Source organism: Xenopus tropicalis, chromosome 3, assembly GCF_000004195.4.
Source record: "Xenopus tropicalis strain Nigerian chromosome 3, UCB_Xtro_10.0, whole genome shotgun sequence".
NCBI lineage: Eukaryota > Metazoa > Chordata > Amphibia > Anura > Pipidae > Xenopus > Xenopus tropicalis.
Window position 1 is genome coordinate 121821134 of NC_030679.2, and position 144179 is coordinate 121965312.

Consider the following 144179-nt stretch of genomic DNA (forward strand, 5'->3'; position numbering starts at 1 on the left):
AAATCTACTGAGCTGTTGTTTATATTTTTCCAGTGAGAGTGCATTCAGAGTGGTATAACTACAAGTTATCAGGCCCCACAGCAAAATCTATTCAAGTCCCTCAATGATCTGTTTTTCAAACATTGTATTCAATTTGTTTGGGGAATACCAGTAAACATGCAGTTTAAACCAGGTACATAAAACATGATTGTTCTATGCAGTTTTTGCTCAGTGATTTGGAAAGCTACAAGGAACACAGTTTCCCATCACTGAAGTGCAAGGCATTTGTGACAAGTTTTGTCACAAAACAAAATGTTCAAAATGTGCATGCAAATCTATATAATTGCATTGGTTGTTCCAGTAATACTAATAATGAGTAATTTACTATAAGAAAAAGGGCACTTCCATGTTTATATATTAGGCCGCAACTCCAGCACACACACACAATAACTAGACAAAGGTTCTCCCCTTAATTGTGACGTATCAGGAATATGGTGCATGATCTACTTTGAGACATTAGACATTAAGACATTAGAGGAATATGGAGGAACAATAACTTTACACTTTTAGTAGATCTTAAGGCACTACCAAGATAAAGATGCTACAGTCAGTATTAAGCATCTCAGTCCATTAGAGACTTTATAAAATGGGCAATGTGTTTTACCACCTGACCCTACCTAACCAGGCCCAATACAAGTTATGTTTGCCGTGTAAAAGTTTTGAGCTATAGGACACATTGTTTTTTGTTTTTTTATCTCCCTGTTTCAAAAAGATTCTTCTTGGAGGTACTAAAGGAGAATTGTACTCGGGGCTCACTTCCAAAAAAAGGGGGCACAAAATAATGCTGCCTTTCCAGTTTATGTTCTTATGGGGTTATGTAATAAAAGATTTAACATTTGCTACTGGTCTCATAACCCACAGCAACCAATTAGCAGGAAGCACTTGCTATTGACAACTAAGCCTGAGCAAACTTGGGCATTTTATCACATTCCCTTGCTAGAATGGAGCACAACGACTTGCAGCACTTCCAACAGATGGTAAATACAGAGCTCCCTTGATCCTGTATCCCTAATACATGTGCTATTTCCCTGTGTATAGGCCCTTAGGGGCACAATTTTGCACCTGTTTGTGCTCCAGCACCTGCCCCAGTCATATTTTTTCCCTAGATACCTTAGCATTGTGCCATGTTGATGGAACTGTCCTTATCATTTGATGGATTGCTGAATAACCATAGCCCTAAGATGAACTAGCTGTGAACTATGTACAAAGACTTCAGTACATCTCACGGGGGAAATAAGAAAATGTGTTGTGCAGCAAAATCCCTCAAGGGATCCCTTTTTCCTAGTGTGTCTCAGAATTAAAATGATTATTATTGGTTTATTTATAGAGCACGGCTTCCCAAAGCACTGCACAAGGCTGGACAGTAGTTATATTCCTTTATCTACAAAGCAACAATGTGCAAGGTTGTACATGCAAACAATATATAATTCACACTAGACAAAAAAATGAATAAACCAATTTAAAAAATGCAAATGAGAGACTTGCTTCCAGCTCTGACTGTTGTATCACAATAATAATGGTATAGTTACATTCCCAATATAAAATGTGCTTTCCGGAGCCATTTTTTTCCAGGACAGGCAGCAGCAGATGTTTATTCTACCTACTGCGCAAATTGGGCGGTCACTTGAACTCAATCAAGGTTATGTAAAAAAAAGGGCACTTAGTTTGCCCAGGAGCAGTAACCCATAGCTACCTGGTCACCTGATATAAAGCAAATAGCTTATTGGTTACAGGTTACTGCTACTGGGCAAACTTAGTGCTTTCTATTTATGGGGGAATGACTGCTAAACAGGTAAGAGGATTATAGATCCACGACAGTGTGCCACAGATACCCATGAAAGAAATTGAAATTCTCATTATTATTTTTATTTGAAGTTCTTATTTTTATCAGGCTTGTTACAAGCTGCTGGCAGAATGAGAGACCGGCTCGTAGGAATCTTTACCTTACACATAGAAAGCAATTCTCAGATGGCCCATTGCAATGACTTTAGGCACCTGTCCTTTCTTTGCTTAACCTGAAGCTCTTCCATTCCCCCTCTGGGTACCATGTGGCAGTGACTACAGACACACTATGACAACTACAACGTGCAAAAAGTCAACCATGGCAAAACACGATTAGACAGAAAAATGTGCTGACCAGAACGATGCGTAACCTCTGACCTCTCGGCTTTCTGGAAAATGACAGTTTTTTTTTATCTTCCCATCAGCAGTGTTAGAAAAAGCCATACGGTGCCAAGGGTTCTAGTCACTGCAATGTGTGATTCCTGTATAAACTGTGAATGGAAATGTACTGTACATGTTACAGTTAGAATTCCACACATTATTATCCATGTTGGGTCATGCAGGATCTGATATAAGATACATATTGTATTTATTATAACACTTGTCCTCCCTGTGTGTAATTTTGTATTTTGTAAGCTTGTACTGCGCTGCGTACCCTTGTGGCGCGTTATAAATAAAGTTATACATACATACATATATACATACTGCAGCTAATTAACAAGGGTTTTTTTCAGGAAACCCATCTGAAAAAAACACAGCAACAGTAGCCATCCTCCAAATAAATCGGCCACTTCTGGGCCTTCACATTTTCATTGCTACGCTGAGCATACTACAGGGAGAATGTGTAACTAGAAGTTACTGGGCCCCACAGCAGATATCATTTAAAGGAAATCTATACTTAATAATTAATCAACACATAGTTACATAGTTAGATAGTGTCATATTAAGTGACCTATTAAAGAATCTTTCCAAACTGAAATATATACAGCACATCACTAAATTTTTCCCTTTTTGAGCCACCATTTTCCCTCAGAGATCACCTGACAGGAAATAATGCAGTACAGGAAGTAGTGTGGGGAGTAAAAGACAGAATTGCCTGATGGGATCTACCATGCATGTGTTCCCTTGCTTTGTTTTTGTGCGCTGGGAATCATATGATCCCAAGGGGCAGCCATTGGTACTTGGATCACCTTATGGCACAAAAAAATTATATTTGTATGATAATGGTTTATTTAGATGAAACAGGGCTTTACATATAAGCTGTTTTACACTATACATTTTTATAGAGACCTATATTGTTTGAGGGTATAGTTGTCTGTGCCCCATTGAGCCCCCCCTAGCATTAGCAGGTCTTCCTCTATGGTTATACAGGTATGGGATCCCTTATCCGGAAACCCATTATCCAGAAAGCTCCGAATTACGGAAAGCCTGTCTCCCATAGCCTCCATTTTAATCAAATAATTCAGAATTTTAAAACTGATTTCCTTTTTCTCTGTAATAATAAAACAGTACCTTGTAATTGATCCCAACTAAGATATAAATAATCATTATTGAATGCAAAACAATCCTATTGGGTTTTATTAATTTTTTATTGATTTTTTAGTAGACTTAAGATATGGAGATCCAAATTACAGAAAGACCCCTTATCCGGAATACCCTTGGTCCCGAGCATTCTGGATAATGGGTCCTATACCTGTATATGCTAGAAAGAACATTCTTAGCAGAAAACACATTGTGATATTGATAATAACTGTCTCACCATGGAAATCAGAGTTTTATTTGTCTTTCTGGTTTCAAAGCAGTAAAGGCCAGAAAAGAAAAAAGGGGAACATAGGTATTGGAATAACCAGGTTCGGAGTGGCAATATGTGGATTCTGGCAAATGCCAGAGGGGCTGCTGTAAGAGGCCATAGACAGTCACTATTTATTGGGCCGATGGGCGGCTGTTTGGGCCCCTGTATACTGGAAAAGCCAGGCCCTAATCTGAATCCCAGTCCAGGCCTGTGTATAACACATTGCTCCCAAGGGATATGTAGGACGCAAAGCACTTAATGTGGTTTTAAGGAAATTAAGGCAGCCATCAGAGGCATATTAAGTATTCTGTGACAGAAAGAGATTAATTAGAGTCAAAAGGAGTTTTCACAGAATGGTGTCTCACTCTGAGTGGTAAAAAGGATGCATATTGGTTTATGTGGGGGCCCAACATCCTCTGCTGAAGTATAATCAGTTTTCCATCTCTCTGTGTACTTACCCTCTTAAGTTTGATGCCAAGATTCTTAAAACTTCTATAAAGCATTCAGTTTTGTAGCCTCTTAGCATTGCTGAATAAAATGCAATCTTATAAATTATGTCCATTTGAATAACATAACATTTAAATAAAAAATATAAAGTCTACAACAAGTATAAACATACAACAAAGTAAATGGCAAGTAGAATATTTACTTTCGCTGTGCCAACATCGTTCTATTAGCTCACTCATCTCGTATCTGCCAAGAGCTTGATAAAGTAGTCACCTGAGTTTGCTATGTCAACAGAGCCAGTACTTTTCTATGGCAATTCTAATTCACTTTGTGCAGGCTGCTTAATGAAAGGAGGAAATGGCAGTGACTCAGAACTGGGTGTATAGAAGCAAACAAATCACTAAAAGAATGAGTATGAACGTGTATATAAGTATAGTTACCTTGCTGTGTTTTATATTCTATATATGTATATGAGTGGCATTAGAGGTAGGAAAAGGAATAGGACCCAATATCATGTCATGTCCATGTCCCTCCTGATTTTCTTTGTTCTCTTCATTAAAGTGGAAAGTGTAAAAAAAAAACATACTTTGGCACATTGTGGGTGATAATAGAAGTAGTACAGGTATGGGACCTGTTATCCAGAATGCTTGGGACCTGGGGTTTTCCGAATAAGGGATAAAGTTCTGCCCCCAATAAGGATTAATTATATCTTAGTTAGGATCAAGTACAAGATTCTGTTTTATTATTACAGAAAAAAAGAAAATCATTTTTAAAAATTAAAATTATTTGCTTATAATGGAGTCTATGGGAGATGGCCTTTCCGTAATTTGGAACATTCTGGATAACGGGTTTCCGGATAAGGGATCCCATACCTGTAGTTTTAACCCTTGTACTCTTAAACTAGTGTTAGCAGAAAGGACCATTTCTACTGTGCCATTTCTTCTTCAAGAAGAGAAACCAATCCTTCCAGTATAGCCCAGGAATGCAGAGGAAAACATTTATTGAAACAAAATAACAAACCTTGAAGGAATTATGATAACCCTAGTGAATGGTATGGACCTTGGGTTGCAGGCCCCACTGGCACAAGAACTCATATGAATAAACTACATATTAGGGCTACAATAATGAAGGATAAGAATACATTCTGCTTATCCACAAACTTATCTTAGATTTTTAATTAAGCATCATGAGAATTTGCAATAACATTCTCAGATGGCAGAGATTCCACTGCTGTTATAGTGAAGGTCCTCTTGTGACGTCGAAGGTGAAGAAGGTCTATCCTCTAACCCAGTGCTGTCCAACTGGCGACCCCCCTCTATGTGGCCCCCCACCTGTCTGGCTGCTTTGATAGTTTACTCTTGTGTAAGCTTTAAATGGTATCAGTACTGTGATTAACTGCCCCCCCTGCATGGTTCTCACCTCAGATTCAGGCTGTAATCAGGCTGTATTGTTTAAATATGTAATCCCCTGTGTTGTTCACACCTTTTAATCTCTGCATTGTTCACCCCCTGCAGTGTTCACACCTCAGGCTCAGGCTGTAATCACCCACATTGTTCCCCTGTTCACACCTCAGGAGCAGTAGAAATCCACAACTAATCCCTGCACACTACAAAAAGAACATATACTGACATAGACATACTGAGGTGGTACTTCAATTAAAAAGTTTTTTAATATATAGTTATTGTGCAGACTGTAGGAGCAGTGCCAGCATTGTGTCTCTGTAGGCTGCCTGTGTGCTATACACACAGGCATCATAGGGCAAGCAGAGTATGGCACACACAGGCAGAGTAGGGAAGGCAGAGTATGGCACACACAGGCAGAGTATGGCACACACAGGCAGAGTATGGCACACACAGGCAGAGTATGGCACACACCAGCCAAGAATGGCAAACACAGTGAAAGTATGGCACACGCAGGCAGGGTAGGGAAGGCAGAGTATGGCACACACAGGCCAAGTATGGCACAAACCAGCCAAGAATGGCAAACACAGGGAAAGTATGGCACACAGGCAGGGTAGGGAAGGCAGAGTATGGCACACACAGGCAGGGCAGGGAAGGCAGAGTATGGCACACACAGGCAGGGTAGGGAAGGCAGAGTATGGCACACACAGGCAGGGCAGGGAAGGCAGAGTATGGCACACAGGCAGGGTAGGGCAGGCAGAGTATGGCAGGTTTTTGCTGTACTACAACCATTAATATGGGTATGGTCATGTGATAACATGGGTGTGGGTTCAAGTGGGTGTGGTTTCAAAAATGGGAGTGGTCAAAACTGGCTTCCATTATCGGCCCTCCACCACGTAGGTCGGAAAAATTGCGGCCCTCGGTACAACAGAAGTTGGACAGCACTGTTCTAACCCAAGAGGTGGGTGCTAGCTCTTTTCTTGGACATTCCTGTGAGTAAAGAGATCTGTGTTGACCTCTAATGCATTTGTAACATGGCAAATGTCTTTTCTCTAAAGGAGAACAAACTCCAATGACAGTATTGCTTCATAACTACACAGTGCCATATTTCTGCCCCTTCCCGAGTCTATGCTTCTTTTTATTTTTTTAGGGTAAAAAAAAGAAAGCATTGTTAGCTGTTGCAGTTGCTGACTGACACCACATACTACTGAGGAATGTTACTAACAATAAACCATAAAAGCTTCTCCCAGGGCAGGAACTAGGGTTTGGCAGAAGAGGCAATTGCCTAGGGCACAATAGTGTGTGGGGGCAGACATGTCTTCTGTTCTTCTTCTGTCTACCTACCTCTTGGTCTTTTAGGGCCCTTCTATAACTCAGCAGCGGCTGAAGTAGTGGCAGAGTGCCGGACAAGATGCGTGAGCATATGGGGGAGGTAACAGGCAGGGGGGGCTAAAAGAAGCACTTTACTTAATGCCATAGGAAGGTTGGCAGTAAGTAAGGGTTGCCCTTCACCTTATGCCCCCTGGCAATCCCCAGTCTATGCATATCTGACTGATATGAAAGAAAGAGTGTGTGCCAGGGGATACCAATGTGCCCACCACTGGGCCCACCCCTCTGGATGCAGCACTGCTAAACACTGGCAGCTCTGCATTAAGGGGTGCATCTATTTCTGTTGCATTTTAGAAGTGCAAAGAGCTGCACCTCAAAACCAACTGGGCAACTTGCAAAGTGCAAAAAAAGAAAGTGCTTTGCCCCATGTTACACAAATAATGTGACCTATGGTGGCAACACTGTGCATGGAAGTTATTCATTTTGCTATTTATTTTTTTAGCAACTGATAAAGAAAGCCACCTAAAGAAATCCTTTGATAAACCTACCCCTTAAATGATGCATATGCCCATGGAATCCGGCAAGTGCCCATGGAATTCCTTTTAGGCACACTTGTACAGGGGAATCCCCATGCTGGCATACATTGTATCTCTGTACAGGTTATGTAAAAACCTAGGGCGTTATCCCTACCATGGAGAGTGCAATCTTTGGCCCCACTGGCTGTCCATTCCCCCAGGGATGTCACACCATGTCCATGAATTGCAGGGTCAAATTTGGCTCTGGTTTCTTGATATGAGATAATAACACATATGAGGGATGTAGGTAGTTATAAGAAAATGAGTGACCAGCCTGTCAAAGAGTCAACGGTACCAGGGCCATTTAAAACTGCCAGTGGGCCCACGGCTCATTGATTTGCCCTTTCTTTGGCACCCCCCAAAAATTTGTGACAGTAATATATTCAAGCAGCCCCCTGTCCTGGTAGCCCTGGGCAAATGCCCCTTTTGCCCATTTATTAAAATGCTCCCGAATGGGGCTTAGACCAATTGACACTACTGTAGTGACCCATAGCAACCACCTGGCATTAGAATTAATCTGCTTCCTTCAGGTTGAATAATGAAAGCAAATATCTTCTTTCATTATTCTAACATTCTTCTCATCCTTCTGTATCCCACTATATCTGGCCTTTGATCATAAATATGTGTGCAGTGGACAGAACCCAAAGACTGTGAAAGTAGATTTCATGACATTTATGATCAAAGGCCAGGTATATATACTGGGCAGGCTTCAAGGGCAGTGAAAGTAAGACTGATGACGGTGGAAAAAAGATAAAAATGTAACCTCGTTTCTGAACCCTTTCTGGATATTGGCCATACCTTCCCATAGTTCCAGTGAGTGAAAGTCAAGCAGAGGGCAGATAAAACGTGCCAATGAAGCAGAAATGACTAAAACCAAAGGCAAGAATTATGAATATCACCTTTCTTTTAAACATGATTAAATCTTACTTCTGTGTGCTTCAGCAGGTCACTGGCACTCTGCACTTGTATGCTTAACAAGAGCATTTCATTTCACAAGCTTAAAGGGGAACTAAGGAACTCCAGTATCAGTGATGGACGATCTGGGTGGTCGCTTAAAGCCCATGGTTTCCAGGGAGTCTAGCAGAGTGGAGAGTGGGCTGGGTTGGGGCAGAGCCAGGATTGGTCAGGAATGGAGCTGGGGAGGAAAAAGGGAAGAGGCAGGGCACTACCTAAAGACTTAAATAAGTAAAGCCCCCATGCAGTTTCCAGTATAAATATAGATTCAATAAGTTGGACATGTATAGGGACATTGGGACCGATTCACTAAAGTGCGAAATTAGTCCCGATTCATCAAAGTCATTTCGCATGCGTTAAAACGCATATCGCATGCACAAAAAAACACATGCAAATCGTTATTTACCTCGCATTGCGTTAATTCTCGCATAGATATAATACTAACGCATGATTCACAAACACATATGAAGCGTTAACCGCGCTAAATATCTCATTAGTCTGTGCGAAAATTAACACCTACTTGGGGCAGGCGGTACTTAAAGAAAATTGCGGTTCGTGAGCTTTTGGCAACACAACATGGAGTTTGCAGTGGGATTTTTTCAAGTATGTGTTGGCCCTAGAGTGATGCAGCCGCCAGTTTGCAGGGAAATGGTAATTTGCAGAAAAGTAGTTTTCCAAAAGTAATGGTTACGTGCGTAAAATCGTGCGCTAATATAGCAAGCAGCGAAATATATCGCACGCAGTGGGAAATAACACACGCAGCGGAAAATAACGCAAGAAAAACGCTCATCGCGAGTTAAATAACACAAAGAACATCGCTTTTAAATTTTGCCACCTGTCCTTTTAGCGAATCGTGCGTTAAGTCGCAAAAAATAAGAAGCGATAAAATTTTTAACGCATGCTATAAATAGCGCTCGTTTTAACGCACTTTAGTGAATCGGCCCCATTGTGTTTCCCCAGATACATGTATCAGTAGTTAAATGTTGCTTTTCACTCTCATTAGTACGGAAGCAGAGTAGTCTTTCATGCCCCCAAAACAGGAACTAATCAATATGACTTTGTAGGTCACTGGTGAATACCAACTGCAGGTCAAAGCAGGTCCTATTGATGCCAATGGTAAGCAATTGATTTGACACCAGGGCCGGAACTAGGGGTAGGCAGAAGAGGCAGCTGCCTAGGGCGCAACGATTCAGAGGCGCCAGGCAGGAGCCTCTCCTGCCTACCTCTCCTCTCCTGCCTACCCCTAGGGCAATGACAGATCTAATCGCTCCGCCCCCCCTGCGCCTTCTCCTGTGCTTTGGCGCGCATGCGCCGTTCGGGGGGGCGGGGAGGTGGGCGGAGTTGGCCGACTGGGTTGCCTAGGGCACCCGGTCGGCTTGGCCCGCCCCTGTTTGCAACTGCCCTAATCGATGACAAGTTGGCCAGAAACACAGTAATAGTCACTGTGTTGTACCTTAAAGGGGACCTGTCACCCTAAAAAATAATTACAAATTGTTTTCTATTGTGTTTGTCAAGCAAAATAAACTTTAATTACACTATATTAATTATTTTAACTTATTTCCTTCAGCTCTGGAATTCATAATTGCAGAAAACAGGCAGGCTCCATTTTGTGGACACTGTTATTAAGGCAAGCTGTGCACCCTGCTAAAATCTTGTTTTTGTGCCAGTATGGGGGGCCTAATACCCATATCCATGCACTGGTTACACAAGTAGATGGTGAGGAGGGAGGGGGAATGTGAGCAGTGCAGTGACATCTAAGAAGTTCTGCATTGAAAGTGAAAGTAACTGTCTGCCCCACCCCTATGCCTAAGGCATAGAGGTGGGTCAGGCAATATATGACTGACAGCTGGGACTTTTAAATGCTTTTATAATGGGTATAGATGTGTTAATAAAAAAATGACTTTGGGTTACATGTTTAATTTGAAAAGGGCTTTTATTATACTGCTTTTTATGTCTGTGTGACAGGTCCATTTTAAGAGGTAGGCAACAAAGCAAATAAGCTTTACCCCACAATGTTACCCTGTTATGTACAGCTTAGTGACCCTCAGATTGCAAAACAGTTCTCTAAGTATTTTCTTTTGTTTCTAATAAATCTAATTTCTAGAGGTTACTTTGTTTATTTAGGTAAGAAAAATATATACTGGGGTGATCATTGCCGTTTGTAGACATATGTTCCATATGTTCCTTCTTTAAATAAGAATACTTAGCATGTAATGATTATATGAGAAACGTAGCCTATTAATAAGTAGGTCAGCAGTGATATGTGATATAGCTCCTTGCATTCCCAGGACACTCCTTAGGCACCTACCTGCATTTATACACACGACTATAATATAATGCTCTATAAATAATGCTCCACTTGTGCTTAATGTAAGAAAAATTACCTATTGCTCTTTTGAAACTAATTTTTGAATTCTAAATTATTTATTTTGTGCTCAAGTGTTAATTCCAGTACCAATGTGGTTCCCAAGGGAACACTACTCAAGGAAAGTGAATGGAGCACAGGTTAATGGGAAACATTGTGTAAAAAAACAAAAATGGCCAAATGAATTATACTACTAAATATAGAAGTAAGTTACTTAGAAAAAAGCAGTGTTTTGGGCTGATTTATTGAAAATTCTTCAAAAACCCCACTGGTCCGGCCCATCTGTTCCACTTCCTGCTGCCTCCTTTCCAGGCTGTGCAGGGGGGCCAGCAGCACTCAGCACACTGCACTGTAGGATAGGAAACGATCGGCAGCTAGGCTGACCTGATTGGGAACTGAAGCTTGTCTTGGTGTGTGTGACTGCAGGGCTGTGATTGGCTATCCTCTTTTCTACCTTTAGGACACACCCACCCCTCATTTGAAACACAGACAGGGACCATAGTGGATCAATGGGGAGCTCCAATTAAAGGGGCCAATTTTAAAGCCCTGAGTACAAGCTGTTACATATTTAACATTGCCTACAAGATTAGGGAGACTTTTGCTTATACTATATGTCTTCTTTACAGGGGCACTGCTGCCATGAGGTGCGTTAAGAAACTTACCCCAGGTGGCAGCACCCCAAAATTAACAGTGGTGGCAAAAAGTCACTCCTGGTAAATTAAAGTTCAGATTTTTAAATCAGAATTTCAGTGCTATTGCATTCTCTGTACTAGCAATGTGCCCCTCACCGACCTGCTCCAAAACAAAACAAAAAAGGGGCATATATATAGTATTATAATGTGTAAGCCAACATCACTGGTGATGTTTCCCATCAATCAGCAGTTGGATCTGAATGGTCACCTAAAAGTTAGAAAACAAAAGCAAAGATCTAATTGGTTGCTATGGACAACATCACTAGTGATGATGGCTTACACACTATAATAAATATGCCCCTAAGCACTGACCACTGAAACACCCCTGATCCTACATCGTTACATAGTAACCTAGGAACATACATAGTAACATAGGAGCTATGTTACTGTTGTATTCTGGATAACAGATGCCATACTAGTTTTCTGCACAATTCTTTTGCCACTCGAATAAGGCGCTCAAGGAGCGAAACTAAATCTGATTTCTCAATATGGAGAAGAAGAGTGAGTAAATAAATGAATATCTAAATGAGTGGACAAACAATCAATTCGGCGTCTATGCAATTTATAATTTTATTAAAAATATGTGAATAGACTATATACCAAATGATTAGTTAAGACTCGGGTGTCCAAACCCCGAGTCTGTCACTTCAGATCCAAGGACCAATCTCATATACGGCTTTCAATTCAGAGAAATCAATATGCTCACCAAAATCCAATGGTGGTCCGGGTGCTCAAGGCCTCGAACCCGCAGCTGAAGGGAGAAATCACCAATATCAAAAATGGAACATCAAGCACTCCGGACTAAGAGAATCTGCTAAAAACTCGGTCTTTATTTCTTCATTTTAAAAACAAAAATGCCTGACGCGTTTCGTGCGTTCACGCACTTAATCATAGGCAAAAAATTGCGTGAACGCACGAAACGCGTCAGGCATTTTTGTTTATAAAATGAAGAAATAAAGACCGAGTTTTTAGCAGATTCTCTTAGTCCAGAGTGCTTGATGTTCCATTTTTGATATTGGTCTTTTGCCACTCACTACTTTTTAAGGTATAGATTTATATATTTGTAAAAGAAATATTTGTCACTTCTCATGCATTCTTTCCCTATTATGCAACCAAAACTGCCAAACTTCTGTCATTCTGACATGAGCGTTTTAGGACAATTAAGCTTAACTAAGCAGGCAATATTATAAATCACTGTCCCTTGATACAGAAGCCACAGCAGGTCACCTCACCCTGACCCGACAGGTTTCCCATGCCTGGCAGTAAAACAATAGCAGCCTACTGTATTATTATTGGCAATTTTAGTTAAATTGATATGCGATCAATGTTTTTAAAGGATTGCCTGGGACTACATCTCATGTGTCTCTCAATTATACAAATTCCCACAGAGATAGCTATAGAGACAGATTAATAGATGATGATAGATAGATAGATAGATAGATAGATAGATAGATAGATAGATGACAGATAGATAGATAGATAGATGACAGATAGATAGATAGATAGATAGATAGATGATAGATAGATAGATAGATTGATAGATAGATAGATAGATAGATAGATAGATAGATGAATAAGTTGCAAGATATTTGCTAATAAACAGTGCATAATGACATCAGTTTTAATTAATGTTCCTTGGTGTCACATGACTGAAATGTGTGTATTACAAAAAAAATAATACTGTATATATATATATATATATATTGTCTGTTGTAAAAAAGGACAAGAATAGCAGTCACCTTGAAGTCCCATGACCTATTTGAAAGCACTCAGTCTGCAACCTCAGTGGTCATGGAACTCCTCAGTGACCTCTAGGCCTGGCCTGAGATTTAAAATAGGCCCTGGCATTTCCGGTACACTGGGGCCCAAACAGCCCCCCACCAGCCCAATAAATAGTCACTGTCTATGACATATGTCAAACACAAGGCCCGGGGCCAAATCCGGCCCACCTGGCTGTTTTATTGTGGCCCTTGGTGAGTGTGTCTGACCAACCAGCGTCATCAGTTTCCATTTTCCTCACAAAGTAACTAAGACTTAGGGGCCGATTCACTAAAGTTCGATAAAACTAGTGATATTTATACCATATTTATTGCATATTTATATGTGTTAAAAATATTACCACTTCTTAAAACAATCGATTCACTAAAAGGACATTTGTCATAATTAATAAGCGATGGTCTTGGTGTTATCTGGCGATGATCGATTGCAAGCGTTATTTTCCGCCGCGTGCAATATATTTTGCCGCATGCGATATTAGCGCACGATATTACGCATGTAACCATCACTTTCTGAAAACTACTGTTCTGAAAATGACCATTTCCCTGAAACCTGGAGGCTGCATCATTCTAGGGCCAACACATACTTGAAAAAATCCCACTGCAAACTCCATGTTGGTGTTAATATTCGCACAGATAAAAGCGATATTTTGCGCGTTTAACGCTTCATATGTGTTTGTGAATCATGCGTTAGTATTATTTCTATTCGCTAATTACCACAATGCGTTGGAAATAACGCTTTGTGATAATACGCTTTTTAACGCATGCAATATGAGTGATAACGCATGCAAAATGACATTGATGAATCGGTACTTATTTATCGCATGCTTTTTAACGCAAAAAAGCATGCGATAAGCATTTTATCGACCTTTAGTGAATCGGCCCCTTAGTAACTTACTAAGTATATTAATAAAAAATTTGCCCTACGACTTACCTGTGTTTTAGATTTCGGCCCCCTTATGTGATTGAGTTTGACACCCCTGGTCTATGGCATCTTACTGAAGCCCCTCTTGCATTTGCCTGAATCATACAGATTACCAGTCTGGGCCTGGTGTTCTCTAACATCATTCTATTTTACAACATTTTACCAACTATGAAAAAAGTATTTATGTCCGCAATACAGAGAACTGCTTCATATATATTTTAATTGCAGCCATATAAAAAATAATATATTAAAGTTCAATAGTAACTGCTTCGGAGACATGTATGTTAATAGCTAATCATGACTGCACATTCTCCAGAGAGTGAATGAACTATGGAAACCCCTTATATTGATCAGCTGTTTAAACATAAATAACATGGGCCTTGTGCCCAGCGGAACTGTCCATTCGGTGGTGGGAAGAAAGGCAGCTATTCTGACCCCTACCTGTCCTTGCATTGACTCACTATATTGATTGGTAGGCACAGCTGTGGACTCCTTTGCCTTTAGCACAGTAATACCTATCTAAGTGACAAAGTCATAAATAAAGATGGGATCCCAGGGAGATGTGGGCTCCCTAAAATAGAATAGGAAGTACATGTGCCGGGAAGTACAGGAGAAGAAACCCATGACACCGCATGTGCCGTCATGAGGGCAATGACTGTAGGTTAGTAAAGGCACGAAGGTGTGACAGCACCACGAGTATATAAATATACATCCCTTACCACCCAAATAGTGTCAGCATTTGCATTGCATGATGTCAGCGTAAATAGTAACTGCATGTGGTCTGACGTAAAACATCATCGACATGCTATTCAGCAGAAACAGGTGCCGACGTGTTTTTCCATAATATGTTAGGGAACATCTCCCCCTTTACTTTCTAGCTAAATCCCAACACACTGATCAATGGTAATGTTGCACTGAAACAGGTCAAGATCACACGCTTCCAAACAATCTATAATTATGGGGCCAATGTATCAACCCAATTATAATTTGCATGAATGTAGGGGATTGAAATGTTAATGGTATTTATAATAGACACTGGTCCAGGCAAGAAAATTAGGAGATTTGTCCAACACATTGAAACCCCTGCTGGTGTTTATTAATTTCCTATTCCTTTAACAATTTATTTTCCACATTGTAAAGCTTTGTTCCGAATTTGCCCCCCTTAGTGCTCATTTTACCAGAACTCTGGGTGATCGCTGCACGCTGAGCAGGTGTCCTGGCAGAGGTGGGGTTCCTTTGCTCCATGATGCTGCCAGAGCTCCTTAACTTGTGTTGCAGAATGCAGATAAAAAGGCCCAGACTGGCAATCTGTGGGTTCTGGCAAATGCCAGACTGTTGCTGTAAGATGCCATTGACAGTCACTATTTATTGGGCTGGTAGTGGCCAGTTTTGGCTCCTGTGTACTTGAAATGCCAGGGTCTATTTTGAATCCCATTCTAGACCCATTAGGCAGCACTGTATTCATCTTCAAAGCGCAGGTCTTTGTGCAAATATCTGCACACAAAGGCTTATTGCAGGGCTGAGTACAAAGTGTAAAAAACATGGCAGCTTGGGCACTTTACACTTCTGTTGTTGAAGAACAAAAAGTACAATAAATCACTGGGGGCTGCCATTTTGTTCCTGTTCCAGGTATCCCCTGCACCTATTGAAGCTAGATGCAAGTGAAGGTATCCCTTGGCAAGCCCTAGCTCATACCTCCCAGTGCTTTTGTTTTGCACAGGACAGTCCCAAAACATGGACCCCAAAAGGGAGCAGGCTTACTGAAAAATGGATGGGGATTTGGACAGATCACTGGCTAGGGGTGTGTGTCAAAAATGTTTACTTTTTGGAGGACTCAAGTGTTAGTATGTAGGTAAGTATTCCCTAGTTTTCACATCATTTAGAACAAGCAAGTCAGGAGCACGAGTGTGATGCACAAGAAGATGGGGAATTGCGGCACGTGTTAAGTATCGGGCTCTGTTGCATGTCAGCACTGCACTTTTTTTAAAACTGGTGCAAGGTTATGTTTTATTTACTTTTTATTACTTATATTTCTATTTAGGCCCTCCTCTATTGATATTCCTGTCTCTCTTTTAAACCACTGCCAGGTTGGAGTAAATAAGACCCTAGCAACCAGATAGTCGCTGAAATACCAAACTGGAGGCAACTGTCCATCAAGTTCAATGCTCCAGTGTATCCCCAGCAACATTGAGAAAAACAAACTGTGCATCTCTCTCAGTAAATTATAGGAGTGAGGGTGGCTACACTTCCCAAAACAAGGCTTTCTTCCTTTATTTACGGTCATTAAATTTTACAACACACAAAGACTTCAGCAGAAATGAGGAAATGGCAACAGATGAACTTCTCTAGGCAAATAGAGTGGAAACTAAAGTATAAATAGTAAGTAAAGGAAACTAGTAACATGAAGGGACAATAAACTCTTTGCATTTCCTCTCTGCCAGGGAAGGAGACCCGGCAAATACCAGGGGGCCCTAAATCCCTATTTGTTTAATTTGCTTTTTTCACCTGTTAGTTCATAGGCTTCCAACTGTGGAACTAGCCCCACAAGTAGGGAACTAGGCAAAGGTACCATATCAGACAAATGTTTATTTGCTGTCCTAGATATTGTGGGAAAGATAGCAGGATGGCTGATACAACACTTTCTTTAAATTTATTTTTATGTTATGAGGTTTGTTGACCAAATTGGATTTACGGAATGCAAAAAGTCTGAAAATCAGTAAGTATAAAGATGGCCATACACCTTTATACATAGGGCACATTCAAAGTACGAATTCAAATCCCGAAATGGGTAAAATTCGGATTAGATGCGATAATTTCTGATGATCGCAAATATCACGAAAATGCTTACAAAAAATTCGTATTAGTCAAGATAATATTGTATTGGCGATCCCAAAGTCACTAAATTTTCGTATCCGAACGATTGTAAACGGCAGGAAAACCTTTCTGACTTTGATCCTTCTGTGCATGTTTTTGGAAGCCTCACATAGGACTCAATGGCACTCTGCAGCTCCAACCCGGCCCAAGGAAAGTCTCCCATAGGGCTCAATGGCACTCTGCAGCTCCAACCTGGCCCAAGGAAAGTCTCCCATAGGACTCAATGGCACTCTGCAGCTCCAACCTGGCCCAAGGAAAGTCTCCCATAGGGCTCAATGGCACTCTGCAGCTCCAACCCGGCCCAAGGAAAGTCTCCCATAGGGCTCAATAGCACTCTGCAGCTCCAACCTGGCCCAAGGAAAGTCTCCCATAGGGCTCAATGGCACTCTGCAGCTCCAACCTGGCCCAAGGAAAGTCTCCCATAGGGCTCAATGGCACTCTGCAGCTCCAACCTGGCCCAAGGAAAGTCTCCCATAGGGCTCAATGGCACTCTGCAGCTCCAACCTGGCCCAAGGAAAGTCTCCCATAGGGCTCAATGGCACTCTGCAGCTCCAACCTGGCCCAAGGAAAGTCTCCCATAGGGCTCAATAGCACTCTGCAGCTCCAACCTGGCCCAAGGAAAGTCTCCCATAGGGCTCAATGGCACTCTGCAGCTCCAACCTGGCCCAAGGAAAGTCTCCCATAGGGCTCAATGGCACTCTGCAGCTCCAACCCGGCCCAAGGAAAGTCTCCCATAGGGCTCAATGGCACTCTGCAGCTCCAACCCGGCCCAAGGAAAGTCTCCCATAGGGCTCAATGGCACTCTGCAGCTCCAACCTGGCCCAAGGAAAGTCTCCCATAGGGCTCAATGGCACTCTGCAGCTCCAACCTGGCCCAAGGAAAGTCTCCCATAGGACTCAATGGTACTCTGCAGCTCCAACCTGGCCCAGGAAAAGTCACAATACCGAAGCTTGAATTACATAGTTACATAGTTACATAGGGTTGAAAAAAGACCATTGTCCATCAAGTTCAACCCATCCGAGTAAACCCAGCACACAACCTATACTAACCAATCTATACACTCACATACATAAACTATATATATACAACCAGTAATACTAACTGTAGATATTAGTATCACAATAGCCTTGGATATTCTGCTTGTTCAAAAACTCATCCAGGCCCCTCTTAAAGGCATTAACAGAGTCTGCCATTACCACATCACTAGGAAGGGCATTCCACAGCCTCACTGCCCTTACCGTGAAAAACCACCTACGCTGCTTCAAATGGAAGCTCCTTTCCTCTAATCTAAAGGGGTGACCTCTGGTGCGCTGATTGTTTTTATGGGAAAAAAGAACATCCCCCAACTGCCTATAATCCCCCCTAATGTACTTGTACAGAGTAATCATGTCCCCTCGCAAGCGCCTCTTTTCCAGAGAAAACAACCCCAACCTCGACAGTCTCACCTCATAGCTTAAATCTTCCATCCCCTTTACCAGTTTAGTTGCAGTCCCTGCACTCTCTCCAGCTCATTAATATCCTTCTTAAGGACTGGAGCCCAAAACTGCACTGCATACTCAAGGTGAGGCCTTACCAGGGACCTATAAAGAGGCAAAAATATGTTCTCATCCCTTGAGTCAATGCCCTTTTTTATACAAGACAGCACTTTATTTGCTTTAGTAGCCACAGAATGACACTGCCTGGAATTGGACAACTTGTGATCTACAAAAACCCCTCGATCCTTCTCCATTAAGGATGCCCCCAACACACTACCATTCAGTAGATAGTTTGCGTTTATATTATTTCTACCAAAGTGCATAACTTTGCACTTGTCAACATTGAACCTCATTTTCCAGTTTGCTGCCCAGTTTTCCAATTTTGTCAAATCGCTCTGCAAAGCGGCAACATCCTGCATGGAACTTATAGTTTTGCACAATTTAGTGTCATCAGCAAAAATAGACACAGTACTCTCTATGCCCCCCTCCAGGTCATTAATAAACAAGTTAAAAAGCAAAGGACTAAGGACTGACCCCTGTGGTACTCCACTAACCACACTGGCCCAATTAGAAAATGTTCCATTTACCACCACTCTTTGTACTCTATCCTTCAGCCAGTTCTCTATCCAATTACAAATATTATGTTCTAGGCCAATATTCCTCAATTTGATCATTAACCTTCTGTGAGGTACTGTATCAAACGCTTTAGCAAAATCTAAGTAGATGACATCAACTGCCATTCCAGCATCAAGGTTCCTGCTCACCTCCTCATAAAAGGCAACTAAATTAGTCTGGCAAGATCTGTTACGCATAAAACCATGCTGGCACAAACTAATAGTATTGTGAACTGCAATGTATTCAACTATCCTATCCCTTATTACCCCTTCCAGAAGCTTTCCTACTACTGATGTCAGACTAACAGGCCTATAGTTTTCAGGCTGAGAACGAGATCCCTTTTTAAATAATGGCACCACATTAGCAATCCGCCAGTCTCTCGGCACCATGCCAAACCTCAACGAATCCTGAAAAATTATGTGAAGAGGCTTGGCAATCACAGCGCTCAGCTCATTTAATACCCTGGGATGAATCCCATCCGGCCCTGGACCTTTGTTTACCTTTACATGTTCAAGTCTCTTTTGAATTTCCTCCTGAGTGACCCATGCGTCAGTAGCTAAATGACTAGCACTGGGTATATTAAAAGGGAAGCCTTCATTATCTGGCTCCTCAGATGTATAGACAGATGAAAAATAAGAGTTAAAAATTTCTGCTTTTTCCCCGTTCTCATCAACCAACTTACCCCCCCGTGATAATAAAGTTCCCACCCCTTCTTGCTTCATTTTTTTACTATTCACATAATTAAAAAATAATTTTGGATTCTTTTTACTCCTAGCTGCAATATCCCTTTCCATCTCTATTTTAGCTTGCCTGATAGCTTTTTTGCTGCTTTATTTGCTTCCTTGTACCTGATGAAAGTTTCCGCTGTCCCAGCTAACTTGAATGCTTTAAAAGCACGTTTTTTATTACCAACCTCGACCCTAACTCTTTTATTCAGCCATAAAGGTTTTGCTTTGCGATGCCTCTCCTTGCTTACAAGGGGGATATACTGTTGTGTATACCTGCAAAGCAATGTTTTAAAGATGTTCCATTTTCCTTCTGTGTCTAACCCCATGAAAAGCCTTTCCCAGTTGACACATTGCAGAGATGCCCTTATACTGGCAAAGTCTGCACGTCTAAAATTGAGCGTTTTAGTTACTCCCTTATAGAGCTGTCTCTGTAGCATTATATCAAAGGAGACCATGTTGTGATCACTGTTCCCCAAATGCTCACCCACACAAATGTTAGAGATAAGTTCAGTATTATTAGATATTACCAGGTCCAAAATAGAATCATTCCTAGTAGGTTCTTGAACCACCTGAAATAAAAAGTTGTCATTTAGCATATTTACAAACCTACTAGCTTTTTCTGACTTAGCCACCCCATTACTCCAGTCAATGTCCGGATAATTAAAGTCCCCCATAATAACAACTTGACCCAATTTTGAAGCCTCCTCCATTTGCAAAAGTAGCTGGGACTCATCCCCCTCATCTATACGGGGTGGTTTATAGCATACACCAATGATCATTTTCTTTGTGACCTTCAGCCCTACTGAAATTTCTACCCAAAGAGATTCAACGTTTTCATTGGTAATGTCTTTATTACATGGCTTTAAATCTGACTTTACATAAAGACAAACCCCTCCACCCTTTTTAATCTCTCTGTCCCTCCTAAAAAGCGTATAACCATTTAAATTCACAGCCCAGTCGCATTTTTCATCCCACCAGGTCTCAGTGATACCAATTAAATCATAATTTTCAATACATGAATGAATCCGAAACTTTTGTACTTGTCGTGACAATACGATTTTGTCGCACAAATTTTGTTGCTAAGAACGAAAAAGTCTCGCAAAGTACGGAAAAAGTCACAGAAAATATGCACAGTACGAATGAACAAATACAAATTTTTTGTATTTCAGACCTGTGATTTTCAGACTTTTTGCATTCCGTAGATCCAATTTGGTCAACAAACCTCATAACATAAAAACAAATTTAAAATAAAATTTGACGGTTCAGCCCTAAAAATCAATGGAGGGTGGGAACGATCTTTCCTGTTACCATGGTCGCAGGAAAGATCGTTCCCACCCTCCATTGATGTTCAGGGCTGAATCGCTAGATATGGAGGTAGAAACAATCATAATAATCACTATACCTAGGATTTTTTGCTTCCAATAAGGATTCATTATATCTCAGTTGGGATCAAGTACAAGGTACTGTTTTATTATTACAGAGAAAAAGGGAATCATTTAACCATTAAATAAACCCAATAGGGCTGTTCTGCCCCCAATAAGGGGTAATTATATCTCAGTTGGGATCAAGTACAAGGTACTGTTTTATTATTACAGACAAAAAGGAAAACATTTTTTCAAAACTATATTACTTGATTAAAATGGAGTCTATGGGAGGTGACCTTCTTGTAATTCAGAGCTTTCTGGATAGTGGGTTTCCAGATAATGGATCCCATACCTGTATTTGTATTGCCACTTGCTTGAACCACTGATAGTAGGAGGTAGATTATATTGTCCAAAAAAATTGCCTTCATAGTTTCATCCCAACCCTCCTTATACACACGTGCAATACAGCTCTGCATTACCAAGCATCCTAATTACATTGCAGGTCCTAATTAAATGACTCCTGAAATCCCTGTACGGTTATAATTTATTTAAACCATCTGGTTCAATAACTGTGTCACACTCTTAGAGAGGCACTGGAAAATGTAGTGAACAATATGTTTCCCATCATGAAAACACTACAAAAGAGAGCCATAATAACGCACAAACTGTGCAAAACTCCTGGGATGTTTGATTTCATCAAAGGACTGAGCTTGGCAAGGCTCCTATCATCACTATACACTATGCACATATATAGATACAGGGCAACAGCTTTTTCCAATGATAAAACTGCCTTATGGAAAATGATAAGGAAATGGTTATGTTTGATAAATTAAATGCCATGCTTTGCAAATGGAAAAACTGAGGGTTGAGTGGAAAATACTGGGTGTTATCAATTTGTTAGGCATCCCCCTACCTTTTATTCCAGGCCAGTGTCCTAAATAATAAATATCCCCAGGGTACTTTTTTGGGGAGCCAAGCAGAGACATTTTCCTCACATGTAGCCCAAAGGGGACACCTGGAAGCAGAGGAAAAAATGGCAGAAAGCTGCCATGATAATCCCTTAGACTGTGTTCATTCATCCATTAGATCTTTCAGTGTTTGTCCATCTTAACTGCAGGCCAGTTTTGGCACATTTGGGTTAATTCAACTATGAATAAAAACATGTTGCCAAAAAATGTGTAATTTCCAAGGAAAGGCTTTTTACATGTTTTCACTTTCTCCAGTTTCAATCAAGTCTTTGTTGATCATTTTATTTCTCCACTGATGAGTTGTACTTGACACAGACAGGAACAGCTCCTGGGGTGGGGGGGACAGGTGCATAGAGGACAAAAACATGGTGCCATGATAATCCCTTAGACTGTGCTCATTCATCCATTGGATCTTTCAGTGTTTGTCCATCTTAACTGTTAATCCAACTATGAATAAAAATATGTTGCCAAAAATGTGTAATTTCCAAGGAAAGGCTTATTACATTTTCCACTTTTTCCAGTTTCAATCAAGTCTTTGTTTATCATTTTATTTCTCCACTCCAGACCTATGAAGTTTGTGGCAAAAGCCATTGCAGTTACAGAAACTACTAAAATGGCAGGGCAAGTAGCGGGATTTAGTAAGCATAAACCTACTTTACTATTCCTGTTATAGTCAAAAGTAAAACCTTCCCTGAAGCTGCTGCTGCTGCACTTCTGTGCCGGAAATTCAGGGTTACATTTACCACCCAAAGTGCCCAAGTGGCTACTAATTTACCCACCTGCCTACTCTTTGTCCAATATTCTAAGTGGAGTTTCTGCAGGGCAAATTTGTGAACTGAAATATAAGAAACCCCTTGATATATATCAATAGACTCTGGTCAGTTCTATTTTTAAGACACACACACAATAAAATCCTTTGGTCCCATTTAAACCTACCACAGAATTGATTTAGAGACAGTACAACTTATTGGATTTGACAATCCAAAATCATTCAATTACATTTTAGCCTTGAGGCAGTTGGAATGAGAAACCAGCCGGATGTAAAGAGCGCTGAGCAAATAAATGCTACTACATTCAGGATGTATGGTGGAAAATTACAGCGTATGCAAACACACAGAATATCAGGGTCCAAAGCCACTTTCTAGCTTCTGTACCTTCTACCTCTACAAAATCATGTATAGGAAGAATATGAACCAAATGGCATCTATAGAAAACATATGAGCCTTGCCTTTACCATATTATAATGATGCACAACAACAAACGTACTGGTATAGGATCCCTTATCTGAAAACACTTTATACAGAAAAATCTGAACTACAGAAAGTCTATCTTTCATATTCATCAAATAATTCTAATATCTAAAAATAATTTCCTTTTTCTTTGTAATAATAAAACAGTAGCTTGTACTTCGTAACTAAGCTGCATGAATTCATATTGGTGGCAAAGCAGTCTTATTGGGTTGATTCCATGTTTAGCAGACTTAAAGACTGCTGATCCATATTACAGAAAGACCCCTTTTCCGGAAAACCCCAGGTCCCAAGTGTTCGGGAAAATAGATCCTATACCTGTACAACGATATTAAACAGAGGTGACGAGGGAGCTGATTATAGGTTAACAGGAGGAAGAAATGGTAGGGTAAGCTTCTCTGGACTACTTGTTTAAAGGGTTGTTCACCTTTCACTTAACTATTAGTATGATATAAAGACTAATAATTTTAATATTTGTGTGTTTTTTAATTACACTTTTCGTTCAACAACTCTCCAGTTTGGAATTTCAGCAGATATCTGGTTGCTAGGGTTGCTAGGGTTCAAATTACCTTTAGTAACCAGGGAGTGGTTTGAATAAAGACTAGTATATAAATAGAAGAGGACCTGAATAGAAAAATAAGTAACAAAAAGTAACAATAATGGCTAAATTGTAGCTTCACAGTGTAATAGATTTTTGGCTGCTGGGGTCAGTAGTCCCATTTGAAAAGTTGGAAAGAATCAGAAGAAGGCAAATAATAAAAAAACTATAAAAAAAAATACGTAATGAAGACCAATTGAAAAGTTGCTTACTTACTTATAACTACTAAACATTAAAGGAACAGTAACACCAAAAAATGAAAGTGTTTTAAAGTAATTAGAATATAATTTACTGTTGCCTTGCACTGGAAAAATGAGTGTTGGCTACTTAAACTCTACTATAGTTTATATAAATACCCTGCTGTGTAGCCACGGGGGCAGCCATTCAAGATGGAAAAGAGGAGAAAAGGCACAGGTTACATAGCAGATAACAGATAAGCTCTGTAGAATATAATGGGGCTTTATCTGTTATCTGCTATGTGCCTGTGCCTTTTCCCATTTGAATGGCTGCCCCCATGGCTACATAGCAGCTTATTTATATAAACTATAGTAGTCCTTCTAAGGCAAACACACCTGTTGTACCAGTGCAGGGCAACTGTATATTATATTGTAATTACTTTTATACACTTTCATATTTTGGTGTTATTGTTCCTTTAACTTAAAGGTGAACCATCCCTTTAAGGATTCTGGCGTAACTGCAAGCCTTCATAATATCAACCTCCAAGAGGAACATTAGGAAAGGTCAGACTTGGGAGCCAAAGGGCTGCCCATAAACAATAGAGGTTAAGCTAGTGATGCTAGACTGAGACAATGGCAGTTTAGACAAGACTAAAACTGCAAGCTAAGCCAGAAAGCCCTGCATAGAAGCTATGGGAAAAAGCAAAAGAACACACATGCACATTCATGTAGGTAGGGGCTGTGAGTATTGAAACTGACTGTTCAGAGTGTGCAAGGTCCATTATAAAGTGGGCTATGGGCTATGGTATTATAACCCCCTAATTAAAGCTAGAAAGTACTTTTCATAAAATGCACAGTGACCCCTAGAAATAGAGACAGTGATTCCAAGCATTAGACTGTGACTTCCATCATACGCCACCATCTCAGCAACCCCTGGCACGGCACAGTGCTGCTAATACCAGCCTACTCTAGGGTGGCACCAAGTCAGAACAGAAAGTTTGATTTTGATTGGATGCTTTGCTTTGTCCAATTACAAGGCCGCAAGTTTAGGCTTGGGCTGGCAATTAGCTGTAAGATGCCATAGACAGTCACTATTTATTGGGGCCCTACTTTTGCTTTTCTATTTTATCATGTACATGTGTAATACAATAAAAACATGTAAAAAAAAGGACCAGTATGACAGAGTGCAATCTGCCTAGCAGGATGGTATCCTGTTAAAAAAATGCCAGTGTGGGAAAACACTAGGGAGTCTATTAATTAAACATTTAACGTTACCTTTCGAGAAAATCTATTTAAAAAAACAAGATCTCAATTGTTTTCAAATTCAAGTTTTCCACACTCGAATTTTTAAGACTTATGAGTCAAATTTGTAAAACCGAATTGAACAATGTGATTTTCATAAATAGAAAATAAAATGGCAATTGTGAGAAAACATCCAACTGAATTTGCAATTAAATTCTGAAAATATTTTAAAGGTGTAGTTAACATATAAAATAACTTTAGTATAAACAAGTCATATTTATTCATATTCATTTTTACATTTGTATGATGTTTCAGTTATTTAACTTTTGTTTAGCATCTTTCTATGCTGGTATTTCAGCAGCTTTGTGGTTGCTAAGGTCTCGTTTTCCCTACTAACCAGGCATTGACTTGAATGAGAGTTTGGAATATTAATAGGAGAGGCCTGAATAGGTAGATAAATATGAAAAGGTAACAATGGCAGTAAAATTGCAGCATCACTGAGCAAGTTTTTTCGCTGCCAGGGTCAGGGACCCCCATTTGAAATATAAAAGAGGCAGAAGAGAAAAGCAAATAATTCAAACACTATAAAAAATAATGAACAATTCCAATGCCAATTCTCAGCAGCTTTTCAGTTGGTCTTCATATTTGGTTCTCTATAGTTTTTGAATTATTTGCCTTCTTCTTTCCACTTTTCAAATGGGGGTCACTGACCCCAGCGGTCAAAAAACTATTGTTACTTTTTATTACTTATCTTTCTATTCATAATTCTGCCCATAATTCCAAACAGTAATAATGATTACTGCTCAGTGAAAAATATCAATGGCTTATTATCTTCGTGTTTCTTTTTCAGCGCTACTTTGTAGAAAAATAGAACAAAAAAGTATACAGGTATGGGATGCCTTATCCGGAAACCTGTTATCCAGAAAGCTCCAAATTACGGAAAGCCTGTCTCCCATAGACTCCATTTTAATCAAATAATTCAGAATTTTAAAACTGATTTCCTTTTTTTCTGTAGTAAAAAAACAGTACCTGTAATTGATCCCAACTAAGATATAAATAATCTTTATTGAATGCAAAACAATCCTATTGTGTTTAATTAATGTTTTATTGATTTTTTAGTAGACTTAAGGTATGGAGATCCAAATTATGGAAAGACCTCTTATCCGGAATACCCTTGGTCCCAAGCATTCTGGATAAGGGGTCCTATACCTGTACTAAATCAAAAGCTCACCCCTAGACTTGCGTCACATCCTGTATATCTATAGTAACTTACGTAACTTACGTTAGCACATAAATTATCTTTACTGTTTTTATTAACTATTACTGACTAGTTGTTTGACCCCACAGCAAGATCATTGGGCCCCTAAACGCAGTTTATGTAACTTATGCAAAAATGTACGCAAACATACCAACCAATGCCAGCACAGAGTAGGGGCAGGTAGGTGGGAAGGGGTTAAACTTAGGGCAAACCCCACTGACCCCCAGTAAACTGACTGAATTATTAGCACATTAATCAGTGGAACCCTTTATATGAAGTTCTTATTAAAGAGTAAGATCAGCTGTTTATATTTCACACACAAAGGGTATGGCCAATATTTTGATACTGTGCACTTGTGTTCATATAAATAATTGTGTGGGGTCCCACAGTTTCTGATGGTGGCCCTGTCTATAGTAATAAGTCAAATCAGCTGGACTTGCTGTATTTTTTTTTACTTAAAGAAGGAAAGGTAAAAACTTAGTAAGCTTTATCAGAAAGGTCTATGTAAATACAGCCATATGTCCTCTATCAAATTCTTTTTTCACAGGATTTCTTGTCTCTCTTTGTTTTCCTGTGCCAGAGTCTGCACAGTTCTCTCCTCTCTCCCTTCTCCTGCTCCCCCCTCCCTCAAGAATGCTAAGAACTCCCTCCCCCCCTTAGGAATGTGGTTCTGAGCCAATCAGCAGAAAGCTTCCTCATAGTCTTACAAACTGTGCATGTACAGGGGTCTTGTTTTTGGTGCAGGAGCGTGGCATTATGGGAATTTTGTTTACAGAACTCAGTGGGTTTTTTTTCTATGAGGCTTCTGATCATCTGAACGGGAGAAATATGGGGAGACTTAAGGGCACTATTGAGAGAACTGAAGAGATTAACTCTTTATTAGCCTTTCCTTCTCCTTTAAAAATATACCATGATCTGGATTAATAAGAACCTTCACAAACATCTTGCATCCCATACTTTCAGTATCTGAGCTTGTTCCTGTAAATGGGAGAACAGATCATTTTCTACTAAAATATTCACAACCTCTTTACTTTTTTTCAAGGCAATTTAGCCTCAATAGAGCCCAACATTCAGTTTGATGCTCCTCTATTGCTTTCTTGTTTTAATATTAGGTTCACACACTTCTTCATGTCTGCCAGAATCATGGAGCTTCAAAGCGTCAGCAAAGAACACAGAGGGCGCCCGTCTCCCAAACACATGCCCATGGACCCTGGACGTGACTGCTTGCACACACACACACATATGCGAGAGCTGGAAAAGAGTTGATGTGGAAGATTAACTCATGGTCTGGTGCCCGGTGCAGAACTGGATTGTGCTGTCGATATGAGGAAGCATCCTATCCATAAACTGCACTACAATCATGAGATCCAGAATGACACTCTATTTTAGGGACACTAACTATGAAACTAGTAGCGCCTCCCCATTATGACTGCCTAATCCCAGGCTTTTATATCAGAATATCTTTCTATCAGACAGCCTTCGTGTCATTGTGAAATACAATAGGGAACAATGTACACAAGAGACTTGCTGATGAGGATAAAATTTACACATGCACGGGGATTATAAAAGCCTGCTCACTAGAGAGCGGTCATTGCTTCACAGGGTGAGTCAGTTCGTTCCTCAATGGAAAACCAACAATGTTTCCTTTAATCGTTAATATTATGCAACTATATATATAGTATCTCTAACTCACCCCAGGAAGAAATCAACTCAAGGCTTGGGGGAGCCTTGTTTAGATACATATCTACAGATCAGAACAACACTGTCAGAGTGCATTTTAGGACATCCTCCATCATCTTTGTTATCCGCTTCCTGCCTTCCCCAATCCGCAAACCTCATTCGGCCTCTCAGTTGTCCCTTTCATACTTAGCCAGTCCTACCTCATGGCCTTTTGTATTGGCTGAAGCCTAGAAGACACATGGAAGCTCTGTTATTTCATGAATACTTATAGACTCTGATGATGTAGGAAAAGTATGATGAGAATAATGCCCTGGCCTGGAAAATGCCAGAGGGGCTGCTGTAAGATGCCATAGACAGTAACTATTTATTGGGCTGGGGGGGGCTGCTTGGATAACTTTGTACTTGCAATGCCAGGGCATATTTTAAATCTAGTCCTAGCACGTATGCTATAGAGCAGGGATCCCCAACCTTTTATACCTGTGAGCCACATTCAAATAGAAAAAGTTTTGGAGAGCAACACAAGCATGAAAAAACTTCCTGGAGGTGCCACTGAGAGCTATAATTGGCTATTTGGTAGCCCCCATGTGGACTGGCAGCCTACAGAAGGCTCTGTTTGGCAATTACACTGAGTTTTTATGCAATCAAAACTTGCCTCCTAACCAGGAATTCAAAAATAAGCACCTGCTTTGAGGCCACTGGGAGCAACATCCAAAGGGTTGGGGAGCGGCATGTTGCTCATGAGCCATTGGTTGGGGATCACTGCTGTAGAAGCTGAAGAATCCGCTAACTGTAGCTATTCTTTAAAGGGGAACTCTGGTTTCTAAACCAAAATTTGTTAAAGAGCCCTATACAACACAGAAACCCATAATTTACCTATATCAGTTCATTCAAAATGTATGAATAAATACAATTTTTATAGGATATAATCCAGCTGCAAAACAGTTCTTATCTTTCTGCATAATTTGAAATCCTGGCAGGGGAGGAGGGTATAAAACAGTGATGTTGCAACTTCTCTACAGCTTACAGACAGCATGCAGGAACTACATAACCCACAATATTTTACACTGTAATATTTGTTTCCTCATTGACATCACGTGTGCAGGGAATTGTGGGATTGGGAGGATGCAGGCTGATGACAGTCGACTACTATTACAGTTTTTGAGTGTCAAAGTAATCAGCCAGATCAGCAGGAGAACAGGGGGCGGGGCTTAGGTAACGGTTCCAAACCATATTACATTACAAATCATAAAAAGATATGCATATTTTTTAATTTTAATTGATGTAAATTGCAAAGTTGCTTGAAATGATGTTACTATTCAAAAAGCTTAAATTGTGTTTAGGTTGGGTGGGGAGTTTCCTTTTAAAATAATGCCTTCTTTGTTGTCTGTCCCTTTATAGCACATGGAGGCAAATATATTAGATGGGTATTGAGCAGGCATACAATTGCAATAAACATAGTTTCAAACACAATATAAATGTATTTTATATTCTACAAAACCCTAGCAAAAGTTAAAAGGTGGTCAAAAAAAGAGCTGTAATGTTTCCAAGAAAAAAGAGGACCAAAACTTTCATTACAGTTACAAGTTATAGTGGATATTATAAGTCTACACACCCCTGGTAAAATGTCAGGTTCCTGTGCTGTACAAAAACGAGACAAAGATAAATCATTTCAGAACTTTTTCCACCTTTATAGGAACAGTATCGCCAAAAAATGAAAGTGTAAAAAAGTAACTAAAATATAATGTGCTGCTTCCCTGCACTGGTAAAAGTTGTGTGTTTACTTCAGAAAGTCTACTATAATTTATATAAATAAGCTGCTATGTAGCCATGGAGGCAGACATTCAAAGGAGAAAAGGCACAGGCATATAGCAGATAACAGATAAAACACTATTGTATTCTACAGAGCATATCTGTTATCTGCTATGTAACCTGTGCCTTTTCTCCTTTTTTCCAGCTTGAATGGCTGCCCCCGTGGTTACACAGCAGCTTATTATATAAATTATAGTAGTGTTACTGTAGCAAACACACCAGTTTTACCAGTGCAGGGCCACAGTGCATTGATTAACCCCAAATAAAGTTCCGCTGCTCTAGTTGGTCTTTCCTGACATTTTTTTAGTTGCATCCCACAGCAAAAGCCATGGTCCCCAGAGAGCTTCCAAAGCATCAGAGGAATCTCATTGTTAAAAGATATCAGTCAGGAGAAGGGTACAAAAGAATTTCCAAGGCATTAGATATACCATGGAACACAGTGAAGACAGTCATCATCAAGTGGAGAAAATATGGCACAACAGTGACATTACCAAGAACTGGACGTCCCTCCAAAATTGATGAAAAGACGAGAAGAAAACTGGTCAGGGAAGCTACCAAGAGGCCTACAGCAACATTAAAGGAGCTGCAGGAATATCTGGCAAGTACTGGCTGTGTGGTACACGTGACAACAATCTCCCATATTCTTCATATGTCTGGGCTATGGGGTAAAATGGCAAGACGAAAGCCTTTTCTTACAACATCCAAGCCAGGCTACATTTTGCAAAAACACATCTGAAGTCTCCCAAAAGCATGTGGGAAAAAGTGTTATGGTCTGATGAAACCAAGGTTGAACTTTTTGGCCATAATTTCAAAAAATATGTTTGGCGCAAAAACAATACTGCACATCACCAAAAGAACACCATAGCCACAGTGAAGCATGGTGGTGGCAGCATCAGGCTTTGGGGCTGTTTTTCTTCAGCTGGAACTGGGGCCTTAGTTAAGATAGTGGAATTATGAACAGTAGTTCCAAATACCAGTCAATATTGGCACAAAACCTTCATGCTTCTGCTAGAAAGCTGAACATGAGGAGGAACTTCATCTTTCAGCATGACAACGACCCAAAGCATACATCCAAATCAACAAAGGAATGGCTTCACCGGAAGAAGATTAATGTTTTGGAATGGCCCAGCCAGAGCCCAGACCTGAATCTAATTGAAAATCTGTGGGGTGATCTGAAGAGGGCTGTGCCCAGGAGATGCCCTCGCAATCTGACAGATTTGGAGTGTTTCTGCAAAGAAGAGTGGGCAAATCTTGCAAAGTCAAAATGTGCCAAGCTGATAGACTCATACCCAAAAAGACTGAGTGCTGTAATAAAATCAAAAGGTGCTTCAACAAAGTATTAGTTTAAGGGTGTGCACACTTATGCAACCACGTTATTTTAGTTTTTTTGGTTTTCTTCCCTCCACCTAAAAGATTTCAGTTTGTTTTTCAATTCAGTGGTACAGTTTATAGGTCACATTAAAGGTGGAAAAAGTTCTGGAATTATTTATCTTTGTCTCATTTTTGTACAGCACAGGAACCTGACATTTTACCAGGGGTGTGTAGACTTTTTATATCCAGTGTACTTTTCAACTTTTTTTTTTGCTATAGCCAATTTTTTCATTGTTTTCATACAATTCCCTGTACAAAACAGTTCTTAACGATTAATGCCATGGCCCAGTGACCAGTTAATAAGCTAGTTAGTATTACTTGGTACACTCTTGGTTCACTGTGCTAGGGTACCTCCTTGGAAAGGAGCAGAACCAGTTGGAAAGGTTAAGGATATCCAGCCCTTGAAATAGGAAAGGCAAAGGTACTTGGAGGGTACGTTTGTGTCTGAATTACAGAAAAGAGGACAAGGAAGACTCCATGAGGAACAAGTGGATCTGAGCAGGGCAGGACCATTAGGAGCTACTCCAGGTTTGACCAAGGCTTTTACAGACTGGAATGGATCAAGGAACATGATAATTGGACTATAAGTAAAACATGGGTTGACTGGAACAGGCAGGGTGAGCTAGAACTAAAAAAGCAGGATAGACCAGGCTGCATGGCTCAAGGCAATTTAAGATCAGTAGGGCAGATTAGAAAAAGGCAGAGCCTGCCCATAGAAACGGGAAGATGAATACTGTGCAAGATAAAAGGTAATATCAACACATATTTGGCATTTCTCCAGAGATGTTTCCCTGCAGACAGAAGCTGCTTAATTTAACTTGCCACAGGGCACAATACACTGGGTATGCAATATCTGGCATTGTTTAAGATTTCCTCTTCAAGTATGGTTCTGTCTGCACTGCAGATCATAGTCCGTGGGGCTTTTCTTTGCTAGCTTATGGAATATTTGCCTTCAGGAGAAGGACTCAAGGAGTGTTCCTACAAATACTGTATGTGCAAGTGGCAATTACATACGTGTCTCCCAAATAGAGCTTCTGTTCAGGGCAACATGTCAACAATTCCCCCATAATATCATGTTTTTATTTTGATTCTTTATTTCTGATTTTAGTGATGTCTTTGTTTAGCCACACATATCTAGGATGCCTTACACCTTATAGCAGTGATCCCCAACCAGAGGCTCGGGGGTAACATGTTGCTCACCAACCCCTTGGATGTTGCTCCCAGGGGCCTCAATGCAGGTGCTTATTTTTGAATTCCTGGCTTGGAGGCAAGTTTTGGCTGCATAAAATACAGGTGTACTGCCAAACAGAACCTCCTGTTGGCTGCCAGTCCACATAGGGGCTACTAAATAACCAATCACAGCCGTTATTTGGCACCCCAGAAATAATTTTCATGCTTGTGTTGCTCCCTATCTCTTTTTACATTTGAGTGTGGCTCATAGGTAATAAGGTTGGGGACCCCTGGGTCCACTGTAATGGCAAGCAATGTATCAATAAAAACACTAATTTAGTAATGACTTGTAAATCCTACACAAACCTGGGTCATGTCAATAGTTGTGTCACACAGACACATGGGCATTCCTTTATGTGCATGCAATTCAGATGGTGCAAAAGAAATTGCATCTAGGTGCAAAACACAGTGTGGACCCTGCACTTAACACTGGGTCAATTGCAGGCGCCATACGCCTATACTGTTGTACACTTCAACTTACACATCATTCACAAATTACAGTGGCAATAAAAAGTGGATAAAGGGAGGACACAAGGCATGGGGAAGAAAGATGGGGAAAGCAGAAGGGATTGGGCAGAGAGGAGTGCAAAAGAAATGGGACAGGTATAAGAAAACATTTCCCCAACACAATAGTTTAAAAAGCCCACTGTGCCGGATTAATCATGTATGAAAACCAAACAAGACCTTTATTCTCTAGAGCAGTGATCCCCAACCAGTAGCTCGTGAGCAACATGTTGCTCCCCAACCCCTTGGATGTTGCTCCCAGTGGCCTCAAAGTAGGTGCTCATTTTTTGAATACTTGGCTTGGAGGCAAGTTTTGGATGCATAAAACCCAGTGTAAAGCCAAACAGAGTCTTCTGTATGCTGCCAGTCCACAAAGGGGCTACCAAATAGCCAATCATAGCCCTTATATGGCACCTCCAGGTATCTTTTTCATGCTTGTGTTGCTCCCCAACTCTTTTTACATTTGAATGTTGCTCACGGGTGAAAAAGGTTGGGGATCCCTGCTCTAGAGCACCACAGTATTTGTTTTATACCTCAGTCATGACTTAAACACATGCAACATCAGAACAGTTTTGTGTTTTCCCTCTGAACTATATCTCTCGCACAGTCAGAGGAACTGACCAAAATGTATTATATTTGCAGTTAATAAACAGCTTAATAGCCTTATAATGGGGAAAAAAGTAATTAATGTACATTACAAAAGGTCTTAAAAAAGCACCCAGAGCTATTTGAAATTCATTTTAAGGTTTACATATCCTTCAAAGGCTTTTATTTGACCTTTACTTAAGTTTCACAGAACTCAACAATTCCTGTAAAACATTAAATCCCCTAATGTTTGTCCTAGGGACAGCTTAGCAGAGCCACGGAGGATTTCGCTCCGCATTAGAGCTTTATTTTATATCACTGATTAAACCAACATTAGCAGCATTGGAATGTGATTTGCAGAAATCTGCCTGGAGATTAAAAAAAAAAAAATTTTTTAGCTGATAGTAAAATCCTCCTAGCTCTGAGTTCTTCCATTGTAACTTTGCAGTGAGCTCTCCTTGCCCTCTAAGGCTAAAGGATTGGAGACAGCAGACATTGCATCTCTTTGTCTTCATTAGCTTGTGTCCCACTGCAGCCTGTATTTCATCCTGCTGCACATCCCCCCCCCCCCCCCCAGTGATTGTACCTTTCTTTCTCATTTAATCTGCCCATACATGTTGGGATCCACTGGTTCGGTAAGGTCACAGAGTGAGCACCTCTCTGCTCAATTTGGCCACCAGAGGGGTTGATTTGTTTGTTTCCCTTTTGCCCCCCTTTGGTAAGGACTGCCCAGTGTGCTGATGCAGTCTTTGCACAATGGAATTTTCAAACCTTTATTTTTAAAGCAGATATAGGTCTCACAGGCCATCCATGGGCCTATTACCTGCCAATGCAGTCTGGAGGAGTTGGGTTGGCAGCTTCTATCAGCCAGTGTAAGGCCTCTTTAGATGCACAGCTGTTGTCTCAATTTTCACAGCTATCAGTGATATCAGTCTGGGAAACAGACCCCCCCACAGGCCCTCCTGCACTCGTGGGGTCTGCCCCCTTAGGGGTTGCCACGTTCCAAAAGCCGGACGGGGGGGAGACGGAGAAATTACAGCGAGCGGGGCTAGGATGCAGAGCTAATATAGTTAGCTCTGAACTTTTCTTTAGAGTGGGTTGTTCCTTCGGCATATAATTATGGAATATAAAAAAAGTAATACTTTAGCATGTCCACAATCATCTTATGCTAGAATGTATTTATACTGAATAGATACACTTTCCAGTACCCAATAAATCTTTAAGGGTTATAGTGACATCTAGTGGTGTTTCCTCATCTTTACAAGTATTAAGAATAAATCCAACATTCCAGGATAACTGTTGATGCTATTTCAAACACTGTCACTTTTCCTACATTCAGACTGGGAAAGTGGGAATGCAATCTTTAGGGCTTTTAGATCATTGCCTACACTAAAGGGGATGAAGATCTGGATAAAAATCATTCAGGGTAAAAAAGACTCAGCTTTTAAAGTTACCAAGGTTAGTGCTGCCTCAGGAAAGGTTGTCACCTTGCCTCATTACAGATGCGGCCCAGGTACTGAAATAAGTGAAATGTTCTCATCTTGCCTCATTGTAGAAGTGGTCCAGGTACGTTAGAGTTAGTGCCGCCTCAGAAGAAATGTTCTTATCTTCTTTCATAAGAGAAGTGGCCCTGTCGTTGCATTACACTAACAGCTGCTAACAATTATGTGTCTATATAGTGATTGGATAAGAGGCATCTGAATCTGCACCACTATAAGTGATTTGTGCATGGTTATAGGAGGCCCAAACTAACTGAAATTCACTTTTTACAGAAGGACTTTGGGCACCATTATGCGTGTGTTAATCATTTAATTTCACTAAAATAATACTCACAGACAAGCATTTTTAGGACAGGACAAAATTTTGGTGGGAAAAAGCAGGAAAACATGGTGTTATATACAGAAAAAGCACATAAAAATGGTCTAAAATGCAGGAATGGAAAATTGAGGTTTGACTGTATTCTGCATATATATATATATATATATATATACACAGTAGTAAATAAACTTTGAAATATTCTAATTCCCCTTTCAATATGAAAATCAGACTGAATATTGTAAAAGCCTTAGAAATAGTTACCACCTCAGTTCAGTCAATAATATTACAGGTATAGGATCTGTTATCCGAAAAGTCTGGAAAGTCGTCTCTCAAACTCTATTTTATTGGAAAAAAAAATCGACATTTTAAAAAATATTTCCTTTTTCTCTGTAATAATAAAACAGTACCTTGTACTTGATCCTAATTAAATATAATTAACCCTTATTGGAGGCAAAACAATCCTATTGGGTTTATTTAATGGTTACATTTTTTTTGTAGATTTGATGTATGACAATCCAAATTATGGAAAGACCTGTTTTCCAGAAAACCTCAGGTTCCAAGCATTCTTGATAACAGGTCCCAACCCTGTAAATCTTTGACAATACTATTTAAAAATGGGTTACTGTGTCATAACAATTCTCAGAATCCCCCAGAACAGCGGTTCTCAACCTGTGGGTTGGGACCCCTTTGGGGGTCGAGCGACCCTTTCACAGGGGTCACCTAACAACATCGGAAAACACATATTTCCAATGGTCTTAGGAATAATTTTATGGTTGGGGGTCACCACAACATGAGGAACTGTATTAAAGGGTCGCGGCATTTGGAAGGTTGAGAACCACTGCCCCAGAAGCTAACTTCTCCTCAGTAGTGTTTCAGACACCACATTATTTTTGGATGGGGTGGATACACTCCTGCGGTTGCCATCTTTTCTGGAAAAGAATATCAGCTTTACTATATTTTAAGAATTCTTCCCTATTAATAACATTGGCATCAAGCATCATTTTTACCAGCCAGGCCGGTAAAATATCAGCCAGATTTAAACCCTATAAGCATTCCTATAAGCACTTATATTGTAATGTCACCCACTGTGACCCACAGCACTTTTACTGCATTTGCCTTTTTGTGTCTGTAAGTTACCCTCCCATATAGATTGTAAGCTCTACGGGGCAGGGACCTCCATCCTCTTGTGTCTTTGACTCTTAACTTATTGCAACTGTATTTATCTTGTATCTATCTGTATTTATTGTTGTACTTTGTATTTATCTATTATTATCTTAATAATCCCGTTTGTATTAATGTATTCTACTGTACAGCGCTGCGTACATAAGTAGCGCTTTATAAATAAAGATATACATACATACATTCCTGACATCACTTCGGTCAAGTTTCAGGTCGCCATTGTAACAGCGTGGCCAGTAGTAATGATGCTTGCTATTAAAAAAGATAAAAACATAGATAAAAACATAGGAAAGCTAGAATTTTTTTGGTCCAGAAAAGGCAGCAACTCTAATATTTCCTGTAAATGGTTAAACTGCACAGTGTGTAGAAAGGGCCTCCAGTTTTAGGGGTCATTAGCTATCAGGTTAAAAAATAATTTTAACTACTAGGTAACAGTTGCACTCAGTCGCACTAAGTAATATGTCACATTCAGGGGTTGCTAAAGCACCAACCTTTCCCTTTTTTAAACTAACTAAAACATACTAGGACATTACGACTGCATTATATTCTATTAAAGCGGCGACCATTTTGTTGGTGGTCAAAAGAGCCGTCTGTCAAACATCCTCGGCGGCTTTGCACAGGAGGCTGCATTTTCATTGAAGATCAATTTATGCTTCAACAATCTCAGCACTAACGGAGATCCCCCTCGAAACGCAACACAAGCGATTGAACAAGCCACTGAATTTTGTTAGCGGGGGTTTCCTAACGCAGCAGCCGAGCAGCCATCTTGGATCCAGGAGCAGCTGCTTGTGGGATGAGGCGCAATGCATTGTGGGGAATGGAGCTGAGTGGGTTCAGGAGAGGGAGCTGACTGTGGAACAATATCAGGCTGCATTACATGTTTGAGGCAGGCAGCACTGCAACAGGGAGACACCAAGGTAAACTTTTAATGGGAAAGATACTTTTTGTGAATTTATTTTTACATGATACTGATATTAAAAATTCCCCAAAATTGTCATTTTCAGAGTAATCAGTGTATTTTCATGCGCTCCCTCTAGTTTTTTTTTTTAGAACTTTTTATTAAAACCCTCAAGTTTTTGCCCTCAACAATGTGGCCCAATACAAGCCTAGCCATGCATGAATCACACAGAGTAATTTAGGATACGTGTTAATTGATCTAAATAAAACCTGCCTAAGTGCTAGCTGATCAGAGGAAAGTAAAAGACCTAAAGAGCCCAGTCCCTGGATAGAGTTTGCGCTAAAAACCATTCCCCAGAAGCTTACACATCTATGCTCTTGGGTGTTAGGTCACTGCCAAAATGTGGCATAGATTTAATGCTGTGTGGCTATTAAAGGGTTAAAGCTAGAAGTAAAAAAATGTTATTGCGGAGTAAATTGTTGTTGATGACTTTCCTCAAGTATGGCTGCTGCCCAGGATCGTCCACTGCTAATATGGGCATCACTCTCATTATTGTACAGGTCTCGGACCCCTTATCTGGAAACCCAGTATCCAGAAAGTTCCAAATTTCGGAAAGGCCATCTCCCCTAGACTCAATTTTAATGAAATAATTCACATTTTGAAAATTGGTTTCCTTTTTCTCAGTAATAATAAAACAGTACCTTGTACTTGATTCCAACTAAGATATAATTAATCCTTATTGGAGCCAAAACAATACTAATGGGTTTAATTACTGTTTAAATAATTTTATTAGCAGACTTAAGGTAGGAGATCTGAATTACGCAAAGACCCCTTATCTGGAAAACCCCAGGTCCCGAGCATAATGGATAACGGGTTCCATGTAATGCTTTCTTCTTTTTCAACATATTCTGCAGCCTTGAGGCAATGCCTTTTTTAGAAGCAGAGTAGCCCCACACCTGACCAAATCTCAGCGTAATTAGCAAGACTAATATTAAACACCTGATCCTGGTGTGTGGGGCTGGGAGATTGCACCTGTTTCTTCATTTTGTGTGACAATCAGTGTGTATATATATACAGTCCTCACGCCAGCATCTCACTCCAAAATGCTAATAGATAGCCGCCCATGTGCACGGAATACAAAATAAAACACAACCAGCACCAAGGGACCCTTTTCAAGGTACTATATATATATATATATATAGGTAGGGCACCTGTTATCCTGAATGCTTGACACTTGGGGTTTTTTGGATAAGTGGTTTTTCTGTAATTTAGATCTCCATACTTTATGCATACTAGAAAAATCATTTAAACATTAATTAAGCCCAATAGTATTGTCCTAACTCCAATAAGAATTATTATTATCTTAGTTAAAACAATGAACTGTTTTATTATTACAGAGAAAAAAGGAAATAATATTTAAAAATTAGAATTACTTGATCAAAATGATGTCTATATGAAACGACCTTCCCGTAATTCAGAGCTTTCTGGATAATTGGTTTTCAGATAATGGATCCCATACCTGTATTATTTTTCAACATATATTTATATTAGTGATGTGCAGGGCTCAACCCGCACCTGACCATAACCCACACCTGACCCCCAACTCGCAAAGCATTGCCATGTTTAATTCCAGCAGGAGCTGCTGGGTCAAAATCCGAGTACAAAGAGTTAATGGTGAACGCCAATTTGTATGCATTTATTTTTCAAGCTGCTGCTTTTCGGGCTGGAATTTTACACAAAGCCACAGCACCTCCTAAAATCAGTATTTATTAATACTGGAATTTAGAAATACTGGAAATCAGTGTAAATGAATTTATGCTTCTTTTTATTCCCTGGTGTTACTGGTTCATTATGCGGCAGTCCTGGTACACACCATTCTAATTTGTTCCACAGGAGCAGCAAAGTCCATAGAGTAAATGGCTCAGAAAATCGAGTACCCCTCACTGTGTGTGACACCGCCTCCCGAGCTCTTGGGGGAGGTTCTTCGGGAACATTATACCCCGCTACCTTATATGGCATCCATTAATAAGATGAAGCGCCTTCCCTCTGGCCATTACTTCTGCATGGAAAACTTTGAAGAGGTGTTGGAGAGAAGACAGGCTGCTAATGCCAAAGAGAGAGAGAGGGTGAGTGTATGCATTGTGATGTACAAGATTTAGTTGAAGGAAGGACTGAGCTCTTTAACTTGATCTGTTGTGTAGCTGCTGTGTTTCTAATTGGCAGGTTTTAAATACCACTGAATTATTCCAAGAGCAAGGGCCAAATCTATCAGTAATGTCTAATGGATGTCCATTAAGGAAAAGCAGACTTGGAACCCGAGCTTTGACATTTACAGTATCTGCATCTGTTTTGTAGTCCAGTATGGAAATTTTAGCTTTACATTTATTGATTACTTGTAGGGATGTGTAGTTTGTTTTGAAAAAACATTAATATTGCCAATAGGGTGGGGACTTTTTATTTTTCTATAACACTAAACTAGGGGGTTGCTAAGGAGATACAAATACATACAAAGACATACCATCATTTATTTATACAGTGCCAGCAAGTTATGCTACAATTTACATTAATTTATATTAAACAGGGATCTTACAATGTAACAAACATTGGTTGCAGAATGAAAATAGGATCTGACTGCCTTACAAGAGCTTGCAATCAATAGATGTTCAGTTACAAGCATGTTGTTAGGAGACGGTGGAGAAAGGGCACTGCTCTTGAAAGCTTAAAGTCTATTATATACAGTGAGGGTAACCTATGTGGTTGGTTGTAGAGTTCCTGTTGGTTAGGGTAGTAATGGTAAGTGTACAGTGAATAAAGAAGTTCCATTTCTGATTAAATTATTTTTTAAACAGTAGGTGGCGCTGTTTAAGACTGCTGATAGCTTAAAAACTAGAAAATGTTTTCATGCTAGTAAAATAAAAGCTCAGTATGTATAATTTATGCCTAGTGAAATAACTTTTTCTTACATGCTAACACAAACATTACTTACTATGCTTCTGTAGATAAGGAATATCAACAGCGGGTTTTCAAAGTTGAAGACAATTGTGCCTCTAATCCCCAAGGATCGAAAGCCAAGCAAGGTAGACACTCTCAAAGCTGCTACTGAATACATTCGGCTGCTACATGACATTTTGGAAGAAACTGGTGGATTTGAGGTAATGTGATTATCTTTACAGAATATACATTTAATATATAAGGCAGACTGAATCCTATGGTTATCATAAGCTAAGCAATAGGGCTGGATTTGGCAGTGTGTTTAATATTGCATCTCTTATAATAAGTCTCTGCTTCATTATGGTGTTACTGTGGGAGGAAAGGTGTAAGATTGTTTTTGCTATAGCCTTAGTTTATTCCTTATGTACCTGTAACTCTTAATGCTGGTCAGTGCAGGCTGCATGATGGCAAGGTATCGGTGCTTATTTTATGCAGTGTCAGACTGGCCTACTAAAGTACCAGACCCAGACCTCTGCTTTATGGGTCTAAACCATTCTATTTGGCATCGTTTATATGTAATTGTTGTGAGAGTGGACCTAGTGTTGTCTATGACCCTAGGAGACCAAGTCTGACAATGATTTTATAGTGCTTAATAATAATTTCTTCATTATTTCTCGTTCTTCTCCAAATGCCACTTGGGTTTTCCCAATGTGGCCAGTGCAGAAAGGGGGTCCATTCTGATTAGAACTGAATGCTTACTTACTGTTTTGCTTATCCCTTGAATATAACAGGGTGACCAATATGGTAGTGTTCATATATAAATGTTATGAGTTATGTGGTTTTGACTGAATATTGGCCTATTAAGGAGGGCACAACACCGCTTGTTGTCTCCTCGGCTTCTTGAGCCGAGGAGACAATCTGCCTTCCATCAACTTATAACCTTTGTGTCTATATCTGGGTTTCCTAACCCTTTTCCCAGGGGGCAAATGTTAAGGATTGGAATCAGCTGTGCGACCCAGATCAGTTATGCAGCTCATCTTGATTACTATTTTTATACTGCAAATGGAATAATTTCCGATGTACGTCACTACATTACTAATGCTGAATATTTGCCAGATGCAAATCAGTTGGAGCATCCCACACATGGTACCCTGAGACTACTGGCAGCTCAGGGAGTGCTAATTACAGGGTTCATTGTGCCCATTGCATTTCACATTGTCCATCAGAGCAGGCTAAATGTGTGCATTGACATTTAGGGGCCCATGTTTTCATGTAAGTTAATTTTTTTTGCAATAAAACTTAATCTGTGTGAGAATTTTTTTTCTCTATTTATTATGTGTCAAAACTACAGAAAACACATACAAAACTTCACCATCTAAAAGCTGTCAAGGTCATGTTAAAGTCACTGGGAGCTGTCCTAGGCAAATTGTAACAACTTTTATTTAATTTGCGGTTTAAGAAGTTTTTGGGGTTTTCCTTCGTCCACAAACATTAATAGGAAACTGTAAGAAACACTAAAAATGTGTGGTTTTAATTTTTTTTTAGTTTTTGTTCTGTATTTTAATTGGTTAGGGTTTTTTCAGTTCAGATCTTTTAATAAATGATTAGACATTTAATTGTTTTAGTGAACAGAGATCTATCGCGGGCGACTAACTCGCTCCACGGGACATTAGCCTAAAGGTGGCCATATACGCTAAGAGGTCGTTAAGCGAGCGGATCTTCTCCCGATATCCCCACCTACGGGGCCAAACGATAGAATTATAAGGACGGCAATGGGCGCAGTCGATTCAGGGACCGCATCAGCGAGCCGATGCAGCCCCCGATCCGACTAACCCGCCCGATCGATATCTGCCCAATTTCAGGCCAGAAATCGGTCGGGCATGCCCATTGTTGCTGCCCTTACACGGGCTGATAAGCTGCCAAATCGGTTCGCTACAATCGGCCCGTGTATGGCCACCTTAAGGGTGAAGACACACGGAGCTACTAGTAGCAGCTACTTGTCACGGCTACTAAAATAGACAATACTGATCATTTACTGATAACTGTCTCTATGTGTGTTTTAGCAGAGGCAATTCTCAGTATTGTCTATGGTAGGGAATTTTCTGGAGTCTAGTAGCCATGAAAAAGTAGCAGCTACTAGTAGCTCAGTGTGTCTTCACCCTTAAAAACCTCTAAAACCACAAAAATCAGAGTGTTGATAAAGGGGCCTCTTAGTGTAAGTATTAAGAAATGTGTATGGAGGAAAAATACATTAAATCAGACCATGGCACAGATTTGCATCTGTTTCTGCTCTTTTCACTTGCATTCACAAATAAGCCTTTTACTGTCTTTATGCACAATGTTTTGGGGGTTTTTTTTAACTCAATGACGTGTCATTCCATCTATTAATGCATATGTCTTTTTTTAATTTTTATGCACAGTGGAAGTTTTTGCTAGCCTATGTAGATATACTTTCATCTGTTAAGTGTTCCCTGCTTTTTTACAGGTAGATATACACTACTTCTCTATTTCTTCACATTTGTCCTTGGGAGCAGCAGTGAAAGCACACAGACAGTATTAAAGTGATAGTCTACATCAGCTGTTATAGTGCAACATTAATCCTGCATTTTTAAGAGCTAACAGAGCATACATCCTGGGACAGTCATCTAAATAATTGAAACTGTGCATATCGAGGGATTTGGCAGTGTTTTGGTAGATTTTTAGCTGCAAGAGCTCCCAACCAGGAGAGGTGGCAGACATGCAGTAGTACTTAGACCCCAGCAGTGTTACTGTCCCATGCTTTCCCTGTTCTATAAGGGACCAATGAACCTTTGTATCTTGTGTGATTGCTAAAGCTTAAATTGCACCCATTCTCTATAAGGCTTTGGGCCTTTTTAATGCAAAAGCACACCCCTCATAGGAGAAGGGAAAAAATTAAACTCCATTAGAAAGGTCTATGTAAATACAGCCATTAACACTCACAGAAAAGCTGCTATGAGTCCTCTATCAAAAGAAACACAGGATTTATTTTCTTCTTTTGTGTACACATGTTCATTGGTATCAGACTTCCTTCTCTCAGAAAATCCTTCAGGGCATGGCACGAGTCTGCGCAGCTCTCTCCTCCTTTCTGCTCTTTCTCCCCTCCTTTCTCTGTCCTTCCCCTTCCCTCCCTGCTCTCTCCTCCTCCCCTCTCTGCTGTAATGTGTGCTACCAGCAGCACGGAAGTTACTGAGACCAAGCTAAAATGGCAGCTGCTATCTTAAACAAACACAGGGAGCTTCTAGGGCTGTTAACTCAGGTATGGTAAAGCTATTTAGAGAATAAATATAGCTTTCTAGCTTGCACTATTGTGGCTAATCTGTTTGCAATAAAATGCCTTTCCTTCTCCTTTTATTAAGCTCTTACATCTTGAGCATACCTGCAATTGGCACTGGATTAATAATTCCGCTGTTAGGTGCAGAGCACAGGGCAGATGGTGAGGACTTGGCCCCTTTGCACCCTGTTTCTGTTGGTGCTCCCTTATGTGGACTTTGGAATGACAAACAAGTTTGGGAGCTAAAGAGGGGGTATCTATGTGCCTCCCCTTGCCCATACCTCCACTGCCGAGCACAGCCAGTAAAGTATTCATGGAGAAAGCACAGTCTGTGCGCTCCACTCTAGAGCTTGGAGGTGCTATTTTGTGCATGGGATCAACCAATGTTAATCATATTCTTTTAGCATGTGTCTGTCCTCTATTAAAAACGGCTGTAAGACAAAAACACTATTTTGACAGCAACTTTTCAAGCTGGGTGAGTATATCCTACACTGACACCTATTCCAAGGAAATGTTGCTTCAGTATTTGGATGCTTGCCATTTAGTTAACAAGGGAATACAGCTTTGCATGGGTTTTGCCATTTCTGGGTGACTTTGTAGAACTATAACAGACTTTACTGAATGAGTGCCGAAATCTTTTTTAATAATTGCAGTAACCTATATTTATTCATTATCTCATTATTACCAGAAAGTTGAAGACCTTCCTGACATAGAGCTGACTGACAGATATGCAGGAACTCTTATACCAGAGTTCAGGGGTACAATCCCTACTGACTTCCGAATAAATCCCCTTGGAGATGTTAAAGGGGGGATTCCTTTTGTGATTAAACCAAAGGAACCTGTGTGCTTGTGGAGGGCAGCAGGCATGTTTCCTGGGTACCTGGGAATTTTGCAGATTCACAAAGCAAGCCGACTGGTAATTTTCACATCTTGCATGTACATGAGCACCATGCTATTATATTATGTTTATATGTAGAGAGGAAAACTGAAAGGAGGCACAAACTTGCACTGTAGCAGAAACAGTAGCTGCAGCAAAAGTTGCTTCTATTCTAAATCTATTACAGAGCATGTTTCACTGGAGTTGTGGCTTTCACTTGGTGACTGTGCTTCCCAAAGAAAATGCAATTTACACTAAAATAAGTCTTGCAGCACTTATTCTAAAACTGACTGTGGTTATTTTACAGGTTAATAGTGGGCTTTAATTGCTTCTAGTCTGATACTGTACATTACAGCTCTAGAGTGTTTATCTTATACCCACTGATGCAATCCCTTCTCTCTGCTAGATGTATCACAACAGTCGATAAATTATACCCAGTGGTTACTTCCATGGTGAGTAATGTCTTTTTTTTTTTTTATATTTCACTATTTGTCCTTCATTGCAATTGCATTTGCATTTGCATTTGCAATTGCAACAGTCCAGCATCGGTTGGGGGTATGTTTCTATTTACTTTAATGAATATTCTATACTATAATAGATGATATGTTCTTCATATCATCTTTTCTTATCTCTGTTCAATTTCTGGCAAAGTCAAGAATCTCTTTTCCACTGTTCTGTCCGAGATTTGTAGCCATTATTCCAGTTCTGATGCTGAATCATTACTGGTATGGGACTACTGAACCTCGGGTCTGAACCATCTTAGTAGTTCTGATAAATATCTGGCTGCCTTGGTGTGAATTAGTTTGTTCATCAACACTTTATACTACCCCAGTGAACTCTATTTATTCTCCAAAATACAGGAGATCCCCCTATTCTAAATTTTTCAAAAATACAAGGATACAAACTGAAAGATGCTATCGGTTACCTCTCAGTTACCCTACACCAGGGACAGATTTCACATTTCTCATTTGGTAGGGTATAATGGCATCTGTAAGTTTTTAATTTGTATTCTCATTCTTCGAAATGTTACTGCTTGGTATATTTTGGATAACTATATGACAAATGTTACATTGTTACCAGCACATTCCTTCATTCAAGGATTACACAAATAACATTGAATGGACTATGGACCATTCAACATTATTTGTGTAAAGTTATGTGCAAAGTTATGAATGACTATGTAGATTAATAGGATGATGTTACCACTGCCTCACTGGTTAGTATGCCTGACGAAGGGACACTCCCCAAAACAGTATATTGTTTTTGCAAGCAGGCGCCTTGCCCCGCTTGCGGTCGTTATGTGTGCCTGCATTTTTTTTCCTTTGTTTGATAAGAATTTGGAGGGTGCCGATGCTTCACTACATACTGAGCACCAGACAGATACAGGAAGAAAGACCAGGGTGTGCTGGTGAGTTTCATGACAGAAATAGTAGTTCATCTAAATAATTTAATTTGTTATTGTGCAAATAAGTTGATTAGTAGGATTTGCTTTAAGTTTAAACCATAAACACCTGCTTTCCCCTGTCAAGCCACTCAGTGTTGACATGGCTTGATATGTAAGCTACATAAGTTCCTAGTACGTTACACTAGTTCCTACACAATACACATACATTCTTACATAAACTACATAAATAGGTGTTATTGGAAAACTTTTCACATTCATGGTTAAAAATAATTGGCTAAGCTCCATTTTGCTATTCTTGGGGTGGGAATTCCTATTATCTCCCGTGGATTACGGAAAAGGAATATACTAGAAGCTTTCAAGATAACACAGTGCCAATGCCTGCTTTCACACTTTTATTACACTGCGCCCATCCTGCCTGAAAATTACTAATTCTGTCTGAGAATAGTTTGTATTGGGACTGCCTGAGTATTTCGTTTTTATGAGTCTGCCTATGTCCTGCAGAAAAATGTCTGAACCCTTTTATGAAAGATCATATATCTGGCAGATCAATCTTTCAAGAGCATGCATTATTGGTTGGGGCATGAACAGTTACAGAGAGGAGAGGTCTTTGATGTATGACAAGTTATGCATTTTTTATGACTAATGGACAACATGGATGTTTCTGAAATGTGTAGAGTGGAAAGCAGAGGGGTTGAAGGCTTTCAGCTTGTGATCTGGACAACAAAATCATAGAGGCAGTTGGAAAATGGACATAGATGTTGTAAGATGGAGACTGAAAGAGACTTTAAGTCACTATAGGCTTTAAAAAGTCAGGAAAGAGCCAAAATGACCCCTGGTGATAAAAGAAAAGATTGGGATTAGAAGTAGAACCTGGAGCTTGTGGGGGCGCTACCAGATCCTTTCCTTTAAATAGCTGCACATTTATGATTTTAGATAGGAATTACAGTACATTTTGTGTTTTTCCATAGTTAGGGGACTTGAGTTTTGATTGGGAAATGTATCCTATATTTAGGGTTTACTTTCTTTACATGTGATGTGTGTGTAAACAGCTGGAACCTGCTGTAGGTGTCTTCCATAGATTTCAGTACAAAGGGTTTCTCTGCTTTCTTCTGTAATGTATATTTTTTTATGTAAACTGAAACTTGCTGTAGGTAAAATGGAACCTATTATCCCAAAGAGGATGCTAATCTGGTGAGGCCTCTGGAGAATTCCTCCGTTAATGCAAACAATATGTGGTCAGAGTAGAAATGCTCTTTGCTTTAAAAGGTCTGTAATTGAAATATGTGCCATAGCCATAGACCTACATATTGTTATTGATGTGAGCTAAGTGCAGTCACACAAAGTTTCTTTTCCTCTGAAATGTGTCTCATTTCTGTTGCTTAGATTCATACTGGCTATTTGAAAACATGGACCTCCATCAGCAGGTTAGTATTACAGCACAGATGATGAGGCTTGCTATATCCTTGGCTACCTCTAACTTGGCCTCCGAACCCCACCACCAATAGTAGCACAACTTTTGAAGGTAGATCAGTAGGTGGCTAGGAAATTGCAAGAGCGATTGTTGTGCTAATAATTCATCCAGCAGTGCTGCTGTGAGGACATTGGCAAAACCCACAGAGGCTGTTAATGGGAATGCTTGTTCTATGCACTGGCATTTGGATATGCAGTTATGAAACCTTGATTGTGCAGAACTAAGTGCTCTTCTATTTTAACCCAAACCCAAGGTGAAACCACCAAGTGCATTTTCAGGCATAATTTATCTTAACTGTCAAGTGACAGGATAGCTGAACTGAAGCAATCTGATATTCACATGGGCCAACTACTGATTTCAGTGCAAGACAGTAAATGTGGCAGTGCTCACAAGCATCAAAGTGGCAACTTTGCTCTAGCGTTCAGTCTTGTGACAGCTTATAGCTCTGGTGGGGACCACTGGCCATTGCGAATACCTGTCAAAATACCAAAATCAAACTAAAAGTTAATTAAAAGGTGAACTTACCCTTTTTAGATTCAATCAAAAAATCCTAGTGGAGGATTTTGGGCTCCATGTTTTCTATCCCCACTAGTTGTAAAAACACTCAAATGGGACATAGAGAATTTATAAAAATAATGCTGGTCATAGAGAATATCAACAATACATGGTGGCTGCTTAACCCATGATAATTTGTTCAGTTCTTTTACTTTGGTACTTCACAAATTAGAATTTTGGTGGAAAAACTTTTGTTTTATTATTCTCTGAGACAAAATGCCTTAGGCCTTCTTTACACATGATTTTTCAATATCTTGTTCTTGTTTTGTAGGACCTGATGAAGACTTTATTTGGAGAAACAGAAGCCTCCTAAACATTTGGTGCACTTACAAATGAAATTGTGTGTCTGGAGATCTTTATTTGATTTACTGATAGAAAATATAATTATAAATAAATGTCACTTTGTGGGAAGCAGCTTTGTGTTGTGCAGGCTGGATCTTAATTTCTAGAGGAATAACAAAAGGGATGAAGGGATGAGCCCCATAGTTGCTGTTCATGTTTTTCAATCTCCTCCCTATTTAACTGCCACACAAACCCTCAAAGCAAATTAATGTAAAATTGCTTGGATCTCTTTTTTTTCCCTAGTTTCCAGGATATTCACAGTTTTAGCACTGCTAATATAATAACTTTGAAATAACAGCGCCACTTACTGTTCAGTTCTGCCAATTGGTCACAGTCGGCAGAAAATTAAGTTCATTTAAGTAAAAATTAAGTAATTAGCAAAGTCTTGTGATGTTGACTGCTTAGGAATGTAGTAGCAGAGTGTTCTAATTAGTTATATTATAAAATGCAAGCTTTCGGGACTACTTAGGTCCCTGTTTCAGGGACCAAGCATGAAGCAGGGACCAGGCCTGGACTGGTGGCTCTGGGAAATGCCAGAGGGGCTGCTATAAGAAATACTATTTAGTGGACTAGTCCCAAAAGATGATGTTTTATAATCTACTTAGCCAATTAAAGGTATCACCTACTTCTCACCTGACTTCTCTGCTCACAAACTGTACTTTTTAAGCAAAGCAACATCACAGGACTTATCTCTGCTCAATAAATTAATTTTCTGCAGACTGACTGGTCAGACAGCAGGTGGCACTGTTATATCAAATACACTATATTTACAGTTTAAAAACTTCTGATATCTTGAAAACTAGAAGTAAAAGCATTAAGAGCAATTTTATATAAAAAAAAATTTTCACCAGGATAATGCATCACTTGGTGGTAGAAAGGGGAAAGGGATAGAGATGTAGAACATAAGGTGTTCGGTAAATAAAGGGACCCAGACAGCTGTAAACGGGGTGGAGCTTCCCATGAAATTGCCAGAATTGGGAGGGCTAAAGGCATAATCAGGTTGGGGGGGGGCATGGATTATTAGCTATGAGCCTGACATTTGTGTACGTGTAGGCTAAAACTAGCGAACATTCTCCTTGGGACAAAACCAATTCCATGAGGACATAATGGTAAAGCCATTTAGCTGATGATATATATGTGGTACAGTAGCAAAGCAGGTTATGTGAGTCTTCCCATTGACCCTCTAGTTTGCTGGCCAGCATGGATAATGCTATGTATGGAGAAGCTGGCTAAAGATCTGTTTGGTTGAGTCTGTGGGCTGTATTGGTGAAAAATAACAACATTTTACAAATACCATACAATGAATGCAGACACTGCTGTTGCATTCCATGCTTTCAGTGCATGTGGGAAAACCCACAATACCTTTGCCTTATAAAGGAATAATATGTAACAATTTGGACAAACATCTGCTTTCAGAAACCCCACCTCCCAACCTGAGCAATTATAAATAAATATATTCTGTTTTTATTTTTATTCCGCAAATGACTTGTTTGCCTTTAAATCCTAAGTACTATAGGGTTGCCATACTGAGTGCTGTTGGCTCCAAGGTGTATTTTTTCTTACTCTCCCCAGGCATTTTACCCAGTGTTGCACATATTAGCACTAACACACAGGGGAACATGGGAAACCCAATGAATAGGGGGGAAAAGCATTTGGCCATACCCATGGATGGATATTGATTGCTCAGCAGGCCAGTTATTTAGAAACATACAGGTATCTGACCCCTTATCCAGAAACCCATTATCCAGAAAGTTCCAAATTATGAAAAGCCCATCTCCCATAGACTCCATTTTAATCAAATAATTCACATTTTTAAAAATGGTTTCCTTTTTCTCTGTAATAATAAAACAGTACCTGTACTTGATCCCAAATAAGATATAATTAATCCTTATTAGAGCCAAAACAATACTATTGGGTTTAAATACTGTTAAATAATTTTCTTAGTAGACTTAAGGTAGGAGATCCGAATTAAAGAAATAAAATAAAAGACCCCTTATCCAGAAAACCCCAGGTCCCGAGCATTCTAGATAATGGGTCCCATACATGGACCCCCATATGTAATAAAAGGCACTACGTTTGCCCAGGAGCAGAAACCCATAGCAACCAGATCAGATCAACCAATTGGATGTTACAGGTAACAAGTAAATACTACCTGCTGATTGGTTACTGCTCCTGGGCAAATATATTTTTATTACATAACCCCTATAGAAAGATCAAATACAGGAAACCCTGCATCTGTTGCCTGCAAATCTAGCAACAGGGAGCACCAGCTTTGCACACTTCTATATATATTTTTTGTTTTTTACAGTGGCGTAACTACCATCATATTGAAAGCAGTATCTTTTTATTCTTTTTTGTTCTCTATTTTTGACTTTTGAAACAATTTAGCAAAAATCAATTTTCCAGGTCTCCTGCTAGCTTCTGCTATGTAGTTTCACGAGTCAGAACAAGTAGTACACATAAAAGAAAGGGACAGACCGTAGTAATTACATTTACAAATAACCTCCCAGCTATGGAACATTTTTAATTAAATCAGGTTGCTTGAAATGACATTTTCTTTCATTATGCAAAAACAGTTTTGCAACTAAAAATCACCCAGTTATAAAGAGAAACTCTTATCAAAACAGCATTCAGCCACGGCAGCAAGCATCATCAGGATGCACGGATACTAGATATTTATAGGGACAGGGATTCCTGCTGCTGTCATATAAAGAAAAAAAGATTTTGTGGGTCAGGCTATATCCATCTTTAACCTTTCTGAGCCCAAGCTTGTGGAATGAAGGTGGCATATCACAAAGCAATGTGAGCATCAAGCTGTGCCATTACAATATAAGGTAGTAGTTCTTGCTAACTGTATCTAGCAGGAGCAGCCTGCATGCAGCATCCTTCCCTCTTTTATTCAGGTTCCATTGTGATTGCATTGCTCAGAGAATCCCAGGGATGCTGCCAGCTAGGTGGGTGTGGTAATGGGTGGGCCCAGGCATTTCACTGTCACTGGCTTTTGTTTGCCAGCAGCACTGAGAGCTAGAGGCTGGGCTACTGCTCCATGACTATAATCCTGGGGATAACATGGGCTTTCCAACCTGGACCAGATAACATTTCCATGGCTGGAGAATAAAGGTAATTTCCTTTGCCCTGCTGCACCGCTCCTGACACAGGGAAGGTACTGAGCATGAATCTATTGCTGTGCTCTGTGATGGACAGACATTTTGGTTGCATGTTCTGCCTTTTATCCATTTCTGATTTCATCTGAATGCTGTGTTGCAGGGTTAATTTCTATTTAATTGCAAAAAGGCATTTTTTTTTAAACCTGTGCTGTTCCATTCTCATGTGTGTGTGTGTTTATAATATATAAAATATATCCTGGGAGGTATGAATATGAACATAATTGATGGATATATAATCATGACCTTATTTGCAGTTCTCCAAATGACCACAGGAGGGCAAAACAAAATGCCTAACATCAAAATGTGCCCCTTTTTATAGCAAGGCAAAAATCAGGGTGGATATGGGTGTCTTTGTGCAACAGTCCCCGCTCGCTGCATTATATATATAAATCTTGCCAGCTGTCACCCTGTTTGCCTTTCTCTTGGCTCTAGGGTGTAGCTCTGCAGCAACGTTAATTCATTCAGAGCGACTGTGGGCGTGGGGGGGGAGCAGATCTCACTTTCGTAATCAAAAAGAATGATTCGGATGGTCCCAATAGGAGGTAAGGAAACTCCTGCTATTTTGTGCATAAACTACAGATTTATAAGAGTAAAGTCTGTGAAGGGGTGGTGGAAGCAAACTGCTCTTGTTACCAACAAATTAATATCATGTAAAAATTGCAGTTTTTCTGTATGAGCAGCTAAATGACCCTGCCCAGTGATATTTTGGCAGGTTTGGGTTAGTCAAATCCAACCAAAAGGCTATTTAGGGAGTGATCTGTTTACTTCACTGATCCATATACTATACATGGCCCTGCTTCCATCACAGCCATGGGTGGTAGGACAGCAATTGGAAGGTGCTGTATCACAATTACTGGCGTGAGAGGTCGCATAAGACATCCGTGCCATTTGCTTTCTGTGTTTTTTTCCCGGCTACCCGACTGTGCATAAAGTGAGCTCCCAAGATAAGCTCAGACTAAGCTGCCTATGGCAAGGGGTGTTGTTTCCCTATAAAATGCGATACTATACACCATGTCACTGGGAGGCTGTATACATTATTCCTACAGTTGTTTCTGTGTCGGAAGAACAGCAGACTGCACTGATGGGCACCTTTTTACCAACCACTTGTTTTCTAGAGATAGAGCACTTGATGGTTTTGTGCAGGGGCTGCTTACTTGCATCTCACATTGACAACTAATTCCCTGGGCACATTTCCAGTGTCTGCCTAAAAGAGATACTTACAGTCCATACATCCAGCCATATCAGGTTTGATGAAAGCTCTTCTGATGGATATAAATACAGTGATAGAATATAAACAGCCAGTAAATTGTGAATGGAGTTGCCACTCCCTTGACCACCTCTCAAAGCTCTACACACCCCATGCTATGGGGACAGGGCCTTTCTTTTGTTATCATATGGTCTCTATTAATTGCCAAGGTTAATCCTTAGGTACTTGTCTTGTTTTTTTTTTATGAGATGCTGGTAGGCAAGTACTGGTTGGTAGAACATTACTCATGCTTAACCATGCCTCTGTATTCAATGTACAATGTTAAGAAATAGCTGATATAGGAGATTATTATGCATAAATCAGTGTGATTGCCCAAAAAGAGCCCTGTGCTGAATTCAACACTAGCATTGATAAAGGGTCACTGTGATCATTCAACCCCACTAGGAAGTATTTAAAAGGAAGTTTTATTTCCATGAAGGCAGGTAACATGTTTCAGGCTTCCAGTGGCAATATAACTAAGTTCACAATGGATGGTGTATTTAGTTTTGGTCTAAGCTATGTACTGGGGAGTTTAGGTGCCTGCTAATGTTTGGTTTTCTCTATTATCTATTCATTACTGAAAGGAATTATCAGAGCATCAGTACCTTCATGGCACTTTCTCTTTAGTTCTTTATCTTTTATCCTGTTACAACATCACTGCATTACATATAGTTAAGCAAAAAGGTGCACTCAACCCTTCTTCAAATGGGGATTGGCAATCTAGCAGTGCCAGTGGATTGAACCAGGTGCATGTGTCAATGTAAACATTCAGAGAGACCCGTTGGGAAACTTGGCTCTTAGGGAGGCCAACTGCTGTGCCTGTGACAAATCATAAGGTTAGAAGGCCTGTAAATAGGAAAAAATGGGTGTAGGTATACAGTGTGGCCAGAGTTATACAGAACTAGTGGATATGTTATGCTAGGAATACATCAGAAAATGTGTAGGCTGGGTCACATGCATTGTGATATCACTGCTGATGTACCAGCAAGGAACAGCAATGTCTTAAAAAAAAGTGTTTTGAAGCAATTTAAATGTAATGTACTGTTGCCCTGCACTGGAAAAACAAATGTGTGTTTGTTCCAAAACACTACTATAGTTAATATAAATACGCTGCTGTGTAGCCATAAGGGAAGGACGTTCAAGTTAAAATAGGGCTAAATGGCACAGATTACATGGTAGATAACAGATAAGCTTTGTAGAATACAATGGGATTCTACATATCTTACCTGTTATATGCTATGTAAATTGAGACTTTACTCCTGTGAATGGCTGCCCCATGGCTACACAGCCACTTTGTTTATATAAACCAGTGATCCCCAGTGACTCGCAAGCAACATGTTGCTCCCAGAGGCTTCAGTAGGAGCCCATTTTTACATTTCTGGCTTGGAGACAAGTTTTGGAAGCCCAGAGACACAGTTTTACTCCAAGCAGAGCCTCCTGCAGGCTAGCAGGCCGCATGGGGCTACCAAATAGCCAATCACAGTCTTTATTTGGCATCCCCAAATAACTTTTTAATGTTTGTGTGGCTCCCCAACACTTTTTATGTCTCACAAGTAAAAAAGGTTGGGGATCCCTGATATAAACTATAGCAGTCTTTCTGAAGCAAACACATCCGTTTTATATTTTAATTGCTTTCATTTTGTTGGTGGTACTGTTCCTTTAAATAAGCTATTCAGTCTTTTGATCACCTCTCAGATACATATTTTACCAGCTGCCAGATTTGGCATTTGCAGCAACGAAAACCAGTTTAATGGCCACATCTTCCAAGTGTGCAGCAACCGGACACTTAGCAATGATACTGCAGAAAGGCTTACTGTAGTTGTCCACTCTACAGAATACAATGTAAATCTGCACTAGAGTGCTACACGGTCAAGGCTCATAAGTGTAAGTTTCAGCTTTTCCAGAAACTTACTGACCACTTTGGCTACTCACACTGGTAGGCATGTTGGCTATAATATGAATGACATTATCTGCCTTTATGCCTGCAGCTAATCACAAAAGGAAAGATGTCCCAGTCAATGGGTTATAGTAGTCAGTTTTGAGGCATCGCCATCTAAAGCAACCCTAGGTAACATATGCCTGGATCAGCTCTAGAAAACGGCTGCTCTTGTTGCATAGCCACAGGCCCAGGTAAGTAGCAAGAAAAAATAAACTAGGCTAATAGGTGTATAAATTTCAGAGGGAATTAGGGCATTGTTGAAGTTATAGTCTGGCTCTTTGAAATACCTGGCCAGTGAATATGGGAGGTTTGTTATTTGCTCTTGATAAAGTCACGGCATGTATTTGATGTACTGCACTAAATAAATGTGGGCCCCCTCCCCGCTGAAGTGCATCCAGCTGTGATTTGCTCTATTAACAGCTGACAGAGTGGCTGTATGGAGGCGTAGTGGTTCCTGTTGATTCAATACATAGACGAGGGTTTAATAGGAGGTGTAGTATTTCCTGTTGATTCAAGGCATAGACAAGGGTTTAACTGCAGATCTTTATGCTATTGAGCAAACTGCTGTGTGTGTGCCCTGTTTAATAGGTAGTTACTGCTCATGTCGTGGATGACTACTAAGTTGACCCTAGTCATAAAGTAGAGCCATATGCTTTGTCTGATAAGGATGCTTGCCCTTTGATTGCAGGTACTCCTGGCAGAATAAGGAAAAGGGCCACCTCTAACAGCTAAGATATCAGCAGTCAGTCTGACTCACTTGGCTATTTTAGGTTCACTCCTCTGTTATCCTCCTACGCAGCCACATGAACACAAACTGCTGTATCCCCCCACCATTCTGCTCCCTGTTGTAAAGATGGTCTCATTGATTGGTAACCTTTGCAGCCAGGGATACACTATTGCTTGCTAAATGTGTTTTTTCTTTTGGGCTTCCCCAGTCTAATCGGCAATGTGTCTCCTGCCCCAGAGTATTGCTTCTGGAATAGTGAGCCTGTCCAACATTCACCCTACATTAACGAATGTAACTTTCAACACATTTCTAGCTGAATGCAAAAAGACAGAGTCTAATAAACACATTGTCATATGAATCACTACATTTCAGAACGAACCCCGCAATATTATTCTAAGTAGAGTTTGTAAGTGAGATGATATTATGCAAACTCCAATGCATATATCTGGAATTCATAGCTCTCTGCAAGTTTAAAGGAATGTTTGCAGCTGCCAGAACCTTTCTGTTTAGCATCAATACAAGATCACTATTTGCATCCAGCACCCAAGCTTTTTATTGCTGCTGGGGCTGTGTTGGGTTTTGCTTTGAGTGGAAAGTGCAAAAATAGCATTGTCTGCTATAACTATCATTACTTATCCATATCATTACAGCAATCAGGGCACTTACCTCTGGCCATGTTTTGCAGTCTTATTATACAGTAAAAGCCCCAAAATTAACCAGAGGCTGTGACATCCTTGTCATAGCTTGTCTACTGCAGCCCACAGGGAAAATAGCATAACTAATTCTGCTCCGCACTGGTAATATCGCTAACCTTAACAAAGACTATGCAGGCCATTATTAAAAGTATGGGCCATCTTATTTCTAACATCTAATGCTCTAAACCAGTACTGCCCACTTTATTTCCATGATATATTTCCATAATCTGACAGAAGATGTTTAAGGGCCAAATTATGATACAGTATTGATGTCTATGAAGCCAAAGGCAGATTGAGGACCATAAATTGTCTTGGCCTGCAACCCGTGGGCCTCCACTTGGACAACCTGCTCTAAATGATCATTAATATCAAAACTCATGGAATTTGTTTCTTCTCATTCCCAATGATGATAATTGAAATCGCCTCACTTTGGGTAGAACTGTGGAATAATCATGCTGTCAATGCCATGGCAATGGTCATTGACCACAATGCGAATTAACGTGAGATAAATCCTCTTGTTTTATCACAGCTAAGAGCCACAGGAAGTGGGACCCCCTCATATTTACTAATACGTTAAATGAAACTGTTTTTAAGTTTCTTGTGCAGTTAAGGAACACTATCTGCATAGCAGAAAAGAAGCTTTGTGGCCTTGTTACTGTTCCGTTTTTCTCAGCAAAGCAGCACAGATATATGTGTCCAGCTAAAATGGTTCCAAGCACATCATCAACAGCACAATATTATGTTATAATCCAAATCTCTAATTCATACATACACACACCATAGTGCTACAGCAATGCTATTTGTTACTGGTGTGTACTGGTAACAGTGACTGAATGTGTTCCGGCAGCAAGACAGCTAACACTGGTACAGCTCTGACAGTAAGTGGTGAGTAGCTGAAAGCAAGACCTGCCTTTTTTTTACTCTCTTAAACTATGTTTCAGCACTCTGGATAGCTCTTTAAACCCATTCTTGATGTACCCAGCATTTGTCGGACTATTTTGCGTTGTGACACACACACACACTGCAGTATCAGCCATTCAGCCAGAGCTCCAACCATATATAGAACAGCAAATAGGTGCTCATCCCCAATCCCACTCTCTTTGACTCTAATGCTAAATTCCCGGAGTATATAAGAGAGCAAATAGGCTTTCTCTCCAAATCTCACCCTAATTGGACTTCAATCCCTATAAGATTTTACATGTGAAATTAAACAACTTTGATTTTATCACAACAAAAAGGTCCATGGAATACATGTCGGAAATGGACTTTCCATTTGCAAATGGTTTAGGACACAGGACCACCAACAGAACATTTCTTCTTCTAGATACCACTGATACTCTAGTTTACCTTCAAGCTGGGCTAAGGTTTGGGGTGAAAATGTATTTTCTGACCTAGATTTGCTTGGGACATTAGTATTTATGTCAGACAATAACTGCACAATATCAAAGGCAGGCTGTTCCTTACATTATAGACTGAACAATTATACATGGAATAAAAATATATGGAGGTACATTCATACATGCTGCAAGAGGAGACTGAAACATGATATTTTCTCTACAGGGCTTAGAATTCAATGTATATTTGATGGTTTTTTTATTGTAAGGCTGCTTTTGCTGAGAACCCATATGGGCTACACAGAGCTGTGTGGTGAAATGATATGATTCTAAATAAATGCTGTTTAAGTTGTAGAAGTAAAAGGCCAAGGGAATAAGCTTGTGTACTGGGGACTTCTGAGGCATTTTGTAAATATAAAAATGAGCAGCACAATTAAATGGAGGATTAATGAGTAAACAGTGCAAATGGAGTTAATGGTCTTGAAGGAAAGGGCCTCTGAAATGCCAATGCAGTGACAAGGCGAATAGACATCTATGTACTGTGGGCAGCAAATATTTATTAGTATTTCCTTGTGCCATCACCCATAGGCTAATTCAGGCTAATTGCTTAGGATCATGATCAACAGGAGGCTGCAAACCAGTTGGACAAGTGATGATAGCAAGACAGGCTTTATCCCATAATAGCTGAATCATGCACATTAATACTACTACTATGTACAATCAGTGTAAAATCCTTTAGGTTAATCCTAAAGGTATCCATACCATGTATTTTACAGATACGCAAACTACTCAGGACAAATGCATTGCTGTCAGACTGGCAAACTGAAGATTCTGGTGGCAAATGGCAGAGGGGCTGCTGTAAGATGCCACAGATAGTTGCTGTTCTTGAAATGCCAAGGCCTATTTGGAATCCAAGTCCAGACCTGATTTCTATGTCACTGTAAAACCCCTCCCTGGTTACAGCATACGTGTGCCAGTGAGGGCCAAATCAGCCAACCCTATTTTCCATTTTAACATTTTAACAAATATGTAGCGTGATCTCAGGAGAGGTCTATGTGCTCTGTTTTGGAACACAGAGACCTCTGGCAATTAGTTTAGTGCATAGGGCAGGGTGCAAAGTACAAAACAACTCATATTGGATTATGGCCATGTGTTACACTTTGAACCCTGCCTTGCACATAGTGATGGGATAAGTGGTATGGACATGGTATAAGAAGGATTGGTTGGATGTGGCCAAAATCACATGGATTCTCCTGTGCATAGAATCACCTGAATTCTATTCACTGGAGGGCTCTGTAGACAGATATAAGATTTGTGAGTATAAAGGTATGGTTGCCATTCTACTCCCTATAGCTATGAAATATGCTGTACAGATTATAACTTTAACTGGGAATAACTATATAAATGGATATGGCAAGGATACATTTAAGCCATTACAACCCCTTCCCACACACACACACCTTTACACCAAGCGTTTATGGGCTTCCAGATAAAGGGTGATGAGCAGCCAGCTATAAAGTGCACTGAATGGCTGATGTTGAGTCCATTTTAGTTTTGCAACAGACTGCATTTTCTTCTGTGCAACCACATAAAATACAGCTCAGCTCATTACTAACCAGCCATTGGCGCCTGTGTATTTATTAGCAAGCACTTGCCAAATGCACATGCTTCAGGCCTCATTAGAAATGGGTTCAGATATTCAGCAAGTGGAAACATAAAAATCCTTTTTTTTCCATATTTAAGGAAAATGGGGGGTGGGGCTCTCCTATTCATATTCTATCTCTCATTCAAACCACTGCCTTGATGCTAGGGTAAATTAAACCCTAGCAACTAGATAGTGTGTGATATTCCAAACTGGAGAGCTAAAAATCTAAATAATTGAAAAAACACAAGTTAAAAAATGAAGATCATTTGCAAACAGGCTACCTTATGCTAACAGTTAATTTAAAGGTAAACTGCTCCATTATCTTGTCTAGTTTTAAAAAGGGTGAATTACTGTTAATGCTTGTTGCTACTCTGTACTGTTGGTGGAGGCAGCCAGCTGATGCTTTGCACCATTAGTGCGCATCATTACTGATTGACCACACTAAGGGCTATGGCCCATAGGAATCTTTCGATATTTAGAAATAAAAACCGAACACAAAGATAACAAATATCTTGTCAGATAACTAACCATAACCAAAACCCACCCATTTCCAATCAGAGGAGAGCCATATTTCAAAGTCCTTTCCTCAGTGCATAATGCCTTCAATCCCCACCCCTCCCACAGCAAAACCACACAAATACACACATGATTCAAGCCCATAAATATCCGCTTGGTTTAGCACAAAACAAAACTCAGAATACAAACACAACATAAAGCTAGAATATGAAGCCCCTCCATATTGATGGGTTAAATTAAGAGCGCTGTGGCACATACTTATGGCACATAGGTAGATTGCAAGTGTTTTGGTGCCCTGGGAAATTTCCAGCTTGCTACACCCTTGGGCAGATAAAACACTTACAGTTATCCCTCTGTTGGTAACACGCTTTTGCTTCATGCCCGCCAAGCTGGAAATAATGCATGCAGCAAAACACATACAACACTGCCCTGGGTCTTTACGCAGTTTTGGTTCTCCGTTATATCTTTTAGTCAAGTGAAATGCCTACTTATAATATACAGCAACAGTAGTTAATGTGAGGTTCATAGTTGTTTCTAAACCAATTCTTATGTCCCAAAGATGACTTTTTCTGAGTCACCTGATTAAGAGACCCCCACCTTAGACAGTCAACATAGGATCCTTGGAAAGGAATGCACTCTCAAGTCTTGGCCATTGTAGGGAATGAAGCTCTCAACACTTGGCCCACATCGCTGTTACTAAGTGACTGATTGGCATGTGTCTGACTCTGCTACATTACAGGAAGTCATTTTTTAGATTTAATAAAAGCTAACCTTGTATGAACCTAGGTCTGCTCATTAAGAGAAGCTTGGCAAGTGGCATCCTTGCATAGATCGGCCTTTAATGTTCTGCTTGTCGGTGCTTTCCAGCTTTCCCACTGATACGTCACTATCTAGATGAGCTAAATACATTACCTGCTTTGGGGATGTTCCCTTTCATATTAACTTTTTATGTGATGCAGTTTGCAACGGATGTTTTTTTTATTCTTTGTGATTTTTGAATCGCGTAACTTTTTCTCCAGATTTCCAACTAGGAAAAGGGGAAAGTGGAACTATAACTCTCACAATATCTATAATACACTCCCAAGACCCTATAATTACAGAGAGGATCTCTCAACATCAATTGCTCAAACCCATATGTAATTGCACTGTTTCCCCAATATAACCCCAAATGCATAGGCGGAGGGTGACTTTTGTGTTTGGGGAGGCTAAAGATGGCCCATACACAGACTGACCTACAGCTAATGTGAGACTTAGTGGATTCGCTGCTGGTGTAAAAAATTAACCTCCCAACTACCTCTTGCCGTTCCCACTGACTCCCAGGGATACTGTAGAAAAGTGCGGGGGGTGCTTTTTTTTACCCTAAAATGTTTAGGATGTAAAAGCATTCATACATGCACTTCTGTGAGGGGATCTGCAAACATTTGTGTTTGGGATCAGTTAGCTTAAAGGGCTAGTTCGCATTCAAATTCACTTTTATTTTTAATGGTTTTTCAGTTAATTAGCTTTTTGTTCAGCAGCTCTCCATTTGGTATTTCAGCAGGTAGTGGTTTAAACAAGAGATGGGAATATGAATAGTTAAGGGGCCTACTTGGAAAAATAAGTAATACAAAATTATAATAATAATAAAATTGTAGCCTCACAGAGCAATATTTTTTGGCCCCCATTTGAAATCTGGAAAGAGGCAGAACAGAGGCAAATTATTCAAAAAAATTAATTAGGAAGACCAATTGCAAAGTTGCTAGGAATAGGCAATTTCATAACATACTAAAGGTTAACTTAAAAGTGAACAACCCCTTTAGATGTGTTTATGTTAGTTTTATAGCAAGAAAGGCAGTGGGTACTGACTCCCCATTATATACAGTGAGACGCAGTCCGTATTTACAAAACCAGCACATTATATACAGTGAGAAGCAGTGGGTACTGAGGGCAGATATTCAGGCCCTGGCACTATAACACTGGCACTGATACACAACATTGGCCCCACTGTAACTTACTATAAATGAACAAAACAATGACAAAAAAAAAAAAATAGTAAGTGCAAAAAATAACAACAAATATACAAACACACAATGAGCTTTTTCAGAGGGAAAGAGTTAACTTACCCTCCATCTGTTAGGGTAGGGGATAGATTATAAATTATTATAGATGTCAGGTCAGGCAAAAAACAATTTAATGTCAGCTAGTGATTCTTTAGAACTGTATAGTACCTGTGTATAGTGCCTGTGTATAGTGCCTGTGTATAGTACCTGTGTATAGTACCTGTGTATAGTACCTGTGTATAGTACCTGTGTATAGTGCCTGTGTATAGTACCTGTGTATAGTGCCTGTGTATAGTGCCTGTGTATAGCGCCTGTGTATAGCGCCTGTGTATAGCGCCTGTGTATAGCGCCTGTGTATAGCGCCTGTGTATAGCGCCTGTGTATAGCGCCTGTGTATAGCGCCTGGGTATAGCGCCTGGGTATAGCGCCTGTGTATAGCGCCTGTGTATAGCGCCTGTGTATAGCGCCTGTGTATAGCGCCTGTGTATAGCGCCTGTGTATAGCGCCTGTGTATAGTACCTGTGTATAGTACCTGTGGGATGAAATTTGCAGCAAAAGTTGAGAGTTGGTTCTTAGGTAAAGTTACAGCTGCAGATTCTTTTTGCAAAATCTCCCGATCCCTGTGTGCATGTGTGCTCTGATTGGTCAATTTTACTGTCTGTCAAGAAAGCTGTGCTCTGATTGGAGAATCCACAAGAAGAAAGATCCAATCGGAGCACAGCAAAACGGGCTTGCAAGAACAGCTTTCCAGGACAGTGCAGAAACGGAGTAAGGTTTTTTTTTTTGTTTTGTTTTTTTTAATGTGCCAAGCAGGTTTGGGGAGGCTTAGCCTTCCATAGCCTTATTGAAAATCCGCCTATGCCCAAATGCCCTGCTTCAATGATTGTGCTTCCCCCTTGCAGTTAAGCTTTGGTCAAAAGGGTTCAAATAAATAAAATAATCTCAATTCCTATAACAAAAATCACAGGTAAGTACTTGATCAAATCACTATCAATGAAGTAACAGTGCTAAAAATAATTTCACTGAATGAATTTGACTGAGTTTTATAATTCAGGCGTGTATAACCTGCATCCCTTTAGTTCTTGTTGAACTATAACTGCCAGCTTTCTGATATTAATGGGATACTGAAATAGAAGCTGAATATTCCTGACCAGGCTTTATTTACTGGACTAGCCTTTGGGTGTGCAGCCACTCGAAGCACCATATAGAGGGAGGAGCCAAACTAACCATCATTTATATATATATAGATGTGTTTATATAATGTATATGTATAGGTATTAAGGAAAGGGCAGGGACTGTAGACACAGACATAGGACAGCAGGGACTGTGAGGTGACTTCTAATATTCTGTTATGTTATAACAGGGGGTGCATCACAAAGCACTGTTTATAAGCCTATATGCTACTCCTGGCTTTTCTGTATTATAATATAATCTTCTAGTATTTATAAAACATTTCTAATTTACCCTGAGGCAGCCCTGTTTGCGCAGTGTAATAATAAGTCATTGGTACTTATACTAAGGACATTTTATTTCTAAAGTATATTCTCTGGCGCTGGGGCCCCGTGAGAACATCATTCTGCCTTTTCCTAGAACTTTCATGGCTTAAAAAGAGTTAACATGTGTCACTTTACCCTCCCTCCCTGAGTTTTCTGTTGGTCGCTATTACATTTTATTTTTTAGGTAGAGCAGTGGGTGGAGTAGGCAGTGAGTTTATCTCCTGGAAGCAGCCATCTGTCCCCCCTCTCACTAGATCATGAGACGGATCTGCAGCAGCAGCAGCAGCAGGACACGTGGGAGATGCTGTCAGCATTTCCAGGCGGTAGGGACAGTACTCAGCTTGGCCCCACATGGGACAGTCACCTAAGCCCAGAGCCGGTTGCCAGGAGCAGAAGGTCCCTGATGTCTGACACATTTGCCTCTTGCCTGGGGTTGCTAGGAGATGCTATGTGAGTAACTGTGTGCTGCAGAGCACATAGGGTTTAGTTTGGGGCCACAGAATCTCTGTGGCCCCTTGGAGGGCAACATATATAAAAGTATAAAGGATACGTTATCTTGTGTAACATCATTACAACATCATTAGATATTTTCAGTATATATGTCAGGGATGGCTCCAACTGTATGGGAATTAGGGATGTACCAACTCCATGATTTAGTTTGGGATTCCGCCAAGATTCAGCCTATTTCAGTAGGATTCAGCTGAATCCAAGTGCCTGGCCGATCCAAATCTGAATCCTTAAAATCACATGACTTTTCGTCACATGAACACAGAATTTGTGTTTCACCGACTCCCAAAAAAGTGGATTTGGTGCATCCTTAATGGGAATTATGGGAGATATCGAACAATAGCTGAACGACCATGTCCCTCATATGTGTACAGTGTTATTCAGCCCTTAGGCCACTTGGGAATGCTGGGAATTTTAATTCAACAACAGCTAGGGGGCTGCCGAATGGTCATTGCTAATATATATTATTCATCTTTAGCCTCCCATTGGTTTCTGCATTTCCTATATGGGGGGGCAAGTGTACATCCAGAGTATGTTCTTTTTTCCCAGCAAATAGGTTTACTAGTAGTTTTAGTTCACAACAACATGAGTGAAAAGAAAACCCCAGAATCTGGTATTAAATATAAAGGGCAGCCATATTTTGTGGTCCCTCCTCTGCAATATCAGATTTAATCCTGGGGAGGGCACATTTGGATGTTAAGCTACAACTCCCAGCATCCTGAGAGTGTTGGGAATAAAATGGCTGCTGACTGTCCCTTCCTTATACACAGGAATTTTATCAGAATATCTATTTAAAACACTCCTCTGGGGCAGTTTAGAAAGTTTTTTGTGTTTTTTCAAATATCAATATGAGGTAGGTCTGTTTCACATTTGAGGTGAAAAGGTGGTTCCTGCCACAGAGCCGTGCTTACTTACCAACAGAGACTAGGGGATAGTTACACAATAAGGTTCTGACTAATGAACAATTTCAGTACATTTGTGCAAAATAGACCATCTTCTCACAGGTTCTGAGGAGCCCAGAGATATTGCTTAAGGGGCACTGTATGTTTATTACACACAGTTTGCACAGCAGTAGACTAAAAAGCTACAAGCCATCATAAATATGGTGCAAAGTGCAAAACCTGGTGCAATTTTCCATGCTTCTTTCCCTGAATCGCAACTGGTATTGTGTTTTGCACAAAGGCACATTAGCCCCCATCCTAGCACGGCATCAGCTCTTTGTGCATAAGGCCCATAAAAGAATGACACTATATATTAATTATACTATACATTAATTCATAATACTATATATATATATATATTTTTTATTTTTTTTTTATTTTTTTCGTATGGCATGACCACACTTATCATCGTTTATTTGTCAACAAAAACCACCATTTCAAGCATCATTATTTAGCTGAAGCTAGGAAAACCTGTGGTAGCTGCCTGCTTGGTCCGGCAAATGGACAAATTTCATTGTTCGTCATGAAAATTTTCAAACCTGCCCAATCGATTTTCTGTCTGATATTGGATGAAATGTCGCTAGATGTACAATCATTCAGTGCACACTAACCTTACGATAATTGTCAGATCACAATGAAATTGGCCGATAAGTTAAAAAAAAATGACAGTGAGTTGTATTCCAAGCTGAAAGGGGGTGTAACTGGGTGGCATTAAGGCAGAATGGGGCATGGAGTAATATTGGGAGCTATGTATAGAGACACAAAGCCCTAGAACTGGGGCCCTTAATTATCATGTTCTGCCTCAGATGGCTGGCGACTGCTCTTAACTGCTAAACAGCAACATACAGGGAGGGCTGTGGTGATGCTATGACATGTGTCTTTATTACAGCTGAGCCACTAGATTTTGCTGGGTTGCCAGTAATTGAAGGAGGAGTGTTCGGCTGGCAGCAGCTGCCTGGGCCCTTGCAACGCGTACATGTGTATGATTATATAGAAAGAGAGGGTGGCAGTTAGCTTGCTGCATGACTATCCCCACTCCTGTCATTGTATCCTAGCAACCCCGGGGATGCTGCAGTTCTGTAGAAGAGGAGGAGGGCTGGGATTTGATGCGTTTAACTGCTTCAGTGCCATGCAGGGTCAATATACTCTACTGTACAAATGTACATAATGTAAAAATGCCAAGATAAATACAGATTTGCGTAAATACATAATATGGGATGCACAGTGAGAATTATTATGCTGGCAGAACATGTCATGGTTGGGCCTAGCAGGTCTGTACAGTCCATTCCTTCAGCTGCATATTTTGGCTTACCCACGAATGTCCTGCTTCTGTGCAGGTACCTGTAGGGGATATGTATTATTTATTGTTAGAAGCATCTGAGGCTTTATAATGAGCAATAAGAGATGGGAGCAGGAGGATCTAGGCTGGAACGAGTCACAGTGCAGACCGATGTTCAATACTGAGGTCGTATTTATCAAGGCAAATCTAGGACACTGCTGCTGTCAAGCAAATGATCCATATTTATCAAGAGAGAACTTTCTGCTGGTTTCTCTGATGTGTTTTCATGCAACAGTAAGCTAATATTATTTAGAGCTGCTGTCATTTTGGGCTTTTATATGTACAGCACACAGATACACTGGTACCGGAGCCGCTATCTCATCTACTGCTTTGCACACCCCCACACAAACTGAGATGCGCACAATAGACTGAGATAAGTAATGAGGCACAGAACAGACTGACTCAGTTACAGGCAAAGCAAAGGGATGTAGATAAACACTAACACAAAGTCCACTGAGCAATATATACATATTATTATTATTATTATTTATATAGCAACATCAGTTCACGTATCAATATATATACTGTATATATATATATATATATATATATATATATATACTTTATTTTATTATTTTTTTTATATATTATATATGAAACACAAAAGACCCATTTACTTACATAGGTAATGAGTTACACCAGAAGAGAACTTCACATAAAAATGCAAGATTTGGTATGCAACTTAGCACCTATGTTATAATACAGGGATCTCCAACCTTTTATGCTCGTGAGCCACATTCAAATGGAAAAAGTGTTGGGGAGCAACACAGGCATGGAAAAAGTTCCTGGGGTGCATATAAGAGCTATAGTTGGCTATTTGGTAGCCCCTATGTGGACTGGAAGCCTATAGAAGGCTCTGTTTGGCATTATACTGGATTTTATGCAACCAAAACTTACCCCCAAGCCAGGAATTCAAAAATGGCAATCTAGTTTGAGGACCCTGGGAGCAACATCCAAGGGGTTAGAGAGCAACATGTTGCTCACAAACCATTGGTTGGGGATCACTGTTATAATATGAGCCTCACTGATTTTTACAGTGAAGTAGGTGAAATAGGATATTAATTAAGTTAGAGAAATGGAGGACTGAGAGGATCATATGGGGAGGTTGAGGCAATTTGGTACAAAGTACCAGAGTATAGTTTTGTTGTCACAACAGAGCTCTGTACGATACTATATAATATACTCTATGCCTGGGGGGCCCCATTCTCCTCAATTTTGAACCTTGCCTAGGCTTGAATTGATAAAGCCCTATAAGCAACAGCTGGAGGGCCACACTGAAGTCTCCTTTCACCAGTGCAGGGCAACAGTACATTATATTTTAATTACACTGAGCACTTTTATTTTTTGGCATTACTGTTCCTTTAAACTGGCTTTGGTTGACTCAGGTACTGTATAGAGTCAAGGCAAATGCACAGAGAGCACATTCATTCAGATGCACCATTATAGGTATGTGCAACACAGGCCATTTCACAGGAACTAAATAATTCACCAGGCTACTTTAGGGGAGTGATGATACACAGAGCATATTTACTCAGATACACAGGGAAAGGGTCCCAGATGCACAGAGGTTGAAACGCCAAGTCTTTGCTAATTCACAAACATATGCATGCTGTGCCCAGTCAGAGGGAAGCAAATGTCCGCAACATAGTTGTACTTTACCACCAGCTTTATAGTATGTATCCATCTCTGGGGTCATGTATCAAGCAGACACAGTGCTAATTTGTACATTTCATTGGCAGCCACTTGTAATGTTGCACCTATGTGGAAGGGTCAAAATGTGGCTGTTAGATATATTAGCGGAAAGGGAGTTTCATGGGTGGATGTTTTCATTCATGGGCAGCATGGGCATGCAGTGACGGTATAGCAACCCTATACAGGGAATATATGTGCATGGCCAGCTTCAAATCGGGCACGACTGCTCTCCCCTTGTGTTATTTGCCCTTCCTACTCCTGCTCATTGTGTCCTGGGTCTACCTTAAGTTATCACACGGCATGCACACGTACCATTGGTGTGTCACTGGACTCCCATAAACTCTGATGACCTGTAGCATCAGCTTATATTGCAGACCAACCTCATTTTCTGCTTATTAATTTGCGACGACCCCTAAGCTTAGCTTCACAACAACTGCTGAGAGCCCACTGAGCATGTGAGTGTCGCAGGCACTTTCCAAGATAGGGAGCTCCTGTTATAACTGTACAGACCTGGATCATTACTGCTATTTAGATGCAGAAAAGTTAGGCTGATGCAGTAAGTTCAGAATATAAAATATGGCATTTTTAGCCATATTCATATTTACGGTTTAGTTCTCCTTTAAGCACTCATAGGCCACTTGGGAGCTGACATGTCGAAAGAGGGAGATGTACTCAGTGCTCCCACGCCTGCTGCTCTTATGGTCCCAAGGGGCCCTAGGCAAGCAGAGCTCACTGCCTGCAGCTGATAAGCACATGTTCCCACCATGCACACAGTATACAGCAGAATCTATATACTAATATTTGTTTGATTTTCTATATCCTATATTTATCTATATCTCTAGTGTCCTAAAATACAACACAATTCCTCAGATGTTAGATGTAGGGGCTTCTTTGGGCATTGTCATGTGCTGAGGCATGCAGTTTCATGACATGGAGCTGCAGTGTTCTGAGACAACTCGTCCTTGCATAGTGTTCTAATGAGTGGGGCAGGGTGAACATGGCAGCCCATCATCACTGAAAGTGCTTGTACCAAAAAGTATCAGTGAAATACAAGAAAATGTCCATTCAGCACACTATGGCTAAACTGCATATTGCCCATATTTGAATTAGTTTTTTGTAAATTATAAATAACAATTTATATACAAACATATTACTATTATTATTAACATTTATTTATAAAGCGCCAACATATTCCGCAGCACTGTACAAATAAAAATAAAAATGAACTATAGCAATAAAATTGTAGCCTAACAGAGCAATAGTTTTTTGGCTGCAGGGGTCAGTGCCCCCTATCTGAAAGCTGCAAATAGTTAAGGTGAACCACCCCTTTAAATGGAAGAACAAATAACTTACTTTGTATTCCCTACTCTCTAATCCATCTGGCCACATGTGCTGTATGAGCTATAATAAAATTTATCTCACCCCTGGAGGAAAGGGTGGGGACACCATGCAGGCTTAGCTGTGGGATGCATTCTGTGATATACAGTCGGGCCTGGACTGGCAATCTGTGCGTTCTGGCAAATGCCAGAGAGGCTGCTGTAAGATGCCATAGACAGTCACTATTTATTGGGCTGGTGGGGGGCTGTTTGGGTCCCTGTGTACTTGAAATGCTTATTTTGAATCCCAGTCCAGGCCAACGTACAGCACTGGGGTCTAGGTGCCTATTTTTTTAATATATATTATTTTTTATTTTATTTATGTAGCCCACTTTATAAATAGATGTGGCACTACCTGCTGATATGTCACTATACTTGGCGCTTTCAGGAGTCCTGAGCCCCGCTTACTTTGGGGAACAGCTATTTCTTTATACTTTGGCGTGCCTCCACCCAGGATAGGGATAGAATGAACTATAACTCCCCTCCTGAGACCTTGATACTGTACTGCAGTGTGGGGACTCCCAGCACTCCTGGCACCTTGCCCCCTCCCTGGGGTAGTTGCTTACCAGGCAGGTGGATCCTCCAGATATGCAGAGACAGGACACTGGATGGATGTTTAACCAGTGGAACTTATTTATTGTACAGATGTATCAGACAGGCAGGTTACACACAGGAGCAATGTTACAGTCAGGGTATACTCCCTCTTCCTTAAGAGACCCTCTCTCCACGAGGTATTAGCAGTACTACACGCCAGATGATTCCCTTTAGGGGTTCCCTCCGGTACTTCTCGCCAGAAGCCCCTCTCTAGGGCACTTCCCGGTACTACACGCCAAGCGGACACCCCCTCAGCAGACCTCACCCCGGTACTTCCACTTAGATACCCCTGGATTAGGCAAATCTCCTACACTTAGCACTTTATACCCTGACTCCAGCTATGAGTGCTGGTGGATCTTAATCCAGTAAATTCTCCTGTAGGGGCCACGCTGCCCAACTAGATAACCTGCCTACCACTCCTAGAGCGGTCTATAACAATCACTCACTGTCTAAAGCTGGCCATACACGTGGCGATCTCACGATGTTTCGTACGACCGTCGGTCGCACGAAACATCGTCAGATCCGCCACACACCATTCAGGGCTGAATCGGCAGGTAAGGAGGTAGAAACAATAGGATTTCTACCTCCTTCTGCCGATTCAGCTCTGAAGGGAGAATTTTGGTCAGGCGCCTTCTATGGCGCCCGATCAAAATTTTCTAACTTGGCCGATCGGCGAGCCGACCGATTTCAGCAGCTTCCTGCGATATCGGTCGGCTCGCTGACATGCCATACACGCACCGATTATCGTACGAAACGAGGTTTCGTACGATAATATCGGTGCGTGTATGGCCACCTTAACTCTGACCTGTTGTTATCCTCTTCTCCAAGAGGGGTCCCAGGCTGAAAGACCTGCAGGCACATGGCTGCACAGCCTTTTATATTACTGTACCACCCTGTGGCCTAACTATTGAACTGCAGGGAAGCTAATCCCCTATTAACTATTTAGGTGCCAACCCACCCAAAAGTGTTGCACTATTAAGTTTCACCCACCCTTGGGGTCTATCCTGGGGGTAACCAACCTAGGGGCCCAATTTTGGAGATCCCTACATTTATATAGTGCTAATATGTTCTGCAGCACTCTACAGAAATGATTCAAATGAATGCTCAATGGAGCTTACAGTCTAAGTTTCCTATCACACTCACTAGGGTTTTATCAGAAATCAGTTAACCTGCCTGTATGTTTTTGAAATGTGGGAAGAAACCAGAAGATAAACACACAAGCACACAAGCACAAGGAGAGCATACAAATTCATTTCGCACAGGGTTGGACCGGGCTGGCGGGACACTGGGAAAAAACCCCAAGGCACTCCGGGGCCCAGGAGGGGGGGGAAGTGTGGGCACTACGGTGGGGTCCCTTGGGGGGGTGGGGGCCTGATTTCGCAGATAGTGCCCTGGTTGGAACTGGTTGGAACTGAACCCAGAAACCTAGCAATGGCAGCAGAACATGTAGCCCTTGTACAAAATGCTATACACATATATATATATGTTTTTTTTTTTTTTCTGCCATTGATTGTTATGGATGCATTTCATGATGCTGACTGGAGTATTTACAATAAATGCTGATGAATACCTGTCAAGACCCATTGGATTTATTGTTTGATACTGTGTAGGATTCCTGTATAAAAGCAAACTACAGTAAATCTGAGCATATTATGCAATTTCTGTAAAACATTATTCAAATGTATGAATGCACATTACTTTGCCAATACCAAACATTTTTGGTTTCTAGATGCTGTTCTAAATATTTTTGGAACAATAACTGAATGACTGATACATCAATGTTGCGCTGTATCTGTAAACTTGTAATGAGTTAAGGAGGGGGATGATCAAATATCGGTTAACAAAGGGGAAGACTGACCTAAAAAAGTTAGACAGCCACTAGCTTAGAGACAGAGAGAGAGGTACCTTGATGTCCTGCTGTGAAGCATGGTACTTTGATGGTTAAAGGGGTGGTTCACCTTCAGGGTAACTTTTAGTATGTTATAGAAGTTTTTTTAATTTTTTTAATTATTTGCCTTCCTCTTCTGACTCTTTGCAGCTTTCAAATGGGGCAGTCAAAAACTATTGCTCTGTGAAGCTACTATTCTATTGTTATTGTTACTTTTTATTACTTTGCCTTAGGCCCTCCTCTATTCATATTCCTGTATGTCTTTTAAATCACTGCCTGGTTGCTAGGTTAAATTGTATCCTAGCAACCAGATGGCCGCTGAAATTCCAAACTGGAGAGCTGCTGAACAAAAAGCTAAATAATTCAATAAACAATGAAGACCAATTGCAAATTGTATCAGAATAGTAGTCTCTACATCATACTAAAAGTTATTGTAAAGGTGAACAACCCCTTCAATAAATGCAACACCCTTACAAAATTTCTGTATGTCTACCTTTCTGTATGAATACCTTATGTCTACCTCTGTGGAAGAGCTAGTGCATAATCCTGCTAGGCCAGAGAGTAGCTATTGCAGAATATCAGTGGGTCAACACAAGCTAGCCATGCTCCCACTAGGTCAGTACATACTTCTGCTGGACTATGGACAAGCTAGTGCACACTCCTTCTAGGTTATACCTGCTGAACCTGTTCTTGAAAAAGGGTAAACCTTTTACCCTAAACCTTTAAGTCCGATGTCTCATGGTTTAGTTGCCCCTGAAACACCAAAGCGATATGAAGAGCTTTCCACTGGTGACTCCTATTCTTGCCAGTGGAAAGACATTTTGGAGCAGTTAGTCACCTGTGCCAGAGATCTATCACAGTTGACTAAACCACTCCATGGGACATCAGCCTTATTAAGGTCCCCATACACGGCGAGATCGCCAAACGACCGGATTTTGTAGGTGGCAATGGGGCAGTCGGTTCGTGGACTGCATCAACGAGCTGATGCGGCCCCCGATCTGACTGGATTTTCTAACCTGGCCGATTGATATCTGGCCAATTTCAGGCCAGATATCGGTCGGCCAGCCCGCTCGTTTCTGCCCCTACACGGGCAGATAAGATGCCGAGTTGGTCCAAGGGACCGATATCGGCAGCTTCTATCAGCCCGTGTATGGGGGCCTTTACTCCTGTCCACTTAAGTGATCATGAATGAATTCAGGAATGCTGTACATACCCCAAACAGTGTTTAATTAGCATTTGAATATTATTAGCACACACATATATATGCTGTATATATAACAAAGCAGATAGGGGAATTCAGTTTTACATAAGATCACCTCGATAATTGACCATAGACATATGAAATACACCATTTTCTTTTGTCAGTCTCCTTCCATTGTTTCCATTGTGCTATTATTTATTATCTATGTGAGAGAAATGACCATACATCTATGATTGTCTCTGAATCCCCTGATACATGTTATATTTCTTATGTAAAAATAGGCAGCTGATGTTTTTTCGTAATATTGTTGAAGTCCATAAACCAGCTAAAAACACTGCCCCATATAGAAATATTTGTCATATTTAGGCTAATCTTAAATAAGTATTAGTCACTGAGTGGTGCTGAGATGATATTCCCCTAACACACTGAATATGATTCTTGACTTTCAGGAGTCAACAAAAGGTGGAGATCATAGTGACCCGCAAAGATGAGCAGTGAGGCCACCCCTGAGGCTGTGTCCTCTCCACCGCCCCAGGAGCAAAAATATTTTGACCGATACACTGAAGACGACCCAGAATATCTGCGAGTCCGAAACATGGCGGCTGATCTCAGGCAAGACTTTAATGTAATGGAGCAGAAGAAGAGAGTGAGCATGATACTGCAGAGTCCAGTAAGTGCTAAACTGGGGACTGGTGATTGGAAAAAATGTTTACACTGTACACAAACACATTATTAAACCCTTACACTACACTACCGCACCATCTACTTGTTCCTTGCCAAAGTGCTTTTCACCATGCACTAGGTCAGTAATGCCTTCAATTTTGATCTTGAGCTTGTAAACAGTAGACAAATACAGCTGAGCTGAGTGCTCGCCAAAAAATCCCTCAATTCCATCAACCATTGTGCAGATTTTGAATAAAATATTAGGGGAGGGGTGGATTATATAATTAGAACAATATGTAGTGGATTTTTGCTCACTGTGTAACATCAATCAATTGTATTTTCCATTCAACTATAGTACCCTTCTGATTATGCTGTCGAAGTGAGAAATCGTGACGGGATTCTCTCACTAATCAAAATACTTTTTTGCCCCCCTGGGGGGGGTGCTTTAAGCAGTGGCAGGGGTCTCAGCCTGAACTCCACTTAGGGTGAAGACGCACACAGAGAGCTACTAGTAGCAGCTATGTTTTTCACAGCTACTAAACTCCAAAAAAATCTCCTGCCATAGACAGTACTGAGAATTGCCTCTGCTAAAACACACGTAGAGACAATTATCAGTAAATGATCAGCATTGTCTATTTTAGTAGCCACAACAAGTAGCTGCTACTAGTAGCTACATGTGTTTTAGCAGAAGCTATTCTCAGTATTCTCACTCTATGGCAGTAATTTTCTGGCATTTAGTAGCTGTAACAAGTAGCTGCTAATAAGTAGCTCTGAGTGTTTTCACCCTTAGGGTGAGAGGTAAGGGGTAAGCCCATTTGCTCTCCTCAGGCCCGGATTTGTGGAGAGGCCACAAAGGCCCGGGCCTAGGGCGGCAGGAATTTAGGGGCGGCATGCTGCCCCGCCGCAACTACATTTTTAAATTTTGCCCCCATACGGAGCAATGGGGACCTCTCCCCACTGCTCCGTATGTCATTTCTGGTTGCGCATGCGCACTCGCTGCCGCGCGGGGGGGGTGGGGGGGTGTTGAGCGTTCGCGCATGCGTGCTCGGGGAAGAGGGGAGGGGCGGCCTAGGGGTGCACGGAGTACAAATCCGGCGCTGGCTCTCCTAGATTCACCAGAAAGCTCAGTTTAAAGGTTATTTGGGATGAGTTTTGCAGGCAAAAACATATTTGCTCCCATAAATACACCTAGGGGCTGATTTACTAATCCACGAACGCCCGAAAAGCGTCCAAATGAGTTTTTTTCGTAATGATCGGTATTTTGCGATTTTTTTCCTCACCGTTGCGACTTTTCCGTAAATTGTTGCAACTTTTTCGTAGCCGTCACAAAAAAATCGCAAAGGTTTGCCCGCCGTTTACTAGCGCTCAATACGAAAAAAGACGCGACAATTCACGCAAGTCGTAACTACTACGAAAAAGTCACGACAATTCACGAAAAAGTCGCGACAATTCACGAAAAAGTTGCGACGGCAACGAAAAACGCAAAAATACGAAAAATTCGCAAAAAAATGTTTGTTTCCAATCCGATTTTTTCCCATTCGGAATTCAGATTCGTGGATTAGTAAATCAGCCCCCTAGGGTCAGATTTAAAACTTGTGTGTCTCTAGGCCGGTCTGTCTCTTCCCTCGCTGCTTCAACCCAACTCGTACCTTCCTCCCCCTTCTGTAGCCTGCACAAACCCCACACCAACCTCCAGCTGTTTAGGACACCGCTACCAGCCACAGAGCCTCTCAAACATAATCTTCTCCACTGGGGAGGGATATTTAAGCGGCTGTCAAAATCTCCCACCCTGTTCCCACTGAATCTACAGGCAGTAGGCAGGGTACCACCCCCAGATCTTCACTGCCCCTAGGCCTTTGTGGCCTGCCCATAAATCATACACCCAAATAAACCAATGATTTCTCATTTCTGTAACCTTGTTAGAAGCTGAACAAAGGCTGTAACTCCAAGCTGTAACTGCATACAATTTCAAGCAGTTTCCAAAATACCCAAGTACCCAAAGAAAGAGTCAAATATTGTCTTATAACTTCACCTTTACAAGAAAGGTTAAGTTAATTTGGAGGACTTATTACAGATGTAGAGAGAAAGGTAAAATAGAAACAAAATGGGACCAGGTTCTAGTATCCCATAGCATTTAGTGATTTTAAAGAAATCTGGTCATTTTGGGTTTGGTTTGCAGACCTGGGCATGCGTTGCACATTTCTAGATGACTCTGTGGACTTAATATCTACTGTGAAAAGTAAATGTATGTCATTTTGTGATGGAATGTTTCCTTTTGTGAATATTTAAGTTCTCAATAGAAGAATGTGATACCTGAGCAGCTTAGACAGTTTTGGTATTTCCAACCTGACATCTTTGTGTTCCCTCTAGGCTGTTATTAACTGTTCTGCTGCCCATAAAGCAGGGAAAATTTGATTCTGTATTTAATATGTGAATTAGTCATTTTACTGGCAGTTCAATAAAGGGTTTGATTTTATGCCATCCCAGTCTTTTGTGCCCCAGGCAAGTGCTAAATATATATATATATGCAATATGAATGTAGTATTTTATTATGTGCGACCTTGGGCTCATTGCTTCTGCCAGGGAACAAATGTATTTTCAGTTTGCAGAAGTTTCAAAGCATTCATTCTCTCCAACGCCTCTCTTCCCTGTCCATGAATTATAGTTTGCTCCTATGCTTTCATAAAATGATTGCTGAATTTTAATGCATAATTTATTGCATAGATGCAATGAAATGTGATCTGCACAAATCCATGGTTTCCACTCATCCATAATTGGCCTTGACTTCTTGATGCTGAAGGCATAAAATGGTCTCTGGAGGATCTCCTCTTAAATAAAGCAACCACTCCTTTAGATAGTAAAGGCACATTCTGTCCAGCTCTGCTAAAGTATATATTAGTTCTGCCTTGCTGAGACCAGTTATCTTGGGGTTTTAGCAGTTCTTTCCATCCATTCAGCTATGTCCTGCATGTTTGGCCTCTTGGTCAAGTCAATCATGCCCATTACATTGAGTACTGTTCTATGTGTACAACTATAAAACAAAAATATCTGGTTTTATTAAAGATTTCCAGAACAATCTGGGTCTATAAATCACCTTCAACCTACTACAGATACAGCATGGATTAAGCTCTTCTTGGAGGCCAGACCCAGACTGGCAATCTGTGGATTCTGGCTAATGCCATTGGGGCTGCTGTAAGTTGCCATAGACAGTCACTATTGGCTGGGCTGTTTGGGCCTCTACATTTGCACTCTAGCTCTATAATGTAATAAAATTTACTATATGGTCTAGTAACATAACAACCAATCAGCCATACTGGCCACGTGTTTATGAGAAAATATCTTGGGATTCTTGGGATTTATTGGGATTCTATGGGTTACTAGACCTGGTTCAAATGTCTCTATTATATTACGCCATAGGATACAATAAAGAAAAAATACTATAAGGTCTTTCTTTATGTCTCAGTCTTTCAGGGAAGAGCTGGAGAGTCTCATCCAGGAACAGATGAAGAAGGGAAACAACTCCTCTAATATCTGGGCTCTCAGGCAAATTGCAGACTTCATGGCCAGCACTGCTCCATCCGTCTTCCCAACCTGTCCCGTCAGTAGGTGCCTTTTGCTAATAGTTGGCCAAGAAAACTTGTAATTGAGATTCTCCATTTTAAAAGATAAGCATAATGTTCAGTCTTAGGGGTAGATATTGATACACTGTGCTTTGTATCTAATTCTCTATAGTTTTAGTCTAATAACATTCTGTCACTCTTGTGTGTATATTGGTGGGGAGAATAAGTGAGATGGCCTCAACGGGAATGAAACAAAAAACAGTAAGTAACCAAACTTCTTTTTAGGCTCCTCCATGGTGTTGCCGATCAACGATATTCACTGCAATGACCCCATCCCTCTGGCAAAAGGCGAGCGGCTTATGAGATGCAAACTCGCCAGTGTCTACAGACTTATGGACCTTTATGGCTGGGCTCAGCTTAGTGGTACCTTTGCCTCGGTGCGTACTGTTTACATTGATCTTTCTTAACAGCAATATGATGCCAGTCTGATGGACTATAAAGATATGTGACATGAGTGTCTTCAATGATCCATTTGTTATCTCTCTAAGAGCAAAAGTCCCATCTAACACTATAGATAAGTTTGCTTAGGCTTTTATGTTAGAAAGTAGTATAAACATGCAGACCCTTTGCTTAGTACGGCAGTAATGGGAAAGTCTGTCTGATCATAGCAATCTGCTGATTATTGGCATATAGCTAGCAATGCAGACATTTCATCCTGGGATATGATATTCGTTACTGGCACATCTCCAGTAGGGAGCAGCAGTAATTTAGTGCAGTTTTATACACTGGGAGTACTGGAGGAACCCTAATAGGGTGGTTTCATTGGATATTGTGAATAATTGTTATTTTATACTTTATTTAAAAAGCTCTGTGATGGAAGGGTTAAACTTGATAGACTTTGGTTTTTTTTCCAACCCAAATTAACTATGTAACTATATCACAGAGTGGTGTGTCTCTTCAATGGGCATAACTGTAGACCAGTGCTGTCCAAGTTTTGTGGTACTGAGGGCTGGAATTGTTATGGCAAAACCTATGTTTATCACAAACAAACCTTAATAAGTCATAACAGGATTCTGGGAAGAAATTCCTTAAGGCTCCTAGAAAAGTCCCATTTACATGGGTTTATCCTATAGGCTACAGCTCACCCACTGAGTTTAAAGCAGAAGCCAGGACAATAGCTGATCAGATTCCCAACTACAGACCGGTTTCGCCCTTTCTGGGGCTCATCAGTGTAGCGCAGGGTTTTCTGATCAGCTTAGGTAGAGCCTGGAGTGGGTATTCCCGAACAAACTAAAAGGTTTGAGGAGACCACCTCATACGTATGCAAATAAGTCATAACAGGATTCTGGGAAGAAATTCCTTAAGGCTCCTAGAAAAGTCCCATTTACATGGGTTTATCCTACAGGCTAAAGCTCACCCACTGGGTTTAAAGCAGAAGCCAGGATAATAGCTGATCAGATTCCAACTACAGACCTTAACAAACCTATGTTATCACAAGAGCGTTTAAGACCATACCCACATCAATGGTGGTAGTGCAGCAAAAACCCTTAATTCCATATGGCTCATCCCCCCTGTGGGTAGCACAGCAACCCCCAGCACATAATAACACACCTAAGGGACCTCCTAACAACTATTTCCAACAGAGGCAGCATAGGGCAGGCAGAGTATGGCACACACAGGCAGCATAGGGCAGGCAGAGTATGGCACACACAGGCAGCATAGGGCAGGGAGAGTATGGCACACACAGGCAGCATAGGGCAGGCAGAGTATGGCACACACAGGCAGCATAGGGCAGGCAGAGTATGGCACACATAGGCAGCATAGGGCAGGTAGAGTATGGCACACACAGGCAGCATAGGTCAGGCAGAGTATGGCACACACAGGCAGCATAGGGCAGGCAGAGTATGGCACACACAGGCAGCATAGGGCAGGCAGAGTATGGCACACACAGGCAGCATAGGGCAGGCAGAGTATGGCACACACAGGCAACATACGGTAGACAGAGTATGGCACATACAGGCAGCTTAGGGCAGGCAGAGTATGGCACACACAGACAGGGTAGAGCAGGGTAGACAGAGCAGGGAAGGAGACAGGGAAACCTATCCTGAATACACAAGTAACTGATCATGACCACTCCAAAATGAACAGTTTGAACTGCAGTACATACAGTGACACAATGCCAGTGCTGCTCCTATAGTCAGTCTGAGGTGTGACCAGTTGAATAGTGCAGATGTCTACAGTCTGAAGTGTGAACAATGCAGGGTCTTAAAGCCCGCCAGTTGGACAGTTCTGCTACACAGGATGTAGACCATGTGACCACTGCAGGGCCCAGTGGTAACTAACTGATAAACAGTTTCAATGCCTTAGTCCCAAAGTTTAGAAGGCCCCCAAAAATGTTTGCTTTCGGGCCCATTAATTTCTAGTTACCCCATTGCTGTTATATAGGCACAAGATATTACTCAATAAACACCACAATGCTTCTGGTCTTTTAGGGCATATGCCACTTTCAGGCATAGGACACAGCCCATTGGTCAAATATAACACATTCTAGACTGTTGTTGTAAAATATTTAGGGGGTAATGTAATAAACGGCACTAAGTTTGCCCAGAAGCAGAAACCCATAACAACCAATCAGCAGGTAGAATTTACTGGTCACCTGTTTAAAGGCAAACTTCTTATTGGTTGATATGGGTTACTGGTACTGGGCAAACATAGCACCTTTTATTACATATGGTGGATACTTTCATATTGTTTTAAAGTATTGGTTGCCCATCATTCTCTTCGTGGTTCATAGTATAACTGAATCAGTAAAGGCAAAACCCTGGACAGGAGGAACAGCTCATATAAACAACTGTTTCTTTTGCTTTTGCTTCCAGATAAGAGTGAATAAAGAACAAGACCACTTCTTAATCAGCCCACGTGGAATATCCTGTAATGAGGTGACGGCATCAAGTCTGGTAAGTTCCCACAATCTCCTCTCGCTACTTAAAGGGGCAGTGTACACCTTTGCTAAAAATTAGTTCACTAAATAGACTTGTGTTGAAATTACAGTCTGCCTATTGTTTTAATCTTTAAAAAATCCATATTTTCCTGTTTTTTTGCCATTATAAAAACCAGTTAAAAAGTTAGTAAAGTTAGTCTGTGTTCACTGAACTAACTTTCCCCTTCCTACCTTTAATCAAGCAAACCTCTCCTTTCTCTAAGCAGTGGCCTTTGAGCAATTCATTATCGGGGCTTTCTCAGTGGACTGGTAATTAGTTTTATCAGCTCCTTTGAAAACCAGAAGTGACAGGAAGTGCTAAAATGCAATTCCATTTACGTTCTTATTTAGTGACAGAAATAACAGAAACCATAGATATTTATATATTAAAACTACAGGCAAAAAGTATGTTCCGCTCAAGCAATTTTCATTGAGACTTAAAACACATGCACACCAAACATGATGTATAATATATCCTCATATTTGTCTGATGTTAGAAATGTAAAGAGAGAGATACACAGAGAGAGAAGCATACTGCAAGCTGGTGTATTAGTATTAACAGAAGTGCCACATAGCAGCAATGCTTCTGGTTAGCAGCCGTGAGGTGTCGTAAGAATGCCCGTAACTCAGGTGGCACTTGTGCCGGGCAATCACTTGGCAAATAGTCACGTCATGTATAAAGATAAATGAATATGTCTGTCCTCTGAAAACGTATTTTTATTTTTTATTTCTAAATGACACTGTTTACATATCAAATAATTCACTCTACCATTTAAAATTCTATTCTTGAACCAACAAATGTATTTTTTTAGCTGTAATATTGGTGTGTAGGCGCCATCTCAGTGCATTGTGCCTGAGTCTGAGCTTTCAGAAGGAGCTTTCAGGTAACCTATTGTTTCTCCTACTCCCATGTAACTGGAGGAGTCCCAAGCCAGACTTAGATTTCTTACTATTGAGTGCTATTCTGATATATACTGGGAGCTGCTTCCCATTGTTCTGCTGATTGGCTGCTGGGAGGGGGGAGATATCACTCCAACTTGCAGCTCAGCAGTAAAGTGCGACTGAAGTTTATCAGAGCACAAGTCACATGTCTGGGCACCCTGGGAAATGAAGAATATGGCTAGTCCTATGTGAAATGTCAAAATTAAATATAAAAAATCTGTTTGCACTTTTAAAAAAAAAAATGCAGGATTCTGCTACAGAAGCTCTATTAACTGATGTGTTTTAAAAGAAACATGTTTTCCAATTACAGTATTCCTTTAATTGTACCCCCTGCATCAGTGACCAACCAGTTCCTCCCCATTAAACAACATGGGAGGTAATATGCTCTTGTAGCAGAGCCCTAGTGCCTTCTGAAACAGAAAACATCATTCTGCTCACAGATAGGGTTGCCACCTGGCCGGTAAAAATGATGCTTGATGCCAATGTTATTAATAGGAAAAAAAGGCAGAAATATAGGAAGGCTTGTATTTTTTTTCCAGAAAGGTGGCAACCCTACTTACAGATCTATCATAACCAGGCTTGTTCAATGTCACCCACAGGTGAAGGTTAACATTCTGGGGGAGACGGTGGAACTGGGAAGTACCAGCTTTGAGGTTGCCTCTTGTGACTTTAGCCTGCACTCAGCCATCTATTCTGCACGACCTGACGTGAGGTGCATCATCCAGTTACACACAGCAGCCGCTACAGCTGTAAGTATGGTGTCCCCAGAGGCCATACTCTGACCATGATGGCGCTCCATAGAACTAATAGTAAGGGAGACCCAGTGTGCATGGATGGAAGTGTTGGATATTATTAGTAAGATATAAAAAAATGTGGTGAGAGAAGCACAGTGTGTGGGTGGAATGACAGGGAATGACAAAACAAATCTTCAGAGTATGGATGAACCATCTGCAGTCTTCCAGGTGCTTATTGGTCTACAACTCCCCGCATCTCCCCCAAAAGCCTTCAGTGACATTCTGTGAGCTGAGAAAAAGCAAAGTCTGGGGGACTGCAGGTGGCCCCTTCTTCAAAACAAACCATAGGCTTTTCCTAAAAGCACTGAAGTGAATTATCACTGATATGGATTATAGCACCATGGCATTCTGGGAGAGTTGTCTAGAAATACACCCCAAAATGTGCCCGTGTTTTTAAAATATATTTGTGAAAATGGGCGATGCCACATTTATACGCTAACTAGTTACACCACAAGAAAGTATTCTGTCTGTTTTATAGGTATCAGCAATGAAATGTGGCCTCTTACCTATTTCCCATGATGCCTTGCTAGCGGGGGAGGTGATGTACTATGAATACAGTGGAGACATGGAGGCAGAAGATGACAGAATTGAACTTCAGAAGTGTTTGGGACCCACATGCAAGGTAGATATACAACAGGTGTTGGTTTCTCACAAAATGTCCCTTATTTACTATGACTGGAAATTCTTGTCTCCAAATCTTTGTCTGATTTGGTGGAACAAATTGGGATTATTCATTCAGTCACCAGCTACGGACCACATGCATTGCTCAGCGCGGCCCTTGGACAATGAGATACGTTTAGGGCCCCATCAATGAACAGCAGGCGGATATGAATTTGGCTGATCTTATTGTTCAGTTCTCAGGCCAGTAAGGGCAATAGCCAATTCATTTCAGAGAGGCCAAGTTGGCAATAAGGTTCCCACCTGCTACAGTAGCCAGTGAGACACATATGCCAACAATGTAAATATAGCCAGGTCTGGACTGGAAGTCAAAATAGACCCTCGCAATTCAAGTGCACAAAGGTCCAAACAGCCCAATAAATAGTGACTGTGGCATCTCACAGCAGCCCCTCTGGCATTTGCCAAAATCCACAGATTGTCAGTCCGGGCTTGAATATAGTCTTTCCTATTGTTCCACCTACAGCCAGCCCAGTCATGCCCTGATCTGCCCAGCCATGCCCCTGGTCCACTCAATTACTCCCCCAATCCAATCCACTTAACTCCCATACCAGACTGCTACCCATGATCCACTCAATACCCACTCCATGATGACACTACCACGCTCACTAAAATTGGTTGCTTTAAGACAGGGATCCTTAACCTTTTTTACTCATGAGCCACACTCAGATGTAAAAAGTGTTGGTGGAGCCACACAAGCATGAAAAATGTTCTTTGGGGATGCCAAATAAGGGCTGTGATTGGCTATTTGGTAGCCCCATGTGGACTGCTAGGCTACAGGAGGCTCTGCTTGGAGTAAAACTGTATTTCTGCATTTCCAAAACTTGCCTCCAAGCCAGAGATTTAAAAATGGGCACCTACTTTGAAGCCACTGGGAGCAACACCCAAGGGGGTGGGGAGCAACATGTTACCCCCGAGCCACTGGTTGGGGATCACTGCTTTAGGCAAATGCATTGGTGTAATCAGTGTAAATCAGCCTCTCTGTACCACAGGGTGACTAGGAGAGACAATGTGGGGTAACCAAATATAGCGAGCTAGACACATGCTACGTAGATTTTTCCCATTAGCAAATATCGAGGACAATAGTAGAATTTGTACTAGAGAAAGGGGGGTGGCTTCCCCCGAAACATCATGCATTCATTGGCTACACTCTGATCATCATTTTAAACACAAGCACAGTGTCCCTCTAACTGCTTGCTACAGGGAATGCGCCCATTGCTGTAATCTGTGTGGATCAGTGGGATTCAGCCTGTCAGGCAGTATTATGCTGAGGGATGGATTTCCATGGGCAGAGGGTAGCTCTTTGTTCCACACTTTCAACTTTCCTCCCCTCCCATGTAAACCAGGATACCAATCCATCCACTGTACTGTGTCTGATGCCCCGCTCTGCATAGTTATAGCATTTTCCTTTTAGTAAGAATAAATCTTTTATCAAAATCTAATAAAGTAATAGGTGCCCGTATCCAGAACATACCAAGTGCCAAGCATGCCAAATGACAGATTCCATCTCTGTACACTGAAATTACAAATCAAAGCATGCCTTCTATAAGAACATAGTGCTGCAATCCCCAGGAATATTGCTTAATACGGTAACTCCAAGGCTGGAAATGGAGCAATTAGATTAAGTTGATTCCCTGATGTTTCTACGCTGAGCATCTGTTGGCTCATCTGTATGCAAAATACCAGAGCTGGATGTTGTACTTATCTATTCATCTTTAACCCCACAGATCCTCATTCTGCAGAACCACGGGGTCGTTGCACTGGGGGAAACCGTGGAAGAGGCTTTCTATAAAATCTTCCACCTGCAGGCAGCCTGTGAAATCCAGGTAATGGGAGTCACTGTTCTTGGATCAAAACCATAACTTCTAACTTGTTTTGTTTGTTTTTTTAGCTAATGACAATTATTTGATTGCTCCTTACATTTTTTATATCGTACATGTTCCCAATTAGATTATCAATACAGATGCAACTCTCCAAATGATTTTATGGCCCCCAATCTGCTCAAGGGCTCCATATGCTTTATTGTATGATATCATGAAAGGTATGGGGGGGGGTTCTGGCACCCCCAGTGACTGTTACACTTACCTGATACCCCGGGCTGATGCCCCTGTCAGCAGAAAACTGCACAGGCCTGGGGTACATGCATGCAAGCAATCCTCTTCCTCCTGTCTTCTTTCTTCACAATTCCAGAGCCAATGCATGTGCAGTAGAGTGAAAGACAGCTTTTTTGTTAAAGTTCAGCTTTTCTTCACTCTACTGCACATGTGCAAGCAGCGCAAAGACAGAAGAAGGAGAAGGATTACTGGCTCCCAGGTACCCCAGCCCCAGGGCATCAGGTAAGTCATTACAATCACTGGGGGGTACCTAACTTTTGCCCCCCCCCCCAGTGCTCATACCTTTCTTCCCCTTTAATATAATCTGGCCCTTGAAGGTGCTATATGAGAATTAATTGTCCCACTACATTTAATGAGTTTTTTAGCACTGGTCAACAGGAGTGCAACCAACTGATAAAGTACTGGCAATTATATGCTAACCAAAAGTAGCTACAGATTACATCTGATGCAGTATTAGGTTACCAAGGAACCCCTATTGCTGTATACAAATAGGTTTTATGGTTTACTTTCTGGAGGGTGAAAAGCACCTTTTTTCACTTTTCATCTTGCCCAATTCCTACCCACCTCCCCACTGAAGTTGCACCTATGTTCACAGCTGTTTGTTCTCGCAGAATGGAGTGCATAACATTGCACCTTTCTCAGTATGCAGTTGTGCTTGTGCCTGGCAGTGCAGGACTGGCAATCTGTGGATTCAGGCAAATACCAGAGGGGCTGCTGTAAAGTGCCATAGACAGTCACTATTTATTGGGCTGGTGGGGGGCTTTTGGGGACTCTGTGTTCATGAAATGCCAGGGCCTATTTGGAATCCCAGTGCACCAGAATGGTGTCACTTTTACCAGATATAGGTTTCTCCTGGAACTCCCCTAACCTAAGGACATGCAAAGCAGAAGTGCTGAGAAATCCCTAAAAGAGTAGGCAAGCAGAATAGGTACATGTCTAGCACCCACCACTGCACCCTAGGCATTTGCCCCTTCTGCCTACCCCTATTCCAGCCCTGGCTTAGGGCATTAGGTACAGGGTTCCCCTGCATAGATTTATATAGTATATTCAAATCCCAATTCCCAACGCAATTCCCATTCATATGTATAAAAGCAAAAGAGTATAAATGTCTTTCCAAACAATAAAACAATTAATGTTTACTTAAAGAGAAATATATACCCTGTCTATAATATGATTGTGGAAGAGAATAGCAGGAGCACCCCTATGTGAACACTGGCTGTTCCAGTTCTGGTGCCTGTATGTTTGTAGGGCCGGAATAATGTTTTTGTCTCCCATTAGCAATTTTGGGAGATTATAGGCTTCTCTGTAGATTGCAAATATGTAATATAATATGTAAAATATGCAGAAACTGAATCTTCTGTGCCAGATATACAATAAAGGAAAAACAAATAAAAACTAATCTCTACATGGCACATTTACACTTTACAGGAATTGCCATAATCACCATTAGTAAAACATGCCTTCTACCTACATAAACAGAGAAGTGGTTTATGGTTCAGGCCATTCCAAGAAAAAAGACACAGGATAAAAAAAAGTATGCATTATTATGTATGTAATTTATACTACATTCGGTGCTATAGCTCCCAAGTAGGCCGGAATTTGTTGCCCACAATAAGGGGTACATAAACAATCTGCAGGATGACAGAAAATATCATTCTGTAACCATGGCAACTGCCAGTGAGGGGCTTGTGTTCATCACCCCACCATGTGTTGCCAAATCACAAGTGGTAAAGAAAACGCTCCCTCAGTAAATGACTAAGGACAGGAAAGGTGTGGCACCACAGCATGACCTACTGGCCAGAAACTGGTAATGCGGGGGGGAAGATTAAACAGGCTGAGGAACGATTAGAGCTACTAGAATAACAAGACTAAAATTAATTTAATTATGAAATCAAAGGGAGAAACTTGTTAGAACCAGAACACAAGTGGCATCAGATAAAACACTGTAATTTTGAAAATCCATTGCCTAGCATTTAACTCTTTCTATACATGACCCTACACCACTGGCTGATTTATCAACTAAAGCCTAAATTACACCACAGCAATCACTCATAGGAACCAACCAGATATTTCCTTTCATTTCCTCATTCCTATCCCCCTTTTATGTTTTGCTGAACTCCACATGCTTCTTACATAGACTCAAATAAAGAGGCGCAGTACCAAAGGGGAATTCCATGGGCAAATTACCCCCGCCAGCCTACACTTCAAATATGAAATGCCTGGTTAGAGAGCACTGCTCTGAGTGTAGGCAAGACTTTTCAAAGGCTAATGCTATAATCCATCCCCTGTTATTACAGGACATATGTTTGAACTGATGCAGTCCTATAATATTACTTGGGCTAATGGCAGAGGCATTATCGGCAGGTACTGAATCCATCATGTGAACCCAACCCTCTTTCATTGGTACTGGCATATTATTGCAGACAATATGTACAATGCCACTTTGACTGATCCTTGTTTTATTTGTGTTTTTGTCTGATTCATGTTTCAGGTGTCCGCTGTGCCCAGTGCTGGGGGCCCGGATAATCTTATCCTGCTGGACAGGGAGAAATATCGTCCCCATGAAGTGGGAACAGTGGGCTGGGCTGGGAGCAAGTTTGGGCCAATGCAGAAGAGCAGGCTGGGGGAACATGAGTTTGAGGCACTAATGAGAATGATGGATAATTTGGTAAGTGTGTAGAACATTTAGGACAGGTAAGGGGGATAGTTCTGCTGTAAATGTTGCCTGAGGCACCCCAGAATTGGACATGTAACATCACATTATAAATTGTGAAACATTATAACATAATTTTCTGTGCAGTGAAGGTGGCATTACTCCTTTATAACTTTGAGTAATGTATGTTTTTTCTTTTAGTTTTTGTTCATTCTCTATTAATCAAACCTATGTGTTTTTATCCTTGAATATTCACTTCAGATTGTGTTGCTTTGCTTTTCTGTAGGGTTACAGAACAGGTTACTCCTACCGCCACCCGTTTGTTCAGGAAAAGACAAGGCACAAGAGCGAAGTGGAGATCCCAGCCACAGTAACTGCTTTCCTTTTTGAGGAGGAAGGCGTCCCCATCTCCACCCTGCGGCAGCATGCCCAGAAGCAGCAGAAGGAAAAGACCCGTTGGCTGAACACGCCAAACACTTACCTTCGGGTCAATGTGGCTGAGGACAATGTGGGCAGCCCTAGAAGCAAGACCACGGTAAGGAAATATGTCAATTGGGTCAGAGCCTTCCCATTCTGGTACATCATTTTGAAATATTTAAATATTTTACGTTGCTTATCTTGCTTTATGCCCTTTCTACAGTGGCTCAAAGCAGATGAGGTGGTTAAACCCAGCAGTGGAATAGCCATCCGCATTGAGAACTCAAATCAGTTTGTGCCACTTTTCACTGACCCAAGAGAAGTCTTGGAGACAAGGAATAAGGTAGGAAATAAAGTTTTCTGTGTTACATTCAAGATTCAAGATTCAAAAAACTTTATTAATCCCAAAGGGAAATTGTTTATGCTTGGTTACAGGTGCTCCCAATTACCAAAGATATATAAATTTAAACAAACCCTTCCAAAAACATATTACACAGTCAATAAATACCTAAAAACCTTCATAAAACAATAAATACCAACCTACAAACAACCACTTATGGGTATTATATATGTGTATGAAATACAGAGAGAGAGGAATTATAAATTTGTATAGCCGTAGGGAGAAAAGATCTCCTATGTCGCTCTGTAGAGCACCTAAAAGTAATTAGTCTCTGGCTAAAACTACTCTTCTGCTCAGCAAAAACACTATATAGCGGGTGAGAGGGATTATTCACAATGGATTGTACTTTACATAAAATCCTTCTCTTAGCTATTGCATCCACCGAGTCAAGCTCCATGCCTAGCACAGATCCGGCCTTTTTAATAAGCTTATCCAGTTTGTTCTTGTCCGATACCTTAATATTACCACCCCAACAGACCACCGCGTAAAAAATGACACTCGCCACAACGGTTTCATAAAACATCCGTAGCATAATGCTACAGACGTTAAAGGACCTGAGCCTCCGCAAAAAATACAACCGACTCTGTCCTTTTTTATAAAGTGCCATTGTATTAAGTGACCAATCAAGTTTACTGTCCAAGTGGACTCCCAGATATTTATAATCAGAAACCATATCCACTATTTCCCCCTTAACAGATATAGGAGTCACATGAATCTTGCTTCTCCCAAAATCTACAACCATCTCCCTGGTTTTACTGATGTTCAGTTGTAAGTAATTACACTCACACCAAGAAACAAAGTCATCCACAACAGACTGGTACTCAGAGGTATCACCCTCCTTTATACACCCAACAACCACAGAGTCATCAGAAAACTTCTGCAGATGGCATGACTCCGAGTTATATCTAAAGTCGGATGTATAAAGTGTAAAAAGAAACGGAGACAGTACGGTCCCCTGGGGAACTCCCGTACTACAGATCAGGGTCTCAGACACACAGTTCTGTAGTCGGACATATTGAGGACGACAGGTCAAATAATCCATAATCCATGAGACCAAGCGGATATCAATGTTTATGTTCCTTAATTTCTCCCCCAATACTGCCGGTTGAATGGTATTAAAGGCACTGGAGAAGTCAAAGAACATCATCCTTACGGTGGTCCTAGGCTTATCAAGATGAGAGTAAGTACGATGTAACAAGTGTATTATGGCATCCTCAACTCCCATGAACGGCTGATAGGCAAACTGAAGAGGGTCCAGAGAGAACTTCACCAAAGGACATAATGCATCCAGGATCAGTCTCTCAAACACCTTCATAATATGCGATGTTAAAGCAACAGGCCTAAAATCATGTGTTACCCCTGCCAGGGTATCAGTATCTTCCGGCCAGATCCTCTCTGAGCTTTCGCTCAGTGTCTTTTTCAGCCTTATATGATACAAAGCTATTATTTTGTTTCAGAAATTCCCATCTAAAGGTACCTAACGTTGCAGAGCTATTAAAATAACACTACTATGGCAATCTATGTTTTTCTCTATAGATAAGAGAACAAAATCGTCAGGATTTTAAGTCTGCTGGGCCCCAGTCTCAGTTATTAGCCAACGTGATAACTGACAAAAGCAGAAGTCCGGTAAGAACTTTTTTTTCTTTTGGTCTGTATTACCTATAAGGAGAATGGCTGGGATATATACATACAGTATATTTAACTGTAGAGCCTGGAAATTTAAGGCCCACTCTCATTGGTCCCTATCACATGACCACAATAGGCTATCCATTAAACTGTGTGTTTTTTGTGTATTTAATTGTTTGGTAAATATATTCTTGTAATAAATTCATCTGCGTGTGACACACCAGAAAATTGAATAAACTGCTTTTATAGTTATGTCTAATTATATGGCTCAGAATGAGTTAACTACCACCTTACTTATTTTGCGTATCCTAGTGCCTATTACAACATAAACTTTTGCAAAATTCCAAAGACAGAAACAGACAACCTTCAGGATTCAACAATGTTTGGGATTCAATCAGTCAATTGCGTAGATACACCTTCTAAATAACAACATTGGTTAGGAGCTAAGGAACAAAGCTATAGGTTTTCTATTCTAATAACTACTGCTAGCAACTCTAACACCAATAGATTCTGTGAAGCAGTCATTCATAAAATATTTTGTATAGTTATACCTATAAGAAGATTGTGGAGGAGTTCCCTCCACAAATGTATATAAAAGACAGATTAGGACCCCCAAGGAGGCCAAAGTACCCCCCTCATTTATCAGATAAGGAACTATAGTCCCTAGTGGTGACTTACTTAGTCTCTGGCATTCATCAGCTCACTAATTCTTCATCTCACCCTTCCATAGGGGCATCTACAGTAAATACCACCAATAAATACTCCAAGCCAGGGTTTCTTTTTTTTTTTACTTGTGAGTCTCACTCAGATGTAAATTGTTGCATGGGCCACACAAGCATAAAAAAAGTTCCTTGAGGATGCAAAATAAGGAATGTGATTGGCTATTTGGTACCCCCATGTGGCCTGCTGGCCTGTAGGAGGTTCTGCTTGGAGTAAAACTGTATCTCTGGGCTTCCAAAACTTAACTCCAAGCCAGAAATGTAAAAATAGGCACCTACCTGAGGACACTGGGAGCAACATCAAAGGGGGTGGGGAGCAATGTTGCTTATGAGCCATTGTTTGGGTATCACTGCTCCAAGCCGTGAGCACCCATTGGCCACTGTAGTATATAAAAGCGAAAACCAAGACTGTACATTTCAAGTCATTGTGACACCAGAAAATACTCCCAATAAATGCCACCCTGGTTGAATTTCTGATACTCACCTAAGTCAAGTATTATGAATTTTGGTTCCAGCGCTCTGGTCACTTGAATTGTAAATAGTAGATAATTTGAGACTATGGTAAAATTCTCTAATTTGGGGGTATTCTACCAAATTAATTTTAAAGGTTATTTCTCCATACATTATTGTGAAAAAGTAATAAAACTTTCATTTCAGTGCAATGTATATGCTTATGATAGATGATTTTAGGCTAAACCATATTCTCTTTGTAGTCTGCAGACAGCCAATTGGCTTCAAGAACTGAAGCAGAAATGAAACAGGAGCCATTAGAAGACGTTTCACCAGAACCTGAGCCCCCAAACCCTTTCAGCCAACTGACTGACCAAGAACTAGAAGAGTATAAAAAAGAAGTAGAGAGAAAAAAACATGTCCTTGATGGTAGGTATGGTGAGGTCCTGTAACTACCTGCACAGTGTGGACATTCCATGCTATGTTTTTAGAGATGTGCTTTCTTTGTATATCGAAAGGAATTTATGGCCCCTTAAAACTATGGAATTGTGGAGAAGTGCAGTAGCCTTTGGCCAGGTTGATCATCATTTTCTTATGTCTTTTATAGATCCAAACGAGAGGGAACAGCCTGAAGAGGATTCACAGCCATCACTGGTGACCCCACCTACTTCTCCTGTCAGAAGTCCTACCAAGACCACAGTTCCTATTGTTTCTCCTTCAAAGTCCTCAGAAGGTAGGTGGAACCTAAGAATAGGATAAGAATTGAATTCTCCAAGCTTGTAAGGAGCAACAATGCAACACATCTTTCAGAAATTCTAAAATGTAGGGATTTTACCAAACCTAGTAGAAAAGATATTTGGGTCATACAATAATGCACTTATGCTAAGGGGAATTTGCCCATGATTTTAATCAAGGCCTCCTCAATTCATATGAGAATTGAAGATGTATGAACACACTAAGAAGTGCGCTGCTATAATCCCTGGTATATTCATGGTAGCCAAATGTATTCTTCTAAAATTAGGTTTCACCCTTCTATTTTATTTATTCTGGCCCTTATTAGGGGCTAACCCCAATTCTTGGGAATAACTGGTTTAAGCAATGTACTTGGTGAGTGAATATTATTCTTACCCAATTAGATCACTCAATAGGATGCTATAGCCAGCCATTAGTCCATTGTTCCGCTGAACTGCCTGCATTATTTAGCAGATGACAAGACCACACCTCCCTGCTCCTCTTGAATGGAGAAAACCTAGATCACATATGGAGCAGTAACCGATTTTCAGCCCATTTATAGAGAAATGCACCCTTACAGGGAATTGGTATATCTTTACCTTTTAAGGAAATAACTGTGATTTGGGTGGAGGGAGAAGGAAGACTTCACAGTAGGATATGGTTATAGCCAAATCATTCTGCAGACTATAGAACAGGACAAGCTGGTAGATTATCTTTCAGTTTCCATAGTATTTTAGAAATGTTTATGTTAAATAAAGTACTCACCAGTTTTCTGGGGAGAGATATCATCATTAAAGGGCAGTGCGAAGCACTGTAAGATTGTCTCACATACAAACACACACAAAGGCAGGAAGAAACACATGTGGGAATTGTTACTGTCATTTCTTCTTGAAATGCAGCTGCTTTCTGTGGAAAGTAGCAATGTCACCCTCAGCCATTGTCCTCCTTCTCCCTCTGTGGCACATCCAGTTGTTCCTGTACTCATTGTGGTCATTGTGCCTTTGTGTGTGTCCCCACAACCTCTCCCTTCTCTTTCCATGTGCTCTCTCATGGCAGGAGTCACCTCAGACTCTGAATACCTCTCTTTTTAGTAAGTATGGCTGAACCCACCTTGCTTCTCTTCTCGCTCCCTTTTGCTTCTCCGAAAATATTCTCACCTTCCCTTCTTAACACATTGCAAGCATCTGGTTACCCTGAATCTTAAATACCATTTAACTAAATGTATTTTTGAAAACCTTTTGGAAGAACTTTTTCATTCCATACATTTGTTGCACTTTTTCACGAAGGGTTCTAAATTATCAGCTCTCCGTTCCTGTCAACAATATTTATTATAAATGAATACATATATAAATATATTCCACGTGTAAGTTGTAGAGTTCTAGGCCATAGACATTATCTAACATCTACAGTCACATTGGACCATTGGACCTTGGATAGCCCCCTTTAAGGTTAACCTCTGAAGCTCATGTGATGGTTAGAGGGTAACCAGATTCAGCAATGATTTTGCAATGTTAACAAAGACAATGATACTGTTCAATAAATCATACACCCTTGTTATGTTCTAAACCAGGGGTGCCACTTATGGTCCTGCAGTTTATGTGACCTACAACTTCTACAATGGATTTACTAGTTGTGTAAGTTCCCAAACAGCTGCAGGACAATAGAGCTCATGTAAAAACGCACAACAATTTTGCCCCCAGGCAGACAGTAACCCATAGCAACCAGCATTTAGCAGTAATAAGTCTACATCAGAAAGAATAATAAAAGCATTGGTCGCTATGGGTTACTTTACTAATGCATATTTGTCCACTGTAATAAAAATAACACTGGGCAAATTTGCCAACATGGCAACCAATCAAATGTTTGCTTTCTTTGTTCTGCCTGCAGCTGGCTGAACATACCTCATCACTTATTGGTTGTTAAGGGTTTCTGCCTATGTGTACATTTTCCCAGTGTTTGTTAATGAGCCCAAGTATCACCTCTGCTTTAAACATATTCCACTGCAAGTCTGACTTGGAAAGAATTGATTGAATAATGAGTTGTGTTTTTATCTGTAACAGTGTGGGGAGACATCTAAGTGTTAAGTTTTCCTTTCCAGGCTCCTGGGTAGACGTGCATGTTGTATGCTGGTGTCACAAGGGATGGTCTGCTTTTTGCTCAAAAACTAACACATAATTACTAATGCACACCTTGATCACTAATGGCTGAAATAGCTTGGTTACCCTAATAACCTCCTAACTTGGGGAAACCTGTGCCTTCACTAATTGCACTCTTAGTATAGTTTAGTATAATTAGTTCTATTGTGGCGTTAGAAGAAAATAACTCACCTACAGTATCCATTCCTACCCCCATTAAAAGTTCTTCCATCCTGTTTTGCGCTGCCTGCACTCTCAGGCTACTAAATAATGAATAATTGTAGAATAGAAAAATGAATCTTAACAATATCCAAGGCAAGAAAGAGTGCATTAATATGAACAGCATTTATCACAAAAAAATGAATAAATACATTTTAAAATGAAGTTTATTGTGTTACCATCTACTGTAGTTATATATTACCCCTATAAATCACTTGAATGATTTTAATTCCTGGCTCTGGGGGCCCTCACCAGCTTAGTTTTCTATAATAATAATTGCAAATGCATTATGCAAGGCATATAACAGAGAAAGAAATCATGCAGCTCTAGTAACATTCATGTTGTGTTTTTGTAAAGGAGCAGGGAGAAAGGAAGAAGTCACAGCACCTGCAGACTTAGGCACCACGGAGGAGAAAATCCCACCGGCTGTGGTGTTGAATGGAAAAGAAGAGGATCAGTCTCCTCCTGAGGAAACACCACCCAAAGTCACAGATACAGAAACTCCTAAAGGAAAAAGCGAGACAGTACCAAATGCATCCCCCGAAGGATCTCCCACTAAGTCGCCTTCCAAAAAGAAAAAGAAATTCCGCACCCCATCCTTCCTAAAGAAAGGAAAGAAGAAAGAAAAAGAGAAAGAGAAAGAAAAGGCAGAGTCCTGATCTTCTGACAACAGAGGTCCTATCAAACTTTCTATTTATATAGAAGTCCCCTTGCTTCCATGACTGTGGCAGCCAAGGGGAATGAACAGACCCCCTTCCAAATAAGGGAACAAAGGTGAGATGGGCTGCTTATTCCTTCAGGAATGGATGTCATTGGTGTTCTCTGGGATTTGTCTAGATTTTGCTGGTGCAGAGGAGAAGGGCACTGCCTCCTAGGACAAACCGGCATTGATCTTACAAAGAAAATAATAATAACTTTATCCAGAAATCGCTTCCTCACAATATCACTGGGCTTGTTTTAGTAAACTGTTTGCTTTTGTGGTTTCTTTCAATTATTTATTTCTATTTTTTTTTATCCCTGGTATGTTAGAGTGAAATAACCCTACACATGTAGTGCCGCTTGTGTCAGTGACAGAAAAATTAACCCTTGCACCTTGGGCCAAGCTTAATGGTACAGTTAGGAGGAGCTGGGCTGCTGCAGAACTGTGTGCCATCTCCGCATCAGAGCAAAGCAGCAGATGTCACTATAGCAAGGATATCCAGTCTGTGCTTCTTCAGATAATGTTGGAATCCAGCTCACAGGAGTTTAACAAAATCTAGAGAACCACAGGTTACCCTTCTCTACACTATAGGCTCCTAGCTAAAGCATGCTTCCATTTGTAACATTCATAAATATATATGGGAAATACATAGAAAGCAATGATGGATTAAAAGGGTACGGCCAAGTCTGAAAGGTAATTTGTTCCAAGAAATCTACCACTTTTCATAATCACCAGGCTGCTCAGTGTGTCTGGGTAGAATAGCATGCCGATGTTGAATACATATTTCCCCAAGGGGTCACTAGCTAAAACACTGGTTTCAAACATCTTAATGAGAAATTATTATCAGAAGAACAAACATTTAGTAAATGATAGTAGATTTATTTTTTAAAAAGTTACTACCACTTAGCGCCAGAAATTAATGTATTTGTTATACTTGTGTACTTACCTACTTACTTCAAGCAGAAACTAAATAAATGAGTTAGAGACACACACACAGGGCAAACTTTGGCCTAAAAATGCATTCTTTAGCATTTCCATGGCAAAATTCACTCATTTCATGGCAATAGCCATACGTGTTGTTTTCTCCCTGTTGGCCTCTGAGTGAATTTTGCCATGGAAATGCTAAAGAATGCGTTTTTAGGCCAAAGTCTGCCCTGTGTGTGTGTCTCTAACTCAGGGTAGAAAATGCCATTAGCCTAGGGTTACCACCTTTTCTGGAAAAAAATACCGGCCTTCCTATATATTTATGCATTTTCCCTATTAATAACATTGGCATCAAGAATAATTTTTACTAGCCAGGCTGGTAAAAGACTGGATAGGTGGCAACCCTACATTAGCCTTAGGCTACCCAACCTTTTTTTACCTAGGAGCCAAAGTGAAATAAAAAAACAGCAACACAAGCATAAAAAAAGTTACAGGGGGTGCCAAATATGGGCTGTAAATTGGCTATTGGCAGCCCCTATATGGACTGACAGTCTAGGCTCTGTTTGGCAGTACACATAGTTTGCAACCAAAACTTGCCCTAAGCCAGGATTTCAAAAATAAGCACCTGCTTTGAGGCCACTGGGAGCCACATCCAAGGGGTTGATGAGAAATATTTTGCCCCCGAGCCACTGGTTGGGGATGACTGGCCAAAGCATGATTATTGTCCATAATCTAAATGTAGGCATAATTACTTTACAACCCTGCAGTCTTAGGAGATAAGAGAAAGGAAAATGGATATCATATTTTAATTCATTCTGTTTAATATTGCATATACTATTAAACTGTGTTATGTAGCTTTCTTTTAGCCATGTGATAAAACTATGTATTTGGCCACATTTCAGTGTTTAATGTCTTATCTCTTCCCTATAAAGGGTTTGTTCACCTTAAAGTTAACTTTTAGTATGATGTAGAGAGTAATATTCTGAGACAATTTGTAATTGGTCTTCATTTTTTATTATTTGTGGATTCTAATTATTTCACTTTTTGTTCAGTGACTGGTATTTCAGCAGTTATCTTGTTGCTGCGGTTGAAATTACCTTAGCAACCAGAAACTAGTTTGAATGAGAGACAATATGAATAGGAGAGGGCCTGAATATAAAGATAAGTAATAAAACGTAACAATAAAATTGTAGCCTCACAGATCAATAGTTTTTGGCTGCCGGGGTCAGTGACCTCCATTTGAAAGCTGCAAAGAGAAGAAGGCAAATAGTTCAAAAACTATAAAAAAATAAATAATGCAAACCAGTTGAAAAGTTGGCCATTCTACAACATGCTAAATGTTAACTTAAAGGTGAAACACCCCTGTAAACAGATCGTTGGGCTACCGGGTTGTTACATAACAAGTTTGACCACTAACTCTTTTTGGTGTTTGATTGAGAATAGCAGAATAGCGCCAGTAGTTATTTAATAATTACAGTAAAATCCATAGTCTACTGCCCCAAACTCTAGTTCACCAGTCATATACATTGTTTTCATGCAACATTCTTTATATTCTTTAGTTACTCTTTTAAATATCTATGAATGTTACACAATTCTCTTATAGGTACAAGTATATTTTACCCATAACCAGGAGACACTGTGCAGCTCAGATTTTGTATAGCTCGCCTTTCTGGACTCATAACTCACGCTGCCTGTTATGCTTTATTTCTTTTCTGTAAATCTATGTAGCGAGGTTGCCATCACCCCAAGAGAAATAAGGCCATGGTTACTTTCATTTGCGCATGTATCTATTTGTTTGCAATGGGAAATCTGAGTTACTACTATAAATAGGGTTACAGGCATACAGCCATTGTGAATGGTTTAATTATGAAGCAATTGTAAGTTGCACCCTAGTTGAATATGAAAGAAAGCCTACATCTTACTGTGATATAAAATGGAATTAAAATGGCAAAGCTGCCTTTCTAATCAGGTTTTGCTCTCAAATAAGATGATGACAAAATTGGGCATTTTATATATACCTGTATATATATTTACCCATGCACAGACAGTCCTGCCCTGACAGATCTGCCTGCACTGTAGCCCCACTTGTAGCCCTGAAAATAATACTGACAAAAAGTGTCTACTCAATAATGTTTTCATTGCAGTGCTGAGTGAGAATCTTTTCATTGACATGTATAATATTAAATGCCTTGATACAGAAGGAGCTCCCAGAATTTGGGGATGCAATAAGTAAGACACTACTTTTTCCCAATATGGCAGCTGTCACTCATAAATAAAGAAAAGATAAACTCTGCTTATATGTATGCTATCTTCTCACATCTGCTGATGGCTCTGAGGCATCTCATTGTGTCATTGCCAGTGATTCTGAGAGCTGCTTGGTTACACTGTGTTATAACATGTAATCAGCAAATGAAGCTATTTAAAAGTTATTAAAATAAGGGATGAAATTACTATGTTGTCATGGAAACACAACCTTATATAGTAAAAGAATATTAATGATTAGACATCATCCTATGACTCACCACTGAACCACAACTCACAGGTTTCCAGATATGTAGTAGTGTAACAACTGAATAGCTGTGGGTATATAGAGCATCTAATTATACATTTAAATTAAAATAAACAATATCCTTTATGTAATTCAGTAAATCCAAATTCTATATTCAAGATATATTTTAAACTAGGTACCCCCTATAACTAGCAAGCAATAGGTGCATATACAGAATGGAGACACATCTACTGCCACAGGGAATTTGGTATATGGTGCTCTCTTTATAAACTTTGTATCTCTTCAGTATGTAGCTTATGGGACCAAATTAGCTTTGCTGCACGCATTCTTCTCGATAGGCAGACCTACTAATGTCTCACACTACTGCATCTTGCTGCGCCTGTCAGATATTAACAAGCATGGCACAAACTCAACAAACTACAGCAGCAACTAACGGCAGTCAGGAGCTCCATAAGCTTTCTCTGCTCTTTAGAATGACAGTGTCGTATAGAGCTAAGCACGTTCCCATTTGGTAGCTCATTTCGCTCCTGGCTCCTTGGTCACCTTATGAAGCAGCAAAATCAGAACCAACCAGCAGCTGTGCATAATTCTGAGAATGAATAGTTTAGGTGCCCGTGTAGCTGCTTCTGAGTGTGCCAAGGAACTTGCTCTCCTAAACGTTCTCAGAGTGAATGCGCTGCCATCATGTCTTGTATTCCACTATAGGAAGAGTGTGTGTGACAATCTGTCTATAGTGTATCCCAATGTATATACATTCTTTACAGATATGCCTTGGTATTGTGATGTATGAGAAAATGTAAATATCTCCTTTACTGCACTGGCTTTTCTCTCTGTGCTCATCCACTTCAGTCTATCTGATTTCTGTACCTGCAAAATAAACTGACTCCACGGTGAGAAAGAAATGTTGCTGAGTTCTTTTCATTCGAATGTTTCATTCTTATAGCATTTAATTGGGCAGGGCTAACTCCAACCAGACTAGATCCAATAAAAACTTTTACTGGAACAGATCTGTGAATGTGAAAAACATCAGACACAACATCAGTTTTTACTTGAATCCAGACATACTGTATATGTTATAGTGATATTTCAAATTACTAAGAGATAACAGAATAGCTCATCTCAGGCACTGACTTCTCATTAGCAGTAAAGTATTAAAAGGCACAAAGCTTGCTGTAGATCTAGTAACCCACAACAACCAATCTGCAGGTAGCATTTACTGGTTAGATATGTGGAACAGACACTAGATTAGTTGCTTTAAGTTATTAGACCTGAAAACTTTGTACCTTTATTGCATGAACCTATTATGTTCTACACTGACTTTGCAGGCATAAATAAATAAGTTCCCACACAAATTCCATACCCTACTTCCAAGTTCTATGCAAGAAATAGAGATAGAGGGCTTGTCAGTCATTCCTAGAGCCTTAAGCTGGCCATACACGCACCAATAATATTGTACGAAACCTCGTTTTGTATGATATTCGGTGCGTGTATGGCAAGTCGGCAAGTCGGCAAGGAAGCTGCTGATATCGATCGACTCGCCGATCGGCCAGTTAAGGCGCCATAGAAGGCGCCTGACCAAAATCTGCCTTCAGCGCTGAATCGGCAGAAGGAGGTAGAAATCCTATTGTTTCTACCTCCTTATCTGCCGTTTCAGCCCTGAACGGTTTGTGGCCGATTGTACGATCAAAAGATCGCAAATCGTCACGTGTGTGGCCACCTTTAGGGTGAAGACACACAGAGCTACTTAATAGCAGCTACTTGTCAGGACTACTAAACAACAGAAAATACCCTCCAATAGACAATACTGAGAATTGCCTCTGCTAAAACACACTTAGAGACAATTATCAGTAAAAGATCAGCATTGTCTATTTTAGTAGCCATAAGGGCTCTGGCACACGGGGGAGATTAGTCGCAAATCGCCGAAAAATCGCCCCGCCGCGTCTGCCATCCCGCCGGCGACTTACATGTTCGCCGGTGGGATGGCAGGGGTAGGCAACTCGGGGAGATTAGTCGCCCGCGAACAGGGAGTTTTATCGCGGGCGACTAATCTCCCCCGTGTGCCAGAGCCCTAACAAGTAGCTGCTAGTAGGGTGCCCCTAAGGGCAATGGCACACAGGAGCCATGAAATGCTAATTTCAGTGTGCAGATCTGCAATGTCAAAAAAGTGGCAGTGAAATGTCTCTGCTATTATAAAAGTAACTACAAACCGGATTCCAAAAAAGGGACACTAAACAAATTGTGAATAAAAACTGAACGCAATGATGTGGAGGTGCCAACTTCTAATATTTTATTCAGAATAGAACATAAATCACGGAACAAAAGTTTAAACTGAGAAAATGTACAATTTTAAGGGAAAAATTTGTTGATTCAGAATTTCATGGTGTCAACAAATCCCAAAAAAGTTGGGACAAGGCCATTTTCACCACTGTGTGGCATCTCCCCTTCTTCTTACAACACTCAACAGACGTCTGGGGACCGAGGAGACCAGTTTCTCAAGTTTAGGAATAGGAATGCTCTCCCATTCTTGTCTAATACAGGCCTCTAACTGTTCAATCGTCTTGGGCCTTCTTTGTCGCACCTTCCTCTTTATGATGGGCCAAATGTTCTCTATAGGTGAAAGATCTGGACTGCAGACTGGCCATTTCAGTACCCGGATCCTTCTCCTACGCAGCCATGATGTTGTGATTGATGCAGAATGTGGTCTGGCATTATCTTGTTGAAAAATGCAGGGTCTTCGCTGAAAGAGATGACGTCTGGATGGGAGCATATGTTGTTCTAGAACCTGAATATATTTTTCTGCATTGATGCTGCCTTTCCAGACATGCAAGCTGCCCATGCCACACGCACTCCATACCATCAGAGATGCAGGCTTCTGAACTGAGCGTTGATAACAACTTGGGTTGTCCTTGTCCTCTTTGGTCCGGATGACATGGCGTCCCAGATTTCCAAAAAGAACTTTGAATCGTGACTCGTCTGACCACAGAACAGTCTTCCATTTTGCCACACTCCATTTTAAATGATCCCTGGCCCAGTGAAAACGCCTGAGCTTGTGGATCTTGCTTAGAAATGGCTTCTTCTTTGCACTGTAGAGTTTCAGCTGGCAACAGCGGATGGCACGGTGGATTGTGTTCACTGACAATGGTTTCTGGAAGTATTCCTGAGCCCATTCTGTTACATAGTTACATAGTTACATAGTTACATAGGGTTGAAAAAAGACCATTGTCCATCAAGTTCAACCCATCCGAGTAAACCCAGCACACAACCTATACTAACCAATCTATACACTCACATACATAAACTATATATATACAACCAGTAATACTAACTGTAGATATTAGTATCACAATAGCCTTGGATATTCTGCTTGTTCAAAAACTCATCCAGGCCCCTCTTAAAGGCATTAACAGAGTCTGCCATTACCACATCACTAGGAAGGGCATTCCACAGCCTCACTGCCCTCACCGTGAAAAACCACCTACGCTGCTTCAAATGGAAGCTCTGTTCCTCTAATCTATAGGGGTGACCTCTGGTGCGCTGATTGTTTTTATGGGAAAAAAGAACATCCCCCAACTGCCTATAATCCCCTCTAATGTACTTGTACAGAGTAATCATGTCCCCTCGCAAGCGCCTCTTTTCCAGAGAAAACAACCCCAACCTCGACAGTCTAACCTCATAGCTTAAATCTTCCATCCCCTTTACCAGTTTAGTTGCACGTCTCTGCACTCTCTCCAGCTCATTAATATCCTTCTTAAGGACTGGAGCCCAAAACTGCACTGCATACTCAAGGTGAGGCCTTACCAGGGACCTATAAAGCGGCAAAAATATGTTCTCATCCCTTGAGTCAATGCCCTTTTTTATACAAGACAGCACTTTATTTGCTGTAGTAGCCACAGAATGACACTGCCTGAAATTAGACAACTTGTGATCTACAAAAACCCCTAGATCCTTCTCCATTAAGGAAACCCCCAACACACTACCATTCAGTAGATAGTTTGCGTTTATATTATTCCTACCAAAGTGCATAACTTTGCACTTGTCAACATTGAACCTCATTTTCCAGTTTGCTGCCCAGTTTTCCAATTTTGTCAAATCGCTCTGCAAAGCGGCAGCATCCTGCATGGAACTTATAGTTTTGCACAATTTAGTGTCATCAGCAAAAATAGAAACAGTACTCTCTATGCCCACCTCCAGGTCATTAATAAACAAGTTAAAAAGCAAAGGACCAAGGACTGACCCCTGCGGTACTCCACTAACCACACTGGCCCAATTAGAAAATGTTCCATTTACCACCACTCTTTGTACTCTATCCTTCAGCCAGTTTTCTATCCAATTACAAATATTATGTTCTAGGCCAATATTCCTCAATTTGATCATTAACCTTCTGTGCGGTACTGTATCAAACGCTTTAGCAAAATCTAAGTAGATGACATCAACTGCCATTCCAGCATCAAGGTTCCTGCTCACCTCCTCATAAAAGGCAACTAAATTAGTCTGGCAAGATCTGTTACGCATAAAACCATGCTGGCACAAACTAATAGTATTGTGAACTGCAATGTATTCAACTATCCTATCCCTTATTACCCCTTCCAGAAGCTTTCCTACTACTGATGTCAGACTAACAGGCCTATAGTTTTCAGGCTGAGAACGAGATCCCTTTTTAAATAACGGCACCACATTAGCAATCCGCCAGTCTCTCGGCACCATGCCAAACCTCAACGAATCCTGAAAAATTATGTGAAGAGGCTTGGCAATCACAGCGCTCAGCTCATTTAATACCCTGGGATGAATCCCATCCGGTCCTGGACCTTTGTTTACCTTTACATGTTCAAGTCTCTTTTGAATTTCCTCCTGAGTGACCCATGCGCCAGTAGCTAAATTACTAGCACTGGGTATATTAAAAGGGAAGCCTTCATTATCTGGCTCCTCAGATGTATAGACAGATGAAAAATAAGAGTTCAAAATTTCAGCTTTTTCCCCGTTCTCATCAACCAACGTACCTCCCCGTGATAATAAAGTTCCTACCCCTTCTTGCTTCATTTTTTTACTATTCACATAATTAAAAAATAATTTTGGATTCTGTGATTTCCTTTACAGTAGCATTCCTGTTTGTGGTGCAGTGTCGTTTAAGGGCCCGGAGATCACGGGCATCCAGTATGGTTTTACGGCCTTGACCCTTACGCACAGAGATTGTTCCAGATTCTCTGAATCTTCGGATGGTGTTATGCACAGTAGATGATGATAGATGCAAAATCTTTGCAATTTTTCACTGGGTAACACCTTTCTGATATTGCTCCACTATCTTTCTGCGCAACATTGTGGGAATTGGTGATCCTCTACCCATCTTGGCTTCTGAGAGACACTGCCACTCTGAGAAGCTCTTTTTATACCCAATCATGTTGCCAATTGACCTAATTAGTGTTATTTGGTCTTCCAGCTCTTTGTTATGCTCAAATTTACTTTTTCCAGCCTCTTATTGCTACTTGTCCCAACTTTTTTGGGATTTGTTGACACCATGAAATTCTGAATCAACATATTTTTCCCTTAAAATGGTACATTTTCTCAGTTTAAACTTTTGTTCCGTGATTTATGTTCTATTCTGAATAAAATATTAGAAGTTGGCACCTCCACATCATTGCATTCAGTTTTTATTCACAATTTGTTTAGTGTCCCAACTTTTTTGGAATCCGGTTTGTAAAATATAATGTGCTGCTGCCCTGCACTGGTAAAAGTTGTGTGTTTACTTCAGAAAGACTACTATAATTTATATAAATAAGCTGCTATGTAGCCATGGAGGCAGCCATTCAAAGGAGAAAAGGCACAGGCACATAGCAGATAACAGATAAAACACTATTGTATTCTACAGAACTTATCTGTTATCTGCTATGTGCCTGTGCCTTTTCTCCTTTTTTTCCAGCTTGAATGGCTGCCCCCGTGGCTACACAGCAGCTTATTATATAAATTATAGTAGTGTTACTGTAGCAAACACACCAGTTTTCCCAGTGCAGGGCAACAGTGCATTATATTTTTATTACTTTAAAGCTCTTTCAATTTTGGTGTTACTGTTCCTTTAAAACAAACGTTTAAACAGTTATAAACATTGTCTATTTTAGTAGCCACAACAAGTAGCTGCTACTAGTAGCTCTGTGTGTCTTCACCCTAAGGGGCCAATTCATGAAAGCACAATTTTGTTTTCAGAAAAAAACATAGTTTTTATCATTTATAGAACTTTTCATACTGACTATGATAATATTGTTAAAATTACGTGACTTTTTGCGGTTTACGTTAGCTTCCACTAAAAAGTTGTATTTTTCCCAAAGACTACGACCATTTCAGAATCCATTCAAGCTTTGGTATTGGACTACCTTTTGGCCAGGTTGGATCTGTAGCGTGCCATTGTGTCCTATGGAAGACTTCCAAAATCATACATTGAAGTTTCAAAGCCAGAAAGGTTTTCGCGCAGTTTGCGATCGTTCGGATTCAAAAATTTTGTCACTTCCGGAATGCAACCACGATATTTTCTTACAACCATGAAAATAATTTTCTGAAATTATTGAGGTTACTTGCTTTTAACCCCTGAAGATTCATGCTGTAATGAATGGGCCCCTAAGGGGCTGATTTACTAATCCATGAATCCGAATGGGAAAAATTCGGATTGGAAACGAACATTTTGCAACTTTTTCGTATTATTTGCGTTTTTTTCGTCACCGTTACGACTTTTTCGTAGCCATTACGACTTGCGCGAATAGTCGCAACTTTTTCGTAGCCGTTACGATTTGCTCGTATATTGTCGCGATTTTTTCGTATTGAGCGCTCTTAAACGGCGGGCAAAACTTTCAGACTTTGCATGATTTTGGAAGCCTCCCATAGGACTCAATGGCACTCTGCAGCTCCAACCTGGCCCAAGGAAAGTCTCCCATAGGGCTCAATGGCACTCTGCAGCTCCAACCCGGCCCAAGGAAAGTCTCCCATAGGGCTCAATGGCACTCTGCAGCTCCAACCCGGCCCAAGGAAAGTCTCCCATAGGGCTCAATGGCACTCTGCAGCTCCAACCCGGCCCAAGGAAAGTCTCCCATAGGGCTCAATGGCACTCTGCAGCTCCAACCTGGCCCAAGGAAAGTCTCCCATAGGGCTCAATGGCACTCTGCAGCTCCAACCTGGCCCAAGGAAAGTCTCCCATAGGGCTCAATGGCACTCTGCAGCTCCAACCTGGCCCAAGGAAAGTCTCCCATAGGGCTCAATGGCACTCTGCAGCTCCAACCTGGCCCAAGGAAAGCCTCCCATAGGGCTCAATGGCACTCTGCAGCTCCAACCTGGCCCAAGAAAAGTCATGATACTGAAGCTTGAATGAATCTGAAACTTTCGTACTCGGCGCAAAGGCTACGAAAAAGTTGCGACAATTTGAGCAAGTCGTAACGAAAAAATCGCAAAATATCGATCATTACGAAAAAATCGCAAAATATCGATCATTACGAAAAAACACATTGGACGCTTTTCGGACGTTCGTGGATTAGTAAATGTGCCCCTTAGTGTTCTGCCTTACCCACACCCCACAGCAAAGGGAAGGTTGGTCTACAGATACTTTGGATTTATCAGCACTTTTATAAGCTTGTATACGTTTACGGGAATGTATTAGAAACAGCGAGAATACTAGAAAGGTCAACAATATATTAAATATAGCAATGGTGGCCTATATCCTACTTATTCCCCTTTGGTGTGTATGGTTGGAAAGGTTAGAGAGGTGGAGTACAAAATGCATGGTGTGAACCTGCACTTTGTAACTCCATAACCTTCCACTTTAAATTACTCTGATCAAAATAAATACCATTAAAATATATTAGTGCAAAAAGTAGCAAATTTCCTATGATGGATGCCTCTCAATCGTACTGTGAAACAACTATGATAAGGTTCTTATATTTAACCAAATAAGGCTATGTTTGAATCTATATTGATACATTAGAACATAACATCTTTTAAGCATTAAAGATTACATAGGGACAGCTCAACTTGGTACAGTATAGGGCTATCAGGAAGATGGGAACATATACTCCTATTTCTGTCTGCCAGTCTTTGGTATTATGGGTTAACAAGCCTCTATTAAATCATCTGATCCACCAGACATAAAATATGTTAAACTATAATAATATTCATCCTGAACCTGATCAGTATTACTGCATATTCTTCACAGACACAATAGGTTATCCTCAAGCCAAAATACCATCTTAGATTAGGTCACCCTGCATGGCCAAATATTTTGTAGTTAGCTATGTTTTGAAGCTGTCTACATCAGTACTGGATATTTTGCACAGGGGTCTAGCAGGAGGCATAAGACCCCATGACATTACTGTTACATTGTGATTAGCTATATAACCAGGTAACGAGGTCCACTTGCTATTTACTGACGTAATTCTGTGTGCAATGGTACCTAGCAGGCAATACTTGGATGCAGAGCAGTTTAGGAGACTTTCATTTGGAGCTTTAACATTTAATGAAAGTCTCCCATCTTGCCTAATGGAACAGTAATCATGGGGCCCCATAGTACTAAGTAGTCCCCCCCAAGAGGCCGAATCATTAGCCCACTGTACCCCTTGAGCCCCCTGGGTAGTAGGTCTACAAAAAGGGTTGCCTACCTTTGGCTGGTAACATACCACCAGGGGTGGGTCAGTGACTTAAATGGTGAAGTCATGATGAAAATGGGGGTCAGAGTAATTCCATTATCTGCTAAATTGAAGGAAACTGTGTGGATAGTGTGGGTGCGTGTGAAAAACTGGGCTGTCCAGGTATAAATCAGACAGGTGGCAGCCCCTTTGGAGAGGGGATTAGATTAGTGCTGGGGCGGCTAAGGGGTGTACCAGGAACAGAAGACTACTTATTACAAAAAACATTGCTGGTATATTTGTAATACCAGCCCCAGCCTTGGCTGTGACATACCAGCTGAGTAGCAACCCAACCTGCCAAGTTAAAGGGGACAGTAATCAAAAAAACCTGCATGCACACTCACACCCCTGATCCAGCCGGCCACTCCAGAATCCATCCAAACTCTGCCTGCTCTCACTGCAAATGAGATACTTTTGTGACCCACCCGCAAATCCTTCTTTTTCCATGTCGTGCCCGCTCTGCAAAAGGTACCATGATCGCTGCACCCCTGTGATGGTGGCCCCACCATGGCACATTGCAAACTAACCCTGCTAGTCTGCAACTAAAGGTTAATTAATTACAATTCACTATATGCATAAGGCTTCCTAAAAGTTGCACCAATATGTCCTGGCACAGAGAATGCTGCATGTGGGGGCAATGTAATTGCTGGAGAATGCCCTAATATGTAGCATGTCTGTACATACCCATGTGTACCCATGCACTGATCCCCAGCTTTGTTATATTATGTCCAAGGTTTGGAATAAGGGCAGGGGCTTAGGCACAGGTAAAAAAACATTGTGACTGCTGGGGGCCCTGGGAGGTAAATGTTCACAACAATATGTCTCCTTCCTACAGATTAGGAATCTGCCTAAAATGTTCTTGCTCTGTTGCCCAATAACTCAAGAAGCCTAAAAGGAATTTTGCAGACCAATTTACCCAAATTAGTTTGCTGTCTGTATGCTGAGTTTTTTGAGTCTGCACCATTTATAAACCATTATTCCGTATATATACAGTTAGCTGTGGCTGTCAGCTACACATAAAGCTCAGAGCTTATTCTTTTGCTTTCAGTCACACGTTTTTTTTAAGAACTGGCGAATTCTGCTCGTATTTCATAAGAAATTTCATTTATTTCTTATTATCACTTGTTATCATAGTAATTGCCATGCGAAACAGGTTTGCTATTAAGAGACAACACCGGATACCCAGGCCATGTGATAAAGATCCTTGAGTCAGAAATCTAAAGCGTCAGGTTCCAGGGCGGAACCTTTCGCAAGCGGAAGTTGTTTCGGTCGGAAGGCTCTTGTTGCTCGCGTGTAGAAGTTTCTGGCAGGGGTAGTTCCGGTGTGTACGGAAGGGATACAAAATGGGTCGCAGCCGGAGTAGATCCCCTGAAAGGCGGCGAGGTGAGTTTATGCAGGACCTGGGTGGGATAATATAGCCGCACAAGCGCACCCAGCAAGGTATATGTGAATAGGGCACCGGAAGCTGCCCGTTCCCAGCTTTGTGGCAATGGAATTAGGTCCCCTGCGATTGCGCTCATTCCACTACCGAAGGGTCGAACATAGAGCCTCCAGCTATGGCTACCAATTTTAGGGGAGGGTGTGCTATATATATATATATATATATATATATATATTCCCATGTCTCTCCAGCCGTGTGTGTTATTACTATACTTTATATACTGCATTGTAGAGACTATACATCAGTCCCAGCCCCAGTGGAGCTTACAGTCTAAGGGCTCTATCACATTTGGGCACAGAAGGATCAGTTTTATCAGGAGGCAATTTCTGGCGTACCTAAAGGGACCTAGTCAGAACATGAACTATAACAAACTGATGATGAACACTTATCATTTGAGAATTTTTTGGGGATTTTAGACTTTATTTGCTGGACTAATTGTGATCCATTCCTCCATATGAGGTTGAATGCATGTAACTTGCAATCCTGCACATGTCCCTACCCAATGCTTTCACATTCAAGGGGGGGGGGGGGGGGGCATACAATACCCTTGCAGTTGGTGCTAGAGTGCTGATAATCCTACTTATGACCCCAACTCTGCCCCTTACTCCCTCGAGCCACTGTAGCGTTATTGGTTCCCCCTGTTATTAAACTATCCCGATGTACTATACATCTTGGACTAATGATGATTTCTGATATTTAAAGCCAAGTCGTGTCTTTTTTTTTTTGCTTGCCCCAAAGCAGCCCTGGTAGCTCTCTAGTTGTTGAACCCCAACTCAGCTGGGCTTTAACAGCAGGCAAAGTGTCACTGATTTAACAACAAATAGTTATCAACTCTCTTAGCTATGTATTGCCTACAGAACTGGAGCAATCCCGCACAACCACCTCGCCAAGTCTCTTTCCTAACCTGTCCAACCCCACCTGATCAGCTCACACATTTCACCATAAGTTCCCCTTTACTTGTCAGCATTTTAAGCCCATAGTCTGCCACTGACTTGTCTCTGTGCAGAAAGAACCGTAGAATACACTTTTTACCTCTCCTCCTTAGACAATATTTTAGAGGTCATATTAAAGGCCCATATAAAACTGGGTAATTGCCGTGACTAATTTATTTAGGGGCTTGGATGTTCAAGCCTCTAATTTTCATTAAAGTGATACTGACACCAGAAATGAAACCTTTTTTACATCTTTCATAACATTGTCTTTGCATAAGCTTTAAAATGTTGCCATAAACTTATTTCCTGAGGCTTTTACATTACCTATCTGGTTCCCCATGTACCTCTATGAGGGGGCGGCCATATCTGTGCAGCAGGAGGCCATAAGCATTAGGAGCTGTAACTGACAGGCTGAGAAGGGACAGTCAGGCTGGCAAAACAGTCAGGTTTAATTTAACAATTACTTACAAAAGCAGCCCCATCAGTGAAAAATGATCAACACAACCTATAGGCAACTTTTTATGTAGATTCATATTTTAAAAAGTAGTTTTTTCGTGTCAGTATCACTTTAAGGGTGACCAACATGTTTGGCCAGCATTAGCCAACTTTCTACAGACTTTCCAAGCTTTTATTAATGATGTACCAAATCATCTCCAAAATAAAAACAGACAGCTTTACATTTTACTGTGGGTTTTGGTTCCAAAAATTGCCCTTGAGCAAGCTGGGCAGTATTTTCTGTATAGCAGTCCAAATGTTTTGGAAATGTAGGGTTGTGATAAAAACGGTTGTGTTCACACTTTTCAGACTATGAAATGTGTGGTGCTTGGTCAGTGATATAGTTACATAGGGTTGAAAAAAGACCGGTGTCCATCAAGTTCAACCCATCCAAGTAAACCCAGCACACCTAACCCACACCTACCAATCTATACACTCACATACATAAACTATAAATACAACCACTAATACTAACTGTAGATATTATTATCACAATAGCCTTGGATATTCTGATTGTTCAAGAACTCATCCAGGCCCCCCTTAAAGGCATTAACCTGATGCCAGGTTAGCACCACAAAACCCTTTCATAGAAAAAACAGAGTCTTACCTGCACACATTTAAGCTAAACAAATGGGGTGATCACATTTACAGGTGCAGTAGGGCAGCCCAACTACAAATCTAAAATGTAATAGCAGAACATGGCTGAAAAAGAAATCTGTTCTGCTTCTTTCAATTTAGGCTGTAACTTTTTTTTTTTTTTTTTTTAAGGACCTAAACATTGTATCTGCTCAATGGCAAAAACGTAAAGCAATTAATTGTTCATTTTTGTATTTTTTGCAGAACGCAGGCGTTCTCGATCCGCTTCACGGGAGCGAGAAAGGAGGAGGAGAGAGCGCTCTCGATCCCGAGAAAGACGTAGGAGCCGCTCACGATCCCCACACAGACGCCGCTCTAGGTAATGGAGTAACTTGTTGTTAAAGTAATACTGGAATAAGTGATGCATATATGTATGTAGGAATGATTGGGAAAAGTTGTCGTTTGTCTTTACTGTGACTGATATATGGTGCGAAGTCTGGTATTTACAGATTGCATTCTAAGGTCCTTGTTACATTCACTCAACACAGTAGGGTCTAGCTGGTTTTCATTTGCTTTAGTGCAGCAATCTAAGTCAACTAAACATATGAATTCATTATTTTAAGTGAAATAGACTTCACAGGGGGACAAGCAGGTGTCATTATCCGTGTCAAATTAGGGGGCCTGGACCGACATAAAAAGGGGAACTTATAGCGAAATGTGTGGGTTTTGAGCTGATCAGTTGGGGTTGGACAGGTTAGGAAAGAGACTTGGCGAGGTGGTTGTGTGGGTTTCCGCCAGTTCTCTAGGAAACCCCGTACATAGCTAAAAGAGTTGCTAACTATTTGTTTTGAGATACTATACTTGTGCATATTTTCTTTCTGTTTAAAAATGAGAAGCAGAGTGCCTCAAAGGGAAGCTTAAGTCTCCCAGCAATGTTTTAACAGTCTAGCACTGGCTTATAAGATACCAAAGCACTCAGCCTTAAGTTTCTTTGCACTCTGTATTGATTAATAATGATTTACTTATTTCCTTCCAGTAGGACTAGGGCTATAGGTTTTTGTTCTCAGGCTATCAAACACACCAAACGATTGGCTTATAGACAGAACAGATAGATACTGTATGAGCGGCTATAAATGTGCATGGACACTTTTTTTTTCTTGTTACAATCATTTGGGCTGACAACCTGAACAATTAGAACGTCAGGGAGCAAAGAAAAGATATGGCTCAGAAGTCTCAGAAGTATCTGTCTAAATGGCTCCCGAGTTGCCTTGTATACGCAGATGGTTGGACAGTTCAACCTTAAATTATATGAAGCAGTAGTGACAGGTATATATTGGAGGACAGTATCCCTATTTACTCTCAGTAGAGAAAAACCTTGTAAAAGGTTTCACACTTTTTGGGGGCTGGATTTCATGGGCACTAAAATGCCCACTGTTATTTGCAATGATCACAGTGTCAAATGTGTCATCATCTGGCCAGTCTTCATAGGCTCTCCAGTGATCTAGTTATTTATCAAACTTCTGGTCTCTGAATTAAGTCAATTTGACCATCAGCCTGTGCCAAAATCATCTACAATTCCTCCTAATATTTTGATTGCCGTAAGTCAAGATAGAATTTTCCATGTCTAGGGAAGCCGTTTGCTTTGTGCTAAAGTAAAGTCCCTGTGGAAATATAAATCCTGAGGTTTTTTGGGTTTTTTTTGTTCTTATAAAAATATATTACTAGTTAGTATAAGAGGTACCATTGCATGCATTGTGTTTTTTGGTTTTAAAATAAGACTAATAGGTTTATGTCATAAAGGCACTAGGTTTGTCCGGGAGCATTAACCCATTGCAACCAGGTAGAATTTACAGGTCACCTGTTTAAAAGCAAACATTTCATTGGTTGCTATGGGTTACTGCTACTGGGCAAACTTGTAATAAAAGTGCCTTTTATTACATATGAGGGTAAGTATCTTGTGTTATTTATCAAGTTTCTATCAGTCCCAACAAGCAGGCCTTTGGGTCGGGGACTTGTGAGCGCACCAGTTCCCCAGCTGTAAATTTCCAACACAGGGACATCCCCATAGCAGATAAACCCATAGTCATATAGTTACAATGGCTTGAGACATCTGGTGAAGTATTAAGGGAAGCAGTAATAATAAGGGATTGTTGCACTGTGCTAGCCATCTCTTCCCAGTCATCAACCTTCATCCCCTATCTATAGTAGGACATAGGTCTGTGTGGATAATTTTATTTTTGAGGGGTTAACAAGATACTTTATAGATGGTCAGTATTTTATGTTTCCCAATCTATCGTAAAAATAATTATTAAATGTGTGAGATATAAGGATAAATATGCAGTTTTTGACTGGTGTGTTAGTTGTTTTGCGTCTTTACCCATTTGTTTGTATATTTTTCCAAATTTGCACGTGTCTGCCTGTAGATGAAAATTTAATCTGTTCTACAGATGTCTTCTGGCTTGAATTTCAATACTTGGCATGAATGAAATCAAGTCTGGATTCACTTTCTTCCCTGCCCAAATACTGTTAATTGTCCAGCATGTTCCTAAGCAGTTTTTTATGAATTGCAGGTCTCCCCGCCGTCACAGGTCTTCCTCCATTTCTCCTGGTAGGCTGAAGGACAGACGTGATGATGACAAGAAAGATTCTAAGGAATCTAAAGGTGCAAAGGAACGTCAGATAGCAGGTAAGCGTGCACAGAAAGGGTGGAGATGTCCCTTCCAATTCACTAATGACATAACCACATAGGTATATTAATAGACTACCAAAAGAAAATATATATTTTTTTGTCTTATAGCCAAGATAGAGGAAATAATAGGGATTTTTTTTTCAGTAAATAGATAAGAGGGAGGTGTGTAAAATCACAAAACAACCACCCCTCTACTTTATGATATTTGTATTTTAGAAAGGCAAGTGGGTGTCAAATAATGCACATTCTCATCCTTAATAAACCTTATACCTGCAAGGCTACTAACTACCTGTGGCCCTGGAAGGAAAACATTATACTGTTCTTTGTGTTTTTTTGTACTGTTAGAAGATACAATAGTTTCCTTGCTGGTGGGTCCTGCTTATATAATTGAGAGGGGTTTATGTTTAACACATGCATTGTCCTAATTTTTCAATTGCCCATGGTGGCACCTTAGAAAACATTTATGTTTCTATATGTTAAATTCAACACCATTATCATCCTCAGCGGAAGATCTTGAAGGGAAGACAGAAGAGGAAATTGAAATGATGAAGATGATGGGCTTTGCTACATTTGATACCTCCAAGGTAAGGAACATACTTTAGTTTATTTTTGTACAATTATATTTGCTAAATTTAATCTGGATTGAGCCTCTCGTTATTATATATCCACCATGACTCATAAAAAAAAAAAAAAAAACAGCAGTCAAATGCAAGGCTACCAGCTTTAGTTCTGTGCATATATTGGTTGTGTAGGGCCCAAGCCTCTGCTTGCCCACCATGCACACACAGGTTTGTGTGTGTGTGTGTGTACATAAAAATAGTCTGTATTTCTGTGGATATCTGTTGGATCAAGTCCCAATCTGTGCCAGGAAAAGCCATTGGCTTTACGCTCCAACATTGCCCTCTTAATATTGGTGTCCTGTGCTCAGGAAGTTCAAGTTGTAGAAATTCATTGTAGGCACCTAGTGTGATAGCTAGGCTAGGGATCCCCTGTACACCATATAATTTGCCTCTGCTCTTTGCTTGCCCCTAGCAACCAAGCAGATATTTGTTTTGTACAAGTACATGGGGTCAAATGTTTCTGCTTGCTATTCATTACTGTACAGAAACAAATCTGTACTATTATACTATGTAGGCCACTGTATCCAGGCTGTCATTGTAGTTGGCTTGTATGGCCCGCATTTATAACTGTGACTTTGATTTGTGTAGGTGTTGAGACTCATGTTAAAAATGTCTATATGCACTGCTAATTTTAGAGCGTGACTCTTATTTTTGTTTTTCTTTCAGGGAAAGAAAGTAGATGGATCCGTTAATGCATATGCCATAAATGTTTCTCAAAAGCGAAAATACAGGTATTTTATTTTAATGTATTTTCTTTTATAAAATGAAACTATGGAACAAGATGTCTCACCCATGACAATCTAGCTGTTTAACTAAAGTTCTCAGTTCTTGGCTGTTAGGTAATGCTGAAGGTTGGTAGCTGGCATAGCACTGTTTGGCCATACCCTGTGTTGTATAGCCTAAATTTGTGAATTCTTTTCATAAGTAATGTGTCATTTGTGTGTTATGTATTAAAGCGGACCTGTCACCCTAAGAAATAAGTCCAAATTATTTTCTATATTGTTAGTTGAGCAAAATAAACTTTACTTACGCTATATAAATAATATAAATCTTTTTTCCTTCCGTCTTGGAATTACTCAATCAAAGCAAGCAGGCAGGCACCATTTTGTGGACACTGTTATTAAGACAAGCTTTGTATCATGCCAAAATCTTGTTTCTGTGCCAGAATGGAGGACCTGATACCCATGCACTGGCTACACAATCAGATGAGGAGGAGGGAGGGGAAGCGTTAGATGTGCAGTGACATCTAGGAAGTGCTGAATGTAAAGCTAAAGTTATTGTCAGCCCCGCCTCTATGCCTTAGGCAAGCAATATATGATTGACAGCTGAGATTTTTAAATCCCTTTATAATGGGTTTGGATGTGTTAATATAAAAATGAATTTGGGTTTCATGTTTAATGTGAACAGGATTTTTATTATACAGATTTTCATGTCTGGGTGACAGGTCCACTTTAATATATAATACAAGATTTGTGAATATCTTGTAAATAAATATATAAAACTTGTGCATAGTAACAAAGTAATGTACCGCCTGTTGTAAAATGGGAGGATATTAGAAGTCACTTTGGAGTTCCATGACCTTTATAAAAGTGCTCTGCTTTTGACCTTGTACCTTTTTATATGGTCATGGGACTCCTTGGTGCCTTTTACCCCTTATTGTAAAATATAAGTATTATACTTTTCCATAAATAATAGAGACCGCTTAAGAGTAAGAAACATAGTAACACAGTGATATTGTAGCAGAGGTTGGAAAAATACATTAAAGTCAACCTTATACTGCCATTAATATTCTGGTCCAGATTCCAATTTTTTGAGATGGCAGGGCAGGCACTAATAATAATCATTATTATTATTATGCGTCTATTAGCCTTAAACTAATTTAGGAGCATTTGTAGGCAGATGTTCTCATTTTTGTAGTAAATTTAAATTTCTCCATAAATGGGCAGGCTAGTTTCCTGTGTATTGGGCCTAAAGTATAGTTTCTTTTTAGATTATCTGCTTGGCCTATATCAGATATATTGCAGTTCCCTTTGGGAACCCTGAGTCCATATATGTGGGTTCTAGATTACACTTGCCTAACTGATGCACTCCTTGGCCTGAGGGCCAAACAATTGTATCTGGGCACTTTCACCCTCTCAAAGAGATTACAGCTTAAATGTGATTACTTTATTGGGTTTCCCCAATAAAGCACTATATAAAATCATGGGGCAACCAATTCTTGTTAGCTATTAGGGTTATTGCCTGGATATATATGTAATATATTCAATATATTTTAGCTCGGCGGAATGCTCTGTATCCTACAATCAATGCGTAATTGTCTAACTTGTTGCATCGCCTGAATTAGTGTCAAAACAATCCAGAGTGATACGAAATCAATATGGCAAGAATGTAATCTTAGCCTTTTCTTGTCTCTTAAGGCTAATGCCACATTTGGCAGCCCCTCCAGTCACGTTTCTGTCGTCTTCTGTCTGCACCTGTGGTGACGCAGTGGCTCCAGGACAGGAGATATTAGTGCAGGGGCTGTTTCTGGGCTTTCACTCATAGTTACATAGGGTTGAAAAAAGACCAGAGTCCATCAAGTTCAACCCATCCAAGTAAACCCAGCACACACAACCCACACCTACCTATACACTCACATACATAAACTATATATACAACCACTAATACTAACTGTAGATATTAGTATCACAATAGCCTTGGATATTCTGATTGTTCAAGAACTCATCCAGGCCCCTCTTAAAGGCATTAACTCGTATGCCCAGCCCAGTGTGGCGTCAGCTTAAAAATGTCTGTTGGAGGTCAGAATACTCATAGACATAGAAAAAATGTCTCAGTTGTCCCATGGGAAATGAATCAGAATTTAAATGTTAATTATCTCCTACAGAGGACTGTCAGTATGCAGTTCAAGGGGCCAGATGTGATTTTCATGGCTCCTAGCCTATCCAAGTGCAACTCATAGTTCTTTCTATAACTTTAGGATTACAATGCTGCATGTATAGGTAGCTCTTATATTAATAAAAAATGGCTTATATCCATAATCAGCCCATGGATCTGAGGTATACCTGCTACATGGCAGGATTGGGGCTTAATTGATAAAAAAGACATGACATCCAGACCAAACAAAATATGTAATATCTTTATCTGTCACCCCTTTATTCCTTAAAGTTTAGAGAAATTAATTTTTAGGGAACCCCTTCCTGTCCTGGCAACTTGCCCTTAGCAACCTTGTATGTATAACATTATTTATAAAGCGCCACAAGGGTACGCAGTGCTGTACAATCTTACAAAATTACACACAGGGAGGACAAGTGTTATATATAAATAAATACAATATATGCACAAGGGAATAAGTGCCATGTGGTATGAGACACAGTAGGAAGGAGGTCCCTGCCCCGTAGAGCTTACTATCTAAGTAGTTACAATCATGCCTTGTGTAGCAGCTTCCCTGCTGTGGATGATTACGGGAAGGGGCACTTCTACAGAACGGCTTTGGAGTTAAATTGTTCAAAGTTCAACACAAAAATTGTTCAGTTGTTCTGTATTACTCTGTTTATATTGGGCTGTAAGTTTTGAATAGTAGACATGTCAGGAAAACGCATAATTGTTTCATCAATGCCTCATTGCCTGTATGTGAAATGCTGTGCATCAGCCCTGAGACAGAATTGTTCTTGGGGGCTTTAGAGATTACACTAGGAGGAAAAGTGGTATTGAATGAACTACCATTCAGTTATAAGTGTGAAGCACAAGTAATTATATATATTTTTGTATATTTCTATATAGGGTAAGTTCATCTTTACATTAAATTACTAAATAATCAGCCTATTGTATGCAACTTTTCAATTATTATTATTGAAGCATAAGTAAACCCTTTTTTTTTTTTTTTTTTTTTTTTTTAAATCTCTAAAATTACTTTACATTAACATTTATTACATTAAAATTTATTTATAAAGCGCCAACATATTAAATAAGTGGGTTACATACATTGGACATACAGAGTAACATATAAAGCAATCAATACAAGAGGTGAAGAGGGCCCTGCCCAAAAGAGCTTACAATCTACAAGGAGAAAGGGTTGAGACACAAGGTGTGTCTTTGTACAACCCTCAGAATAGCATATCTTTCTTTTTTGCATGCCAATTTAATTTATTTCACTACAGATATTTTAATTACTTCCTTGTCTAGCATGAAGCCCCCTTTTGCCTTCTGAGTACTCCTCACTCTACTCTACTTGACTATGATGATCTCAAAGAGGTGCCTACCGGGCATGCTCACTGCCTCTTTTCGAATTAAAATCAATCAGGCATGTACAGTAAGCTCCTCTTTGAGGTTATCATATTCGGAGATAGGAGTGCTCAAAATACAAAAGGGCAGAGCTTCACGCTAGACAAGGAAGCAATTAAAGAGCTGCAATTTAGCTGCTTGTAATAGAGAAACATAAAGGGGCAGATTTATCAAAATGTGGGTTTAGAGCTTAACACATAAAAACTCACCCACGTTCTATTCATTCCTATGGGATTTTTAGAAGGGTATTTATCAAATGGTGAGTTCTAAATTTCACCCATTAATAAATACACTTCTAAAAATCCCATAGGAATGAATAGGACATGGTGAGTTTTTATGTATTAATCTCTAAACTCACATTTTGATAAATCTGCCCCTAAATCTGTGCAAGGAGAAAGGTATGTTATTCTGGGGGCTGTTTAGAGAAATTTTAGGGGATTTTAAAATAAAAGGTTTACTTAAACTTTATCCTTTCCAACCTAAAACGAAAATTGCTGTATTGTTGTGGGGTACTGTGCGACTTTAGTGTTATTGTAAATATTTTTTGTCCTGCAGATTCAATACATTTTACTTTTTTGAGGTTATTTTGTTGTTTCTGCCCCACATTTAATGATCATTCTTGTTTTTTTTCCCTGATAGGCAGTACATGAACAGAAAAGGAGGATTTAACAGACCCCTGGATTTCATTGCTTAAGGTGTAAGACCGTCATGGTTCCAGTTACACAAGATGTACAGTATGTAAACTCAGAGATTGAAAGGTGTCATGGCCCACAAACTGAGCTGCATTTCACAGCCAGCAAAGCATTCTTATTGGAAGTTTATTAGCATGTGTTTGTGTGTGGCCCAGCGCATCCCATCCTAGAAAGCATTTCCTGGCTTTCACACTGCTGAAGAAAGCACAGCTTGGAAAATAGAGCCCTTTGTGTTTTTTTGCTCCTAAGGCTTGGACTAGTTGCCCCCCATACACAGTTAGGCATGGTAATAGTTTGGTGATACATATGAGACTAGTTGGAGTGTCCCCACCCTAATCACTCATGTTTTGTGTTTTATTACTGTCAGAAATAATGTGGTGTAAATAAACTGTGACTGATCTGAATCTTTTTATAAAATGTGTGAGACAAATAAGTGCTTGATTGCTTGCTAGATCTGTTGCTAAATGGCAGGAGGCGTGGGATTTTACTTCCGCGGAGGGTCTGAAGGGAACTTTGAATGTCATGCTGTATCACCTTGCATTGCCTCAATGTGTTTTCTGCCTTCATTTTGTCTGATCTTGTCAAAGGCCTGACTTGAGAATTTCATTTTGAAATGAGATGTGCCATTTTTGCACGTTAACTGGTTTGTCACATTTACCCCAATCAGCACCCAGGTTCAAATAATTTGGTTTTGTTTATGTTCTTCTACTGCCACATAAACTTGGTCCATGTTTCTATCTGTGTTGTTATAACCCCTTAATTGGACCCATTATGTAGACCAGGGGTCCCCAACCTTTACTTGCGAGCTACACTCAGATGTAAAAAGTGTTGATGAGCCAAACAAGCATGAGATATGTTCCTTCAAGTTGCAAAATAAGGACTGTGATTGGCTATTTGGTAGCCCCATATGGATTGTTGGCTCTGCTCAGAGTAAAACTGTGTCTCTAGGCTTCCAAAACTTGCTTCCAAGCCAGAAATGTAAAAATAGGCACCTACTCTGAGGCCCCTGGGAGCAACATCAAAGAGGGTGGTGAGTAACATGTTGCTTAGGAGCCACTGGTACATCACTAATGTAGAAGATTGAGGTTATTTCCATTCTTTATAGGGGATTGGCATTTAAACAAATAGGTAATGTGCAAATAACCCATTATAAATGCAAACTGTAGATAGCACAGACAAAATGGAAACTATACTGGCTTTGTTCAATCAAATCACATGGTCAAACAGAGACTAAAAATAAAAGGATCATGCCAGTCAGAGCTGGGAAGGCTTTAGTTAAATGGGACACTGCAGAGGCAGGTACAGCCTGAACATGACAGTCCTACAGTCAAGCTACAGGCTCGTGGTAAATGATACACCATTTGGTCAAGCCAAGTTCAGATCTTACAGGCTCATGGTAAATGGCACCTCCCCAGGTCAGAGAGCTGGAGCCGTACAGGTTTCAGCTAAATGGCACATTATAGAGTAGAACTGAAACCTTGCAGAGCCAGGGCAAATGAAATGCCAGGCAGAGCTGAAACCATACAGGCTCAGGGTAAATGTTGTATTGCAGTAACAGGGCAGATGCCTGATCTGATGGAAAAATCAAACCCAATCGAGATCTGGCTGATTTCAGGGAGGCCCGTCTGGGGTGCCCATACACTGGCAGATAAGCTGCCAAATCGATCTAAAGGACAGATATCTGCAGCTGAAATCGGCCCGTATATGGCCACGTTGACCCCTTGGTGACAGCTGATATTTCTGTGACCATGATTCTTAAAAGCAAGATATATTATAGCAATTCAATTCAATTATTCAGAAACATTTTTAGCAGTGTAATGTTGCTACAAACAGAAGCTCCCCTCCTGTCTGTGCCCAAGGCAGGACAGCTAATTGTTTTGACTGACATTGGAGGATGTTGCCTGCTGCATGGCTAAACTGAATCCTCTGATGTGAGTCCTAACACAATAGCCACCTGCTTGTGTGCTAAAGACAGGAGTGGGAGCTTCTATCAGCAGCATTATTACTCTGCCAGCTAAAAATATCCATAAGGCAGGACTGCCCATGAGGTAGGTTTTGAGCTACCAGGAGCACTAGCTAAAACATCTATAATTTGACAAATGTACACTTTTAATTTTTGCCCTCCAGCTCTTGAATGTATAGCTCTTTAGCTGCACATAGCAAATCTCTACATCACATCCAGAGTTATATAAAGCCATTTGGTCTGTGACTTTTAATATCCTAAAATGTAACAGGAGAGCTTTATGCCAAATAAACAATTTTACAGTGAATGTACATTATAGGAGTCATTTATCAAAAATGGTCCAGGTGCAACAGGCAAAAGACTGGCACAAAGTAAAGCCCCTAGCTTATGCTATTGGGTATGCCGAAGTAGGCGGGCACTTGTAATAATAATTGAATTAGAATGGTGAGTATAGGTGCCGTCAGTTTGGGGACCGCATCAACGAGTTGATGTGGTCCCCAGTCCAATGGAAAAATCAAACCTGCCCAATTTCAGGCCAGATGTCGGTCAGGCCCGTCGTTCGTGCCCATACACGGGCAGATAAGCTGCCGAATCAGTCTAAAGGACCAATATTGGCAGCTAGAATCGGCCTGTGTATGGGCCACCTTTAGAGATGCTTATATCTGGTTTAACAGGGAGAGTGAACGAGGTAAGAAAGCTTAGCTGATGCACGCTAAACAAACCCACTGGCCTCTTATTGCTGAAATAACCCAGTATAGTATAAAACCCAAGAATAGTGCCATCAGCCTGAAACTAAGTAAGTAGCTTAATGTAAACCTCTAATATGACAGAAAATAGCATCAGTAAGGCTTGTGTAAATATAAAAGCGTTTAACTATGCGACAGTATCTATATAAGATGTCTACAGAGAAGGTCCTCTAGCAGTGGCTGGGGGCACTTTAGCCTTGAAAAGCTGGCCCATACACTGAAAAATCTGCTTGTTAGGCCAGGTCCCCACTAGGCAAGGATTTTTAACATTGAAACCAACTTCCAGGCAGATATTTGTTGGGTAGGTCCATATGAGGGGCACCATACAAGGGCCAATAAACTGATCACTGATGTTGGCAACTATTATCGGCCTGTGTATGGCCACCTAAAGCTAGTGAGAGAAAGAGACTATTGGCTAATGCCTGTTTGCTCCCCAAGATAACTCTGGAAGCCAATCATGGCAAGTGAGGTTTGGTAGGAACACTGCCCCTGGAGAGACTGTCATAGAAATATGGCTGCATGGACACAGCAGTGTTTCTAACCTTGTTATGAAATAAGGGGGCACTTATCAAAGGTTTGACCTCCAAAGGAATTAAATGAAATGCTGATTTCAGTGTCAAAAATGTGGCAGTGAAATGTCTCTGCTATTAGTTGGTCCACCCTTTGCTGCCTCTAGTATTATGAGAAAGTTCTCCACTAGATGTTGGGACATTGTTGGTGAGGTTTGCTTCCATTCAGCCACAGGAGCATTAATGAGCTTGGTCATTGATGTGGGGGGTTCAGGCCTGGCTCACAGTCAGTGTTCCAGTTTATCCCACTGGAGTTCACTTGGGCTGAGACCAGGACTCTGTAGGCCACTCAGGTTCTTCCACTCCACTCTCAGAAAACCCATTCTGTACAGACCTTGCTTTGTGAATGTGGGTGTTATTCTGCAAAAACAAGAAATAGCCTTTTACAAAATGTAAGCACAAAGCAGATAAAAAGGAAAAGTCATTGTACACTGTAGCCTTAAAGGAGAAGGAAAGGTAAAATCTAAGTTCAGCTTTATCAGAAAGGTCTATGTAAATACAGTCATAAGCACTCACAGAAACGCGGAGTCCTCTAGCAAACGAAACACATGATTTCTTGTCTCCTTTTCTGTGAACATGTTCTACGCTATCAGACTTTAGGGCTCCTTCATGTTTGGGGCACAAGGCTGCTCAGTTCTCTCCTTTCTCCCCCCCCCCTTCTCCTGTCCCCCTCCCATAAGAATGCATAAGAACTCACTCCCCCCTCCCTTAGGAATGTGTAATCAGAGCTTCCAACTGCTATACCTGCAGCAGGAAGCTACCAAGACAAAGCTAAAATGGCAGCTGCTATCAGAAGGAGCTTCTAGGACTCTTTACTCGGGTATAGTAAAGCTTTCTGCTGAATAAATATAGCGTTCTAGGTAGGAAAAAATGTGGCAAAACTATTGGCAGTAAAATGCCAACATGACTTTCCTTCTCCTTTTAAAGTTTGCTGTTATTGGCACGAGGAACCCTAGCCCAAGCCACAGAATACAGACTCTTCCAACAACCATTACTGTTGGTATTATGAATTCAGGCGGTGTTTTGCTGGCATCTGCTACCAGATGGTGAAATGGTGTTTATTACTCCATAGGGTGCATCTCCACTGCTCCAGAGTCCAGTGCTGGTGATCTTTCCACCACTGCAGCCAGTGCTCGGCATTGCATATGGTAGCAGTTTGTTGGCCTCTGATCACCCATAAAAAACCACTGTCCCTGTGAGTAATCCTTGTGCTGACGTTGCTTCTGGACACAGGAAATCTGCAATGAGTGTCCTGGGAAACATTTTTAGATGGCGAGTGCAAATACTTTTGGTCTTATAGTGGGTATATTTATTTATGGGTTGGGTTTAAATGGAAAGAGTAACTATTGTGAAGACCGTAATGAAATAGAATCAGTTATAATGTCTCTTTGGTGCATAATCATTCCCCCTGCATTAAAAGCTTAAAAATAGCTGCTGGGACTTTCCTTATAAATGTAATCTTGTCCCTGGTGTTTTAATGCTGGTTCTTTGCTTGGTACTGCCAGCTGTACCTGTCTCTATAATGAGGGGCAGTCATGTCATACTAGGGAACGCAATTCACTGTTTCCTTGCCATTGTATAATAGTAACCTGAGCAAAATTTGCCCCACTTCAATACCTTATACAACCAAAACAACATGCCCTTAAGCACATAAACTGTGCAGGGCATCTGAAAAGTGCAAGTTTGCCAACCATGTGTATGTGCCCAAATTAGGATCACTTGAAAATTCATGAACACATCTAATAAATATATGTTGCAGGGCAGCACTGATTGTATTTGAATTAAACTGTAATCAGTTCAGCTCTGCTGGCAGGAGTTTCTAGTTCTTGAATTTTCAAGTAATTTGGTCACCCTAGCACAAATAGCATAAATCAGATGCAATACATGGCAGAAACCTGCTTAGTGTAGGCTGCTATACAGATTGCTACCACTAGGTGGCAGAAAATACTCCATTATTGCTCACATTTTTTCATTTGCACATCTGTCTGTGTGAGAATTGTTGTCACTTGGTTTTAGCTATAGTGAGCTTTTAATTACAGGTATCCATTCAGATTTTAACCCTTTAAAACTGGCAGTGTAGTATAATGTAATTGGTGTGATTTTAATCATCACGATCCTCATCATCATGGTGCCCAAATAATTCTCTGCTTCCATGCTTTTGCTAGGGCTGATTAAGGCACCTCCTGTGCACAAATCTTAATGTGCATGGAAAAAATGATGAGGTGAGAAATGTTTGATTCCTTCGGCTGCAGCTTTGCTGGGTGCGCCTGAACGGAGATACTTTCCGGCGATGCCATTGTACAAATGATATGACCTCATCTAGTTCTGCAGATGGAGAAGAAGCAAGTTTAGATCCCTGCTCCTTGCACAAAAGGCTCTGAGTATGGAAATATTACTGATGGGGGAATAATCATACATTTTATTAGGTGTAGATTGTCATTTTTATGTGTTATCACCTGCATTTTGATCTTTGCTGTATTCCTGCCTGACTCCTTTCTGCCACAGTCATTCACTCTCATGCAGATCAGGCAGTGATTCTCATCGGCCAGCATGGAGAATCATGGGCATTCTTCAGGATGAGGTACTGGTAAGTTAGCAATGGGTAAACAACAAAACACTGCTTGCCTTTATATGTTTATTTCAGTCCACATCAGGCATATTATAATGCTGCACTCAAGCTGACTGTCTGCACTCCAGATTGTGCTTGCCATTTTAATGTAAGCATTCCTTTTTATTCTGCTGGGTAGTCATAATGCCAAATTCTTCCAATGTATCCACATTGTTTCCCAGTTTTGCCTATATTTAGAACCTATGCCATGGAACAAAAGGTAAGACCTGTAAGAATAATCATTTGATCCTAATATTCATTTATAATTTGTTTCTTTAAAGTAGTACTGTAGTATTCCAAGGATTCAATAAATGTGCATTGAGGGTTGCAGTAAAAAAATATTCCTTCCTAGTTCCAGAGAAGTTAAGGGCTAAGGTTGCCAACTGGCCTGTAAATTCAATGCTTTGTGCCAGTGTTATTAAATGGGTTGTTCATGTTCAAATTAGCTTTTAGTATAATGTAGAGAGTGCTTTTCTAAAACAATATGCAATTGGTCTTTATTGTTTATTATTGTTAATATTTAGCTTTCTGTTCAACAGCTCTGCAGTATGGAATTTCAGCAGCTATCTGGTTGCTTGGGTTGAATTTAACCTAGCAACCATGCAGTGATCTGAAATAGACAGGAATATGAATAGACAAGGACCCACAAAGTAACAATGACAATAAAACTGTAGCCTTACAAAACAATTTTTTTTGGCTGCTGGGGTCAGTGACCCCCGTTTGAAAGCTGGGAAGAAAAAAAGGCAAAAAATCAAAAACTATAAAATAAAAAAGACGACCAACTGAAAAGTTGCTAAGAATAGGCCATTCCATAACATACTAAAGGTTAACCTGAATGTGAACCACTCCTTTAATAAGTGAGAAGGATAAAAATATTGGAAGGCCAGAAAAGGTGGCAGCGCTAGCAGGGGTTATGTAGTCACAAGTTGCATAATTAAAAATACTTAATTATATGCATATCTGCATGCTGTAATTAATTAATATTGGTCTAAATTGTCATTGCGGGTTCTCAGGCTGGTGTCTCTACAATAGGGATGAAAAGCGCTTCTTTATTATACAACTGGGAATTTCTATTATTCAGAAGCTACAAAGTCATGAGGCAATCCTGCCTTATTCGATGGCTAATCTTTACCTATAGATAAGTAAAGCTCTCCTTGCACCCTTATTAATCTTCTAACCCACCCCTCCCACTTACATTAATACTTTTGCCCAGTGAGATCCACCTACTTTGAGATGATCTTGTAAGTAGACGGTTGGCTAACTGCCACTAGGGTAGCAGAGTATAGTATAGCTATGGTACAGCCAACTAGACCCTGTTGGATATATAAGCAGCTACTTCTAAAATGCATGTTTAATAGTGCCCATACCAGTGTTTGCATTATACCCACATATAGAGGCAGATTTATCCGTGGTCAAATGCTGGATCTGGGAAAGAAAAGCCATGCACTTCATGTAGTTATGAGTAGCAGAGAAGCCTGAATAGTTGTCAACATTGTTAGTCAATAGAAAACTCAAACAAACCACAAAACATTTTGCAGAACATTTTCATGATGACTAAAGTGACAACTGATAAATGCACCAGTCGGGGAACACTTGGCAACATTCGGAGAGAAAAACCCAATTAGCTTTTTTTGAATTTTGATAAATCTGCCCCTACAAGTGTACAATGACAAACACACAACTGATACAAAGTTGTAATTCTGTTACTATAGAGTGGGCAGGTTAACTACAATAAAAAAAACACGGGAATCTATTTTTGTGTGTGTGATATATATAAAATAACATTAGTGAGTGTATTATTGTAATGTAGCCTGTGGTTTCACTTTGCTGTGGATGTGATCAGGGGCATGTTGCTAATGCCTCACTCCAAAGAGGTGTCACATACCTTGGGTGTGCCATACTTTGGTACACTCCCAAGGCTGAGACCATAACAGGTTATTTTAAGCACATCCTACACAAAGGGTGTATCCAAAGTCCATATTGTACATCACACCTTCTGATCCCGATTAACCCATCTGAGGTGGTTAGGCTTTATTTATTTATTTTTGACATTTAGAAAAATGTGAACTCTAGCTCTCTGCCCAAGAAAAGGAAAGAGATGGAAGTTACACTGGACCTTCTTGCCCCATAAAGTTGCAGTACAAAGTAGAAATAATCTTTATACTGTATATGTGTATTATTTTCTTTAGTTTGCATCAGAGATCTGCCTTCCTCTCAGCTGTGACCTACACCTGAAATATGCCAGACGTACCAGTATCCAAGCAAGTAGCCAATGTTTGGAGGCTGCTAAACTGGGAATTGTAGTGGGTTGGTAAAGAATAAAGAACTTATTTGGACACGCTCGTCGTGCCATTAATAGGACTTGCAATCAACAGGTTCCAGTATGCTGGACAGGGGTTCAGGCCCTGGTATTTCAAGTACACAAAGGCCCAAACAGCTCCCCAGCAACCAAATATAGTGACTGTCTATGGTATCTTACAGCAACCCACAGATTGCCAGATTGCCTGACCTGGTTGCAGGGGATTGTGATCGATACACATGAAAGTAGTACTATTACTGTTACTGGCTGGAAGGGTTCATTTACAACAAGGAGGAGGGGTTCATAATTCCCTATTTAATACATAAACATACTAAACATAAAAAGGGTAACATATGGGGCCCCTTCATACAGAGTGCTGGGTATTAATAATTGGTTTTAAGGGCTATATAAATGATGGGGGGCCCTACACCTGTACCACTTGTAGCCATGTGATTGCCTGGAGTATCGTTATCCCGTAGTGCGGCTGGGATTGGCTGCCCGCAGACACCTGGAGAGCCCCAAGCTGAACATCGCTGACGTCATGCTGGCTATTTAAAGAGACAATGCGGCCCGTACCTTACATAGAGGGGCTCTGGTTTGAGTGACAGCTGCCCGCCTGCGGGAACGTCATGCGTCCCTCCCTCCAGCTTCCTGTCAGAGCCTGGCAACGGCTGGCATATGTGGGCATATCAAAGCACCTTATTCCTTTAGCTATTTGCCACACTCTCTCCGCTCGTACATAATGGTTGAGGGGTAATGCACTACGATCCCCTCAGCCTGGCATCTCCCTTAGCTAAGTGCAGTGGGGGGGGGGGGGGGGGGGGGGGGGGTAGTAAGATATGTAGTTCCGCAGCAGCTTCTAATCGTTAAGAAGAGTTGTTGCAGATATAAATCATGCCTGTATAGACCTAGCCTACAAAGTGAATGTGGCTATAGAGCCGAGCAGCAATAAAAGCCTTCCAGACGATACTCGGATTATAGAGAAGAACATATGTGTCCCTGTTTGTACATATTCCTCCTCACACTCCACGCAAACACCCCTAATCGGATGACGTCACCATACGCCGTCTGCTCCACAGATACGATCAATTCGTACAGTCTGACCAATCGAGAGAAAGAAGCGTGCGGATATACCGCTGTCAACCCAGCCGCCCAATCAAAGGCTCAGCAAGATGACAGTAGCACTCGCCTTCATCTTCCGCCACGCCCCCAGTTTGTCCGTCCAGTGGAGATTCCCGGCCAATCCGCGAACAGCAGGGTGGGTTTAACTCCGCCTACCATGAAACAGTGCGGCCAATAGTTCGTCGCCACTCTGCGAATGGGCGGGGCTGCGGCGCCGAGTAGAGGGGGAGGGTTAGGTTGAGGCGGGTCTGTCAGGAGACGATAAACAAAAATCCCGAGAGCTTCCAGCAGTATATACATTCGGGTACAGAGGCACCGGGAGAACATTTGGGCGCAAAGAGGGGATAAAGGCAGCGAGCCTAGCAGATACTCACCCCCTGTCACACAGTACAATCATTAGGCCGTGCTTTTAGTGACTTCCTCTCGGACACTATTATTCCGTGCACTGTCCTACCCTGTATCCTCTCGGTGTCCGTCACGTCTGTCCCTGGCTCTCTCTCTCTCACCCCCTGCTTACTCCCTGGTGCTGGGAAAATGGCGGCCCCGGTCTGTGTCAACATCCAGATGCTTCTGGAGGCGGCGGAGTATCTAGAGCGGAGGGAGAGAGGTGAGAGGGGCTGTGTGTGTGCTGCTTGTCCTGCCTTTACAAGTCACAAGCTTCATCTTGTTTATATGCTGTAGGGGAGAAGGGCATGGGCCCTCAGTATATGTGTCTGTGCAAGGGAGCATATTATATTGTATTTATGTTATGTATAGATAGAAATAAACATGCACCTACTATCTCAGGGAAAATATATGCTATTTCTGCACTCACCATGTATTCTGCAATCGTTTAGCTGTTGCTGGACTACAACTCCCAGCATCCCACAGCTGTAAGTAGGATGCTCAGGTTTGCAGATCAAGCACAGCTGGAGTGTTTCATGCAAGACCTCTCTGAGCTGCATTACTATTCAGCCTGCAGTGCCCAGGGCCTTGGTTTCTCAATACAATGTTTGGTTCTGATATTTGCCATGATCTGTTCAACAATTAAGATATATATTTATATACATATATCAGAAAGGGATTTCCATTATGTAGCCTCCATCTGTTGGAGCAACTACAACTCTCTGCACCCAGTAAATGCCAGTTGGGGATGCTGGGAATTCAACAGCCGAAGGGCCACAGTTTTGCGTTTCTTACGATAGAGATCTAGAAACATGTTTGCATCGCATATAAATCCATGCACCATCACCTGAAGCATCTGCAACCTTGAGCTGCTGCTAAACTACAGATCCCAGCATCCTTTTTACAAGTCAGTGTGATCCATGGCTGCTGGGAGATGCCATTTAGCAGGGGAACCCCAGGATGTAGATTCTTTATAGAAATCTATATGTTTGTGGTCACATCTCAATGGCTCACTAGCCCTCTCCTGTCTGTAATCATACTCGTTTGGTGTTTGCAGTGTGTGCAAATATTATGACATCATGCTCGTGTTTTCCCTCTGTGCAGGCCCGTTCTCTGGCTCCGTGGCAATCTCATCTGCCATACCATATAATTCTTAGCTAAGGCTAGCGGGCTCACACTATAACAAGCTGCAGGGCCTCCATTTACAAAAATGGGTTTTGGCTTTTCTAATAAACATTTTTTTGCAGTAGAGCATTATTCCATTCAGCCATTCAGCTGCAATAACACAGCAAGAAAAAATCTAAACATCATTGGCACCCAATGCTACCAAATGATAGGATTTCTAAGAATTGCTAATGAATGCTTATTTTTGCACGTCTATCTTTATTATAAAATAATGAGAGAAGGCATGTGATGGTGCAGTGTGGTGCATGAAAAATTGAGGCTGTCCTTCATCATGTTCTGTAGCATGGGGATTCATCTGCATATACATAAATATACATTTATGAATGTGTATATTGTGTGTGTTTGTGTGTGTGTGTATATATATATATACACACACACACAATATGGGATATAGGAGATCCTATTTGCTGAAATCTGCAGACTTGTGACCTGGGTGCTATATATATAATATATATATATATATATATATATATATATATATAATGTTACTTGGATTGACTATCCTAGATCCCATGGGTCTAACACTGGGGATACCCTCTGCTGTTCTATGCCATACAAAATAGGCAACAGAATAGAGATGAGTTCCTTTACATGTCATTCATTTATCCCTAGTGTATGCTGAATGTAATTGGGCATGAGTAACCCATCACTGTATGTGTTATGAATTATTCCTTTAGATCAAGTGTGACAGTGAATATAGAGAGTGCAGCATAGCCAGCACTAGTATTGGTGAATTAGTGCAATGTAATGCAGGGTAAAATAGATATTTAATAACCCATGTGTGCAGCTATTTAATTGACCCTCATTTTTTTTTTAATCTGTTTACTTGGGTATTTTTTAAAAAAAAATAGTCTAACAAGGCATTGTTATTGGCCGCAGCAGACTATGCACACGATGGTGTGCTGCTTGTTGTGGTTTTCCTAAAGGATAGGTTTATTTATATTCTGCAGGAAATGGATTGTATTTTTGTTGAATACTCCTGCAGCGCTGGGCATTTGTTTTTTCCCCAGCAACTCTTCTCTCCCATCTTTGTGCTTTGAGAAAGAGGAAGGGATGCAGTATCCTGTTAATTCTCACATTACATGTTTGTTCTGATCCGTATAGAAGCCGAGCATGGTTATGCTTCCATGTTGCCTTACAATAGCAAGGAGAGGGACGGCTTGAAGAGGAAAAGCAAATCAAAGAAAAGCAGCAATAGCAGGTAAGACAGAATTCTCTGTCTCGTGGGGTTTATTTTTTGCCTGTTATAATGCTGCAATATGCTAATCACTAAAAATTGTGTCACGGATTCATCAGTGCTCACATGTGTCTCACATGTGTCATCTGGCGGACTGCAAAGTGCACCTTCAGCACTCCATACAACCACTTATAAGTTCAGCTTGTGTTTTCTAAAGCAGCTCATGGGGAAAGTGGCATCTTACCGGTCTTCACAATGAGAGAGGGCTAACATTGTAAATTACTATTGGTGATTTGACCAGTTTATAAAGCAGTAAGGAATCATGAACCTAATGCACATGAAATGCACTACTAAATGGTAAAGTCTAATTTGTACAGGCAATAGCATGGCAAAACTGTACTTGGGACTGGGATTTTCCAGAGTGTTTTGATCCCAATACTGTACAGCTATTCAGCATAATTTACACATTAAATAAACCCAATAGGGTTGTTTTGCCCCCCAGTATGGATTCATGCAGCTTTGCCATCAAGTACAAGCTACTGTTTTATTATTATATAGAAAAAAGGGAATCATTGGGTCTCTATAGAAAATGGCAGTCCTATACTGTGCAGCTTTCTTGATAATAGGTTTCCAGATAATAGATCCCTTACCCCTACTTTGAATTCTAAAGTATGCATTAAAATGGTGGTTCACCTTTAAGTTAACTTTTAGTATGTTCTAGAAGGGCTTGTACTTAGCCACTTCTTAATTGCTCTTCATTTTTTATTCTTTATCACTTTTGATAATGACACTGGTATAGGATCCGGAAAGCTCTGAATTATGGGAAGGCCATCTCCCATAGACTCCATTTTAATTAATTTTCATTTTTACAAATATTTTCCCTTTTGTAATAATAAAACAGTACCTTGTACTTGATCCCAACTAAGAAATAATTATTCCATACCTGAAGCAACACAATCCTATTGCGCTTATTAAATATTTAGATTATTTTTTAGTAGACTTCATGGAAAGACCCCTTACCTGAAAACCCCAGGTCCCAAGCATTCTGTATAACAGGCCCCATACCTGTTAATATTTCCCACATTAAATTTCGTTTCTGGACTTAACACTTTCCTGACATTTTATTTTTATTTTTTTCTAGTTTCCATTAGTCAAATATTAAATCAGTTTTTTTTTTTTGTTTTTTTTTTTTCAAATACTTCACTTTAGGCCCTGGCTTTTTAAGTACACAGAGGCCCAAGCATCTCCCCACCAGCCCAATAAATATTGACTGACTATGGCATCTTACAGCAGCCCCTGTGGCATTTGCCAGAACCCACAGGTTGCCAGTCCGGGCCTGTGCAGCATCTACTACTTTGTTTCATGCATAGGGCATGAGGAGCTAAAATACGGGCTCCCAGTTGATTCCTTCTGTCAACCTTTTACAAGGATTAAAGTGGGCCGTATTTTGCTTCTACAGTATAACAGAGAAAGACAATATTGTATCAGCTGTGCTGTGCACGCACTGAGTCACACAGTCTTGGGAACATTCCCTTGCACTAATTCTATTACCATGCCGCTGTGCCAACGACTTCTTTTGATTGAGCCTTAAAAAGTGACGTGGGTGTGAAAAAAAGCTGTAACTTATTGATTAGCTCACCCACATCTGCTGCCCACAGTGCCTGAAGGACTGGATTCGTTATTATGTCCATGCATGGGGAGTATAAGAAATGCACTAAATCAGTCTTTCAAAAGATAGCCACATGGCTAGTTATCGCTTTGGTCCCTTTCATAGCAGATAATAATATGTTTTAAATACCTACTATCCTGGGAAAATTTGATCCATGTAGAATATTTGCCTTTAATTTCACATCCGGTCACCCAGAATCAGAATAACCCTCATTCTCTGCTCCTAAAATGCAATTGTGCACCTCCTTTGTAAATACAGCTGTAATCTGGACACTTCTACAGATTAAAGTAGTAAGACGTGTGTACAAAAGCAGACACATGGGGTAATCAGCATTTCAAATTTCCTTGTCCCCTAACAGCCAGTCACACTGCTTTCCTCCAGTTGTTTTTCTGCTCTGTCTCCTCACTTGCACTTTGGGCCAGGTCCCTGTTCAGGGCTGGGACAGGCACCAAGATAAGCTGAAATAGCTTCAGCCAAATCTTCTGTGGAGGAATTGGTATTTGACCAAATCCAGTAATTAGCCCTAAAAATTATTTAACTCTTTCTAACAGCCTGCCGGTGAATGCTACCTACCGATTGGCTGCTGTAGATTACTAGAAGTGTAAAAAAACGGCTTATACTTATATCATCCCAGTAATGTTTAATGTGAATACACTTTTATTATCATACATTTGGCTGCTGGTACTTACTGAAACTGATGAAACTGCCTCCTTATATTAATTTCATTAGGAAAATCACCGGTACCTGTGCCATCATGCATTTGACATTCACTTAAATGGTAGGTGACCTTGGTGGATTGTCATGCTTCTCCATTGGCTAATGCCCATGCAGAGAATACGCCCCTTTGTGCTATAGTCCGGGTACAAGCTGAGCAGTAGGTAGAATGTGTGAATCATCATCAAAACCGAAAGCCCTTATTTGTAGCTTCCTTAATTAGGTCGCCCGTGTTTTTCTAGTTTGTCGACTAAACAGTATAATAATGTGCAGTGATTTAATTGCCAGTGAAGTGTTTGATTAGTACGTTTCTTTCCCACCCAAGCCAGGAATGTATTTCATTCTTACGCCTTATCCATGGCGCCCACACTTATTTTGTGAATGAGGCTGTATTGACTGGAGTAGGCAAAGAGCTCCTTAACCAAATAAAATATTTATGTTCTTACTCTAAGGTTTGTTTACAAATCCTAGTCCTGTGAATGAATCTTATTCATTAATTAACTTAGTTGATTAAAAGGAATCGGGTTTATGGCAAGAACTAAAGGAGGATTTGCATAATTTTGTTCAATTAAAGAGACAGTAACCTGCAAGAAAGTGTTAAGTGAATTCCAGTGATTGATACAGGGTTCACTTTTAGAACCCATTGGCTGGGGGGATTCAGATACCTGGTAAAATCCTGCCTGCATAAATCATTAAAAAACCTCAGTTCATATAAAAGAATGGCAAATGCCAGTGAGATACCTTGTCATAGAAAGTGTATGCCATGGCAGTAAATAAAGGAAAAATATTCCAAAGTTAGGGAATGGGGGTGGGTTTACACACCTGCTTTCTTTTTGGTAAAACTCCATGTTTAGTATTCTATTTGAAAAGCAGCCTCCATAGGTTTTCACTTGCCCAACAGAAATAAAAGGGAATGTACATAGGAAACACTGGAGAATTATCCTGTGCCTCAGTTTGCATTCCCTGGCCCTGACCCATAAGCACAGTTGTGTGTGACGGATGTCGACCCTTGGCAGCAGATGGTGTGACTTTAGGTGAATATTTATCAAGCTGTGGATGTCAAACACACCACACCTCATCACTGCAACACTGTGCTACTATGTGCAACGCTACATGTAATGTAACACTTGAGTGTAAAATTCTGCTGGAAAAAAAGCTGAGTAAAAACCACCATTTGCACCATATTTTCTTCTCTGCCTCAGCTTGTCCCATTAACTTTAATCAGAGGTGCAGTAAAATGATGGCGTCAATTTCTAGAGCAAAGAAAGGTACATGGCTTCATAAATATCACCCCTTTTACTTCTGCAATGGATTCTGCCTGGTGTGTGTGCTGAGAATGTTAAGTCGTGAGCAGGAATACCATCACAGCTTGATAAACAGCAACCATTTTTGGGGTAAACCAAGGCTGTTCAACTGAGCGCCCGCAGGTTTCACGTGGCCCCTTAAAGAAATTTTATGACCCCCAGTTTGGGAAAAGGCTCTATAGACTTCAACAAATTTTAAACCATTAGGCAAGAGTGCAGTGAGGTTGTGCCCACAAAGTCCTCTGCACTCACCCATTACTAATATATATAGGGCATTAAGCATTAAGCTACCAAGCAATTCCCTCCTGCAAAACAGTGATTGTTTGTCCATATATTGCGATGTACTCCGATGCAGACTGGGGATGCGATGCATCCCCAGTCTGGCCAGTCCTACACTCACTTTTATCTGATTCATTAAGAATTTTACTTCAATATGCATTTTAAAACAAGCACTCGGTTTTACCTGCTATTTGCTTGCTTGCAAAGTTAAAACTCCATAAACTTCACTGTCTCATAATTTTACTTTAATCTGGCCCTCAAACATACTAGATAAAAATAATCATCCCACTACATGTAAGGGCTCTGGCACACGAGGAGATTTGTCGCCTGCGTTTTTCCTCCTGGCGCTTTGGCGACAAGTCGCCACGACAATACCCACGAAGAGATTTCATGCGAGTTGAGCTCCAGGCGATCTGCTACCCATGGTACACTCAACAGTTAACCCCCCCCTCATGTTTACTCAAGTCGCTCAGAAAAGGGTCTGTGTGCGATTTGAAACAGCAGGCGATTTGAAGTAGCCTCGTATGTTTTGACGCAGGCGATTTCCATTGATTTAGCATTGGCGTCTTGTCACTTGTCTTGTCGCCAAATCGCTATTTTAAAAATCGCCAGCGACAAATCTCCTCGTGTGCCAGAGCCCTAATAAGTTGGGTAGCAGTGGTGTAAACACTATACACAGCTGGATAAATGGGCCCCTACGTGTCAGATTTCACTAGGGGAAGCTGCACTGAGGCAGTAGTTAGGCACGTGCTTACACGCCCCTTTAGTGACTCACGTGCAAGAGCACGCTGGCACTTTTTCACTGTTTGCTCTGCAAAGTAAATGCACTCGGCTGCACAGGGATATTGTTAGCCATTAGCACTTCTGTTTCTTCTGGGACATTGGGCTTTCTATAGCTGTTCAATACAGGGCACAATGAAGGCTTTATGTGCCATTGGATAATGTATTCTTTCTCCTTTTTTTCACACTGAGGTGTTTCACAATTTTGTGAGCGTTTTGTGTCACCAACACTATTGTTTTTTATACTGCCGTTGGGCACAGAAACTTTGACATGTCCCTGACATAACTGACTCGTGCTTCATTCTTTTGTCTGTCACAGCTGCTAGCAATAACCTGTACCACTGCTGTGCAACTTATTGCATGTAGTGGGCCAATTATTTTTCATATAACATGTTTGAGGGCCGTATTAAATTGAAATGATGATATCATATATATATATCAGTGAAGTCTATGGAGCCATTAAGCAGGTTGGGCCATTAATGTGCACTGAAGGGCCACATCCAGTTAGTAGTCCTGCAGTTGGACAGCCCTGGCCTATACAATGGGAGAGGCAACTATGTGCTTTTGCCTTTAAGGGCAACGACACATGGAGCTAACAGACAATACCAATACGTGTGTTTAAGCAGAGACAATTCTCGGTATTGTCTATGGCAGGATATTTTTGGGCATTTTCTAGCCACGACAAGAAAGCTGCCCACAAGTAGTACTGTGTGTCCTAGTTCTTTCCTTACATGGAACTATTGTTATAGTTATGCACAAAACCAACTGTAGCCTATGGATTGTATGCCTGGATAATTATGCAAGCTGGAGTTTATAACAAAACCAAGATATAGACCAGTTGCAGAGGTGCTCAGAATACTTCAGCCTGTGCTGTGCATAGGGCCACCGTTTAAGGTATTTCAGTTATGGGCATTATGGCCCCAATAGATGCAAAAGTCACATTTTTAGAGTGCAAAGAGGCAGAATGTCCCCATAACATGTCTGCCCCACCAGCCATATGGAGTGGATTGGGGGCCTGGTCAGATGTATGATTTACATGGGTGTATTTGTATCTTAATTGGGGTCCCGTTATACATAGGGGCTGATTTACTTACCCACGAACGGGTCGAATGGAGTCCGATTGCGTTTTTTTCGTAATGATCGGTATTTTGCGATTTTTTCGTATGTTTTGCGATTTTTTCGGATTCTTTACGAATTTTTCGTTACCAATACGATTTTTGCGTAAAAACGCGAGTTTTCCTATCCATTACGAAAGTTGCGTAAAAAGTTGCGCATTTTTCGTAGCGTTAAAACTTACGCGAAAAATGCGCAACTTTTCGCGTAAGTTTTAACGCTACGAAAAATGCGCAACTTTTTACGCAACTTTCGTAATGGATACGAAAAACTCGCGTTTTTACGCAAAAATCGTATTGGTAACGAAAAATTCGTACAGAATCCGAAAAAATCGCAAAACATACGAAAAAGTCGCAAAATGTTCGTTTTCGAGTCGGAACTTTTCCAATTCGGGTCGGATTCGTGGGTTAGTAAATCAGCCCCATAGTGTTGCTACCACCTAGGGGGCTCAGGTGGGTGGTGGGCTAAAAATTCAACCCTGAGAACTAAGTAGAATGGGGCCTGATGATTTCTAATGATGGCTTTGATTCTATTTTAAAGGTAGTAGGGGTGTTTATTTCACCTGTTTGGAGAAATAGGTTTGTTTGGCTGGGAATGTTACTTTTGTATTTACTATGGGGAAAATAGTTAATGTCTAGTGACATATCTTTGGGTCCATTTCATTCCCTCTATATTAGCGTTGACCTTCATTAAGGATAATTCTGTACTGCGCACTTCCGCAATTAGCCTGTTAAACAAACATATAATCCTTAGTAACTGAAACAGGAGCTTTTAACATAATTCTGTTCATTAGGACCTGAATGTTTATCTGCTGAATGTGACATGTGATTGAGCCAGAAATGTTACTAATACTGTCTAATGCTATTTCATGGGCACCTATTATTTTTATAGCTATACGTATGCCACTCTGATGTTAAAGAAGAGGATATGACAAATAACTTGGTTATTTTCTGTATTTCAGGTCAACCCACAATGAAATGGAGAAGAACAGGTATGTCTTGTCATTACACAGTTATTAAATATTCATACCCAGCAATTAATTTTCCCCACATACCTGCTACAACATTCTTTAGCATTTCTGTCCATTTTGCACCTGACAAGTATAAAACCCAGCCATAGTATTATATCGTGAGATAAGAATGAGTCATGTGTTTTTCATGATTTATATAAATGGTTTGTATAAGACTAGAAAGGGTGAAGACGTATCATTTGAGTGGGGGGGGGGAGGTATGTGTTATTATAAGCAAAGGAAATTCTTTATCTTCACTGCCATACTACTTCCGTACCTCACCATAGACTTTAGTTTGTCATAATTAATAACTATAACCCTCATGGAGAAGCCTCCATTGTTGTGTGCACACAAACACACAAAATACTGTAATGTATGGCTGTGGTACAAGCCAGAGTTCTGTGTGTACTGTCAAAGCCTTGCTCTGTATATTTGCAATCATTAATTCAAAATGTCCTTAAAAACAGGTTCTTCCAAATTTCACAGCTTTCAGTTTCTGTGCATTGCATTATATAAATGTTTCATTAATTGGGATTCATACTTTATAAATTAAAAGGCTTTACATAAACCTTCCCCCTTACTTTACTCTCCAGTTCATATTTTTTGTTATGTGTAACTGAAAAGCATATTGTGCCATGATTGTTTTTCTAATGTGGATGTAATTATTCTTTTTTTCCTGTTTAGACGAGCCCATTTAAGATTATGTCTGGAAAAGCTAAAGATATTGGTTCCTCTTGGACCTGAATCCAATAGGCATACCACATTAAGTCTATTAACAAGAGCAAAGTCGCACATTAAGGTAAGCTAAAGTTATATTATTTTTTTAACGTGTGTGTGTCTATATATATATATATATATATATATATATATATATATATATATATATATATATATATATATATATACATATATATATATATATATATATATATATATATACATATATACATATACATACACCAAATACTTATTATTTCTTTTGTTCTTTCTCTTTTAAAGAAACTTGAAGATTGTGACAAAAGGTCTCTGCACCAAATTGAACAATTGCAACGAGAACAGCGACATCTAAAAAGGCAGCTAGAAAAATTTGGGGTGGAAAGGACGCGCATGGACAGTATAGGGTCAGCTATGTCTTCAGAACGATCAGACTCGGACAGAGGTAACTTATACCCCATCCCCCTTTCAGTTTATTGTTTTATATCAACAGCAACAACAAAAAAATAGATTTTCTTAATAAACTGTTCATAATCTCTTTGCATTATTTTCAAAAATCTTGATTCATTCAGTTAACTCGTGCTTGGCCTAACTGTACAGTTTAACACAGTGGTTTCCAGTAGATGGTCCCTTTGTGCTGCGCTGCGGCTCAAATAATTGGAGACACACCATTAACCCTTTATCTGCTACCTGCAAATATATTATTGTGTGCATGCATTGCATGTTTGCATGCATTTCCCATGTGTTTCATTAAAGGGGTGGTTCAACTTTGTTACCTTTTAACTATTCATAATAACCTTTGTAATGGCTCTTCATTAATTATTTTTTTTCTTTTTTTTTTTAATTATTTGCATTTCTCCTCTGCATCTTTCCATTTTTTAAATGGGGGGTGTGGGGGGGGGGTCTACACACTCCTATTCATATTCTAGTCTCTCATTCAAACCATTGCCTAGCTTCTAGGGTTAAAACCTCAGTAACCATATAGCTACTGAAATACCAAACTGGAGAGCTGCTGAAAAAAAACACTGAATAACTAAAAAATCATAAAAAATCAATTGCAAATTGTCTCAGAATATTACTGGATACATCATACTTAAAGTTAATTTTTGTATTTGTCAGTACAACTGAAAGCTGTATTTCTTTGCTTTGGGTTTATTGCTGACTCCTGGTACTTTATTTCCACAGAGGAAATTGATGTGGACGTAGAAAGCACGGACTATTTAACTGCAGATCTGGATTGGAGCAGCAGTAGCAGTAGTGTGAGTGACTTGGATGAGAGGGGGAGTATGCAAAGCATCTGCAGTGATGAAGGATATTCCAGCTCTGGTCTTAAGAGGATAGAACTACAGGACAATCCCAAAATTACAGCTCTTTAAACAGCCAATCAGAGAAGATAAAAAGGGGAGGGGGGAAGGATGGTTGCGAGAGATTTCTAGCAGTTCGTCACACTACTCCCAATTGCTCTCACATCAGACACTGTTATCTATTGGCTTTCACACCATTATCTTGCACGTGAACTTGTAAACTCAGACCTTCCAGCAGTCTGTTTCCCTCCCCCCTTTTCCGAAGGAGCTGTATGGGTTTCAGTTTACACTCAATATCACTTGCTAACCCATCAGCCAAATCTACTCGAGAAGACCACATTCCAGAATCACCAGGAAGCACTCAAGAGGAAAAAACTATCTATATTATTTACTGGAAATGGTTGTTGGCTGATAAACAAGATAACAATATTCATCCAGCTGGTACCTGGTCTATTGCCGGTACAATTGGCCCAGTTAAAAGGTCATAATATCTCCCAGCAACACCAAAACTTTTTTTTTTTTTTGCTTCACTTCACATCTGGAAAATGGTATGAAGGAATATGTCAAAAGAATCTTGCTATACGGCAAGACCTTTAGTTTACAGCTACTATAATATCCAATAAGAAGCCACCAAGGAAATCTGGATGGGACTTTGAGTCTTGATTCAGTGATTTTGGCTTAGAACAGTGAGAATGCTGCTATTATATTTTTTCACAGAATCGTGCATCTAATGCACCAAACCCAGCACAGTCTAAATTGCAACGCTGGCGCCTTCTAGCCTTTATTCGGAGATCTATAAAGCCACTTGCTATGTCTATTATATTGTGTTTTTTGTTATTGGTGTCAGTCTTGCTTACTTTTCATAATCGTTATCTGTTGCCACAGCCTCTCCTCTACAAGCTGATGTTTTTTTTTTTTTTTTTTAATGATTCCATGTTTTTATGTAAACCTGTTATCATTTTGTAACTGGAATCTTACCCTTTTCTGTTCACAAGAAGACTTCCAGGCATTTTTCATTTGCCTTTCTATAGCAAGGGAAGAGTAAATTAATGGAGCCTGAAAGGTTTTTCTATATGATATCAGTGCTCCTTCTTTTTTTTCAGTGTATTTGCAGTACCAGAATCTCTTGCTGTTTTTCCCCAAATGGCAGTCAAGTTTTAGTTTTTGTTTTTATCCCTAATCTAAAGAAATTCACCTTGAAAAGAGCATGCACTACAAAAAAACTGCAAGCAGGCCTTCATCGTCCTTAACTGAACATAACCCACCCAGAATGCTAACGGTTGGATTTTTACCAGGCAGTGTTTGGGACACGCACTTTAACATTTTCGTAGCTAGATCCAAACAGTACCATTCGATTCCCCCGTTTCACGGTATAACCTTTGCAGCTGCATGTAACTGTCCCTAGCAGATGCTTCTCGAAGGAATTTGTACGTTGCTTCTAGTTTATGGGACAATCATTTTTCTTTTCTACCTCAGAGACAGAGTGAACAAGAAAAAAAAAAGCGCAACGCTTGAAGTGCGTAAAATGGGGAATCGCTTGCTTGCCTTTCAAAAGTTGTCGTTCCATTTTTGTGCAAACGAGATTTAGATGATTAGTGTAATAACAGAGCTAATAACCTGTTGTATGTGCCGTGCCTACAGTCTCTTGCTTTTCCCCCGTGGCCGCTGTTGGCATTATGACTTTCAGTGTTATCAGGGGCAAATCTCTGCAGATGCATAACGCCTTAAGGAGGAGGGTGGGTGGGTGGGGGGGCTTAAAGACACCGAAGCAATAACTGGAGCAGTGAGTAGGCTAAGCAGTTAGTGCCCCAACTGTACGCTCCTGAACTTCATTAAATAACTTTAGTTAGCTCTTCCTTTATGGCCACAGTATGTGGCTTTACAATGATACCTGTGATTGTTTCCTAATGTTGAAGTCCTTCGTACCCGAGCAGTTATTATATATGTGCTTATATTATCCGCCACTAACACAATTACAAGAAGCCAGTGTATTTTTTGAAATGCTAAACCAGCAAACGGAGTTCTATTTTAAGCGACGTCACCCCTTTCTCTCACTATTTTTTTTTTCTTATATATCTATATATAGAAATATATATACCACTACAGTAACTAGATACTGAGAGGGGTTTATTAAGTAAAATATATTCATTTCCTAGGTGCTGTTGGAGAAATTAATAGAGATGGGGGCCATGCCCTTAATTTTTAAACCAAGCATCGCTGCCTAATCAGCAATCACAGTGTCACTTGGCTTGAAAGGGCTTTAAGGAATACTTCTTATTCACCCAGAGGTATTTTATTAAGTAGTCAAACGTCTTCGACAAATTCAGGGACAGACCGTTCCTGTAAGGTCTGAACTGTTTATCATCCGCTCCCGCCGCCGCACACCGGTCGAATTTTTTTTTTTCCTTTCTCATCATATAGGTATATCCCTTCTGCTTTGGATTTTCTACCTTTATAAATAAATTTAAGTTATGCTCTGAGAAAAAAAAGCACACCTAGATGTAAATAAATCACATGAAATCTATGACTATTTATTCATGTTTTGTATAGCTAATGTAATGGAGAGATTCTTATGACTTTGTGCTTTTATAAATGTTCTGAAAAAAAAACAACTTTTTTGTATGTGTATAAATATCTGCAAATGATTAAAGTGTGTATAAATATTATGCACAGTACTTTAGCACACTTCCAACCCTCTGTGGCATTTGTATTTCATATTCCAGGAAACAAAATGCCCATCAGTGAAAGGAATAAAACCCTGGGACACATTACTTTTCAATATTGGTATTATACAAACCATGGCCTACTCATCAGGAGATATCTCACTGAGCCTTGAATGCTGCTTTTTATGTACCTATAGTCTTCTCAGCCAGCCAGTCAACTTGTGCTCTTATTATTGTGTTTCTGGGGCATATGTGTATGATTAAGGTGCTAATATAATATACTTTAGTGCCAAATATTCTACCACTTTTATTTGCATTTTTAATTTCATGTCCGATTTGCACAATGTGATGTGATGAAGGAAAATGGTTTTAGTGTTATGGCTTGTATTAGGGAGCTTCCTGATACATTCTTTTACACAATGATGAGAAAAATTAATATGGGAAAGTATATATTTCAGCTGTATGGTGCTACTGATACAGTTCCCAGATTAGCTGTGTTCTTCATTGACCTACAGGATTTGAAAGGCTTGTCCACTGCAGAAGCAGATAGACATTGGGCACTTTCCAGTTGCCATATCTGGCATAAGGCCGCTGGCAGCTAAAAGGATATGGTTATACCATTAGCTACTCTCATGCCTGCAACAAGGCATTTTCAGTGAATACATTCTCTAGACCAGTGATCCCCAACCAGTGGCTCGGGGGTAACATGTTGCTCCCAGTGGCCTCAAAGTAGGTGGCCATTTTTACATTTTTGGTTTGAGGCAAGTTACTCCAAGCAGAGCCTTCTGCAGGCCAGCAGTCCTCATGGGGCTATCAAATAGCCAATCACAGCCCTTATTTGACATCCCCAAAGGATTGTTTTCATGCTTGTGCTCACCAACACTTGTTGCATCTAAGTGGGGCTCATGAGTAAAAAAGGTTGGGGATCTCTTCTCTAGGCACTGCAAGCCACAAGCAGTTTGTACTTGGTGATAGAAAGTAGTTGACAGAAAGCCCTGAGCTGTACCTCCTCAACCCAAGAATTGTGCTAGAGTACACACTCGTTTACCCTCCTTCTTACTTATGACTTCTAACAGGCGTTTCTTTGAAATTTCCAACATGGACAGTGGTCGTTGACATATTTTCAAGCCTCCAGCAATAAACAGATATTTAGACAAATGAATGCATTGCCTCCTTTTTAAATTATATATGTGTATGTTTAGATTATGATAGAAGGGGCCAATGTTACTCTACAGTGTGGCCCTTGCTTGTGACTTTTTCAGCATGCCTACTATTGGGGCCCCAAACTGCCACTGTATATATATATATATATATATATGTGTGTGTATATATATATATATATATATATATATATATATATACTGTGCTTTATTTATTCCTTCTAAAATGAAATGAGCAACACCAAGTAGCACAGCCCTCTCCAAACTCTTTAATCGTGTGTATAGGGGCACTAGCTTGCCCTAATTACATCTGTACATTACTTTATCACAACTAGCAGCACCACTTCTGACACTGCCCTTGTTATTCTCATAAATAATTGTTTATGAGATGAGGCCTGCTCCACATTCCCTGCATTAAAGATCATGGAACACAGGCATTTGACCACCTACGCGATTTCTAGCTCAATTCAGGGTTTTGAAGGGGCAAAAAAAAAGTGTTTTGCTAGTGGCGCGCTGAGCTGGAAAGCTTAACTGAAGCAGTTGCTCCATGTGCTGTTACCCTAAGGGTGAAGACACACGGAGCTACTAGAAGCAGCTACTTGTCACAGCTACTAAAATAGACAATGCTGATCATTTACTTATAATTGTCTCTACGTGTGTTTTAGCAGAGGCAATTCTCAGTATTGTCTATGGCAGGGTATTTTCTGGTGTTTAGTAGCCGTGACAAGTAGCTTCTACTAGTCGCTCCATGTGTCTTCACCCTTATGCTTAATGTGCATAAGAAACTGAAAGTCAGCAGACTAAAAGTCCTTTCAAGGCAACTTCTGACAACTGCGGGACATCGCAGCGACGCGTATGTCATCACGCCGGTGATTTACATTCTAGCTGGTGGGATGCCATTGCAGGGAAATTAGTC

At 40.5% G+C, this 144179-nt stretch overlaps 4 protein-coding genes across 5 annotated transcripts; all 4 read left to right on the top strand.

The window, feature by feature from the left end:
- The first annotated feature begins 37695 nt into the window (after positions 1–37695).
- figla (folliculogenesis specific bHLH transcription factor) lies at positions 37696–48641 on the top strand. 2 transcript variants are annotated; one of them, NM_001016342.2, is made up of 7 exons: positions 37696–37713; positions 39588–39820; positions 40694–40846; positions 44606–44833; positions 45201–45246; positions 47583–47623; positions 48497–48641. In NM_001016342.2, exons 2-5 carry the CDS (start codon positions 39611–39613, stop codon positions 45219–45221), a joined length of 612 nt encoding a protein of 203 aa, NP_001016342.1. In that variant the 5' UTR covers positions 37696–37713; positions 39588–39610; the 3' UTR covers positions 45222–45246; positions 47583–47623; positions 48497–48641. The 2 variants fall into 2 exon arrangements, with proteins under 2 accessions (NP_001016342.1, XP_012814459.1); XM_012959005.3 differs by lacking the exon at positions 37696–37713 and adding an exon at positions 38756–38871.
- A 2943-nt stretch (positions 48642–51584) lies between these two features.
- On the top strand, positions 51585–94623 carry add2 (adducin 2; the record flags this gene model as incomplete). The annotated part of the gene is given in 16 exon segments (NM_001102963.1): positions 51585–51687; positions 73359–73579; positions 77036–77174; positions 77418–77569; positions 80009–80089; positions 81654–81803; positions 82327–82470; positions 84251–84349; positions 87129–87305; positions 87577–87825; positions 87931–88054; positions 88057–88067; positions 89642–89733; positions 91166–91331; positions 91510–91635; positions 94346–94623. Coding segments are annotated over 11 exon segments (1509 nt in total), but the record flags the coding sequence as incomplete, so codon positions are not given.
- A 13379-nt stretch (positions 94624–108002) lies between these two features.
- Positions 108003–118931, top strand: snrnp27 (small nuclear ribonucleoprotein, U4/U6.U5 27kDa subunit). The gene is given in 6 exon segments (NM_001005142.1): positions 108003–108158; positions 110484–110598; positions 112790–112905; positions 113413–113492; positions 114195–114259; positions 118449–118931. Coding segments are annotated over 6 exon segments (471 nt in total). The 5' UTR covers positions 108003–108118; the 3' UTR covers positions 118504–118931.
- Positions 118932–128052: 9121 nt separating this feature from the next.
- On the top strand, positions 128053–140260 carry mxd1 (MAX dimerization protein 1). The gene is given in 6 exon segments (NM_001078760.1): positions 128053–128415; positions 130482–130578; positions 137375–137404; positions 138107–138221; positions 138422–138581; positions 139322–140260. Coding segments are annotated over 6 exon segments (666 nt in total). The 5' UTR covers positions 128053–128342; the 3' UTR covers positions 139513–140260.
- The last annotated feature ends 3919 nt before the right edge of the window (positions 140261–144179 follow it).

Excerpts from the sequence above, each read along its gene's own strand:
- figla (NM_001016342.2), top strand. The coding sequence starts at position 39,611 with ATGGCTCAGAAAATCGAGTACCCCTCACTGTGTGTGACACCGCCTCCC. Across the intron at positions 39,821-40,693 it reads ATGCCAAAGAGAGAGAGAGG|ATAAGGAATATCAACAGCGG; the intron begins GTGAGTGTATGC and ends ATGCTTCTGTAG. Across the intron at positions 40,847-44,605 it reads AAGAAACTGGTGGATTTGAG|AAAGTTGAAGACCTTCCTGA; the intron begins GTAATGTGATTA and ends CATTATTACCAG.